Raw genomic sequence first — 144,179 nt, 5'->3', positions numbered from 1 at the left:
AAGATTTTGATTACATCAAATTAAAAAGTTTCTGTACAAACAATACTAATGCAAACAAGATTAGAAGGGAAGTAACAAATTGGGAAAATATTTTTAAAAGTAAAGGTTCTGACAAAGGTCTCATTTCCAAAATATATAGAGAACTGACCCTAATTTATAGGAAACCAAACCATTCTCCAATTGATAAATGGTCAAAGGACAATTAACAGACAATTCTCAGATGATGAAATTGAAACTATATCCACTCATATGAAAAAGTGTTCCAAATCACTACTGATCAGAGAAATGCAAATTAAGACTACTCTGAGATACCACTACACACCTGTCAGATTGGCTAAGATGACAGGAACAAATAATGATGAATGTTGGAGGGGATGTGGGAAAACTGGGACACTGATACATTGTTAGTGGAGCTGTGAAAGAATCCAGCCATTCTGGAGAGCAATCTGGAATTATGCCCAAAAAGTTATCAAACTGTGCATACCCTTTGACCCAGCATTGCTGTTATTGGGCTTATATCCCAAAGAAATACTAAAGAGCAGAAAGGGACCTGTATGTGCCAAAATGTTTGTGGCAGCTCTTTTTGTTGTAGCAAGAAACTGGAAGATGAATGGATGTCCATCAATTGGAGAATGGTTGGGTAAATTATGGTATATGAAGGTTATGGAATATTATTGCTCTGTAAGAAATGACCAGCAGGAGGAATACAGAGAGGCTTGGAGAGACTTACATCAACTGTTGCTGAGTGAAATGAGCAGAACCAGAAGATCACTATATACTTCAACAACAATACTGTATGAGGATGTATTCTGATGGAAGTGGAAATCTTCAACATAAAGAAGATCCAACTCACTTCCAGTTGATCAATGATGGACAGAAATAACTATACCCAGAGAAGGAACACTGGGAAGTGAATGTAAATTGTTAGCACTACTGTCTATCTACCCAGGTTACTTATACCTTCAGAAGCTAATAATTAATGTGCAACAAGAAAATGGTATTTACACACATATATTGTATCTAGGTTATATTGTAACACATGTAAAATGTATGGGATTACCTGTCATCAGGGGGAGGGAGTGGAGGGAGGGAGGGGATAATTTGGAAAAATTAATTAAAAAAAAAAGAATGTCCTGATTTGTATCCTTCAGCCTCCTTCTTGTTATTTTTTTTCCGCAGGTAGGTGATGTATATCGACCACATGCTGGATTTAGAGTCCAAAAGACCTAAATTCAAATCCCATCTCAGACATTTACTAGCTATGTAATATAGGCAAGACATTTAGGGTCTTTGGACTTCATTTTACTCCCTTATAAAATAAAGGAGTGATGATAATATTACAGTAGGATTTTTGTGAGAACAAAGAACATATTTTATGTCAAGCTTTTTGCAAATCCTAAAACACTAGTTTTTATTATTATATCTTCCTCTACCTTGGCTCTTGTCCCTCTCTCTAAATATGGATTTTTCTCTTCCTCTTTTTAGGCAGACTGTATCTGCCTATTTCACCCAGACCAGAAGGTCAGGAGCCACTTACAGGCTAAAAGCCACTATTAACTAATAAAAGTTTCAGTCTTTCCCAATTAATTTCTCTTTAGGCAACTTAGTGGTCCCTCAACTCTGGGAGGAATGATAGAGAGAAACTCACCATATTAATAGTGAATTTAGCGCCAACAACAATTAGGCAGAACCCACTGCAATTCAGTACTGCTAAAATCAAGAGACTCTCCAGGTAATCCCCAGAGCTGGATTACCACAGCATGCTACTATACACAAGAGAAATCTTCCTTCTAAAACTTTCTCTGGAAGCCACTACTCCCAACTTCCTCTCTCTGTTCACCAGAAAACTCCCCAGTCTGTATCATCACTACTACTATAGACTCTCACTTCCCACTCTTTCTTTTGTCTATACTGTACTTTCCAAAGTCACAGTTGTCTGCCTAGATGCTAGGTCCAATGCCTTTTTCCAGAACTCATTTCCTTGATCTTCTTGCAATGAAATCCTCCGTCTTGAAATTTTCTCCTTTGACTTCCATCAATAACATTAACTCCAGATTCTCCCCCCTTCCTGATCATTACCTTTGTTTCTTTCATTGGTTTTATTTTCTTGCTCCCACTATTCTTAAGGATGAGAATTATGTATGAGTTTCCTTCAAAGTTTCATTCACAATATTGTTCTTCCTTACTTTCTCTGCCTTGCTGATCTCATCAAAACACCTATAATATATCAAGCATCATTTTCAGCACTGGGAATAAAAGAAAAAAGATCATTTAATTCTTGTTCACAAAGGAGAATCATTTATTGGCACTCAGAGAATGCCACTGGTTTATGTCTCACAGATTATGAGTGAATAATCCCACAAGACAGATAATTGTCAAACCCTTTCTGGTGATGAAGAGGATAGAGTGCTAGACTTGGAACTTAAAAGTCCTGAGTTCAAATGTTACCTTACTCCATTTGGTTATTTTCACCAGAACAAGAAGTAGGGGGGGGGGGTGGAGGGTGGAGCCCAGAGCATAACTGTTTAAGAAGGGCAAATGGCAAAACAACCATGCTGAGTAGACCCTGGTATCCTGATAGAGGAATAATTGTGAAACACAACCAGAGAACAATTCAATCTACTTGAAAAGGTGAGTTTTCATTCATCAACCAATCAAAGCAGTTCATTCCTAAGGGAGAAATCTGAAAATTAGTAGATCAGTAAGTAGTCCATGAGACTTCAAATTTCATATGCACAAAATGGCACTCAACTTCATAATTTATTCCTAGGCTAGCCCCACATCTCCAACTACCTGCTTGACAGCTCTATCTAGATTTCTTGTTGGCATCCCTAACTTAATACATGCCAAACCAAATTCTCCTTTTTCCACCCTCTTTCTAGCTCTCAAATAACAATTATCCACTGGAACAGTGGTATTATTCTAGATACCTCCTCCCTTCCTTTCTTCTCTCCATATCAAGTATCAAGTCGTTGACTCTGTGTCCCCTCCATCATCATTATATCAAACCATTATAAAGGAATAATAACTCCATCAGTACTGATGCTTCCTTCAACTTCCACAAGTCTTCAATGACTTTCATAATTGGTTTTCAAGAGCTCCTGTAAGCTAAGAATATCATCGCTTGAGACTGAGCACGATTTAATGGGTAGAGTGCTGAGTTTGGAATCAGGAACATTTGGGTTCAAATAACTAATTGTGGCCCTAAACAAGACTACTTTCTTTTATAAACTGTCAGTTTCCTTAACTCTAAAAGGGAGGCAACAATTACAACTACTTTAAAGAATTATAATTGTAATCAAAGAGGGAATATAAATACAGGGACTGGACTTGTGATTCTGCTAATAGAAGAAACTCCAGATAAGAAAACAATAAAGTCAGAACCTTTTCTGTCACCTAGCTGAGCTAGAAAAAGTTTGATTATTTGTACAGAGTTGAAATTCAGGTCTTCCGACAACTCTGAGATACTACTACACACCTGTCAGGTTGGCTAGAATGACAGGGAAAGATAATGCACAATGTTGGAGGGGATGTGGGAAAACAGGAACGTTGATACATTGCTGGTGGAGTTGTGAATGGATCCAGCTATTCTGGAGAGCAATTTGGAATTATGCTCAAAATGTTACCAACCTGTGCATACCCTTTGATCCAGCAGTATTACTACTGAGCTTATATCCCAAAGAGATTTTAAAGAAGGGGAAAGGGACCTGTATGGGCAAGAATGTTTGTGGCAGCCCTCTTTGTAGTGGCCAGAAAGGAAACTGAGTGGATGCCTATCAATTAGAGAATGGCTGAATAAATTGTGGTATATGAATGTTATGGAATCTTATAGTTCTGTAAGAAATGACCAGCAGGATGATTTCAGAGATTTCAGAGCCTGGAGAGACTTACATGAACTGATGCTGACTGAAATGAGCAGAACCAGGAGATCATTATATACTTCAATAACAACACTATATGATGATCAATTCTGATGGACGTCGCCCTCTTCAACAATGAGATGAACCAAATCACTTCCAATAGAGTAATAATGAACTGAACCAGCTACATCCAGCGAAAGAACTCTGGGAGATGACTATGACCCACTACATAGAATTCCCAATCTCTCTATTTTTGTCCGCCTACATTTTTGATTTCCTTCACAGGTTAATGGTACACTATTTCAAAGTCCAATTCTTTTTGTACAACAAAATAACTGTTTGGACATATAGACATATATTGTATTCAATTTATACTTTAACATATGTAACATGTATCGATGAACTTGCCATCTGGGGGAGGGGGGAGGAGGAAGGAGGGGAAAAATTGGAACAAAAGGCTTGGCAATTGTCAGTGTTGTAAAATTACCCATGCATATATCTTGTAAATAAAAAGTTATAATAATAATTTTTTAAAATAAAAAAAAAGAATCCAAATGTTCTTCTAAATACCAAGAAAGAACATGTGCTATATTTGATCTGTTTGAATAAATTTTTCAATTGTAATAATAGCAATTATTGTTATATTATATTATTAAATAATAATTTTCATTTACATGCAGACTGATATTGACCTAATGTGGATAGAGCATCAGCCCTGAATTCAGGAGGACCCGAATTCAATCTGGTCTCAGACACTTAACACTTCCTAGATGTGTGACCCTGGGCAAGTCACTTAACCTTAGCCTCAGGGGAAAAAAAAAAAAGTTGGAGACAGGTAGACACCAAAGATGGATGAACAACTCTGAAAAGGGTTCACCTGTCCTCAGATGCTAGTCCTCCTTTAAAGGGGCAACTAGGTAGTGCAGTAGATAGAGCACCAACCTTGAATTCAGGAGGACCTGAGTTCAAATGTGGTCTCAGACACTTAACACTTCCTAGCTGTGTGACCCTGGGCAAGTCACTTAACCCCACCCTCCAAAAAAAAAAAAAAAAAAAAAAAAAAGAAGGATATTGACCTAATGCTTTTAAATATATTTTATCTCATCTATTTATTTCCCCTAACATTATCCTTGTCCAAATTCATACTGCCCCTCAACCAAGTATTTTGTAATGCTTTCCTAATCATCTCCCTTGCCTCCAAATATTTCAATTTTCAAACCAATAAATGTAGTATAATTCTTTAAAATTATAGTTCATTCATCATAGTTCATGACTATAAACTTTTGGCTCCCTGTCTCCTACCCAATATGTCTAAATTTATAGGATGGTTCTCTTCCCTCCCCCATCACCCATCCATTCATCCATTCAGGCCCTCTTTTCTATCTTCCCTGCCATTGAATGTATCTTCTCCATTCCCACATACCCATCTTCCTACTTTTCCTGTTTCCTAGGTCTTGCTGTATCATAGTCAAATGAAAACTACCTTTGATTTTGGGAAGGCTCTGACAATTAAAAACCTATGAATCAGCTCAGTCTCCCTGTTACTCTCTAGACCAAAAGACTCTTCCTTACCTATCATTCCCCTTTGTGTGTTGCCTTTTATTAAAATGTAAGCTCCTTGAAGATAAGTTCTGTTTTTTATTTTTTATTTGCATTCCTCAAATTTAGCAAAGTTCATAGCAGATAACAAGTACTTAAGAGTTTTGTTTTTCATTCATTTATTGAAAAATATGATTTTAGATCTATGAATTAACTAAAAGACATCGACTCCATGATGCAACCCTTCTCTTAGTCTAATATTGCTATTTTACAGGTATTTCTTGTGACTCAGGGTGTCAAGTTGCAAATTAATTTCCCCTCTGCTACAATGTCATCTCATTTGATCTTTACACCAACCTGTGAGGTAAGTACTATTATTATCTCCATTTTGCTGATGAGGAAACAGGCTGAGCAATTTTAAGTGATTTTATATATCTAATAAATGTCTAAGCTAGGATTTTAACTCAGATCTTCCTGATGCCGAGAATAGCACTCTACATACTATCACAAAGTAACTCAATAACAGCAACCAAAAGCAATAATTGAGGTATTCTGATGCCTTATTTTTTTCTACTTTGTGACTATTTGCTGGTATCTCTGCTGAGTTACTTATTACTAGGTCTTCATGGCTGACACTTGCTGGTTTTACACTGAATTAAAGCTGCTATACAACCTTTCCCCAGCAGAGGGATGGTTTTCAGCTCTTTTAGATCATAGCCCCAGTGGCTATCTCATCTATTTGAGATTCAGGCTCACAGTCAGTCAAGGACCCACAGAACCCTTTAGGTATTATGTATATTTTTCACCTCTTTTATTTTGCCTCACATGCTACTCCTTGTCTTCATTGTACTCATTGAGTTAAAGTAAGGAAATCCTGTAATCATCAACTATGCCCATGGTCTACACACATCACCCTAGAGCTCAAGATAGAAAGTTATTATCAATCAACCTCCTTTCTGGCCAGAAAAAAAACCCTCTCTGATCTATCTATGGTTTAATTTTTAAAATTTGAAGTCTTTTAGGGCATTTGGGGTGATGTTCTAGGAAGACTGGTAGAGTACATAAATTGCACACAACATGAGGAAGTTGGATGGACTGTGATCTGCACTGATAGATGGTAGACCCATGCCAATGAAAAAAGGATTCATTGAACATTTTAATTTTTCTTTTTTTATTAAAGTTTTTTATTTTCAAAACATTCATGGATAATTTTTCAACATTAACCCTTGCAAAATTGTGTGTTCCAATTTCTTCCCCCTTCCCTCCTACCCCCTTCCCCTAGATGGCAAGTAATCCAATAGGTTAAACATAGTAGAAATATGTTAAATCCAATATATGCATGCATATTTATATAATTATCTTGCTTCACGAGAAAAATCAAATAAGAGGGAAAAAATGAGAAAGAAAATAAAATGCAAGCAAACAACAAAAAGAGTGAACCACATTCAGTTTCCACAGTCCTCTCTCTGGATGTAGAAGGCTCTCTTCATTACAAGATCATTGGGACTAGTCTGAATCACCTCACTGTTGAAGAGAGCCATGTGCATGGATAATTTTCAACATTGATCCTTGCAAAATCTTGTACTTCCCCCCCAACCCCCATTGAGCATTTTCAATGGTGAAAACATGTTTTGTTTTATCCCTCCTTTCAAGCATAATCATATTTGTATCTGCAAGCAGGAGCATCTAGAGTACCTCACCCATATAGAGGGATCCCTCTTCCAGTTACACTTGGTGTAGACCATTCTCCATAATAATAGTAGATTCTTCCATAGAGCATTCATCTTATGGTTTTATACTTCATTTGATATTAATCACTAATCTTATACAATTTTGACATATCCCTGAAAGTTACCTTATTGGAGGAGAATAAAGTAATATTTTTCCCTCCTGAATCAAATGCTTTGTTATAGTCAACTAACAATAAAACAGAAAAATCTGCTATTCACTACCCTTTTTCAATTAATTGTGGGGTGATAAAAGCTTAGATTGCTGTACATATTGTTTGGGAAAGGCTCCATAATCTTCTCTTATCTTCATTAAGAATATTCTCTATACATATTTAGAAGATTCTCACAAAAATAAAAAATTGTAGGTATGAGAAAAGAGACCTAATGGTCCATTGTGAATATTCTGTCTTCTCTTTGTTGTTATTGTTATGATTAATAATAATAGCTCATATTTATGTATTGTTTAAGATCTGCAAATCATATTATATGTGTTGCCTCATTTGATGCTTATACCCCTGAGAGGCAGATGCTATTATTATCCTCATTTTAAAAATAAGGAAACTGAGAAGTAATGTGATTTGTACAAAGTCACATAGGTAGTAAGCATCCGAGGCAAAAGGTGCCATTATTATTATTCTCATCTTATACTGAAGACAGTAAGGCAGAGACTAAGTGATTTGTCCAGAATTATATAACTAGTGACTGAGGCAGGATATGAACATAAGACTTCCTGACTAGTCCGGGGCATTAACCACTGCACTACCCAGCTACTGTTATTTTCCCCATGATAAAGATGAGGGAGGCCTGGAGAGATTAAGGAACTTGTCTATTGTCACAACCTAATTATGGCAGCATAATTTAAACTCAGGCTGGATTCAAACTCAGGTCTTCCTGTCTCCAGGCTCCACTATGCCATCTAGCTGCCACAAACAGCACTTTCAGAATATTGCATTCAGATTTGCCCCTAAGCTCCATTATTCCTTATTCCATTACAAGCTTTAGAACAGGTTATTGCTTTGAATACTTCTATGATTTAAGTTCTGGCCATTCCCTCCAGGATCCTTTTTATTCAGGGGTGTGTTGAAAAATGTTTTAAAAGAGCCTTTTACAACACTCTTTTAAGTTGAATCTTAATTACTACCATTTTCTCCATTACTTTCTTAAGTCTATACATTAACAAAACAATAAATTATTGAATTATTGAATGGGATTAAGTGACTTGCACTTAAGGTCACACAGCTAGGAAGTGTCTGAGTCCAGATTTGAACTCTGGTCCTCCTTACTTCAGGGCTGCTGCGCTATCCACTGTACCACCTAGCTGCCCCACAAAAAAATAAATTAAACCCTGGTTTGTAGTGTTTTCTTACTTCTTAAATAGAAATGCTCACACTGGACATTTTAATATGGAGATGGGGATGATTTAAGGGGCTGATAAAAGCTGGTCCTAGCACAACCATGCTCCGCCATATTGGATTCCTAGCTACAGCTATTCAATCCTCTCATTGATGTAGAAACAGTGGGGACCATGAAAGCCTTCCACTTCAAGCTATAGCATCATTGGCAGAGCATTGGCCCTTTGTTTTCTTTTTTCTTTTTCTTTTTCTTTTCTTTTTTTTTTTTTTTTTGAGGCTGGGGTTAAGTGACTTGCCCAAGGTCACACAGCTAGGAAGTGTTAAGTGTCTGAGACCAGATTTATGTGTGTGTGTGTGTGTGTGTGTGTGTGTGTGTGTGTGTGTATGTTTGTTTGTATACATATATTAGGTATATCAGTTAAACATTTACTGATAATAAATTATAATTTCATGACTCTTACATTCAGTTATGTGACCCCATTTGGGGTAACAACCCACTGTTTTAAAAGCTGGGGGATTAGATGACAATCTGCTTTCTAATTCTAAATTTATAATCAGAGATTATTACATTTACAGCTTGACAGAACCTCATTGGCCATCTAACCCAACACTATTATTTTATTTTTATAGATAAATAAACCAAGGCACTGAGAGTTTGAGTAACTTGACCAAAGTTACATAAGAAGTGAATGACCGATGAAATTTGTTATTTAATTCCTCTGACTGATCTTTCCACCAAAGACACTGGACTACTCAGTAACTTGGAGGTGGCCCGTCCATGTTCTCTTCTCCCAAACTTTTGTCCCCGTGCCAAACGACCCAACAACTTCCTGTGATCACTTCGCTAAGGCTTAGTTATCTCCAGTTCATCCCATTAAAGCTACTGGAGACCTTGCTCTCTTCTCAGTAAACTGCCCCTCAAAGCTCAAACATGCCAAGTAAAAAAACATTTCTTTCACCTCCTTGCTTTAACTGAAATCCAGATTTTTCTTGCAGCCATCTTCATTCTAGGCTATTCCTTCTTCTGCTTCCCTCTGATTCCAGGGGTCAGGAAGAGTGGTGGGCATATCATTCCTTGCTCGCTCCAGCTGCTTCCAAGCTCTTCTTCTATCTCCATCCTTCTTTTAAAATCAGAGACTCAAAAAATTAAGTAAAGATGACATGATGGTATACTTAGAGAACCCCAAAGACTCTGCTAAAAAGCTATTAGAAATAATTCAGAATTTTAGCAAAGTTGCAGGATACAAAATAAATCCACATAAATCCTCAGCATTTTTATACATTACTAACACAATCCAACAGCAAGAGATACAAAGAGAAATTCCATTCAAAATAACGGTCGATAGTATAAAATATTTGGGAATATATCTACCAAAGGAGAGTCAGGAATTATATGAGCAAAATTACAAAACACTTGCCACAAAAATAAAGTCAGATTTAAATAATTGGAAAGACATTCAGTGCTCTTAGATAGGCCGAGCAAATATAATTAAGATGACAATACTCCCTAATCTATTTATTTAGTGCTATACCAATCAGACTCCCAAGAAACTATTTTAATGACCTAGAAAAAAATAAAAACAGAATTCATATGGAAGAATAAAAGGTCGAGAATTTCAAGGGAAGTAATGAAAAAAAAAAATTAAGTGAAGGTGGTCTAGCTGTACCTGATCTAGAACTGTATTATAAAGCAACAGTTACCAAAACCATTTGGTATTGGCTAAGAAATAGACTAGTTGATCAGTGGCATAGGTTAGGTTCACAGGGCAAGATAGTGAATAAAAATAGCTATCTAGTGTTTGATAAACCCAAAGATCCCAAATCTTGGGATAAGAATTCATTATTTGACAAAAACTGCTGGGAAAACTGGAAATTAGTGATGGCAGAAACTAGGCATAGACCCACATTTAACACCACATACTAAGATAAGATCAAAATGGGTCCAAGATTTAGGCATAAAGAACAAAATCATAAATAAATTGGAGGAACATGGGATGGTTTACCTCTCAGACTTGTGGAGGAGGAAGGAGTTTGTGTCCAAGGGAGAACTAGAGACCATTATTGATCACAAAATAGAACATTTTGATTACGCCAAATTAAAAAGTTTCTGCACAAACAAAATTAATGCAAACAAGATTAGAAGGGAAGTAACAAATTGGGAAAACATTTTTACAGTTAACGGTTCTGATAAAGGCCTCATCTCCAAAATATACAGAGAATTGACTTTAATTTATAAGAAATCAAGCCATTCTCCATTGATAAATGGTCAAAGGATATGAACAGACAATTTTCAGATGATGAAATTAAAACTATTTCCACTCATATGAAAGAGTGTTCCAAATTGATCAGAGAAATGCAAATTAAGACAACTCTGAGATATCATTACACACCTGTCAGATTGGCTAAGATGACAGGAACTAATAATGATGAATGTTGGAGGGGATGTGGGAAAACTGGGACACTGATACATTGTTGGTGGAACTGTGAAAGAATCCAGCCATTCTGGAGAGCAATTTGGAACTATGCCCAAAAAGTTATCAAACTGTGCATACCCTTTGATCCAGCAGTGCTACTACTGGGCTTATATCCCAAGGAAATACTAAAGACAGGGAAAGGGACCTGTATGTGCCAAAATGTTTGTGGCAGCCCTTTTCATAGTGGCTAGAAACTGGAAAATGAATGGATGTCCATCAATTGGAGAATGGTTGGGTAAATTATGGTATATGAATGTTATGGAATATTATTTTTCTGTAAGAAATGGCCAACTGGAGGAATACAGAGAGGCTTGGAGAGACTTACATCAACTGATGCTGAGTGAAACGAGTAGAACCAGGGGATCATTATACACTTCAACAATGATACTGTATGAGGATGTATTCTGATTGAAGTGGATATCTTCAACATAGAGAAGAGCTAATCCAATTCCAATTGATCAGTGATGGACAGAATCAGCTACACCCAGAAAAGGAACACTGGGAAATTAGTATAAACTGAGAGCATTGGGTTTTTTTTTTTGTTTGTTTTTTGTTTTTTGTTTTGTTTTATTTCTCTTCCCAGATTATTTTTACCTTGCGAATACAATCCTTCCTTTGCAACAACAACAACAACAACAAAATTCGGTTCTGCACATATATATTGTACCTAGGATATACTATAAGATATTTAATATGTATGGGAATGCCTGCCATCTAGGGGAGGAGGTGGAGGGAAGGAGGGGAAAAACTCGGAACAGAAGGGAGTACAAGGGATAATGTTGTAAAAAAAAAAAAAAATTACCCATGCATATGTACTGTCAAAGAAAATGTTATAATTATAAAAATTAATTTTAAAAATAGTTAAAAATAAAAAATAATAATTACAAGAGAAAAAATAATAATAAAATAAAATATAAGTTCCATTAGAAGAAGGGGAGTCTTCCTTGTTTGTGTGGAAATCCTATGTACTTTGTAGAATTATAGACATATTAAGTCCTTTAATAAATGATTTGGTTTTCTACTTCTCTATTAAAAAAAAAAATTAAGTAAAAATAAATGAATCAATCAATCAAAGGATCATGGACCTAAAGTTGAAAAGAAGCCACCTTATCCATCACCTTTATTTTATAGATGGTTCAACTGAGGAACAGAGAATTTCATGGGCATCACACCAGTAGTAGGCACCCAAGACAGAATATGAATCCATATCCTCTGATTCTAGATTCAGCATTCATTCCCCATTGCCTCTATAACACATTTCCTCCATCCTTGTTGCTAGCACCTACCAATGTCCTAGTCCTTTTCCCAAAACAATCATCTTCTTTCTGGGTTTCCCCTCATCCCAGAGGGGCTGCCAAGAGTGGGGCTGGGAGGAGTTGGAAAGTTACCAGACAGTATTGGACCTGGTGGGGATCCACATACTGAATGCCTTCATCAAAGACAGATGCATAGGGGTGGGGAGTGGGGGGTGGAAGGGTAATGAAGCCAGTCAAGCTTTGAAGGACTGGAGGGAGGTGAGCTGGCAGATGGCTATGCTGAGAGAAAAAACAACTTGCCAGCAGTGAGAAAGTAAGCAGGAAGTCAAATTCAAAGGCTCTTCTTGGCCCCTCCTGCATGTGTCTGTAGTCAGAAAAATCACATAACCTAGAAGACTTAGACATTTGTTTGTTTAGGGGGACAGTCTTGTTTTCATCCAAATGAAGGAAAGTTTTAGAAGACCTCCATGAGACCAATCATGAGCAAACAAATAAGGCGAATCCCACAGGAATCCTTACTGTCCGATTCATTATGTGGCCTAGAGGATCCGGATCTTCCAGAGATGTCACTTTCCATTTCAGGAGAACACCATGGACATCATCTCTGGATCCCAACAGTTGCCCAGTGGTGAATAAGAGCCAAGAACTAGTCCAATCTGTATTAATGACTCAAGAAGCATTTATTAAACACAGACCTTATCTTTTTGAAATTCAGGTCCAGCAGCCTAAAAGGCCATGGCATCGTGCATATTTCCTATTGTTTTTTGTCTCACATGCTACTCCATGACTTAAATGTATATGAGATAACGTTTTTATTTTTTAACTTCAATCATGCCCATAGTCCATGTACCTACTATGTGTCATGGGAGAAGTCCAAAAAAGGTAAGATCCACCATCAAAATCCTTTCAATCCAAAAAAAAGGGACCCGAAAGCAAGTCACAAGAGACAGGAGCCACAAAACTGAACAAAGAATCAATCCAAGAGCCTGCAGAGGAGGAGCCAAAAGAAATATCTGGATCCTCCAATTCCTGAGAAGTTGTCAAAGTTAAGATCATGGATGTAGAAAGGAAAGAATATTCAGTCATCTAGTTTAATTCCTTCCTTACAGGTGGGGAAACAGTCCCAGAGAGGTGAAATGAATTCTACATTTATAGGAACAAATATAAGTATAAATTCTATGAAATAGTTCCTTGCTAATTTTCTTATATTTCACTCTCCTCAACACATCCTAAAGGCCAACTACACTGGTTCCTACCTGTTATTCACCCACGACTCTCTCTTCTGACTGCTATTTTATTGGCTTTCTCCAATCCCTGGAATTTGTTTCCATCTCATCTTCTGGATTCTTTCAGGTCCTACTTAAAAATTCTCCTCCACTTTTAGAAGCCTTTCTTGGTCCTATTTCTCCCATCTCCCCATAATATTAATGCCTCCCTCCTGAGATTATCCCAAATTTATCCTGTATACACCTTGTTTGCACACAGCTTTACCCATTAATCTGTGAGCTCTTTGAGGGCAGGGACAAATCTTACCTTTCTTTGTCTTCCCCTACGACACATGCATGGCCCATGGGTATGGTTGAAATTGAAAAAAAAAAAAAAAAAAAAAAAATTATAGCCCCATATATACTTAAGTCATGGAGTAGCATGTGAGACAAAACAAAAATATTAAAAAAAACATGCATAATGACCAAGGCCTTTTAGGTTGGTGGACCTGAATTTCAATAAGATAAAGTCTATGCTTAATAAATGCTTGTTGAGTCATTAATACAGATTGGATTAGAAGTCTATGAAGTCTATTCCTACATGAGTTCTTTGGATTCAGTTAAAATGCCCTTTAACTTCATATGACCGTGAAAATTTTCTTCATCTGTTCAGCCCAATTGAGAATATATGTGCTTTAAATTTCTCTCCAGCTATCCCCTCCAGAATAAATTAAATTGGTAGAAAGAGTTTAGGAGGATTAATTAAATAATAATTAATAAATTATTAAAAGGCCATAGTCTTTTTCTTCTCTTGTAGAAGTAAAAAAAGAAGCAAAGACAAAAACTCCAGGTGACAATGATAGAGCAGAAATGAGGAACAAAATTCAAGAAGCAGGCAAGACTCAGTTGACAAGCCCAGAGTTCCTCTGTGTCTTTTTTATGTTGCAGCTGACTGCCTCAAATATACATTCTGGGCTTAGGGTCAGATGATCTGTCTCCAACCACCAGTTAGTCAGTTAACAAGCATTTATTAAGTGCTTTCTATGTGCCAGGAGCTGACTTGATGAAATAATTACAGAAAGAATTAAATATCTGCCCAATAACCAGCTGAATGGGTTTTTCCTCTCTTGATTGTTTCTGTTCTTTTATTAACTGGTCTGGTTGTAATTGTTTTGAATGTTTTAGTTTATTTTAAATAATTCTAAGGATGTTTCTTATTTTTTGCATCATGGTCATTTTGGAAAAAAGCTCCCCACTTCTCACTCAACACACACACACACACACACACACACACACACACACACACACACACACACACACACATACACAGAGAGAGGCACCAACCAGAATTGAGCCATCCTTTATAACAAAAAAGAACCAGTTAAGCAAGAGCCTTATCTGACAATGCATACAATATTCTGCCCTAGTAGGATTATTTCAGAGTAACCTTTTAAAAATCAAATTAAATTTTTATTTTCAATTAATAAGCATTTATTTTTCTTTCCTTCCTACCTCCGTTTATCCCATTTAAACACAAAAACAAAACCCTTGTAATAAATATTCATTGTCAAGCAAAGCAAATTACTTAATTGGCCATGTCCCAAAAATGTGTTTTATTCTGAGCATTTAGACCATCACCTTTCTTCCAGGAGGTAGGGAAGCCATTATTCATCATTGATTCTCAGAATCATGCTTAGTCAATGCTTTGATCAGAGTCCTTAGGTCTTTGAAAGTTGTTTGTCTTTACAAAATTATTGATGACTTTCTTGGTTCTGCTAATTTCAGTCTGTATCAGTTGACACAAATTAATTTTTCTGAAACTGTTCTTTTCATCATTTCTTATGGGATAATAGTACATTCATATTCCATAATTTCTTCATCAGTTTCTCAATTGATACCCACCCCATGCCCCTTTAGTTTCCAGTTTTTTACCAACACAAAGACATGATATAAATATTGTGTGTATGTCATCTATAAATATACATATATATATGTACATATATATATATATATACACACACACACATATGTGTGTATGTGCGCGTGTGTGTGTGTCCTCTTTCTGAAAAAAAATCTCTCTGGAATATAATTACAAATGTGGTATTGCTGAGTCAGAAGGTATACCTAATTTAGGAACTTTGGGGGCACAGTTCTAAGTTGCTTTCCAGAATAGCTGCCCCAAATTCACAGCTCCATCAACAAAACTTGTTTCTTCCTCAGCCCATCAAACATTTGTCATTTAGTCTCCTTTGTCAGCTTTGTCAATCTTTACGAATGTAATATGGGGACCTAATTTGTATTTCTCTAAGTATTAGTGATTTGGAAGATTTTTTTTTCCATGTGGCTGTTGCTAGCTTAGTTGTCTTCCCTTGAGATCTATCCAAAATAAATTTTAACAGAACCAATATATGTTTTTACCCCAAAGAAAATTCAAATGTTTCAAATGTTAAATTTTCATAAAACTAGACCTAGAAGGCATACTAAGAACTTAGAATAAACTACTGGCATAATAGTGTTCTACATTTTTAGGTCAGGAAGGAATCTTAAAGCCCATCAAGTCCAACCCCTTTTATTTTATAGATGAGGAAACTGAGGCTGCACTCAGCTAATAAATATCAGAAGAAATTTGTTCTCTTTGAATTCAAAACTAGCCCACTATCCACTACACCTTTTAGTCAAGGGAGAAAGAATTCCTATATTTTTTTTTACCCCTAAAGCAACTGGGGTTAAGTGACTTGCCCAGGGTCAAGCCATGGCTTAAGTGTCTAATATCAGATTTGAACTCCTGTCCTCCTGACTTCAGGGCTGGTGCTCTATCCACTGCACCACCTAGTTTCCCAGGAATTCTAATCTTTACCAGATTCAATTCAACAAGTGCTTTAAAAATTACCACTATATGCTAGGCATAATACTAGGAGCTTGAGTTATAAAAACAAAAATGACTCAGTCCCTGCCCTCAAAAAATTTACATTCTACTGGGTAGTATGGGAGGAAAGTCAATACATACATACAAAGATAAGGAAATATAGATTAACACTTTATAAATAGATATACATATATAAGCACACACACACACACACATACACATATATACTCATACACAGAGTTTTTAAGGGAGCTGAACAGCAGGGGGAATTAGGAAAGACCTTATTTAGAAGGTGGTATTCCTATTCTGCTCTTTGAAGACATCTAGGTGTTCCAAATAGCCCTGATGAGGACAGAGAGCATCCTGGGCAGTGGGAGCAGGCTCCTTTGCACAGAAGAGGAAGCAGCTGAGATTCATCACACAGATCACGCTAAGATGTTAAACATATCAATGAATGTGCATTCCATATTATCACCCATAATCGTTTCCTTTTCATGTCTTAGGGGAATGCCATATGCCCGGCGTTCCTGACAGCAGGAAACCTAAATATTAACAGAATAAATTACTTCAAATTAAATATGGGCTGCTGAGCGGCTCTAAGGTATTTGGAATATTAATATGCTTTATTTTCTGGCTTGAGATCATTAGGAATGCTGTCCTCTAAAATCCAGGTTTTACTTTTCATGTTTAGAGCTGCAAAGGGATTTAATGGTCACCTGGTTCAATCTCCTTCAAGCATTTTTACTCTAATACTCCCCCTCCAAAAAAAAGAGCATCAGTCCAATTTAATAGAATTCAAGAAACATTTATTAAATTGTTCCTTTGGGCCAAAGTATTCTAAGCAGGGATAGCAAGACAAAACATCCCCTGCACTAAAGCAATTTACATTCTCTTATGACAATACAATGTGTAAATAAAGTAAGAAATATATATACAAAATTAGACAAAGTAGTTTCAAGAACCAGAGTAGCATGTGATAACTTATATGAAAGAATAGGAGCCAGAGAAAATACCTGGAGAGAGAGGAGTGCTATTCATAAAACAACCAGATCAGTGTCACAGAAGAAAATATAGAAAGGAAATCAGGTGTAAGGGAGAGGACTAGATTGAGACTTTTGGAGCAATATGACCAATGGTGGGATTTGTTCTACTTGATTATGGACGTTTCCAACAAGGAGTTGGAGTTTTGTTGTTTTATTTTTAAACTTTCCTAATGGAGGACACAGAGATGGAGAGGCAGCTTTTCATGGGAAAATTAAAATAAAATAAAATTCAATTTAAAAAATTAAAACAATGAGGACAAAAGACCACATCACTTTCTTTTGGGCTTTCCTTTTACATGGTTCTGAACTCTTCTCAGAAGTGGAAGTTCCTCCAGAATATGGATTCAAGTAGTTTAATTAGGAGCAGAGAATTATGGGAAAATTAAAAGGAGGATCAAGAGGGCAAGTTCATTAAGTTTCTTTGTTAGGGAGTTAAAAATGAACAAATCACCATCACTACCACCATCATTTCTCAATGAATTTTTTTTAAAGGTGGGGTTTGTTTATTTTTAATTTTATTTTTTGTTTGTCTTTTCTGGTTATGATTTTATAAGAGATGGATTTTTTTTTTTTTTTTTTGCTTTTGCTGCAATAATAGTAAAAGCAAACTTCGTTTGCTTGGGAAGGAGGGGGGCTCCCCTCCCCAGAGACCTTCCCGAAGAAACTAGATGGCCAATTGTGTGGAGACAGAACAGAGGGGACTCTTGTTTGGGAATCTGTAGGCCTCTGAGGTCCCTTGCAGCTCAGAATCTGTGAGTAGGATCAGATTAAGACATTTTGCCATCCCTGAGAAATGTCACATAGCCCTTATTGATCCTAACTTCTAGTGTTCCCTCTTACACAGAGACAGTATGGAATGAACAGCTCAGTTCCACTCACTTTAAGAGACAATTATTAGGCACCTCCTTTCTCCTGGGCACAATGTCAGAGGCTTGGACTACAAAGAGGAAAAATATAGTCCAGTCCTGAGGGAGTTTCCCATTCTACAGAGTGCGGTTACTTAATTGGAGAACATAGATTGATCTAGAAAGGACTTTAGACTGTCACTCTCATTTTACAAATGAGGAAACTGAGTCTCAAAGCAAGTATTTTGCCCAAGACAAAGGTCTGAAAGTAAAAATTCAAACCCAAGTGCTCTGCATTTTTAAATTGTACCACAGACTCTCAAAACTAAGTGTGTATTTTGGGCCAAGTACTGGTACTAGGTCCTGGATATAGCAAGACAAAAAAAAAAAAAAAAAAAAAAATTCCCAACCCAAAAGGGGTTTTATCTTTTATTGGATCTGGAGACAGAAAGACCTGAGTTCAAATTTAGCTTCAAAAACTTACTGGTTGTATGACCCTGGACATATCATTTAATTACTGGCTGCCAAGGTTTCCTTATCTGTGAAATGGGAATAATGGTAGTGTTTCCCTCCCCATTTCCCCAGGGTTGTTGTGAGGACCAAAGGAAGTATTTGTAAAACATTTCAATCTGTGCCAAATCGTAGATGCTTGCTAGATCATGATCATGTGCTAGACAGAATAATCATTGATCCAACTGGCTAATTTCAACTGGCATTGTATATGTATGTATAGATAGCCTTTGTTATACTAGAAAAAAGGAAAGAACTTTATTCCTTGAATGTAAATAAACCTCACAAACTCTAATCTTGAATAGCGATAAGCACATTTAAACAAGTTAATTTCTCAGGTAAATCAAATGTTTTTAATGAGGATTGAAACCAATGTTTTCTGAAACACAGGAAACCAAAACAGTTTGTAACTAGCCACCAGAGTTTAGTTTGAATAATAGGCCGTCACATTTTCCTTTATGTTCCAGCAAATTCAAGTCCCATCCATCAAGGATGGTTAAGAACCAATGATGAAATATGGAAGGTTTCAGAGTCCCCGAAGGCTTAAACGGAGGCCAGCTGTCCTCCCCACCTCAGCAGCAAATACTTTTTCATTTGCTTCTGAAATTGGAAAGTTCCAGCCAGGCTTTAACTAACCTGCCACAGAGTCAGAAAATAGATTAGGGGGCTCAAGCCTCCTTCTGTGTGCCAGGAAAGAGTCTATCTTTTGAATTAGAAGATCGAAAAACTCAGTCAGGCAGAATCCTGGTCTCTCCCAAGAACATTATGGGAACTAATGAAAGAACTTGATTTCCTGCCTTAAACAATCAAGCAATCAGGTGCCATGGGTTTCCCCTAACAACTTACACAGTGGAGCAGATTACTGAGCAAACAGTGTTCAGCCTTTCAGAATCCACAGCCAGCTGGAATGCTGAAATACCCCTGCTTCCCAGGGGAGTGACAACGTTCTTGGGTTGTTGTTGGATTGGTTCTGGGTTTGGTTTTTTTTTTTTTTTTTCCTAAGAAGGAAGTGGGATTATTAAAAATAAATAAATAAATAACACAAGGTTTTGGCAAGCATTTGCCGAGGTGCTCTCATTAATGTAATTTGTCCTTACAAAAAGGGCCCAGGAGAGCTAGCTACTGAGCTTTCCCACCTCTCAGCCCCTCCTGCCAAAGAGATGGATCCCTCCAATGGCTACAACAGCTGCCAGCCTCTTTAGCTGGGATGCTGACATGCAGGGCAAATGGTGGAGGAATGTGTCCAACAGACTCACCTACTCAATTCCAAGGACATAGAATTGCCCATGAGGGCAGCCCCAACCCTTCACACCAGCGGCTCCTATATTTTCTGCAAGTCTGTACCCAGGTATTTGAATATGCTGATCAGATAATGAGGTCCCAGATGCCCCATTTCTGCCTTTTCTGATCTGTGTGTACTATGGCTGGTTTTCACATGCAAATGTAGATGATGGGCATGGTGTGGAACCAATGAGGCATTTTGAAGTTATTGGCTTTAAATTTTTTTTAAAAAATTAAAAATTAAAAATCTTTGAAAACTGGCTTTAAAAATAGGGCCCAAAAGCTAAAACTATTGGGCTTCAGATGAACTTTTAAAAAGTAAGTGTATTTAGCAGTCAAGATTTGGGGGAAATCTTACCGTGCCTTTTTCAGATCTAAGGAAGATAAAGAAAAAAAGTTTAAAACTTACTAAAACATCAGAAAAACTAGATTTAATAAATCTCTGGAAATGATTGAATGAGAATAAAAATGGAATATAGATACAGTTCAATTATATATTGTACCTTTACAAAAAATGACAATATATTTGGACATAAGAATCTATAAAAAAGCAGAAATTCTAAACACCTCACTGATAATAATAAAATATAAAATAATGTAATTTTTAATTTAAAATTTAATGTAATTTTTTAAATGGGGTCCAAATTTCATGAAAATTTTGACCTAAACATTTGAATTTAAAAGCAGATGCTTAACTAAATGGAATATTTAGTCATGTCCAATTCTTCATGATTCTTCCCTAACTTTCATTAGCTGTAGGACTTGGATGAGTAGCTTAATCTCTCTAAACCTCAGTTTCCTCATCTGTAAAATGGAGTTAAAAATATTTGGGAGTCCCTACAGGAAGGCTCTGACAAGATAACATGGTGCTGCTCCAGGGGAGCATCCTGCTTACACAAACCAAGGGCTCAGAAAGCCTAAAAATACTACTTAAAAATGCCAGGCAGTTTTTAGACCAGACCTGTAATTTTATTTTTAAAAGAAACTCCCTTTTTTTAAAAAATTATTATAGCTTTTTATTTACAAAACATATGCATGGATAATTGACCCTTGCAAAAACTTCTGTTTCAGCTTTTCCTCTCCTTCCCTCCACCTCCCCGCTCCACCCCCCCCATCTGGTAGTCCCATATGTTAAAGTATATGGAACTCCCTTTTTAAGGAAACTTTTTTCATTAAGTGCCTGCTCTTCAATTTTAAGAATGGCCTCAGACACAGAAAGGTTAACTTCTACAATCAACAGGTGTCATCAGAGGCAGCATTTGAACCCAGGTCTAGCTGGCTAAGAGACCAGTTATGTTACTGTTATTGCAATGATTGTTTTTTAATAACAGCATTTTATATTCAAAATACATGCAAAGATTGTTTTCAACATTCACCCTTGCAAATCCTTGTGTTCCAAATTTTTGTCCCTCCCTTTTCCTAACCCTCTCCCCCCTAGAGGGCAGGTAATCCATTATATGTTAAATATGTGTGATATTCTATACATATTTTCACAATTTTCATGCTGCACAAGAAAAATGAAATCAATACAACATAACACTCACTCTTTTTCTTGTTCACTTGCATTTTATTAACTCATATTTTTCTTTTTTGATCTGATTTTTCTTGTGCAATAAGAAAATTGTATAAATGTTTACACATATTGAATTTAACATATATTTTAACATATTTTACATGTATTGGATTGTTTGCCATTTAGGGGAGGGGATGGAGGAAGGGGGGGGATCTGAAATACAAGGCTACACAAGGGTCAATGTTGAAAAATTATCCAAGTATATGTTTTGAAAATAAAAAGCTTAAAAAAGAAAAATCAGATCAAAAAGGAGCAAGAAATGAGAAAGAAAACAAAAAACAAGCAAGCAGCAAAAAAAGTAAAAATGCTATGTTGTGATCCATGCTTAGTCCCCATGTCCTCCTCTCTGGATGTAGATGGCTCTGTTCATCACAAGATCATTGGAATTGACCTGAATCATCTCATTAGTGGAAAGAGCAATGTCTTATCAGAATTGATCTTCATATAATCTTCTTGTTGCTATGTAAAATATCCTCTTGGTATACTCACTTCACTTAGCATATGATGATTACATGCTAGAATTTATAAAACACTTTCCCTTGTACCCCTCAAAACCCCTGATGATAGCACTATGATCCTCAATACATAGATGAAGAAACTGAGAAGGAGAAATTCTACAACTTAGATTAGTAATGAACTGCTAGTAACGATCTAAGATAGAATTTAAACCCAGCTAGCTCTTTTGGACACACTTTTTTTTTAAACTTTTGTTTTAAATTCTGAAGTGTCCCCCAGGATTCTAGAAGACAAAGATTCATTCATTCATCACTTTCCAAGGTTGAAGAATCCCCATGGCCTTGGGAAGTGGTCTTTGGAAGCATAGGCCATCAGCTGTTCTTTGTATAAATTGTGTAAATTGTATAAATGCTTATTCTTTTCCCTTCCCGTTCTTTTTATTATTTATGTATAAGAGTAGGCTAGTAAAATGAGAGCCCAGAAGATTTGAAATCTACAAAAGAGATAGTGTTGTAAGTTGGAAAGAGTACTGGTCTTTGAGTTAGAAAGCAGCTGTTCAAATTTTGCCTATAATGCTTATTATCATGTGACTGAGACTCATTTTCCTTATTTGGAAATGACTAGTTCAGAAACTTTCTCAGTGGATCCATTTTGTCAGGCAATCAGAGGGCAAGGGACTTGTCTAGGATCACACAGCTAGAAAATGTCTGAGGCTGCATTTGAACTCAGATCTTCCTAACTCCAGTACAATTGTCTATCCATCAAACTACCAGCTGCCTCTTAATAAATGGTAAAGCTGGAATTCAGTGAGGTCTGGGACTCCAAATTTAGGACTCTTCCCACTACACTATAATGTAAATGGAAACCATGCCAACAGTTGATAAAATATTAGTCATAATCTCTGTGACCTTGGACATGTCTTTTATTTTATCTAGGTCTTAGTTTCCTAAACCACAAAATGACCTTTGAGGATACTTTGGGGTTTTTTTTAAGGTTTTTGTTTTTTGTTTTTTTTACTAATTAACAAAAATCTATTTTTCTATAATTGTTTCACTTCTAAACATTTAAAATTTTTATTTTAAATTGTATTAAAATTTTTATTTTAAATTGTATTAAAATTCTTATTTTAATAATAATTTTAAATAATCTATTTCCCTCTTACTTCCCATTAAAGTAAAAGAAAAGCAAAGCCTTTTGCAAAGAAAATGCACAGTTCATCAAAATAACCCTAAATTAGGTGCCATTGGTGTATAAATAGGTCAGTTCAACAAATTCCCTTCATTAAGTATATATATATATATTCATAGAATCATTGACCTAGAAGAGCTGGAAGGGTCCTCAGCAACCATCTTGTCCAACTCTCTCCCTTTTCAGATAAGGAGAATGAGCCTTAAAGAGGTAAGGTTATTTGCCCAACATCACACACTTTGGAAGTGAGAGAGCTAGGAGTGCAATTTAGTTTCTCAGGCTCCAAGATCAGTGTAATTACTGGTATATCACCCCAAAGACTTTTTCTCATTTTTCTATTTTATATTAGGCAAAGAGTGGTGCCTAATAAATACCTTATTGGATTGGATTTAAGTGAATTTGATTAATCTGTCAATAAGCATTTATTTAGAACTTACTCTGGAGACACAAAGATAAAAAATGTGAAACCATGCCTGCCCTCAAGAAACTTATATTCCAGTGAGGGCAATGAAATGGAACCATAGGCTTATACAAAGTAAACACAATACTTATTACACTAGAGTGCTCACTGTATGTTAGGGAAGGGTATCTAAAAATAATAAACTCTCAGAGAGATTATCACAAGACATAATCAAATCTTTTTTTAAAAGATAGTACTTTCTGACATCCATTCATTCTATTGAAACTTCGAGATTTGCCCCTGTCTCCATGGAGGAGAAAGCAATATTTAATTATACAACATCCCATGGAATCCTTCTACTTTCCTACTGAGAAAACCTTCCATTTGTCCTGCATCTATCTTATACGTAGGTATTGCATGTGGGCTTTCCCATTAAAATATAAGCTTCTAGAGGGCAGGGATGAGCTTCTGTCATTCTTTGTATGACCAAAGCACAGAATTTGGCATATAATAAGCACTTAATAATTGCTTTTTATTGATTAACTTACCTTAGTTCTATCAAGGTCAGGTCAAGGAGTATCCCCATTTTTACAGATAAGGACACTGAGGCACAGAGAGGAAGTACAGAGTCTAGGTCACAAAGTGAGCACTGGGTAGCAGTGGGAAACCAAATTCTCAGATTACTGTGGAGTCAGCATTCAAGGTGGTGTCAGTGTTCTGGACTAGAGATCAGCTGCCACCTTTCTTCCTTCACTCTCTCAGGCTCTTTCTCATACTTATTCATTTATTCATTCACTCACTCATTCATTCATTCATTCCCTCCTTCATCCATTCAGGTAAACCCTACTAGAGAATGTCCTCTGGGGCCCACAGGTGTTAGGCTACTTTTGAAATGATAAACGCCTTTCAGCCTAACAAAGTCCCCAATAGTTCAGCAAGAATGATACCATAGCCTGGGGCTTCACTTTTCCAGAATGTAATTAAAACATGAATATTGGCCCTGGAGGACCCTTAAGGCTCTTAGTGAGACCAATGGGGGGAAGGGGGAGGGCAAGAATACTAGTATAGAGTTTGTCACCTTGGGTGCTGGGGGAGAGACTCTTTACTTTGGGCCTTGGGGAATGAAATATTGATCTTTTGGAAGGAAATGATGGGGAAGGAGAAAGAAATAAGTCTTACCAGGTATGTAAACTCTCATCCTCATGATGTCAATAAGCATGTTTTATCAATTATACACTTCCCTCATAGCTTAATACAATGCTCCGCACATAGCAGGCACTTTTTAAACAAATGTTAATCTAATTGGTTCGGGAGCTGGGTGTTGGGTGGATTGGGTGGGAGTGTAGGACTACAAGAAATGTCAAGGAATGTAAATCAAAAGAGGCAGTGATTAAGTAACACGCTGAAGCAAGGTGAAACTTGGAGCTAGTAACAACTGAGTTCAAATTCTGCCTCTGGTACTTTCCAGTTTTGTGATTTTAAGAAAGTTACTTCTCCCTCTGACTGTTTCCTCATCTGTAAAATTGGGGATTGGACCCAATGGAACTTTCTAACTCTGATTTTCTATGATCAATGGGATGAGGGAAAGGTAATTAATTACAAAAAGGGGGAGTTATTAAATAGTGATTCGATTAAAGGGTAGGGGAAAGAGAAGATATAGGGAAGCATGAAGACAAACCTTTATACCTCTCTTTCTGACAAAAACCTTTGGAAAACACTGAAATTCATCACCCACAACAATTTGCCCCTCCAGTTTTGCAAAGAGGAATTATAGGTCCCTAAACTCTTGAGTGGACCCATAGATGGGCCATCCGAGGGAAGTCTGATATGAGAGCTGCCCAGGATGAGCAGCTGTGGATGGCTGAATTACAGGCTGAAACTGAACTGGTGGTGATCCACTATTATGAATCATAGACCCCTTGAATAATAATAGGCAACTAGGTGGTGCAGTGGTTAGAATGCTAGACTTGGAAGAGCTGAGCAAGCCTCAGATGCTTATTAGCTATGTGACCCTGGCCACATTATTTCAGTCTGAGTCTATCTGTATAAGAAGAATATCAGTAGTCCCAGGTCTTTGTGAGAACTAAATGAGATAATATAGGTAAAGCAGTTTGCAAATGCTAAAGCACTATAAAAATACCAGTGATAACTACCAATTAAAGATAAGAATTTGAAGACTACCTGAGGGGAGGGAATAGGTCTGATCTGTGACTTTATCAAACATTTATTAAGTGCATACTACGTCAATTGTTGTGAACTGAGAATACAAAAAAAAAAAAAAAAAAAAAAAAAAAAATCCCTGTCCTTGAGAATTTTTAAATACGAGGGGAGATAATGAGAGAGAGAGAGAGAGAGAGAGAGAGAGAGAGAGAGAGAGAGAGAGAGAGAATGAGAGAGAGAGAGAGAGAGAATGTGTGTGTGTGTGTGTGTGAGAGAGAGAGAGAGAGAGAGAGAGAGAGAGAAGGAGGGAGGGAGAGATAAAAAAATTGGTAGATAGATAAACGACAGATAGATAAGCAGACTGACAGATAAATAGACTGATAAATAGACATAGATTGATAGCCAGATGGACATTGATAGGTAGACAGATAAGACATAGATAGATAGAATTACATCATAAGACAGAAATTGACATAGTGCCCAACTCTGTGATTATTTTCTGTATGATATATTTATTCACCTATATGTCCAAATATACGTGCATGTATACATATATCATATATGTGTGTATATACAAGACTGGATCAAAGCAATTTATTCCTTTCAAATGGATTTTTGTTGGCACCTAGTTTAAATTTTGGATTATGGATTGATTCACCCAAGCTCCCTGCAACTCCTGGTGATTTACAACTGTGGGCAAGGCGGGGAGCCAGAGGAAACTTACTTTTGCAAAGACACAAGAAAAATAGCAGTTTCAATTCAACATGATATCAGCAGCTAGGATGGCTTCATGAGTCTGGTGGTCTTTCACTTTGAGGACCTCCAAGAGAGAAAACTCCCTTCACTAAAAGTGATCGAACCTATTCTACAACTTAGAGTGCTAGAGCATTACCTAGAGCAAAGGTTCAGTGACTTATCCAGAGTCACACAGCCAGTGTCATTTCTCCCCACTTACCCTGTCACCTGGTGACACAGGCCTTTTTGCCCTTCCTTACACAAGACACTCCATCTCTTGATTGTGGGCTTTTTCACTGTCTCCTCATTGCTACCTGCCAGCCTCTCTGACTTTCTTTAAGTCCTGGAAAAATGTCATCTTCTACAAAGGAGTCTTTCTGGATTCTTCTAATGCTGACACTTTCCCTCTATTGATTACCACTAATTTTTCATGTCTATATATAGTTCTAAAAAGTTATTTATATGTTGTCTCGTGTTTAACACAGTGCCTGGCACATAGTAGGTGCTCAATAGGTTCTTTTGATTTGACTTCAAAACCAGTCTCAAACACTTACTAGCTTTAAGATCTTGGGTCTTAAACTCTTCAGCTCAGCCTCCTTTAAAATGGGGGACAAGTACTTAATAACACAGCCAAGGACATAGAAAGGATCAAAATATTTATTTTAAATACTTTGTAAACTTCATCTTTCTGAGTTCATTTCTGGTCTCAGACATTTACTAGCTGTGTAATCCTGGACAAGTCACTTAATCCAGTTTGTTTCAGTTCTTCATCAGTAAAAAGAACAGGAGAAGGAAATAGCAAACTACTACAGTATCTTTGCAAAGAAATCCTCAAATGGGTTCACTGATAGTTGTACAGGAGTGAATAACAATAATAAAACTTTAAAGTCTTAGCAAAATATTTTGTAAATTTTTAAATATTTAGCATAGTATCTGACACTTAGTATTAATCAATTTTTATTAATCGACTTATATAAATGTTAACTACTATCATTATATTTATATTATTATGTGAGGATTATATTTACAATATCATTATGTGATAATTATGTTTATAGTTTACATTTAGGAGAGTCTTTTACATATAATGTATAATTTCAGCCTCCCAATACTCAGGCCTTAGTCCCACCCAATTAGTCCATAAATATTAGTGGATCATTATCAACTGGTCATTAGCACCTTTTTTTCCCCAAATCTGCATGATCATCAATAAGAGTTTCAATCATCATGACAATCAATAGGCCACCAATGACCCTCTTAGGCTCTCTTTAACTATCCATAAACTAGGACTTCCCCTCTTTTGCTATCTTCTTTCCTTCCTTGATTCGTGACACTCCAGTTTCTTTTTAACTTTCCTACAATAAATAATCAAACTCATGTCCTGTGTCAAGAAAAAGGAACAGGTTGGCTAAAACATAATCTGTGAGACTAATGGGAGTGATAGAAAGTAAATCTGGTGGAGAGTACTATGGGGACTGAGTTTGGATCACAACATAGTATTTTCTCTTTCCTTTTTGATCTGAATTTTTCTCATGCAGCATGGTAATTGTGGAATATGTATAGAAGAATTACACCTATTTAATATATATTGGATTACTTGCTTCTAAGGGGAGGGTATAAGGGGGAAGGAAGGGAGAAAAAAATTTGGAATACAACATTTTGTATAGATGTTGAAATGTTGAAAATTATCTATGCATGTGTTTTGAAAATAAAAAGCTTTAAGAAAAAAGGAAAGTAAGTCTGTAAAAGGGAAGTAGGACCCAGTCTGTGAAGGGCTTAGAAGGCCAAGCAGAAACTTATGCATTTTATTATATGGGTAATAAGAAGTCACAGAAGAATTTTAAAACTAAAGAGTGACATAGTCATTCTCATGATCTGGAAAAATCTGTTTTGAGTTGTTAGTACACTGTAATAAATATCTAAAAATCAAACCATTTAAACAACAAATATTTATTAACCATCTACATGTAAAGAAGGCACTGGATTTGATGATGAACATAGACAAAAAGCAGTCTGCAATGAAGGAAGCAAAATTTTTGAAAAGGTTCCAACCGATGGCATCTCCAGACCAAAAAAACCCCCCAAAAACAAAAAACCCTCACCTAGACAATCAGATGTTCATTCTGAGCTAGATTATATAGCAGCAGTCACCAAAACCATTTGGTATCTGCATTAAGCAGTAGTTTAACTGGAGCTGATAAACTTCAGGAAAGCTCCAGAGCAGGGTAATCTCATTATCTCATATCCCTACAGGACTTCAGTGTTTACAAAGCCTCTACCTAGCAACAAGGCAGGTAGTGAAAGTATAATATTTTCCATTTTACAATGCAGAAGCTAAGCAAAAGTTAAGCAACTTCTCTTGACAATCATAATTAGCAATAGCTAGATTCAGGATTCGAACTCAAATCTTCCACATACATAGGAACACAGATGTAGAACTGGATAGAATCTTAGAATTCATCAAGTTCATTCCTCTTATTTTCAGAATAGGAAACAGACTGACTCAGTCCAGAGTCACAAGGCTATCTGAAGTAGGATTCAGACCCTGAGTGCTGACCACACTTGGGTGAGAGGAAAGGTATCAGGACTATATTTTCCTGGAACTCCTTCAGTTGCTTCACTAAAAAAGGTCAAGTATCCCCTGGAGGTCAACATCCTCATCCTCTCCCTCAAATTCCAGAGGCCTCTGGTTGTTGGTTTAAGAGCCATTTGGAAATTCCCCAAAGCCTGTTTGGCTCTGCTTTACACTACAGCAAGGACCTATCTTTGGATCAGTTACTTGGACTAATTTGTTCTCACACCCAAGAAGAGCTCTTGTGGTTAACTATGGCAGTGCTAAAAACTCTCAAAAACAAATTCAGGGAGGAGAAATCACAAAAAAATTATTCCATGAGAGCTAGGGGCAGAAATCAAACACTCAAAGAAGATTGGAAGTAGTGCCAGAGTGGGACTTATTTCTATTATTGCCTATTATTTTATAATTTCTGTAATTCGAATATTCTCAATTTTATTTGTAGCTCCTGTTCATCCTGAGGTTGTCTTTGTAAACTCTAAAGTCTCACATATATAATCTATATCAAATTGCCTACTGTCTCAGAGAGGGAGGAGGGGTAAGGAAGAAAGAGACTTGGAAGGGAGGAGAAAAGGGAGGGAGAAAATTTGAAATTCAATTTTTTTTTAAATGAATGTTTAAAATTGTCTTTATATGTAATTAGGGGAAAATAAAAAGTCTTTAAGCATCATGTAAATGTGAGCTATCATATGCATTAGTATTATTATTATTATTATTTTCTCCATCTCTATCTCACTCAGCATCTGCCATAGTGCCATTAGCTTGGCAATAGTTGTGTCGATATTTGCTGGACAAAAATAGGAAAGAGGGATCAACTTTATTCTGCTTTTTCCAGAGAACAGAACTAGGAGTAGCCAATCAACAATCAGGGAAATCAATGACATAAATCAAGATTAACTTTTGTGAGGTCTCAATAAATGCTTAATAGTATATCAGTGTGACAAATTGAATTTGTACTTGTCTCTCCTGACTGAATTTGAGTCTGAACTCTTCTTCAATCTGAAAAGTATTTATCAAGTAATTACTATGTTTCAGACATTATATTAAGAGGCAGGGACATCAAAGAAAAGGAAAACTAGTTCCTGCTCTGAAAGGCCTTATAATTTGATAAGAAAGACAATCTGTACAGAAGTTTAAGAGGCAAATTTCAACTAGAAAGCTGCCCAGAAAAAAATGTTTTGCATGACTTCACATGTATAATGGGGATTATATTGCTTGTCTTCTCAATATGTTGGAGAGGGACTGGAGGAAGATAGAGAATTTGGAAATCTTTTTTTTTTTTTAATGTTAAAAATAATTAATGTTATTTTATTGTTCTTGATAGTAATGATGATGATGAGTGTGATGAGGAGGAGGAGGAGGGTGGTGGTGGTGGTGGTGGTAGTGGTTGTAGTGATAAAAACCTTTTCAAATTCAGGAGAAAAAAAAGAAAGCTGTTCAAAAGTGAAATGAGCTACCCAAGGAGATAATGGATTTCCCCATCTCATTAGAAGTCTTCAAGTAAAGGCTGGGTGACCACTTGTTGAGTATGTCATTCAAGGGATTCAATATACCATCTGCCATTTCCCACCTTCCTACCTTTGTACAGTTAGTTTGTCCTCAATATGCATAATTAGACTCCTTATCATTTGACTTTAGACATTTCTGACTTCTTTCAACTATGAGCCCAAATGTTACCTCCTTCTTGAGGTCTTTTCCCTAATTGTTGACATCCCCTTTCCTATCTTATTACTTTTTCAATTTTGTATGTATTTTGCATTGACTTATTTGTCATAACATATATTCAATATTCTCTACCCACTCTGCTTGTAGTTTTGTTGAGACTAGAAGCTCCTTGTAGTCAGGGATTGTATTTTTGTCTTTATATGACAAATATGATAAAGCCTAGTACACAGTAAGTGCTTGATAAACATTTTTAAAATTGAATTCAACTATTAGAGCTGAGATTTAAATTCAATCAGAAAAGACCTGGATTCAAATTTTGTCTCTGATCTTTAGTGGTTTGTGTCACACCTCTCTGAGAACTGGCCTGTGGAGGGAGCTAGTAGTACAATGGACAGTACTCTAGACTTGGAGGCAGAAAAACCTGTATTCAAATCTACCTCAGACACTGACTAGGTGTGTTATCATGGGAACTTCTCTGTGCCTTGATTTCCTCATCTGTTTAAAAAAAAAATAAGGAAATGGGACTCAATGACCTATAAGATCCCTAGATCCCTCACAATTCTAATTCTACACCTTAAGATTGAGTCAGAGGGCTTGAGTTCAAATACCATATCTATAACTTACTGTGTGACTTTGGGGAGATCATTTATATCCCTCATCCCATTTTCTTATCTATGAAAATAAAGAGGTTGGACCAGATGGCCTCTAAATAAGGTACCTTCCAATTCTAGAACTGTTGTTGTTTGACCATGGTTCTGGAAGAGGGCCAAGACATGAGAGAGATGTCTCTGTCTCTCTCTGTCTCTGTCTCTCTCTGTCTCTGTCTCTGTCTCTGTCTCTGTCTCTCTCTCTCTCTCTCTCTCTCTCTCTCTCTCTCTCTCTCTCTGTCTCTCTGTCTCTCTCTCTCTCTCTCTCTGTCTCTCTCTCTCTCTCTCTCTCTGTCTCTCTCTCTCTCTCTCTTTTAATGGGAAATTCTTCCAGTGTGATCAGCATAAACCCCATGAGTGTTTTGCCAGGGACTCAGAAAGCAGGGACACCCGAGTATGCTCCAGACCCACCTGACCAAAGTGCTTCGGAATCCTTAATGTCCACACAAGACGTCAGAGCTAAGAGTGATTGATGCATGATGGATAATTAATTTCCATCTGACAAGCATAAAGGGGAAAATTTTCCCTGAGCCACTGTAACCTGAGTTAATGAAATGGTGTTTGACTAAGGGCGTGTATTTGGTCTGGGTCTTACCTACCTTAGTGACTTAGCCATTAGTGGGAATTCACTGTTTACTCTCGGGATTCTTATCAGTTCTTGGGCTGTGTTTGCCCTGGGCTGCTGGCCCCATTGCTCAACAGGCCCAGGGTACTCCGGTTTTGAAATAGGTGAAAACATGGCAAGATCACACAAAAGCTAATCTCGATTATCTCATTGGGTTTTAACTTTATGACTGCTTCCCTCCCCCGCCAACATCCCCCATTTGGGGCTGTCCAATGTGGCTTCCTCTGAGAAACCGCCTGTCTGTGGGCAGACCAGACCAGGAGAGCAGCAGCTGGGCTGCGGATAATCCCCTAAAGGCTTCGGTTACCCATGTCCTTTCATCTCCTCTCAGGCTTTCTAAGGTGCTGTCCAAAGAGTAAAAACCCAGACACAAAGTGGGCGGCCCAGCCACTGGGTGCCCCATGGCCGGGATAAAGTGTGACTTGGGAGTGTGGTGGGGAATAAAGACAAGAAGAAAAGACAAATATGAAGAGGTCAAAGAAACAGGGGAGGACTTGTGGGAAGTGATGTGAAATCAAGGAAACAGAAACAGAGCAACAAACACAATGACCACAATGATATATATATAATAATAACACAAATATGAGACCAAATCCTGTGATTCTGTGTGATTAAAATCACCTATCTTGATCCTAGAAAAAAATGAACATTTTCTCCCTTTTCTTAGAAAGGTGGAGGACTATGGATACAGAATATCACATACAAGCTTAGTCAAGATACTTGTATCCCTTTGTTTGGTTCCATTTGTTTCTTTGTTGCAAACCAGGGGGGAGCAGAACAAGGAGATTAGGGTTGGAGAAGATACCTGGAAATTGCTTCCATGTAAAAATTAAAGGCATCAACAAAAGCTTCCTGGAAATTTAATCCAATTCAATCATGTTGGAATAATGCATTTTCACCATAAGAATGACAGAAGGGAGAGTTTCAGAGAAACTCAGAATAATTTGTACAAACTGATAGAGGGTGAAATGAGCCAAACTAAAAGAACAATGTAAACCCAAATAAGTTTGAGACTTACGAAGTCTAATTAATCCAATGAGCAACCAGGAAATCAAAAATAAATAAATAAATGACAATTTTTTTTTAAACAAATTTTAATTAAATTTAGCAAGTATTTTATTAATACCTACTGTGTTCCAAGCACTATGCTATTCAAAACCAATTTTAAATTATCAATATCTCTGTGACCCTAGGCAAGCTATTGAATGTTTGCCTCAGTTTCCTCATCTATAAAATGAAGATTATAAGAGTACCTATCTCCTAGGACTTTTGTGAGGATCAAATGAGGTAATATTTGTAAAGCATTTAGCACAATGCTTAGCAAAAAATAAGTACCACATAAATGTTACCAATTAACTATTATTTTTACAAAGAAAATTGTAAATCATTTCTATCCTTAAGGAATTTATATTCTATTTCAGTTTTGTATATATTTCCTATTTATTCTATATATATCATGTTTTGTATGTATTTGTTTGTACCTTATTCTGTCAGAGACAAGTACACAGGAAGCGAATAAAAAACTAGGTAAAAAAGAAATGTAATGAAGTTTGGGAGGGATAAAGAAATGCTAGCTAAGGATTGGGAAGAGAGGAGCCAGGTTTAGCAGAGCTGCTCCAAGAGATATTCCAGCATGAAAGGGGAGATTTACCTTTATTTGTTTAGTGGTCTTCTTCCCAAAGACCTTGGGCCTAAGTTTTCCAAAAAGGAGTTCAGCATTAGGCTTTCCTGGGGTCCCTGAATTATTCAAGGGCAACCACTGTTGTTTAAAGAAACCTGACCCATTTTCTAGTCCTTTTATGGTCACTAACTGGCTGTGGGGCCCTGGACAAGTCATTGCATCTCATAGGAGCCTGGTCTTTGAGCTAGAAGCAATGATGGTTAGTTCTAACTTCTTTATTTGAGAGAGAAGATAACTGTAACCTAGAAAGATGACAGTATCATCATGAAATACACTTCACACTAATCTTTTATATACATGTTCTTTATTTCTGGTAAAATATAAGTCCAGTCTCTAAAACAGCACCTGACCCAGATTAAAGTGTTTAGTAGAAGTTGAACTGAATTAATTTGAATTGGAGCCCAGAGTAGAAAAAGATTTCAGTAACTACCAATTAGTCTCCTGGGTTTGCTAACTTCAGTGAATATCAGATGTTAAGAATCTTCCCAAGTTCTTCATATTCATCATTTTTTTAAAATCACTCCGTCAACAATTCACAGAGTGAACTGTTTACTACAATGTTCAATGACTGACTATTAGAGAAGGGGGAAAGGAATAACCAATTATATAACACTTAGTATGTACTGAGTTCTATGCTAAATATCTTACAAATATTATCCCCACAATAACTTTGTGACATGAGTGCTGTTATTATCCCCCATTTACAATTGGAGAAACTGAGGCAGATAAAGGTTAAATGAATTGATTAGGGGCCACGTGGCTGGAAAATGCTTTAGGCCAAAAAAAAATTTTTAGGAGGGGTTCTTCTTCTTTCAGTAGTATTTTATTTTTCCAAATACATAAAAAGATAGTTTTCAACATTCACCTATGTAAAACCATTTGTTCCAAATTTTTCTCCCTTTCTTCCCCCCTCCCCAAGACAACAAACACTCCAATATAGGTTAAACATGTGCAATTCTTCTAAACATATTTCCATATTCATCATAATGTGCAAGAAAAATCAGATTAAAAGGGAAAAAAAACAGGAGAAAGAAAAAAAAGCAAATAACAAAAGTGAAAATAATATACTGTTATCCACATTCAGTCCCAACAATCCTCTCTCTGGGTACAGATGGCTCTCTCCACCACAAGTCTATTAGAATTGCCTTGAACCACCTCATTGTGGAAAAGAGTCATGTCTGATTTTCAGATGAAGAAATTGAAACCATTTCTAGTCATATGAAAAGGTGCTCTAAATCACTATTGATCAGAGAAATGCAAATGAAAACAACTCTGAGATATCACCATACACCTCTCAAATTGGCTAAGATGACAGGAAAAGATAATGATGAATATTGGAAGGGATGTGGGAAAACTGGGACACTAATACATTGTTGGTGGAGTTGTGAACTGAGCTAACCATTCTGTAGAGCAATTTGGAACAATGCTTAAAAAGATATCAAACTCTGTTTATCCTTCAATCCAGCAGTATCTCTACTGGGCTTTTATCCCAAAGAGATCTTAAAGGAAGGAAAGGGACCCACATGTGCAAAGAATGTTAATGGCAGCCCTTTTTGTAGTGACCAGAAACTGGAAACTAAATGGATACCCATCAGTTGGAGAATAACTGAAAAAGTTATATGAATGTTATGGAATATTGTTGTTCTATAAAAAATGACCAGCAGGATGATTTCAGAAAGGCCTGGAGTGGCTTATATGAACTGATGCTAAGTGAAATGAGCAGAACCAGGAGATCATTGTATACAACAATAAGATTATGTGATGATCAATTCTGATGGACATGGTTTTTTTCAACAAGCTGATGATTCAGGCCAGTTCCAATGATCTTGTGATGAAGAGAGCCATCTATACCTAGAGAGGGGACTGTAGGAACTGAGTGTGGATCATCACATAGCATTTTCACTCTTTTTCTTGTTGTTTGTTTCCATTTTATTTTCTTTCTCACTTTTTCCCTTTTTGATTTGATTTTTCTTGTGCAACAAGAGAATTGTATAAATATGTATGCATATATTGAATTTAACACATATATTTTACCATGTTTAACATATATTGGAATGCTTGCCATTTAGAGGAGTGGGTAGGGGGAAAAGAAGGGAAAAACTGGAAAGCAAGGTTTTGCAAGGGTCAATGTTGAAAAATTACCCATGTATATGTTTTGAAAATAAAAAGCTTTAATTTAAAAAAAGGTACCAAATAAAAGTTCAAACTTCCCCAAAAAAAGGAGAAAAGAAAAATTATTCATGCATATGCTTTGAAAATGAAAAGCTTTAATAAAAAATCTTTTTAAAAGAAAAAAAAAAAGAAATGTCCATCAGATTTGATCATCATATAATGTTGTTGTTACTGTATATAATGTTCTCTTGGTTTTACTCACTTCCCTCAGCATCAGTTTATGTAAGTCTCTCCAGCCAGACCTTTCTGAAATCAGTTTAGATAAATCTGAATTTCAGTCTCAGGGTCCAGAGAGCTATCCATTCTTGGGATAGCTAGCTTGCCTTTTAAGCACCTATATTTGCCACATATTGTGCTAGAACTTTACAAATATTATTTCACTTAATTATCCCAACAAGTTAGGTGTTATTATTATTCCTGTTTTATAGATGAGGAACTGAAGTAGACAATGGAAAAGTGACTAGCCCAGAATGACAAAGCTACTAAGAGGCTGAAGTAGAACAATTCAGGATCCTTTTGATTCTAGGTCCTAATCCCTCTAAATGCCTTCTGTCTTAATGATTTCTGATTTATCCTGTGCATATAGCTTATTTTGTATATATTTAGTTGCATATAATTCTGTCCCACTCTCTTACAAGTGGGGAAACTGATGCAAATAAAGGTGAAATGACTTGACTAGAGTCACCCAGCTAGCAGGTATCTGAGTTCAGATGTGACTTAAGATCTTCTGATTTCTAAATATTCTCCAGCCTCTTTGCCACTCCACTGCCTCAAGAATCTCTATGGACCACCTAGTCTATTCTTTAGTCTAAAAGGAATCTTCCTTACATCACGCTGGATGGAAAGTACCCAGCTTTTTCTTGAATTTAACTAAGAAGGGGATACCTGCCTCACCCCTATCCAAAGCAGACCATTATGTCTTTGAACATCTCTTATCATTTAGCAAGTTTTTCCTTTCTATAGATCAAAATTAAATACTCTTCTTTGCAGCCTTTATCCATTGAGATGATGGTTCCATCCTTTAAGGCCAAACAGAAGTCTACTCCCTTTCCCAGGTGACAACCTTCAAATCCTGGCAGAGAGCAATTGCTCATATCCCCTTTAAACCATGTCTTCTCCAGTCTACACATTCCAGCTGGTCCTTATAGAGAATGAACTCAAGGCCCTCCACCATCTTGGTTGCCTTCCTCAAGAGAGAGTCCAGTGGCTCTTTTCCTCAGTGGTTCTTTTCATTCAGGCTAGTTCCAATAGTCTTGTGATGGAGAGAATCATCTGCATCATAGGGACTGAATGTGGATCACAACATAGTATTTTCATTTTTTTGGTTGTTTGCTTGCATTGTGTTTTCTTTCTCATTTTTTTTTCCCTTTTTGATCTGATTGTGTGTGGGTGTGCGCAGTATGATAATTGTGGAAATGTGTATAGAAGAACTGTACATGTTTAACATATACTAACTCAAGATTTTACAAGGATGAATGTTGAAAACTATGCATATGTTTTAAAAATAAAAAGCTTTAGTAATGCACTGAACCAGCTACACCCACCGAAAGAACTCTGGGAGATGATTATGAACCACTACATAGAATTTCCAATCCCTCTAATTTTGTCCGCCTGCATTTTGGATTTTCTTCACAGGCTAAATGTACACTATTTCAAAGTCCGATTCTTTTTGTTCAGCAAAACAACTGTTTGGTCACGTATACATATATTGTATTTAATTTATACTCTAACATATTTAACATGTATTGGTTAATCTGCCATCTGGGAGGGGGGAGGAGGGGAAAAATTGGAACAAATGGTTTGGCAGTTGTCAACGTTGTTGTCAATGTTGTCAATGTTGTAAAAGTACCCATGCAAATATTTGGTAAATAAAAACTATTTAAAAATAAATAAATAAAAATAAAAATAAAAAGCTTTTAAAAAGTTTAAAGAAAAAGAAGTTAGCCAAAAACAAAAGCAAAAACAGACATAGTCCAGTAGGTCCCAGTTCTTCCCTCATAGTGGTACCCAGTTCTGAACTTAGTATTCCAGATGGTTTTTGACTAGGCACAGGAAAACCCTCCTTGTATATACATACATATGTACATAATACACGTATACACATATAATGTGTATGTATGTATATAGCTATATGTGTGTGTATATTTTTTCAAGTTCAACATGCATAGATCTAATATAAAATGCCTCTCTATATAAATGTCTCAGTCCCCTACTCTCATGTATATGATATTCATTTTTTAATGACATGAATATATATCCATTTTGTAGAGAACTTTTTTTTTCTAGTAATAGGGAAAGAATAAATTGATCACACTATCTTTCTAGTTCTCTTCATAAGTTACAGTTCCACAAGTCTCTATGTTCAGACAAATTTATAATTGGATCAACAAGTCTTTGGGAAGAAAAAGAAAGAAGAAGAAGAAGAAAAGAAGAAGAAGGAAAAGGAGAAGGAGAAGGAGAAGGAGAAGGTGAAGAAGAAAGAAGAAGAAGAAGAAGAAGAAGAAGAAGAAGAAGAAGAAGAAGAAGAAGAAGAAGAAGAAGAAGAAGAAGAAGAAGAAGAAGAAAAAGAAGAAGAAGAAGAAGAAGAAAAAGAAGAAGAAGAAGAAGAAGAAGAAGAAGAAGAAGAAGAAGAAGAAGAAGAAGAAGAAGAAGAAGAAGAAGAAGAAGAAGAAGAAGAAGAAGAAGAAGAAGAAGAAATAACTTAACACTGATATTCAATACAGAGAGAGAGAATCTAGTCAATGTCTAGGAGAATGGAAGAGACAGTGCAGTATATTGGGAAAAACAATGGACTTGGAATCAAGAAAACCTGAATTCAAATCCTGCCTCATATAATTACATATAAACCTCAGACAACTAACTTTAACCCATTAGAGCCTCAATTTCTGCATTTGTAAAATGGGGATAACAAAAAACTATCTTTCCAGATTGTTAGAAGCATCAAACAAATAAAAAGACCCAGTCTTCTGATACCTTACTCCTAAACATATACTCTTTGATCCAATGACACTGGCCTCCTAGCTATTCCAGAAACAAGACACCTCTTGACTCTGTATATTCTCTATGGCTATTCCCCATTCCTGGAACTTTCTCTATCTCCCACTCCATGGACCTTCCTAGCTTCCTTTAAATCTCAACTAAAATCCCATCATTTACTTGAAACCTTTCTTCTACCCTTCCTAATTCATGTACTTTCCCTCTGTTAATTATTTTCTCATTATTCTGGATGTGTGTGTATACACATATACATATATACACATCTGTATACTATGTCCCCAGTTAGATTATAAGCGCTTTGAGGGCAGATACTGTCTTTTGCTTCTTTTTTTTTTTTTTAATTTCTAATGCTTAGCACAGTGCTTGGTACACAGTAAGGGCCTAATAAGTGTTTGTTTATTGATTGATGGATGGATAATTAAATGAATGAGTAAATGAATAATATTTGTTGGCTGCTACCATTGTGCCAGCCACAACTGCTTTGGATCCCTGCATAACCGTAGGATCCCATAATCACAGAATTTAAGAGTTGGAAAGAACCTTCATTTGGCAGCTTTTGCTATTGGGTGAGAGTCCAGAATGGGCAAGAAGCCCATTTAGGAGTAGTTTGGATCCAACTTTACTCAACATTACTATCAATTATTTACTAATGACTCAGTTAGGAGCAACATAAACTGATGTATTCTGCCTTATATGGGAAAGGCAGCAAACCCAGAGTTAATTAGCCACAATGGAGACATTATCTAGTTTTTCAAAAAACACAAATTAGCATCATTGCCCAGGACCACTAGTTCATTCCCATCAGGTGTACAGTCATGGATGGGACAGTTAAAGGCTGAGAAAAATCTCCTCATAGAATTCCACAAGATATTTTGATTATATGCTATCAGCAAAGGTAGAGACTACATCAATGGCACTTTCAGATTGGCTCCTCACTTGAGCTGAGCTCTCTCTTCCAAATTATTCATGCTGTTTCTTTCTCTCTCTTCTGCTTCCTAATAATATTTGTATTTCTTCCTCTCTTTACATATACACTTCAAATATCAAACATGGTGCCATGGAGAATGAACACTGAACTCGTGATAGTTCTACTTGGTTGAGTTGTGCATAACATTTGAACGTTAGACTAGCTGCATCTAATAGAAGTCAGAATAGTAAATGAATTGGACCATGGAATATTGAACTGTGTCATGGATTTTTTTTGCAATCCAGTAAAGTCTATAGACCTTTACTCAGGATCATGTTTTTAAATTTTAAGATATAGTAATGCTAATGTCTTCTCTTTTGTTTTTTTTTTTTTTAGTAATGTTAATGTCTTCTCTTTTGTTTATTTATAATTTATTCTGTATATATCTATGTATTTATGTATAAACATATGCCTATGTGTATGTTCACATGCTCTTGTGGCACAGCAGATAGAGTGCAGAGCTTAGAATTAGGAAGAATCTTTTCCTGAGTTCAAATCTGATCTCAGACACTTATTAGCTGTGTGACCATGAGCAAATCACTTAATTGACTGCCTCAGTTTCCTCATCAGTAAAATGAGCCAGAAAAGGAAATGGCAAACCACTGTAGTATCTTTGCCAAGAAAATCCCAAAGGGGGACATGAAGAATCAGACACAAGTGAAAAACGACTAAACAATGACAAAAAACAAATGCATAAATAATATATATAGTATACACAAATATATTTATATACACATACACATTTATATGCACTTCATTTTGTTTTCATTTACTCTTTCCTATTAGTCTATGAGTCTCCTAAATACAAAACTATTTTTTGCCCTACTTAGTGCTTAGTTCAATACCTGGTACATAATAGGTGCTTAATAATGCTTGTAGATGAGTTAAAATACATATTATAAAAGAAGCCAATGACAGAAAAAATTATCAAAATAACTTCTATATAATTATCTGTTATCAAAATGGGTTTTTAATGGAGTGCTGGGCCCCACATTAAGCCCCAAGATTTTCTAATCTTTATAACCCCTGGTCTCTTTAAACTATAACTTATAACTATAACTCAATCAGAAGTTTCTTCCTGTGTCTCAAAAGAAAAACAGGTTAAACTCCAAAGCCCTGAAAGGATCCTGTTACCTGGAAATGTCCCTGAGTATAAAGGAAGGAGCTCAGAAATTAAAGTGTTGGGTTCAAATCCCCTTGCTCCTTCTTAGAATAAGAATTGTAGGCATTTTCATGACCCTGTAAGGCTTGCAAAGCACTTGACCATAAATTGTGATATTTGCTACTTGCCACAACCTGTGTGGTCTTGGACAAGCCTTTTAATGTATGCATCTGTAGGGTGGGGGGCATGTGAGGGGTGGTGGTGTGACTTTTAAGGATGCAACATGTATGTTACCCAGTGACTCAATTAATCTCCTCCTTTTCCCATCCCTTATTTCCTTATTCTTTACCATCATTCCAGTCTTACAATTCCTAACATGAGTTTTTGGTTAAGTGAGTTGTGTGAACTTATCTTGGGAAGCAAGAGAATAATTTGGTTCCTTGAGTGTTTTGTTTTGCTAGGGTGCTGATGTTAGGTCTTGGGACACACTGATCTATGGGATTTGTTATTTCTGGAGTTAAGTGACTTGCCCAGGGTCACACAATTAGGAAGTGTTAAGTGTTTGAGATCAGATTTGAACTCCTGTCCTCCTGAATTCAAGGCTGGTGCTCTATCCACTGCACCACCCAGCTGCCCCTCTTTCTAGGTTTCTTAGTTTCTCTTGACCTTTGTATGTATATTTGAAAGTTGAAATGTGTGAAAGTCTTGTTTTCCTTTAAATACTTCTCTGTGTCTCTTTGTGTCTCTGTCTCTCTTTTATATACATAATTCTGTTTTATATTTAACCACCATCTGTGTGACATTGGACAAGTCAATTACCTCCAGAGACTTCTGTAAATTGGGGGAAGGTATGACTTTTAGGTATTCATTTACTCTTTCTAGTGAGTAATGGGGAAGAGAAGGAGAGACATATAGATAAGTGGACAACTAGAGAAAGATAGACAAAGAGACACAGAAAGAGAGACAGAAGACACACACACTCAGACACAGAGACAGAGAGATGCACTGTAGAGTAATATTCAGTTTTGTATTTCAAGTTATTCTTGTTTATAAACTCATATGATTTGCCTTTTGAAATACTGTGTTCCAAGATCTCCTCTCATTTATATCAGAAGCTGCCAAGTTTTGTACAGTCTTGAGTGTAGTTCCTTAAACTTCTCTTTGACTATTTGTCAGAAGTTCTGGTTTCTAGCTAAGTCATTCCTAGAATTTTTTCTTTTGGAGGTTTCTCTCAGGAGGTGATCAGTTGACTCTTGCCTTCATTTTGCTTTCTGGTTCTAATAAATCTGGGTAAATCACATTTGTTATTTCTTAAAATATGGTGTCCAGACTTTTAAAAATCGTACTTTGCTGGCTAGAAACTGGAAAATGAATGGATGCCCATCAATTGGAGAATGGTTGGGTAAATTGTGGCATATGAATGTTATGGAATATTATTGCTCTATAAGAAATGACCAGCAGGCTGAATACAGAGAGGTTTGGAGAAACTTCTTACATGAACTGATGCTGAGTGAAATGCGATCACTACATACTTCAACAATGATACTGTATGAAGATATATTCTGAAAGAAGTGGATATCTTCAACATAAAGATCTAATTCACTTCCAGTTGATCAGTGATGGACAGAAACAGCTATACCCAGAGAAGGAACACTGGGAAGTGAATGCAAACTGTTTGCGCTACTGTCTTTCTACCCAGGTTACTTATACCTTTGGAATCCAATTCTTACCGTGCAACAAGAAAATTGGTTTTACACACATATATTGTATCTAAGTAACACATTTTATATGTATGGGATTGCCTGTCATCTAGGGGAGGGAGTAGAGGGAGGGAGGGGAAAATTTGGAAAAATGAATACAAGGGATAATGTTGTAATAAAAAAAAAAATTATTCATTCATATGTTCTGTCAAAAAAATTATAATTATAAAATTAATAAAATTGTAACACATGTAAAATGTATGGGATTGCCTGTCATCTAGGGGAGGGAGTAGAGGGAGGTAAAAATTTGGAAAAATGAATACAAAGGATAATGTTATTTTTAAAAAATTACTCATGCATATATACTGTCAAAAAATTTTATAATTATAAAATTAATAAAATAAAATTAATTTTAAAAAATCATAGTTTGCTATATCTGATTCTTTGCTGCCTTGGGGAGATGGGAAGTAAGAGAGGGAAAAAAAAATTTGGAACACAAAATCTTATAAAAGTGAATCATTGAAAACTATCTTTACCTGTATTTAGAAAAATAAAATGGTATTGAAGAAAAAAATTTAAATCATGGTTTTCAAAGAACCCAAAATATGTGTGCTCTGATCTGTCTTAGAGACAGGCAAGATATAATTGCCCCATCAGGATTCTAGTATTAATCTCTCTCTCTCTCTTTCTCTGGGTGTGTATGGGGGGAAAGAGGTTGGTGGTAGTGGGGATAAACACATACACACATGTATGTATATATGCATATATACATATACTAATGGTGAATAACCATTTGTTAAGCATTTCTATGTGACAGGCAATGTGCTAAGTGCTAGGGATACAAAAGAGGCAAAAACAAGGCACCCATTCTCAAGGAGCTCACAATATAGAATCTACTGTATGTGAAGCAATGTGCCCAGATCTTAGATTAGGAACATAAGACTCACACTTCAGGATCTTATAATCTAATAAGGAGGCTAACCCCTATATTACAGGGAAAAAATCATTTATTTAATGACTCAAGCCACATCTTTTGCATATATCATCTCAACCAAATCGAATGTGAAATGGAGATCCAGGATCCAGAAAACAATTGATATAAGAAAAACCTTGTTAAAGAAAACCAATTTGGAAAGACTTAAGAATTCTAAATAGAATAACGACTGTCTCCAAAGAAGGGATAGAATCAAAATGTAGAATGAGGCACACATTTTTGGACATAGCCTATATCAGAATTCATTTTGCTTGAATAATCACATTGCTACAAGGGTTTATTTTTCTTGTTTTCTCCAATTTGGGCAGAAGAATTAAAGAGAGGAAGGAATATCAATAAAGCTGAATCCCAAAAAGGAAAAAGAAGTAGGATCAATGGAGCATTATCATTTTTTTTTTTAATGCAGAGAAGAAAGCAGAAAGAAATCCAAAAGGAAACACAGACAAGCTGGACAACTTTGAAAATTATTTTGTTGGTGGAGTTGTGAAGGAGTCCAGCCATTCTGGAGAGCAATTTGGAACTATGCCCAAAAAGTTATCAAACTGTGCATACCCTTTGACCCAGCATTGCTGCTATTGGGCTTATATCCCAAAGAAATACTGAGGAAGGGAAAGGGACCTGTATGTGCCAAAATGTTTGTGGCAGCCCTTTTTGTAGTGGCTAGAAACTGGAAGATGAATGGATGTCCATCAGTTGGAGAATGGTTGGGTAAATTATGGTATATGAAGGTTATGGAATATTATTGCTCCGTAAGAAATGACCAGCAGGAGGAATACAGAGAGGCCTGGAGAGGATTACATCAACTGTTGCTGAGTGAAATGAGCAGAACCAGAAGATCTCTGTACACTTCAATGCTGTATGAAGATGTATTCTGATGGAAGTGGATATCTTCATCATAAAGAAGATCCAGCTCACTTCCAGTTGATCAATGATGGACAGAAACAGCTACACCCAGAGAAGGAACACTGGGAAGTGAATGTACATTGTCAGCACTACTGTCTATCTACCCAGGTTACTTACACCTTCGGAATCTAATACTTAATGTGCAACAAGAAAATGGTATTTACACACATATATTGTATCTAGGTTATATTGTAACATATGTAAAATGTATGGGATTGCCTGTCATCAAGGTGAGGGAGTAGAGGGAGGGAGAGGATAATTTGGAAAAATGAATACAAGGGATAATGTTAAAAAAAAATTACTCATGCATATATATATATGTCAAAAAAATTATAAATAAAAAAATAAATATAATAAAAAAAAAGAAAGAAAATTATTGGCTAAAGTAGGTTACACATAACAGAAACTTCAGCTTGATGTTCATCTTTCTGTTCTAGTTTCAATCTGGACTATCCCTTTTATTTGGTGTTTATAATTGAAGGAAATGTGATGGGATGAAAAACAATGTGCCAGGTACCCAGGAGAGCCCCAAACAAAGTGTTATAAGCAAAACTGAGGCCAGAAAGAATCACTTCTTGGCATGGGTGTGGGAGATTGAAATCAAGGCTTCTTGGAAGAGCCACTTAAATCACATATTGAAAGAAGGAATAAATTTCAACAGTTGGCAAGGATTCCATTATGAGCTGGAGACCAGAGTAAAGGCAGGAACAGAAGAGGAGAAGTCCCGCTAAACTGCATAGAAAGGAAGGGAAGTGATAGAAAGTAAGCAGGCAACTAAGGTTAGGGTGAAGTCAGATTGTGATGGAGCCTAGGTGAGTTAAAGCCATTCCAATACTTTTTTTAGGTGAGGCAATAATAGCCGATATATATTATCTTAAAATTTACAAAATTCATTTAATATGCATAGTAATTCTGTAGATATGAAGATCTTCAACTGACTTAATAAATGTGGAAACTGAGGTACAGAGAGATTCAATAACTTGTTTGCCCAGGGTAATACACTTTGAATTTTTCCTTGGTATTTATGGCATTCTGTTCAGATAAAATAATGATGGCTTGGCTTAAAGTACTATACAAATTATTATATCATCATCATCATTATTTTTGTTGTCACTGCTGCTGTTATTTAGATGCAGCATTCAAGGGGGCAGCTAGGTGACCCAATGGATAGAATACCAATTCTGGAGTGGAAGAACCTGGAGTTCAAATCCAGCCTTAGACATTTGACACTATCTGTGTGACCCTGGGCAAACCCTATTGTTTTGCAAAATGAAGAAACAGAAAAGGTGTAGCATTCAAAGACTCTTCTTTTGACTTCACTTTTAGCACTGCTTCTGTTGTGCTTCTTAAGCTCTCAACAATGAAGTCCTTGGAGCCTTGAGAAAAGCTATTTAGAAGATCTGAAAGATTATATTATCTGTCTGAAAGATCAAATGAAATGGGTCTTCTCTAAGATTGTTCCTCAGAGGCATTCAGGTGGTATGGTAGATAGAGTACCAGGCCTGAGCAAGTCATTTAACTTCTGCCTGCCTCAATTTCCTCAATTGTAAAATGGAAATAATGAGAGCACCTTCTTCACAAGATTGTTGCAAGGATCAAATGAAATAATATTTGAAAAATGCTTAACATGGCACCTGACATATAGTAGGCACTTAATAAATGTTTGTTTCCTTCCTTCTGAGGTCCTGTCCAACTCCTTTTGATCCTTGGAGAAGAGAAATTATAAACAAGGAGATGGTTTGAAGACTATTATAATGATGCAAGAAAGAAGTATGTATTCTGAATAAAAGTAAAAACAGAAAAGAAGGGATAGTATTGTAATATCAATAAATATTAATTAAGCACCTACTACTGCCAGGCATTAAATGGTACTTGCTCATGGATTAGATGTACTGGGTAAAGGAGAAAGAAGAATCAAAGATCGATTCAGAAGCTTTCTTGACACTTAACACTTCCTAGCATTGTGACCCTGGGCAAGTCACTTTACCCAAATTGCCTCAGCAAAAAAAAAAAAAAAAGAAAGAAAGAAAAAGAAAGAAAGAAAGAAAGAAAGAAAGAAAGAAAGAAAGAAAGAAAGAAAGAAAGAAAGAAAAAGAAAATAACAGACTTTTAAGTATGAAAAATTTTTGAAAGTCATTGCAGTAAAATAAAACCAATCAAGAAGTTTGTTCTAATTTTTCATTAGCCTGAAAGATTTCATTCTGTCCTCTGGATCTTGAATGAAAGCAATGAACTACCTGGCCAGTAATAAGAGGAATTAGAGCAATAACATAATAACCAACTTGTATATAATACTTACTATGTGTCAGATAATGTGCTAAGTCCTTTACCCATCATACTATATCTTTTGATCTTCACAACAATCTTGCCAGGTAATTGCTATTGACATTGACATATACTTTATAGATGAATAAACTGAGGCAAAAAAAAAAAAAGACAGTTGAGGCAAATTAGATGACAATCAGTGTCACACAGTTTGGAAGTATCTGAGGAAGGATTTGAACTCAGGTTGTACTAACTCCTGAAGCAATCTGTGGCTTTCTGGCTAAACCCCCTAAAAAGGAACAGCCGGGTTTGGAGAAGGGAAGAGGAGAAACCTTGGCTTTCACCTTGGATCTCTTCCATCCCCTATACTTTAGGGGCTCAAGCCAAAGGCATTAACAACTTATCAGTGACTCCTGGAGACTGTCCTTAGACACCAGCAGAAAGGCTATAACCTTGATCTGTGAGAGTGAGAAGTGGGATAAGGATCCCCCAACAAACGCAGGTTCCTTGACAGCAAAGTCCAGTTCACTTTGGGTTTTGTATCCTCAGTGCCTAAAACAATATTAGGCACACAGCTGGTGCTTACTAAAAAGGTGGGGAGTGGGAAGAGTTAAATCACTATAAAACTATGGAAAAAGAAGATAATTATCATAGGTAAACTTATGGTTTCTCCCATAGTGTATACACCTTCTTTGTTTGAACATCCACATTGTTTTTTGCTCTTCAAGTAGACACTATCACCTTTTTTGTGGCTGTTCAGTCATGTCCAACTCTCTATGACACCCATTTGGGGTTTTCTTATCAAAGCTACTGGAATGGTTTGCCATTGCCTCTACAATATCGTTTTAAGATGAGAAAAGTGAGGCAAACAGGGTGAAGTAACTTGCCAAGGGCTCAGAGTTAGTAAGCTTCTGAGGCTAAGTTTGAATTTAGCTCTTCTTAACTCCAGCACCAGCCTGCTATCCACTGCACTACCTAGCTGCCCATTTTACAGGTGAGGAAAGTAAGATCAAGTAACCTGCCCCAAAGAACATAGCAAATGTCAAGGTGAGGTATAGACCAAAGTCTCTATTTCTCTTTTACTGTCACCAGCCTCCCTCTCTTACACACACACACACACACACACACACACACACACACACACCCCTAACCTACATCTTCAGGATTCAAGCAAATGTACTTTCAGGTGTTGTGTTATGATCCCTTTGCCATCTGTACTCTCTGTATGTAGTGATGGAAAAGGATCACAAACCTTTGGTGAGTTGTTTTATACTAACTCTTCTTAAAATTGTAAATATAGTAAGTACCACTTTCTAAAAGCTTCACAGTGGCTAATTTATATCAGCTGATAATCATGGTGAAGCACACTAGTGGGGGCTTCTGAGTTTATAAGATTAGAAAGACATTTCCCAATCCCTCAGTGTTTCCTCTAGATCTCTGAAAAGTTGTAACACACTCATTAGGGAAAGTGGGAGGATGGATAATAGCTCCAATGTATATGCAATATTCCTTTTCCATCAAAGGCCAGGAGCACATTTATATCAATGAAACTCCTAGGTAAACAGAGGTGGGTACACTTTGATGATTTGACATCTCCTTGGCCCAGGGTAACAGCCTCAAGAATCCTGATTGAAAGCAAATATCTCTAATGCACAGATGAAGCAAAACTGGCTTCCCCCAAATCCTGCTCTCCCCTGATGCTACAGAAGCCATGGCCAGATTGACAATAGCCACATATACCTTCTACACAGAGAAAGAGCGGGTATCCAACCCTGAGGAAGCTAATAGCAGAGAGTCTGCAGATAACACCCTAAAGGGGAATAATACCTGCCCCCCATCACATAACTCTCTCCTAGAAGAGACTATTAAAAAGTTAAAAGAGTTTGAAGAAAAATGGGGAAAGGAAAGAGAGGCTATGATAGAGAATAACAACATCCTGAAAACTGAGTTGGAAAAAATAAAGAATTCACAGGAGGTGCAGAGAAACAAAAGTTGACAATAGCCACAAATAAATGTGTGTGAGTAGCCTTTCTATTACATTTATGGTAGAACATAAGGATAGACTATCTCAACAGAGCTTAAAATAGGAAGTAAAAGAGAGATCATCTCAGAAACAAATGACTTCACTTCCTGTTTTTCTTTTTTAAATGATATAAGCTTTGGTGGAAGACTGAGAAACTTAGAAAATGATTGTCACTTTGAATGTTTCACTTTCAGCCATTAAATTTGAAGTCAACTCCAAAAAACTTGTGATGGCATCCACATCTAGAGAGAGAACTATGGAGATTGAATGTGGATCAAAGCACAGTATTTTCATCTTTTTGTTGTTGCTGCTTGGTTTTGTTTTGTTTTTTCTTTCTCTGAGGCTGAATATAGTCAGAAGAATTGCAGATGTTTAATCTACTTGCTGCCTTGGGGTGGGGAGAGAGAGAAAAAAAATTTTGGAATGCAAAGAGTTTTGCAAAGGTGAATGTTGAAATGAGATGATTCAGACCAGTTCCAATGATTTTGTGATGAAGAGAGCCATCTACACCCAGAGAAAGGACTGTGGGAACTGAGTGTGAATCACAGCATAGCATTTTCACTCTTTTTATTGTTTGCTTGTATTTTGTTTTCTTTCTCATTTTTTAAACATATTTAACTTGTATTGGACTCTCTGCCATCTAGGGGAGGGGATAGAGGGAAAGGGGTAAAAATTGGAACAGGAGGTTTTGCAAGGGTTAATGTTGAAAAATTGCCCATGCATATGTTTTGTAAATAAAAAGCTATAATAAAAGAAAGAAAAAAAAAAAAGAAAAATTTCACATGTTTAACATATATTGGATTACTTTCCATGTAGGGGAAGGGAGGGTAGAAATCTGTAACACAAGGTTTTGCAAGGGTCAATGTTGAAAAATTATCTATGTATATGTTTCAAAAATTTAAAAAGTTTAATTTTTTTAAAAAAGGTGAATGTTGAAAAGTATTTTTCATGTATTTGGAAAAATAAAATACTGTTTTTAAAAGTCGTAAAAATAAAAATTTCCTGGAGATGTCACAGGTCAATGCAATTGAAGGCTGATAGAAGGCTTGAGCAAGAGACAATCTGCCCCATCCATGGTGTTATACTCCATGATTCCAAGTACCCATTCAACTTCATGCTGAAGTACATTTATAAGGGCCATCGTGTTTCAAAGAAATACCTGGGATGGTGGGGGGAAAGGGGACTTTTCCCCCTCCCTCATTTCCACCTTTAACTTCTCTGAGGCTCCAATTAGTCATCACAGGCACTGGAGAATGTACCAGAGCAAACACTTTCTGGGGTCATGGATGGGCCTAACTTGGTGAAATCTCTAAGAATATATATTTGGAAAAAGGACACCCCGACTGAGAAACATCTCCAAGTAACTCCTCAGCAGCTCCCCAAGCTGAAAGATTACTCACTTCAGAATGATATAATTACTTTCAGTTTGCTCAAAGACCAGGGGGGAAAGTTGACACAGGGGGTTGGGGGGAAGAAAGAAACCAGCCGAGTTACATTAGATGGCCTAAATTCAGGCTGTTCCAAGGACCAGGCCCAAGGCTTATTTGAGGAGAGATTATCTTGACAAATTGGATAAACATTTTATGCATGACAGGAGCTGATGGAGAGTCCGCTCAGCAAGCACACCTGGGAGCCGTTTGCTTAGTGTGGGCCGAAGGTGTGCAGCTCTCCGGGAGTTCTCCCAACACTTTTTGTTGACTGTTGGACAGGTAGGGGCAGATCCAGAGTCTAGGCCTTGGTAACGGTTGTGGGGTTTTTCCTAGGTCTTTCGTCTTCTATTTCTCTTATTTCTCTTTCTCTCTCTTTTCTCCCCACTATCAATACTTGGCCAGACAAGAGAGAGTTCCTACTTAGGTGACCTGCAGACTCGGGTGTCCAAGGACAACAAAAATAAATAAGCACAAATAAATGCACTCAGAACCACCCTTTCTTTGGCCCCCTTCCACACAGGCCCCGTTCAGTAGGGAGAGCCAGTTGAACAAGACCAGGGGTTCCAACCCTTTTGGGTGTGTTTTGGAAAACCTTTTGGCAGTCTGCTGGAGCCCTTCTTAGAATGCAGAAAATAAAATACACAAGATGATCACATAAAACAATTCGATTCCAATAAAAATGTAATTTTTTTTCTTTCCCTTTTGAGTTTACAAGCTCCTGCCATCTACTCCCAGACCCACTTGGGCATCCATAAGCCCAAATTGAAGAAGCTCAGAACAATAAGCATTTCTTAGAATTTACTTTTCTCACACCCAAATTGACCCAATCACTGAAAGGAAATAGACCCCGGGCATTCGGTCATTTATACAGAAAGATTTATTCACTCATTCATTCAGTAGCTACCATGTGCCAAGTATTGTGCTAAATTGGAAATTAAAAAAGAAACAAACAAACAAAAGCAGTCCCTCTTCTTCCGTGGGAGCAACATGTAAAGGGAAAAGTTAAAATACACAGGGGACTGATACCAGGACTGATCAGTGCAGGTAAAGGACCTCAGAGAAGGGAACCCAAAATAACTCAGTGGCTCAGGATAGAGTGCTAGGTCCCGGATCAGGAAGTTTGTTCTGAGATATTTACTACTTGTATGAACCTGGGCAGCCACTTAAGATCGTTTGCCTCAGTTTCCAAAACTGTCAAATGGGGAAAATAATAAGAGTTCCCTCAGAGGGTTGTTGTAAAGGTCAAATAGGACAATATCTGCAAAGGTCTTTGCAAAGGACTGGCACAAAGTAGGTAGGAGCTATATGATGCTCATTCCCCTCCCTCCCTTACCCCTCACTGGGGAAAGCATTTGACCTGAAGAAAGGCAGGGAGCCCAAAATGTGGGTGCCTCGGAGCTCCCCCTCCCCGGGCCCAGCTGTCAGGGAGTTCAAGAGAGGCCTGCCTGCTGCTCTCCCAGGGCTTAGCAGCTCCCTTCTGAGGCCGCTTCTCAGGTTACCCTCCTGCTCCACCTGTGGGCCTCCTGCCCTGGTGTGTTTGTCCCAGCTTGGCCCGCATCCTTAGTGAAAAGAATCACTTCCTGGAGACCTCAATTTGTGCACAGGCTTCCTGGGGCAGTCATTCAGGGGCTCCCGGGCCTGCTTTTATCATTCAGGGAAGGACTAATTTAGGGAATGGCCTCCCCAGAGACTGCAAGGGGGCCCCCACTGTGCTCAGAAGTAGATGAGCAGTCTGCTCACCCCACTCTTTGTCCCCATCTGCATTTTGCTGGGCCTATTTAGCTCTGCTGACATGGCTCAAGATTCCCTCATTCTCTAGTCTTTCTTTCTCTCTTTCTCTTTCTTTCTTCCTTCCTTCCTTCTTTTTTTTTCTTTCTTTCTTCCCTTTTCTTTCTTCCTTATTCTCTTTTTTTCTTCCTTCCTTTTTCTTTCTCTTTTCTTCCCTTTTTTTCTTCCTTGTTCTCATTTCCTTTTTATTTTGTTCTTTTTTCATTCCTTCTTTTTTATTTCTCTTCCTTTTTCCTTCCTTTTTCTCTTCCTTCCTTTTTCTTTTTTCTTCCTTTTCTTTTTCTACCTCTTTTTTCTTTTACTTTCTCCCTTTTCTTCTTTATTCTCCCTTCCTTTTTATTTACTTTCTTTTTTCCATTCTTCCTTTTGTTTCTTTCTCTTTCTTCCTTCCTTTTTCTTTCTTTTTTCTTCTTTCCTTCCTTTCTTTCTCTCCCTCTTTTTTCTTTCTTCTTTCCTTCCTTCTTTCTTTTTTTCTTTCTCTCTTTTCTTTTTTTTTCTTTTATTCTTCTTTCTGTCTCCATCCCTTCTTTCTTTCTCACTCCCTCCTTCCTCCTTTTCTTTCTTTTTTTCTTTCTTTTTCTTCCTCCCTTTATCTTTCTTTTTTCCTTCCTTCCTTTTTTCTCTTTCCTTTTTCTTTCCCTCTTTTTTTTATTCTTCTTTCTTTCTTTCTTTCTCCATCCCTCATTTCTTTCTCTCCCTCCCTCCTTCCATCTTTCCCACCCTTCCTTTCTTTTTTCCTTCTTTCCTTCCTTCTTTCTTTCTCTTCTTTCCTTTTTCTTTCTCATTTTTTCTTCCCTTTTCTTCCCTTGTTCTCACCTTTTTTTTTTTCTTCTTTCTTTTCTTTCTTTCTTTCCTTCCTTCCTTTCACATCTCATTAGGGACTCAACTGGGTCATAAAAATCACAGGTTCATAGATTTAGAACAAGAATGTACCCTGGAGACTACTACTCTGGATAAAGTCTTAAACTTTGTTAATGTCTGGGCCCCTTTGGTGGCCCAGAGCCCTTCTCAGAAGTATGTATTGCCTACCTTTGTGATTGAAGAAAATGCTAAATTTCAGTTACATAATAGTGGAAAATACAAACATGTAAATATTATACTCTCCCTTACCCCACCCAAGTTCCTGATTCCCCTACATACCCTTCAGGATGAAAGGTTAAGTCAAGTCAACAAGCATTTATTATGTACCTATTCTATACTAGGTACTAATGGAGAACTTTCAAATCCCATCATCTGACCAGAGAAAATTGACTTAGCAAGGTGACACAGGCAATAAACAGCAGAGAATCTGCTGAATCCAGAGCCAGGCTTTTCCCCATTGTCCCAATCTGCTTCCCATAATACCTCTACTGCTCTTATAGGACCTCAGTTGCTTTCTTTGTAACATGAGGGGTTTGGACCGGATCATCTCCAAAGGCCCTTTCCGGCTCTAAATCCGAGCTTATAAGAGAGTTGCCGTCCCATTTTGTGTGAGAATAAAGAAGGCTTATGGGCCAGACCTCTTTATCTTGACAAATTGGAAGGAAATAAACCTCTACCCCCTCCTAGCAGAAAGACAGAGGGAGAGAGCAGAGGGAAGAGCCGCTTAAGTGCTAAGGAAAAGCCAGGAGAAAGAAGAGCCTTGATGCTGTGTCTAGCAGGCACTGACCTCATTCAAAGCTGCCAGAGGAAGCTTAGCACTATTTTGGGAAGGAACAGAAAGAGCAGGTTTCAGGGAGCTGGAGTCCATTGAAGACAACTTGCTCCCCTTGACCTTCACAGGGAAAATTCTTAGATCCACCAGGTGGATGGTTGTTGGGGCTTTTTCTTTTATTCTTAATATAAGAGATTTGAGAGGAAGTAATAGAATTCTCTGTAAAGGACATGGCTGTACAAATGAGCAGTTTGAGATCCTGCAGCCTGAGGTCACAGAGCCCCTCAGCCAGGAAGGCTCAGGCCGGAGCTGTCCCTGAGACCATAGAACCAGAAGAAATCCTCGAGGTGGGCTGGTCCCAAGCCACTTTCTTTTTTTCCTTAAAGAAAATTGAGACCCAGAGAGGGCAGTGAGCTGCCCAGATTCACACAGCTAGCCAAGGAGAGGCAGGCTGGACTAGTGAGCCCCATCCTGGATCTGACACACTTATACAGAGTCTATCTCAGATACTTAACCACTCTGACTCTAGAGAAATCCCTTTTTTGTGCCTCAGTTTCCTCATAGGTAAAATGTGGAGGAAAGAGAAGAGACTCCTGACCTTTATAAAGTCAACTTTAAATCTATGAATCTCTAAGTTCAATCTTTCATTCAACAAATAGCTATTACCTATCTTTCTGGGTCTATAAAGACTAAGGTGGGGGGTTGGGAAAACATGTACACAGAGGAGTCAATGCAAAGTAATTCAAAAAGCAGAAATTAGAAAAGACCAGGGAAGTGTCAGAATAGGCCATGTATAGGTGGAGACAATTGAACCAAGCCTTCAAATCGACTAAGCAGTCTAAAAAAACAGAGATGAGGAATTAAGCATTTCAGGCAAGAAGTACAGCCCAGACATGGAAGTAAGAGACAGGTTGTTTATAAAGGAACCAAGCTGGAAGTAGGAACCAAATGTACTGAATCTTAGGCTAGATCTAGTTAGACCCTTTCCATTTATCTAGTCCAATTCAATAAGCATTTATTAATTTATTTTTCTTTCAAATTAGTCTATTTATCTATTTTCCAGTTTTAAAAAAGATCTAATGAATATTGAAAACTATCTTTGCATATATTTGGAAAAATAAAAAGCTATTAAAAAACTTAACTATATATGTATGCATGTTCACATAGTATGTGAAAGTATGACTGGACTGTGACTTCATCTGTGTCAAGGACCCTCAATAAAGGAACTTCTTTTATTGAGACAATTGGTACCATTCTCTATAAATTAGAGGTTAGGTACTTGTTGAAGGTCAAACCACTAGTATATGTCAGAGATGTGCCTAGAAATCAACTCATCCACTGACAGCTTATACACTATTCCATACCCCTACACCTCCTTCCCTCCAATACTATCTCTCCAAAAAACAAGAGAAAGACACAGATTCTAAATTCTTCTTCCAATAATATAATTATTTTGAGAGACAGTTACTCAGTTTTTGATTCTTTGAGCTTATCTACATTGTTATTGTTAAGTACATTGAGTTCTGTCTCACTCTCCATCAGTTCATGTAAGACTTGTTTCTTTGAATTTTTCATCAGTATCATTCCTTTTTTTTTTTTTTTTTTTTTTTTTTTTAGGCTGGGGTTAAGTGACTAGCCCAGGGTCACACAGCTAGGAACTGCTAAGTGTCTGAGATCAGATCCGAACTCAGGTCCTCCTGAATTCAGGGCTGGTGCTCTATCCACTGCGCCACCTAGCTGCCCCCCTGTACCACCTAGCTGCCCCCCTGCGCCACCTAGCTGCCCCCAGTATCATTTCTTAAGGTGTAATAACATCATATCACATAAGTGCACATACATGCAATTTATTTAGCTATTCCCCAAGTGATGGATGTCTACTTTGCTTCCAGTTTTTATCATCACAAAAAGTAGCACAATGACTATTTTTATTGTACATGAAGCTTTTCTTTCTTTTCAGTTTTGTTATTTCATGGTATGGTCAGATTGGAATTCTTACTGTTATTTATACATGAAAATCCATCTCCCATCTGCCTGTCTTTGTTTTTTTGTTTCACTGAGGCAATTGGGGTTAAGTGACTTGCCCAAGGTCACACAGCTAGGAAGTGTTAAGTGTATGAGACTAGATTTGAACTCAGGTCCTCCTGATTGCAGGATCGGTGCTCTCTCTACTGTACCACCTAGCTGCTCCCCTGTCTTTATATTTTCTAAGCCTGGGAGGCACTTTCTCCTTCTCTTAGAATTCCTGCTCTTCTTCAAAGCTCAGATCAAGTACCTTCTTCTACTCCAACTGTGGCGTTCCCCCTGGAAATTATTTTGCAAATACTATTATATGTACATGCCATTTCTTCCAGATGGTGTGCAAGTTCCTTGAAGGCAGAGCCTGTTTCACTTTTTGCCTTTGAATCACCAGTGTCACATATGGTGCCAAAGATGTAACACTTAATAAATGCTTGTTGATTAATTGGTTAATTTGATCTCTTTGAGATATTTGCCTAGCCCCTGGCTATCTGGGCTAAAGGACATTTTGTCTCTCTTTTTTTTTTTTTTTCGTTTTTTTTTTTTTTTTTTTTGTTAACATAATTTCAACTTGATTTCCAATAAGCATTTTACTGAGTGCTTATTATATATGAGATTCCATACTGGCTTCTGGGGAGACAAAGACAAAATGCAAAACAATAAACACATGCTGAACCATGCTCTGTGTGTGTGTGTGTGTCTGTGTGTCTGTGTGTGTATGTGTGTGTGGGGTGTGTGTGTGTGTGTGTGTGTGTGTGTGTGTGAGAGAAAGAGAGAGAGAGAGAGAGAGAGAGAGAGAGAGAGAGAGAGAGAGAGAGAGAGAGAGAGAATGAAGAGAAGAGAAAAGAGAAAGAAGAAGGAAGAGAAAGAGATGGGTGGACAGAAAAAAAAAAGAACGGGGAGAACAGAAAGAAAACAGAGAAAATAAAGTAGGAGAAAGGGGGAAGATAAGAACAGAAAGAAAGGAGGAGGAAGAGGAGGAGAAAGAAAAGGGAAGGGAGAGAGAGGAGAGAAGTAAGAGGGATGAGGGAAGATAGGGAGATGGGAGAGAGTAGAAGGGGGAAACGGAGAGAGGGGAGGGAGGGAGGAAGGAAGGAAGAAAGAGTGAAAGAATGAAAAAAAGAATTTTTCTAAATTAATATACTCAGGATCTACTAATTCATCGAAATAAAGTCTACTTGTATGAATTGATACAATATGAAGTGAGCAGAACCACAACAATTTATACAATAACAGCACCATTCTGAAGACAAACAACTTTGAAACACCCAAGAACTCTTGAACTACACAATGACCAATTCTAGAGGACCAATTCGCTGCTATCCACCTCCTGACTGAGGGGACCAACCTCAAGGTACAGCATTGGACATTGCCATTGTAGGAAACTGTTTTGCTTGACTACGTATAGTATATTTATTATAAAAATTTCTTTTTCTCTCCCATCACCTCCAGGGAAGAAACACTTTTCCAAAATAAAGCCCGGTCCTTTTATCTAAATAAGCTAATTAGCGCCCTTTGGTCTTAAGGAAATGGAGCACAGACTAGGCAGCCTTCAGAAAGAGGGCCATAGATAACATGAAAAATGAATAAGGAAATTATTGATGGGGGGGGCAAAGGGAGGAGCCAGGAAGAGACCCTTGGTAACCCTGTTAGACCCTACTTTTCTTCAAAAATCATCCCCAAAATCATCTCTCACTAGGGGTTTTTCCTTCATGTCCCTACTCCAGCTATCTCTCTTCAGAAATGACCCTGGATTTATTTTGAATATACATTTATGTGTAAAGGATGTTTTCCCTCAATAAAATGCAAATACCTCAAGGGCAGGAGCTATTTTATTTTTACCTTTGTAGCCCCAGCTCTTAGCATATGTAGGTACTTAATACTGTAGATAACTGAATGAATAAATGAATGTATGCAAGCATGCATACCTGAATAAGCAAAAAAGCTATGGGAGAAAATGGATAGTTTTGCACTTTGATTCCAAAAATCAATTCCACTATTATAGAATGAGGGAGACCAATAAACAGAGACATTAATGAGTCATAATGAGCAAAATTTTCACCTTGGGCAAAGGAGAGTGGATATCGGGAGCTCCTCCAGAAAGTGTAGTACTGGAAGGAAAGGAGAAACATGTTACTAAGGGGGGATGGGGGAAGAGTCTAGATGGGGGAAGAAGGGCTTGATAGGATCACTGATACTGGGAGAAGAGAATTAACTAACTCAAAATGGAGTAAAGGAAAAAGTTGCAAGCCCCTTCCCCTCCAAGGGGCATAGCTGGGCATGAAAAAGCCCCAGAGATATGGGACCGGTAAGTCAACAAGGGAAGACTGCATCCATGTATCTAGTGTTGGAGAATGAGCAGCAGTGGGGATATCCCAGGAAAGAATATATTTTATTTGTACAGTGTAGAAACTATTCACCAGTGCAATAATCTGAAATTTGATGGTATACCCTTATGATTAGAATATTTTGGAACACGTACCCCCAATATATTTACATATTTATAAATTATATATGCTACAGTTTGCATGGAGAGCAAAAGTGGATGGGATGGTGTGATTCTGACTTTAGACAATCTACTATTTATTCTCCACAGAGGGAGACACAAGCCGCTAGCAAAAGTAAAGAAAGTCTGAAATTGTATTCTAATGTCTAAATACTAAAATTCATTCTTATTAATTACTGATTCTTGTACCCCGAAATATCAGATTGGAGATATTTGAATCAGAGGATTTTGGTGTTGTCTATGACTTTTTTTCATTTCCAGGATTTTCTTTTGGGAAAACATTTGTATTCTTCATATCATCTTGTTGATTTAAACAAGCATATTGCACTAATTATGAAATTTATTTCCTTTAGAATACTAGAAAACCAACTATTCACAACATAAAAATAAAGACTTTGGAGGAAAAAAAAAAGTAGATTAGGTGTCATCCACCCATATCTTAGACCCAGACAAGGTACAAAGTCCAGAAGAGTTCCTGTTGGTAGCTTCCAAATGATCCATACTGGGACAGAGGCCTGACTGCTCCAGTCTAGTTTGCCCCTATGAAAAAGATCTAAAGATCTGGTTCAATGTGAGTCAAAAATATGATACCACTTAAAAAAAAAAAAAAAAAAGTATTCATCCTTACCAGAATATTTTGAAATACATTTGATTTGTGCGTTTTAGAAACTGTTCACCAGTACAATGCATCAGTGCAATAGTTTTAAATTTGATGGTATACCCTTATTAGTAAAATATTTTTGAACATGCACCCCCAATATATTTACATATTTATAAATTATAAATGCTACTGTCCTCATAACCACACACATTATAAAATAGCAACCAGGTCACAAAAATAGAAATTTAAAAGGAGTGAGATAATAGTGATAAAATATTTGGTTCTGAAAGTAATAGGGAGCAGCTAGATAGCTCAGTGGAGCACCAGCCCTGAAGTCAGGGGGAACTGAATTCGAATTTGAACTCAAACACTTAGTGTGAGTCACTTAATCCCAATGACCTCACACATAAGAAAAGAAAAAATAAAATTAATCGGTAATCACTGTAGTTTTCTGAGGAATAAGAGGGTGGTGGTAGAGACATAGTCAGATTTGTACTTTAGGAAATTCATTTTTTTGAGTGGAGTGGGAAGAAACCCAAGACAGGGAAAAATGATTAGCAGGCTAATGCAATTGTCTAGGAGGGAGATGATGAAGGTCTGAACTAGGTGATGGACATGTGAGTGGAGAGGAAAAGAGAAAGATGACATGAGAAATGACAAGACATGGAAACTGATTCCAGCAGGGTTGGGGCAGGGGAATGAGAAGCCAAAGTTGATGGAAGGTTGTGATCCTGGGTAGCTAGAAGGATCATGGTACCCTCCTTCTACTGTTACTGAAAGGGGCTTTGGCCTAGAGGATGGGGGATTATTATGTAGATCAGTTCAGTGAAGCTCAACCCTGCTCCTCCAGTGGGAGTCAATCTATCCCACCCAAATTGAAAAGGAGGAGGAGGGGCTTTTGCTGACTGCTATATGACTCAGAGTTATAAAGTCCCTCCTCCAAGGAGTGCCTGTCACAACCCAGAGGTGATCAATAGGACAATGCTTGAGGGAATAGGTGATTTCTCCAGAAGCACCTTCACAGTTCCTGCTGTGGGTATCCCAAGAGAGGATTGGTTATGATTACCCTAAGGGACCCATGAGGGCACTCGAGTTGGCAGGTTGAAAGTTTGCATGGCAGAAGCAGGAAGCTCAGGGCCATAATGTTGATGGATGGGAGGAGGTGTGGTAGATTAGAAAAAAAAAAAAAAATAGGACATTGAAGAGTGGATATAATGGACCCATTTTGGGGGCCCTCAGCCCTGCCGTTGATGACCACTACCTTAATGGAGACTCCTTAATGGAATCTCTGTGAGCTGCTGCAGCCACAAAATCTTGCCCCCACATTTCAACCCCATTTCCAAATCCACCCACTTTCTGGCTATAAACCTCTCCATGATTTCTTGGTAGCAAAGATTTGTCCCTAGATCAGAGTTCAGAGCCCTCCCAGCTTCTTGGAATTTGTTGAAGCTAACTTGTTACCAGCTTAACTTTTTAAGAGTAGTCTCCTACGTGGGAGCCATGAACTGATGGCTGATCAGTTCTGATCTCAAAGGTTATCAGAACTGATCTCAAAGGTTGTGTGATATGTAATCAACCAAATAGCAGGGAAATTGGGAAGAACCTGACATAGGAGGTGGCTCTTGAATTGAGCCTTGAAGGGGATTCCAAGAAGTACTGGCAAAGAGGAAGAGCATTCCAGGCCTGGGACACAACCTATGCAAAGGCTTGAAGGTAAAGGGAAGAGGGAATAAGCTGGTCTGTCTGAAGAGCAATGATGATGATAATAATGGCATTTATATAACACTTTGTGTAACCTGGGCAAATTATTACTTCTCTCAACATCAGTTTCCTTATCTTTAAAAGTAGAAATAATAATATCTCCTATCTCACGGGTTGCTCAAATAAGATATTATATAGAAAGTGCTTTGCAAACTTTAGTGTTGTGTAAATTCTGGTTATTTGAAGTTTGTAAACTCTTTTACATATATCTTGTCATTTGGAATGTGTGAGGGGAGTCAAATCCCTCTTCCAGGTCACAGATCATGGAAATCTAAAGCTTCTCTGAGTCTGCTCAGAATGTCCACAGATTGATGGCTTTTATGGCTATACCAGTAGATTAGCTTCAACAATTATGAGGCACTGACAGCCTGACCATGCAGAAGAAGACCAGAGAGCCAGAGATATCCTGGAGGGAGGCCCTGAAGTGGTCTTTCTCAGCATCTGCTTCTAATGGAGCTGGAAGCAGCTCCCACACAGAGACCCCCTTCTGCTGCAAGAGGAACAAGGAAATACCACATATAAGAAGTGACAAAATTCCAGTTTGGGGAAGTCAGCTTGTGGAGACTGAACCATGCTTCCCATACCCCCCTACCCCAGCCCCTACTTTCCACTTCTGAATTTAGCTGTTTCTCTGTCTCTCTCCTCTATCTCATCTCTCCTGTTTCTCTGTCTCTCCTTTTTCTCTGTCTCTGTCTCTATTCTCTGTCTTTGTCTCTTTATATGTCTCTGTCTCTCCTGCTTCTCCTCTCTTCTCTGTCTCTGTTTCCCTGTCTGTACTCTTTGCGTTTGGGTTTCTCTGTCTATCTCTCTCTTTCTGTCTCTGTTTCTTTGCCTGTTTCTCCATCTCTCTGTCTCTACTCTCTGTTTTTGTGTTTTTCTGTCTTTACTCTTTGTCTCTATCTTTGTTTCTCTGTCTCTACTGTCTATGTTTGTCTCTTTCTCTGTTTCCCTTTCTTTGTCTCTCTAATTCTGTCTTTGTCTCTATGTCTCTCTCTATCTTTGTTTCTTTGTCTCTACTCTGTCTCTTTGTCTGTTTCTGTCTCTACTCTGTCCCTTTCTCTGTTTCTCTGCCTCTGTTTCTTTCTCCTCTGTTTCTGTCTCTACTTTCTGTCTCTTTTTCTCTGTCTCTCTTCTCTCTGTGTATGTCTCCTCTCTCTCTCTGTCTTTGTGTTTTTCTGTCTCTGTTTCTCCTTTCTTTGTCTCTCTAATTCTCTGCCTCTCTCTCTGTCTCTGTCCTTTCTTCTGTCTCTCCTCTCTGTATCTTTGTTTCTCTGTCTCTACTCTGTCTCTATCTCTCTTCTCTTTGTTTCTGTATCCCTACTTGTCTCGGTCTCTCCTCTCATCTCTATTTCTTTCTCCTTCTCTGTTTCTCTCTGTGTCAAATACACACACACACATACATACATACACACACATACACACGCACAGTTGTAGGGTAGATCAGAAATACACACACACACACATACACACGCACGCATGCATGCATGCACGCACGTACACAAACACACACACATACACAGAGTTGTAGGGTAGATCATAATCAAAAGATATCTCCCGAGCCATCTCCTCCAACCTCTTCACTTTGTCTGGGAGGGATTTAGGAGAGAATTGTTCTGTCTGAATCCCACAGCTCCTAAGTTCCAGAGACAGGACATGAAACCAGGTCCTCAAATGTCAATCCCAGTGTCCTTGCCAAGGTACAGCCAGACTCTGCCCCATCCTCCGCTCTGCAGCCCAGCTCCCTTAGGAGTGAGGGGCAGAAGTTGTACAGATAGGGTGCTTCCCCATAGATGAGAGCTAGTTGTCATCAGGTGCCCCTTCCCCACCCTCATCTCTGCCCAGGGACAGCTGGGCTCTTTCTATCTGGTGTTTATAGACTGAGTCACTGCCTCACTGGAGGATTATGTGCAAATGTCATCCAGTTGTTTCCTTCTAGAAGTTGTGCAAGTGTGTCCTAGAGACCGACCGGCCAAGTGCACAGCGAAGCTTTCCTGTTGCCCCAGAGCGGCCAGATGTGTCAGAGCCACCGAGTCCCTTTGCCTAGGATGAGGAGAGTAAAGTCCCATTTTTTCTGTTTCTTGGAGGTTCTGGGTGTGAGCTCCAAGACAAGATGCCAGTCCTGACCACCCAGTTTATAGCAGCTAGACAACTCATGCAGGGATTGAAAAGCTCAGTTGGGAGGCAGTGGAATCCTTTTGGACCTGAGTTCAAATGCAGTCTCAGACTTTGACATTTAGTTGTGAGAACCTGGGCAAGTCATTTAACCAAATTTAGCCAAAAAAAAAAAAAAAAAAAAAAAAAAGCCCAGTTTGCAAGTCACTCCTCAGGCATATAAGAAGATAATAATAATAAATTTCTATGTCACATCAAGATTTACAAATCAGTTTAGTCATGAGTCACAATCTCCTTTGGAAAGGCAGCCCCACCCAGTGAAAAAAGTATCTGATGTGGAAGCAGATGCCCTGGATTCTAATCCTGACCTGTATCACCTAGGAGCTACATGACCTTGGGGAAGTTCTCTAAACCTCATGACCTACATATTTCAAATTAGAACCTAGACCAGATCATCTCTGAGATCTTTCTAGGTCTCATTATGTGGGTTTTCCAATAAACAAAAGTTATCCCCAATTAACAGATAAGAAAACTGAGTCTGGGAAGAGTTTGAGCATAGTTCCACAGTCAGTTAAGAAAAATGAATTTATTAAACATTTACTGTGCTGTACTATGACATATACAAACAAAACTGGAGGTGATCTCCAAGCACTTAAGGTGGGATGTGGAAAGTACTCTTGCAGATGGTAGAATGTGAACTGAGTTTTGAAGAAAGCCAGGAAAATTGGGAAGCAAAGTGGGAAAAACATTGCCTCCACCATGGAGGACGCAAAGCTAGAGAACAAAACATAGCGTGTTTTATTTAAGGAACACAAAGTAAGTGTTGCTGGGCTGTTTAGTACAGGAAAGGGAACAAAGATTTTAAAAGTCTAAACAGTCCGGAGGAGACCATCTTCCCATGTTCTTTGAGTCCTCATTCCTTACCCCACCATATCCCAACAGTTGCCATGTGGTTTCCTCCAATCTCTTTCCTGAAGTCACCACCCCCAGGGGAAAGTCTTCATCACATCCCAACTGGACTATTACAATTGCCTACAGGTTGACATCTCTGCCTTGAGTCTCTGTTCCAGGCCATATTCCATTCAGCTGCCAAATAAGCTTCCTAAAGAACAGCTCTGAACAATTACTATAATCCATACTTCCATCCAATCAATTGCAAAGTTTTCCTTTTGTCTCTAAGTTCAACTATAGGATGCTTTGTTTGGCTTTTAAAACCCTGACTTCTTCCTACTTTTCTAAGCCTTCTATATATTCTCCCCACTCACCCACCCCTTAACTTATTCTTCAATCCAGTCACACTGCTCTCCTGACTTCCTAGAAGATACTCCATTTCTCAACTCTAGGCATCTTCACAAGCTGTTCCTTATCCCTAGAACTCTAACCTCATCATGTGTGTCTTCCAGTTTTCTGACTTTCCTTCAAGTCCCAGCTAAAGTTTCACCTTTTTCAAGAAGTCTTTCTGGATCCCTCTTTTTAATTTTTTTTTTGAAGCATTTTATTTTCAAAATATATGCATGGATAATTTTTCAATATTGACCCTTGTAAAACCATGTATTCCAAATTTTCACTCCTTCCCTCCACCCCCTCCCCTAGATGGCAAGTAGTCCAATATGTTAAAATAAATGTTAAATCTGGATCCCCTCTATGGATCAGCTCCAATTTAATCCAGATATCCATATTTGTAAACAGTTGTTTCTATGTTGTCACCCCCTTAGACTGAACTAGCTCTCTGAGGGCAGAAACTGTTTTTTGTCTTTCTTTGTATCACCAGGCACAGTGCCTGGCAGGCACTAACCATAAATACTTGTGGAACTGACAAAAACTCAAGTCCCTACTGTATCATTTAGGACTGATAGAATCACAGCACCTTAGGACTGACATGAGAAGCATCTAGACCATCTGATATCTGAACAGTATCCCCTCTTTAGCACACCTGACAAATGACCTTGCAAGCTCTCTACCTTAAGACCTCCAGAGAGGCAGAACTCACAGTCTACAGTGTATCCTCATATAAGCCAGAATCGGCTGCTTTACAATATCAACCCACTGTTCCTAGTTCTATCTTCTGGGGCCAAGCAAAGAGACTCATCTCTCTCCCAAAAAAAAAAAAAAAAAAAAAAAAAAAAAAAAAAAAAAAAAGACCATCGATCAACTAGCAATCAACTAGCATTTTTTTTTTTTTTTTAAACACACATTTTCTGGGCCCAACTCTAAAAATACAAAAGGAAAAAGGGGAAAGTCCCAGACCTCAGTGGAAATTCTAATGGCAGAGATGAGAAGTGAATAAGTAGGTATATAAAAGATAAATCCAGAGGAGCTAGAAGATCATCTGGAAGGGGAAGACATTAACAACCAGGTGGTAGACAAGGAAAGGTCTCCTACGGAAGACAACATTTCCAATGAGTCTGAAATAAAGTAAAGCTGTTGTTCAATCTTCATGGCCCCATTTGGAGATTTCTTGGCAAATTCACTGGAATGATTTACCATTTCCTTCTCTAATTCATTTGATAGATGAGGAAATTGACACAGATAGGGTTAAGTGACTTGCTCATGGTCACCCAGCTAATAAATATGTGAGGCCAGATTTGAACCAGAAATCACTATAGAAAGGTGATGGTGATGATGATGTTCTGAGGGAGAGGGACAGAAAGGTTATCAGTTCTTCCAGCTATTGCTTACTTAAGCACAGTCAATAACTATCAATCAACAAGCATTTATTTATTAAGTGCTAACTAGGTGCTGGTCAAGACTCTGAGGATACAAAGACAAAATTGATAAAATATTCAAGATTCCATTCTACCTTTCATTATTATTTTTTCTCCTTTTCCTTTAGGCCCTTCCAGTTGTTTGAGCAGACCCTAGTTTTCACCCAGGTAAGACTTTGATTTAGGTAAAATTTGTCCTCTACCTTCTGGCATTGCCCTTTACCAACTCTTCATTCAGATAGCCCCAGAATGCTTTCAACATGGCCTCCCAAATGGCCTTACCCTAATTCCTCCCCATTCCAGGAGGAAAGCCTAGGTTTAAACAGTCCATTTACACTTTTTATCTGATAAGGGATTAAATTGTCCTTTGATATTTAAGATATGTCAAAGTCCCTAATGGCCTCTGATTTTGATAACAGAAATATTTATTAAGTACCTGCTGTGTACTGGAGGGAGAGATACTAAGCTTAGATAATAAGTTAGCATTTATATAGAATTGAAATGTTTGGAAATAATTCATTATGTCATTTAATTCTTACCACAATTCTTTTTAAAGTAGGTGCTATTATCACCACCATTGTACAAAAGAGGAAACTGAGACTACATTGCCCAGGGTCACTGAGGTAGTGAGATGAGGTAAGACTTAAGTATAGAGGAGCTCAGACACCAATCAGCTGGGTGACTTCATCTCTTTGACCCTCAGTTTACTCAACTGTAAAATAGGATCAGCAGGATAAATTCAGTTAATTTTTGTAGAAAAAATCCTAGAGGCAGCTAGTGAGTAATGGTGAAAAACTAATGCTGGAATCAAAAGACCTGAGTTCAAATTTGACCTCAAACATTTATTAACTACATGACCTTGGGCAAGCCACTTAATCTCAATTATTTATGGATATAATATCTATCTCTCAGGGTGGTTATGAGGATCACATGAGATAATCTATGTAAAAATATCTAGTACAGTGCCTTCTAACCTAATAGACATAGTAGGTTATATATGTGCTTATTACCTTCCCTTCCCTCATATTCGAATTTGGACTTGCTATGTACTGGCTGTGTGACCTTGAATAAGTCATTGTGGTTTTCTAGATCTCAAGTATCCTCAGGCTGGACTAATGGACCTCAGGAGTCCGAATTCTAGGTCTATAATCTCTGAAAGCTTTGAAAATCTGGGAGGTCCAGGGAAGAAAAGATCATTGCCTAGAGGGTGGGAGGCTTCCCAGAGGTAGTGATTTTGATTTGGGATTAAGAAAACTGGAGACTTTGGAATAGATTTCTGACCCCGAAGGCCTTATCAATAGGTGTATATTCAGCGGTAGGAAGTCACCTGATTTACCCAGAGAAAAATTTTAAATTCAAGGCTGCCACAAATGAGATTCAAAGCTAATTATGGCTAATAGAAGGGCTGGTTCCTGAAGGCATTTGCTTGTAAATAAAATATTCTCAAGTAAAAGTAAATAAATGAAATTGGCTGGATTGTGGAAATAACCTATGGAGTCATCTTGTCCAACACCTGAATTTTATAAAAGTAGAAACTGAGGCCCATAGAAGTTGTGTCTTGTCCAGGGGAGATTTGAATTTGGGTCTTCCTAAAATCCACAGGCTTATAAATCTTTCTTGCAGTAATAGTGGCCCCTGCCCTTATGCAATCAGAATTAGAGCTGGAAGAGAGAGGTTATTTTATTTAACTCCCTCATTTGACAAATAAGGAAATAGAGTCTCAGAGAGATCAGGCAATTTCTCTCCTTCTACTCCCCACTCTCCCACCCTCAATTGCCCCCAACCCACCTAGGTTAATCCAACAGTTTACAAGTATTACACTTAAGATGTACCTCACTCATCCTCCAGAGCCTGTCCTAACTTGATCTCTTCATTTGCAGCCATTGAAGCCAGTCCTCCCAAGTCTGTAGTAACCTCCCCTAATAATTGTCCCAATAGCAAAAATGTGGAGGAGTATTGCTTTATGCTGCATATTCTGCAATCTGTCAAATGTAGCTTTCAGGTAGACAGGATGCTTTTTCCAGTATGATTACTTCCCCTCCATTTTACAATTGAGGAAAGTAAGTCCCAGTGGATATCGAGTGCCCCGTCCAGGATTGCACATAAATGTTTGTCAGAGCTGAAATCATCACTTGGACCTTTCTTCCATCTAGAGGGGTAGTCTTAGTCCTTTCTTGAGGGAATAATGAAAAAGAAGGGAATTAGCATTGACATAGCACCTACTATGTGCTAAGCACTGCACTAAGTGTTTTTAAATATCACATTTGATCTGCATAATTTTGCATGAGACAGATGCTGTTGCTACCCCATTTCACATTTGGGGAAACTGAGGCAAACTGTGACCTATGTGACGACCTAGATTGCACAGCTAGTAGGGAAATTGCAATTATTTAAAGCTGGAAGGGACCCTCATTTCTTCTATCTGCTCTCAATTTACAGACAAGCAAACAGCCACACAGAATTTTTAAACTACTTTATCAAGACTCATACAGATAACAAACAAGGATTGAAATCCAGATCCTTGGGCCCAAATCTAGCACCTTCCCCTCTTGCCATGCTTCTTCTCCACATGTCAGTATTGTTGCCAATTTTTTCCAAAAAGGGAGGGAAGAGAAAAGGAGTCTTCCTCTTCTGATCACTAAGACAGGAGTAAATTTCTTCTGTCTTTAAAAAAAAAAAAAAAAAAATTGATAGGGGACTAGTCGCTTTGGGATAAAATTGTGAAAATGGGCCAGCTTGACAGTCTTTAAAGGTGTCTGTTTCTGGGACTCTGAAATGGAATTATTATGTACACATTACAGAAGTGGTCAGATTAGATTCCTAAACACACCTTCTGAAACCTGAGCCCCTGGCAGACTCAGTAGTGCCCCCTTAAGGGGGTATTTCCTAAAGCCTCAAGGACAAACCTCCAACCAACCCCCACAGTAGGAAGGAAGGAAGGAAAAGAGAGAGGAAAGAGGGAAGGAAGAAAAGAGGGAGTGAGGAAAGGAGAAAGAGAGGGAGGAAAAAAGGAAACAAGAAAGGAAGGAGAGAAAGGGAGGAATGAAGAAATGGGAGAGATGGAGAGAGCAAGGAAGTAAAAGAAGGGAGGAAGGAAGGAAAAGAAGTTTTCAGTATTGTAGTTTCCTATTTTAACTATTTATTCTTTCTAACTAGGTGTTATTTTTTCGGTGCTGCTGGAGTATAAGAGTAATCTGTGGCCTAGGACAAAGCTCTGATCATCTGATTACAGCTCCTTTGTGAAAGAATCCTTTATAATCTTCAATAATTTTACATGAGCAGAGCTTTTTTTTTTTTTATTGGGAAAATCAGGTTCATAGAAGTAGTGTCTTTTGAACAGATAAACTGGAGAAAGAGAATATCACAAGAAAGGAAGGAAGGAACAAAAGAGGAAGTGAGGAAAGAAGGAAGGAGAGAGGAAGGAAGGGAGGGAGGGAGGAACAGCATGGTACAATGGAAAACAACTTTTAATCACCTTCCTCTCCACCCATCTAGCTGCGTATGGCTTTTCCCCAAGGTAGACCTCCATTTTCTCAACAGTAAAGGGGGGGGGGGAGGCAACACCAGGTGACCTCTCATATTTTTTCCAGTTTCAGAATTCTTGGAGTCTTACTTGCTTTTTTCTCTGCAATCAAAGTGTCTTGAAAATTGGCAGATATGAAGCACTTAATAAATGCTTGTTGTTTTGGTTTGGCCTGAAAATGACCCTTCTTTTATCTCATGCTCAGGTAATGCTGTGAATAGAGCTTGGACCAGAAGTCAGGAAGACCTAAATTCAAATTCAGAATTCAAGTCAGACACTTTCTAGCTTTGTGACCCTGGAAAGTTACTTTATCTCCATATACCTTAGTTACCTCAGCTATAAAATGGGGATCATAATAGCACCTATATCAGAGTTGTTGTAAGTATCAACAGATGAGATAACATCTGTAAAGCCTAAGCCCAGTGTCTGCACATAGTAGGTGTTTTATAATTACTTCCTCTCCTTCATGCTAGCTTTCTTGAAATTCTTTTGTGTTTTGCACTGGCTTATTTCAGTACACATTTTCCACCTCTGTAGAATGTAAGTCCCTTGAGGGCAGGAACCCTATCAACAATGTCTAGGTCCAGCTAAAGTAGGCCCTGTACAAAGTAGAAGTTAAATAATAAATACTTGTTGAGTTGTGGTTGACTTGATCCATGCTCTTATGAACTCCCTTCCTCTTCTCCAATGGTATAAGTCAAAACCCTTACTCATGTATAAAGCTAAGGAGTCACACCTGTAAAAACAATATAGACTACCAGACAAGGACTCTAGAAGCAGCTAGGTTGCACAATACCCAGAGCCCAGGACTTGGAGTGAGAAAGACCTGAGTTCAAATTCAGCCTTGGAAATTGACTAGCTATGTGATCCTGGACAACTCACTTAACCCTATTGGCCTCAGTTTCCTCATCTGTAAAATGAGATGAAGGAAATGTCAAACCATTCCAGTATCTTTGTCAAGAAAACCTTAAATAGGGTCAGGAAGAGTCGGACATGATTGAAATGACTAAACAGCAACAAAAATACACACCATAGTAGAGACTGAAGTGGACTTGTAATAAAGACAAAAAGGGATTCTAATCTTACTTCTAACAGCTGCTGGTTATGTGATCTAAGGCAATTCCTTTCATCTATCTGAATCTCAGTTTCCTCAGCTGGAAAGTTTTAATATGGATACTATTCTATTTTTAATTTCTCCTGAATTTTTTTTTTCAATTAACAAACATTTTCTCTTCCCCACCCATCCACCCATTGAGGAGAAAAAAAAAGAAAAACAAAGCAAACCTTATAAAAAAAAAAAAATGAACTTTTTCAAGCAAAACAAACTTCTTTGCTAGACATGTCCAAAATATATATAGCTCAAATCCTTTACCTCTATATCAAGAGGCTAGCCAAAGTTTTATCATTGGTTTTAGAATTCTGCCCTGAGGGGCACTGACCAGAGTCCTGAAATCTTTCCTCATTGTTTGTCTCCACAGTATTGCTGTCTTGGTTTTGTTCACTAAGACACTCATGCCCTATCTTATTGTGCATCAGTTGATTCAACTCTTTCCCAGGTTTCTCTGAGACTCTCTATAGGAATATTGGTGAGACTTATAAGAGAGAGGAGGTCATAAGAACCAAAGGAGAAAAGATATATCATGACCAACTGTAATGTGCTATTGTCTCCAGAAGCTGCAGATCGCTCTCTGGGAGGAGATCTGCTGTCTCAAGTCAGATCTCTCAGACAGATTCTTCTTCCTGTAGAGAGCCGACTTCCCTTCCTGCAGAGAGCAGCCTCAAGTATCGTCCAGACAAAACTTTTTCCTTCCTCCAGAGCTGCCCTCTTTTATCCTCCCAGAGAATGGGCATGGGATAATGCAAAGGCTTCTGGGAAAAATTATTTCAAGCAATGAACTTGTTCCTCCTGAGCATGCAAGCTCTTCCCCAGGAATTCACAAGTAAAACTCTCAGTAATGGCCGGAACTAGAGAATTGTTAAGTACCGACTTAGCACTTAGTAAGAACCTAATATCTCATTATCTCATTAGCACTTAGTAAGAACCTAACAACCAATCTCATGAGTGACTTGTTATTTTCCATCATTTTAGTCCTGTCTGACTTTTCATGATCCGGTTTGGGGTTTTCATGGCAAAGATACTGGAATGGTTTGCCATTTTCTTCTCTAATTCATTTTACAGATGAAAAAAGAGGCACATTTTTCCCCTTTTTGATCTAATTTTTCTTTCTTTCTTTCTTTCTTCCTTTTTTTTTAATAGATCACTTTTTAGATTGGAGCTTTTTATTTCCAAAACATATGTAAGGATCATTTTTCAACACTGACCCTTGCAAAATCTTGTGTTCCAATTTCCCCCTCCCCTTTCCCCCACCTCCTCCCCTACATGGCAAGTAATCCAATATATGTTAAACATGGTAAAAATTTGATCTGATTTTTCTTGTATAGCACGATAAATGTGGAAATATGTATAGAAGAATCATACATGTTTAACATATATTGGATTACTTGCCATCTAGGGGAGGGGAGTGAAGGGGAGGGAGAAAAAATTTGGAACACAAAGTTTTGCAAGGGTGAATGCTGAAAACTATCTTTATGTGTATTTGGAAAAAGAAAATACTATTTTTAAAAAAATGAACTTAAGGAACAGTTTTTGTCCTCTGCAGTTGCCTTGGCAGAGACAGACCAAAAGAGTTCAGGCCCTCAGGCTGGACATTCCCCATCCCCTGGTAGATAGTTATAGATTGTATCTCTCTAAGACTTCTGAAAAAGGCTGCTTCGATGCTTGACTCCACGTGCCAGGTACATAGCAAGTGCTTAAGAAATGCTTGTTGAAACTGTTTGGCCGTGTATATATAGATTATATTTAATTTATACTCTAACATATTTAACATGTATTGGTTGACCCGCCATCTGGGGGGAAAAAAGTTTTGGCAATTGTCAACGTTATAAAATTACCCATGCAAATATCTGGTAAATAAAAACTTATTAACTTATTATTAAAAAAAAAAAAAAGAAAGAAAGAAAGAAAGAAATGCTTGTTGAATCTACACCCAGAGAGAGGACTGTGGGAACTGAATGTGAATCACAACATAGCATTTTCACCTTATTTGCTGTTGTTTGCTTGCATTTTATTTTCTTTTGCATTTTTTTTCCTTTTTGATCTGATTTTTCTTGTGCAGCAAGACAATTTCATCAGATTTAACATATTTTTACCATGTTTAACATATATTGGATTACATGCCATCTAGGGGAGGGAGTAGAGGGAAAAGGGGGGAAATTAGAACACAAGGTTTTGCAGGGGTCAATGTTGAAAAATTATCCTTGCATATGTTTTGAAAATACAAAGCTTTAATGGGAAAAAAAAAAAGAGAAAGAAATGCTTGCTGATTGACAGATCAATAGAATGGAGCCAAGAGTCAGTGTCAATAATGGCTATGGCAGGAGAGGGTGCTTTGGTGTTTGAGATTCATTTCCAGACCAATAAGAATCCTAAACAACAAGAAGGAAAAACAGGACTGTGTCAAAACCCTAAACAAGCAATTGAGATGCTTTTCTGGGGTCTGGCATGTGTCCCCAGAGAAATCACCCAGTGAAACACTGTCCCCCAGTTGGGGACAGAAAGAAACTCATTCCTGCTCTGAGAGTACTATTGGGGAAAGATGCTGCAGGCACAGGATGGGGAAGGGGATTAGGAGAGGGGGAGAATCACAGTGAGATTTCTTCAGAGTTTAAGCTCTTTTCACTAATCAGAAGGAGCACTTAATTTGTAATATACAGATCTGATTAAGCACCTATTTTACAGCCCATTATTCAGGAGCTGTTCCTCAGTGTATCATCTCCAATTTCATCCTGTCTATAACTTGTTTGAACATAGTGGTTCAAATGTTGTCTCTACCCTTTAGACTGAGGACTCCTTGATGCCTTTCTTTGCTTAGCACAGTGCCAGGCACATAATCCTTCTTAAATACATGTTTATTGCCTGACTAGCTCATTTCTGGATGATATAAATACAGAGACCAAAAAAAATAGCCCTTATTCTCAGAGATCCTACATTTTCACAGGATGAATTCCTCATTTCTAGAGAATTGTCTAAGGCATGGAGCCATGAAAGAGGTCAAATGGAAACCAGGACTTTTCAACTCTGAATTCAGTTTTCTTTCCAATGAGCCGGGTTACCTCTAAAAAAAACACAAAATATATGCCCCCCCAAATAAAAGTAAATTAACAATTTAGGGGATGAGGAAAGGTCTCCTATAGATGGTAGCACTTTAGAGAGACTAGAAGAAAGCTCAGGGTCAAAAGGTTCCATTTCTGGACTTGGAATCAGAAAGTTCAGGAAGTTCATGATTTTGAGGAGTTCAGATCACTTCAGACACTTCCTAGCTATATGACCCTGGGCAAGTCACTTAATCCTATTTGCCTCCATTTCTTTATCTGTAAAATGAGCTGGAGAAAGAAAATAGCAGACCACTCCAGAATCTTTGGCTAGAAAATTCCAAATGAGGTCACACAACTGAAAAAAAACAAAAAAAACAAACTTAAAAAACAACAAAATACAAGGGAGCGAGGGTGGGGAAGAAATTCTAGGATGATGAAATCTTTTAGGTATCTAGGTTGTTTAAGGAATGAGATGCTGAGCTGTCATTCAACTAATAGGCTTTTGAGAGAAGGTGGGCCAGCTGTATACTCCACCCATTCTTATCTCTGAGAGGGTGGAGGTGAGAGTTTGAGAGAACAACAATCCATCAATCAGTCAATCAATCCACATGCTTTAAGTCTCCTACTTGATTGGCCTTCCTCCCGGGACAGAAGGATCAAAGTAAACTCAGTTATGAAGTAGATTATAACTTTCTAGGGCAGAAATAACAATGATAAAACTTTCCATATATGTGTCTGTGTGTATGTGTGTCTATGTATGCACAAATACACCGACATTACATGTAAAAGTTTATAAAAGGGCTTTGCAAACTTTTATATGCAATATAGGTGCATATTTCATCTTCACAATAACCCTGAAAAACAGATACCATTATAATCCCCCTTTTACAGATGTAAAACTGAGGCAGAAAAAAATTAAATGACTTACCTAAAATCACATATAACTAGAATACATTTGAAACTAGATTTGAATTCAGATATTTCTGACCCTGAGTCCAAAACTCTTACTCATTGCACTATCTAGAAACTCAATTTAAATTTTGTACTATCGTCTATAATATCTCATGTCTCTAAGGACTCTATTAGTTCTAAAGCTATTTCTTGCTTATGATGTGTGCTCAGTAAATTTAAATATATATATATGTGTGTGTGTGTGTGTGTGTGTGTGTGTGTGTGTATGTATATATATATATATATATATATACTCTTGTTTATGGTGGATGTCCAGCAAATTTAAATACATATATATATATATATATATATATATATATATATATATATATATATGTATATATATATATATACTCTTGTTTATGGTGGATGTCCAGCAAATTTAAATACATATATATATAATACATAATATATATATAAAGAGAGAGAGAGAGAGAATTAGAAGTAATAGAATAATATATATGCAAATGCAATTTGAGGTTCAAAAAGGCATCTTTTCAAGTACAATATGAGAATTATCTGATTAAAAAAAAAAAAAGACCTGAGGGTTTTAGTGGACCTCAGTACATCATCCATATAATAAAGAATGTCCCCAAATTAGCTTAAAATGATGGTAAAACTTTTTGGAAATCCAGTAGAGTGGCCAAAAAAAAAAAAAAAAAAAAGATTGATGATATTTTTCATTGTGATGAGAAGCAGTATTGAGATGACAAACCCTTAGTATAGTAACTTGATCACGCTATGTATAGAGAATTATTTTCAGTTCTGGGTTCCATAATTTAGAAAGACCATAGATAAGATGAAAAACTGTCCAGAGAAGAACACACAGCAAGAGGAAGAGTTTAGAATTCTTGTTCTAGAAGAATCAACTGAAGAAATGGTTCATTGATACTAAAGAAGAGATGAGTCAGGAAATATGCTAACTTTCTTTAAATCTTTGAAGGGTTTCTAGGTGGAAAAGAGATTAGAACTTCTATCTAGCCCAAGAAGGAGGAACCAGGAATAATGGAGAATAGAAGCTAAAGAAATGAAGATTCAGGCTTGATGTTGGGAAAACTTTCCAAGAATCAGAATTCTCTAAAAGTAGAGAAGGGTCCCTGGAGAAGCAATAAATTCCCTTTTCCCGGGCTCTTCAAACAGAGTACTATCTGTCAGTTATATTATAATAGCAATTTTTGTTCATTTACTGATTGAACTCAATGGCCAGTTGAGTTCATTAAGCTCTAATGAGCTCTAAAATTTGGAAAATCTGTATCTGAAGAAGAGAGGCCAAAGTGAGACACTGGCAGCTCCAGAGTCCCTTACCTGTGGGAAGGATTTGTTAGTCAACCTGCCCCCTGAATAGGAGGAGTTGAATGAGACAGGATGTTTCCCAAGCAAAGGATTGCCTTTCTGTGTTCAGAACTGTTTCCATGGTCCCCAACTCAATGACCAGTGGAAGATTGCAGAGATATCAAGTGATTCCGCACTGTAAAAGTGAACCTGTGGAAATCACTCAAATGTTTGCCAACTGCAGGAAAGCTGCAGAAACACAACCGATTGTTTAATGAAAACAGTCATCCCAGCAACCTCAGGCTTCTCTATTTTCTGAAAACACACTGCTCTTTTTCACTCTTGACTTCAGATTATACAGATGGGGAAATAGACAGTGCTTCCCATCTGCCATTGAATGTTGAAAAAGAAAAAGAAATCAAACACTGCTAAGATGTAATCAATTCCTTTAGAAACAAACTTTAAGTTACAGGAATGCTTTTTCTTTTTAAGGGCCCCCAGCCCAGTTTGAGGGAAATTCTTTCCCACAGCAGAGGAGGATTTGAGATCTGCTGTCTTCTGTATTGGTAACTGAATCCCAGAAAATCAAGTGAGGCACATATCAGCTAAAAACTCATTCTATGTGAATTCTGCAGAAAAAAATCCCAAATAATTTCTGAAATTCAGATGCTTTTCTGAAGCCTGAAACCACATTTAATAATTGCTGAAATAGTCCCTGAATAAGAGGCTACACTTTCCATCTCTTAGGAGTGATGAGAGCAGTGGACAGAGCACTGGACTTGGACAACAGACAGTCCTGAATTCAAATCCTGCTGGTGACATTTACTATGTGATTGGGGGCAAGTCATTTAACTTTTCTGAGCTTCAGTTTCCTTGTCCTAAAGGAAAACCTTCTTCTTTCCTTAAATTTTCAATAGTATTTTATTTTCCAAATACATGTAAAGATAGTTTTCAGCATTCATTGTTGTAAGACTTTGTGTTCTAAATGTTTCTCTTCCCCTTTACCTCCCCCATCTTCCAGACAGCAAATAATCTGATATAGGTTAAATATGCTCAATTCTTTTAAACACATTTTCATATTTATCATGTTATGCAAGAAAAATCAGATAAAAATTTTTAAAATGAGGAATAAACAAATAAACAGTGAAAATCCTATGTTTCCATCTATATTCAGTCTTCCATAGTTCTCTCTCTGAGTGCAGATGGCATTTTCCTTTCCAAGTCTATTGAAATTTCCTTGGATCACCTCGTTGTTAAGAAGGGCCAAGTCTCTCACCATTGATCATGCTATCTTCAATCTTTCTTCCTCTCCAACCCATCTTCTGTATAGCTGTCAAAGTGATATTTTTAAAGTATAAGCCTAATTATGTCATAGGGACAGCTAGGTGGCCCAGTGAATAGACCACTGGGCTTGAAGTCAAGAAAACCCAAGTTCAAATCCAGCTTCTGATTCTTATTAAGTTATTTAGCCCTATTTGCCTCAGTTGCTTCCTTTGTAAAATGAAAGATTTATGGTAAATCAAGAAAACTCCATGTGAGGTTATGAAGGGTTGGACACAACTAAAATAATTGAAAAACAAATAATAATATGAACATGAATGAATGCTGCAAAATTACAAAGAACTAAGGGAAATCACTTCCCTAACTCCAAAGCAAGAGATTCTCAAGTGGACAACATTATTTCAATTGTCAGATTGTTTTAACATTTTGGTTGGTTTTGCCGATTTTTTTCCTCTTTTTTCCATTAAAAATATCCTTTGTGATATAGGATGGTTCTCTGAAAGGGAAGAAACATACAAGAGAAAATATATTTGATCAAATTTTTAAAAAAACAACAATAAAATTTGTTTCTTAAAATAAAAAAGTACACTTAGAGAAAATAAGAAAATTGAGAACCTTTTCACTGAAAACCTGGGGGATTATGGGGTGTGAAATTTTACTTTATATACTCTATCAGACAGCATTTTGGGTTTTGCTTGATTGTTTTCAATTGATTCCAAATGGCATGAAAGGGATATATTGAGAAATAATTATAATGTAAAACTAAAATGTATCAATGATATTTTGTTAAGATAACATTAAAATGTTTTCTGCATCCTTTTTAGACATGATTATAAAATATATCTTCTCACAACTCCAACCTCTGTTTAGCATCTCATAAGTCAAATGGCTTAGTGGGTTAGAAGATGGTTTTGTTTTTCTTTTGCATAAGCCTGTTTCTTTCAAATAATCCACAAGCAAATAGCTCCCTTCTGTCAATGAAAAATTATCAAAGACCATGTAATCAGCTAACAAAAGATCTGAAAACAAGCCCAGAGAAGCTGCTTCCCTCTTTCAATGTTTTTCCCCCACCAAGATGCCCTGCTCTGCTTGCCTCCCACTCTCAGAGACCATATAGCTAAGGATTCTTGTCTTATAATTGGACTCAGCAAATGAGAGCCTGAGGGTGTTGTCTGGGGGATGATTGAAAAAAGAGGTAAGAATAGAGCTGTTCTATGACAAAAAGTGACTAGTGGTCAGTCTGATGAAGGGAAGTGATGCAAGTACCTTGTTCCTTCTTAAATCTGGACTGTGTCTTTCTTGCCCCCTTCAGCTAGAAATTTGTTTCACACCCTCTGATGAGAAAGGTAGGAGGTCTTGGGAATCATGAGAATTACCAACAGCATGAGACACAGCTTTTGTGTGGTTTGGGAGAGCTGTCCCCGATCACAGCATTGTAGAGTAGCAGAAGTTGAATCAGCTAATGGGGACCATCCCTGGGAGCATCTGTTCAGAGCTCCCTTGGAAACATCTGGAGACCTAGTGCTTGGACCCTTTTAGGGATGATGATGAACTTCTGGGCTGCTTCTAGTGATGTATAGCTTGGTGTTGAAAGGATAGGTCGTTCCTCAGGCTCTCTAATAACTACAGAGAATAGGATGTTTATTCTCCACTTCTGCCCACATTGGGTCATCTTCAAAATATCAGGATAAGTATGGGGCTACCCAGTGAACAATTGTTAATAGTGTTAGACAGAAAATTTTAAGTAAACAGATGGGACAAAAGAGAAAGGGGGGGGGGAGAGAAAGAGAGAAGGGGGGAAGAGAGAGAGAGAGAAAGAGATAGTAGGTCAAGAAAGGGCTAGGAGGGAGCAGCTTGTTGATGTTGTGGATAGAATACCAGCCCAAAGTCAGGAAAATCTGAATTCAAATCTAGCCTCAGACACTTAACACTTCCTAGCTGTGTGACCCTGGGCAAGTCACTTAACCCCAATTGCCTTAGCAAAAGAAAGAAAGAAAAAGGTAAGAGGTAACTTGAACTGGGCTCTAAAGAAAACTGAATTCCTAGAGGCAGAGTTGAGGAATGAGAGCATTCCAGGCATGGGGAATGCTTTATAACTATAAATATACATATATATATATATATATATATATATATATGTAACTATAACAATAACACTCTCAGGTTTGCACAGTCTGTCCAGCAAGTCTATAATGTACCCCCCCAGTTCATCCATCACTCCTACCATGTAGTAATTTTCTTACTTCAAAGCATAGTTCAGATCCCATATCCTATATTCAATGTTCCTCCCCAGTTAGCTGTCAGTGCTATACTCCCCCCCCCCCACCTTGTATTTATTTATTTGTGTGTACAATCCCTGAGACCATGGGTACAGAATGTCTGAGCTAGTTATAGTCAAGGTCTGGTCTTCTGAAATATCTTCTCTTTTTACAAGGGAGCTTTTTTGATGGGGGAGGGATAGTCATTGAAAATTATGGTGACATTAAAACAAAAAGCATGAAACATAAACTGAAAGTATGGTGCATCTCTTTCCTAAGATCAGCTCATTAGTGGGAGTGCTTGGTGACCAGCATAATATTTTATCATGTCGTGGCCCAAGCAGAAAAGCATTTCCTGAACTCCTTAGAGCTTAGAAGGATGTAATTATTCAAGAAGCAAGCTTGAAGAGACACTCCAAAAATATGCGACATATAATAAAGTGATCCTAACATAAACAAACCCATCTATGTATTCTTTTCATTATAGGCTGTTATTGATTGAGAACACTGAATTAAAAGGCATTTGCTTTGTTCCTTCTGCTGTAGAGTTTTTTAAAATCAACCATTGAGTCTGAAATCAATGATGGAAAATAAATAAATAAATAACTGAATCACCAAAGTTCCACAATTGTCAGATGAAGGGGACTGGTGGGGGGCTGGAGGGAATGTCTTGTAGCTACTATTTTCTGCTCTTGTTATGAAATCCTAGTAAATGTTGCTTTGAATTAATTGTGTCTGTTGTTCTGTTGTTTCAATCATGTCTGACTCTCCATAATCTAATTTGGGGTTTTCTTGGCAAAAGATACTGGAGTGCTTTGCCATTTTCTTCTCCAGCTCATTTTCCAGATGAGGAACTGAGGTAAATAGGGTTAAATGGCTTGCCCAGGGTCACACAGCTAGTAAGTGTCTAAAGCCAAATTTGAACTCAAGAAGATTTGAACCTGATTTAAGACCTGGCACTCTATACCCTCTACCTCCTGGCTGCCCCAAATTGTGTCTACTGGCAGACTATTAATGGGAAGTGAACTGGTGGAGACTCTTAGAGCTGTAGTAGCAGAACTTTGGACCTCATTCAACCTAGCCCTGGGTGCAGCAGCTGCCCATTGTAGATACAGCTCTATACAGTTCCCCTGTAATTATAAGTTGGAGGAATAGACCAAAAGAAGTACCACATATACAAATCACATATACTGTCATATGGACTATGGGGGAAGACATTACTATATGGACATATACCCTTTCCTAAGCCCCAGGTGGTTTATCCATTCTCAAAATGGTTGGAGAAGCAGAAGAAGTTGGAGAAAAGATCAGGATTAAAGATTTAAAGCAGAAAAGACTCAAAAAGCCATCTAGTTCAATGTCACTAGTGGGGAAAGCTAGAATAGCTCTCAAATTTGAGAGAAGAGGCAACTAAGGGAAAACCAGGATTTAAATCCAGATACTCTGGTTCCCCCATAATATTCCTTCCATCCTATATGATGGCTCTCTAACAAACACATAACTAGACATTTTAAAGAATAGGAGTGGGCCTATTCCTCAGGGTGTGGCCCCTTGGAGAAGAAGTCTGATCTGGGCTCTCATGAGGTTTTTAAGTTTCTGAAAGATTGGCTGGTGTTTAGGGTGGGTTTGGGGAAGATCTGTCCAATGATGAAAAGAGACCATTATTGTCCTCTGATGGGAGTGGGGGGCCTACCCCCGAATGATGCTATCATCACCCTTTAGTTTCTCCACCCTCAAAAGTGTTCCACTTCTCAGAAGCTAATAAAAATGGTCCAGGAACTGACAAGTATTTTAAGTTAACTCATTAAACTGTCAAGCTCGCTCTCTCTCTGTCTTTTTTTTTTTTTTTTTTTTTTTTTTCTGGGGATAGCCTTGCAGTGATATATTTCTATGATTGGCTAAGGTCTGGTTGCCCAAAAGACGGGAGGAAGTTCAGCCTTTATGAAAGGGTCATTCATCCATAGTGGGTGCGGGACCAGGGTCTTCAGTCCTGGAGGAGGGTGCAATTGTGCCTGGGTGCACAGGGTACAGATGGCTCCTCAGGGCAGGAATTAAATGGGAGGAGGGGCATCTCCCTAGTCTGAAGACAGAGCATTATTCTACTTCTGTTAAGGCACATGGGTGTGCCAATGTTAGAGACTTTTCCAGACTCAGAATTTGCCCCCCCCTTGCCAGCTGTGATCTTAAATTTGCTTCCTTCCTGAGTCTCATCTCTGAATTCTACCCCTAAACCCAGGACATGGCTTAGAGCCAAGCCATAAATGATCCACCTTGAGCTCTGCACTGGGGTGGGGGGATATTAGAAAAGTAGATAACTTCTCCACATTCACTTTCCCAGCCACCAGATTGACAAAGGATGAAGGAACCTCACAAAGTGCCAGCCGGGCTAATGGGTGCTGAGTTTGTTTGAGGTCTCCCTGAGAAAAAAAAAGAAGTGATGGGGAAGCCTCTCATAACTCCCATTAATGGAAAATATTTGGTCTGAGACCAAAGAAGGGGAGACTGGAGTTGCCATGTAAACAGGATGGGGTGGAAGGGAGAAAGATACTTTTATTCTCTTGCCCTTTGAAGATCCATGGAGACTCCTTATAGGGAATGAAAAGGATGTAAGGATGAAAAATAAATGGTTGCAAAAAGTCAAGAATCCCAACCTCCAGCATCTGATGGCTACTTGTTGTTAAAGGGGTGTGGTCAAAGGATATTGGCAACCAATGGTTGATTTAGGGGAATCTTTCCTCATACAATAGACAAAACTTCCAAATCTTGATCATGGGTGCCATCTTAACTTGAAAAATATAATCCCTTCTCAGTGAAGCATAAAGAACCTCAAAGATATCAGTGACATAGTTCAATGAAATACAATCAACCATAATGTAGTAAGCCTTGTCAATCCATGAGCCTTCTCCATGATGTATTTGTTTGAAAAGTCAAGAAGCTCAAAAAGCCTACATTTGAATTGGGAAAACTAATGGAGCTGCATGATGGAAGTGGTGGCTCTGAAAAGTAAAAAGATCTGGGACAACTAGATGTCTCAGTGGATAGAGTACCAGCCCTGAAGTCAGGAGGACCTGAGTTCAAATCTGAGTTTAGACACTTAACACTTCCTAACTTCGTGACCCTGGGCAAGTCACTTAACCCCAATTGCTTCAGCAAAAAGAGAAAAAAAAAAAAAAAAAAAGCTGGTTATGAACCATCAGTTCAAGAATCTATTTAAAACTAGTTTTGTTTTGTTTTATTTTAAGGTTGAGAATTAAAATTTATCATTTTGATGATTTAGGTTTATAAATAAAAATGTCATCAATATTTGCTGCTTATAAAGTTTTTTCATAAATGTGACAAGTAAATAGTTTGAAATCTAGTGGAATTGTATATGCTCTGTAGATAAACATGTTATAAAACAAAAAAAGAAAAATGAAAAAGACCAGATTCTACTAGATGGGAATGAGGAGCAAATTTAATCTAGGCAAGGGAAATATCAAAGCATAGTATTTTTGCCTTGTTGTTATTGTTATTTATTTGCTTACTTGTTTTATTTTTCCTTTCTTGCATTTTTCCCCCTTTTAATCTGATTTTTCTTGTGCAGCATGATGAATATGGAAATACATTTAGAAGAATTACACGGGTTTAACCTATTTCTAATTGGTTGCTGTCTAAGAAAGTCAGGGGGTCAGCTATTGTTAGGAAGCCACAAAGAGCTCTTTGCTATTTGGTGAACTGGTTGAGGCAGTGGCTAGTGCCCTGGGCCCAGAGTTAGATCACATGGATATAAGAAGCATCTCTGATATTGGCTAACTGGATAAGTCATTTCAGAGCTTTTAAGTCTCAGCTTCCTCATTTAATAATACCTGTAATGACAGGGTTATTATGAGACACATAAATGATATCATGTCCATAAGGTTTATTATAAACATTAAGGGGCAGCTAGGTGGCGCAGTGGACAGAGCACCAGCCTTGAATTCAGGAGGACCGGAATTCAAATCTGGTCTCAGACACTTAACACTTTCTAGCTATGTGACCCTGGGCAAGTCACTTAACCCCAGCCTCAGAAAAAAAAAAAAAAAAAAAAAAAAAAAAAAAACAATAATATTATAAACCTTAAAAGGCTAGACACTTAACACTTTCTAGCTGTGTGACCCTGGGCAAGTCACTTAACCCCAGCCTCAGAAAATGGAAAAAAAAAAAAAAAACAATAATATTATAAACCTTAAAAGGCTAAATAAATAATAATCTTCATTTCTTTTTTCTTTCTTTCTCTCTCTGTCTCTCTGTCTGTCTCTGTCTCTGTCTCTGTCTCTCTCTCTCTCTCTCTCTGTCTCTCTCTCTCTTTCTCTCTATTTCTTTCTCTCAAGAGCTTATCATAGTGCTAGGTACACAATAAACACTATATAAATGTAATTAGTTAATATTCTGAACCAGACCTATGATTTCAATAGGATCCAGATTGTTTTGTTTAAGTTTTTTTATTTTCAAAACATATACACAGATAATTTTTCAACATTGATCTTTGCATAGCCTAATGTTTCAGATTTCCCCCTCCTTACCCCAAAGCAATCTAATATATGTTATACATGTTAAAATATAAGTTAAATCCAATATATATAAACATATTTAATAATTCTCTTGCTGCACAAGAAAAATCAGATAAAAAAGGAAAGTAAATGAATAAGAAGGCAAAATGCAAGTAAACAACAATGAAAAGAGTGAGAATGTTAAATTGTGATCTACATTCAGTTCCCACAGTCCTCTCTCTGGGTGTAGATGTCTCTCTTCATCACAACATCATTGGAGCTGGTATCAATCATCTCATTGTTGGAAAAAGGCATGTTCATTGGAATTGATGGTCTGATAATATTGCTGTTGCCGTGCACAATGATCTCCTGGTTCTGCTCATTTCACTCAGCATCAGTTCATATAAGTCTCTCCAGGGCTCTCTGTATTCCTCCTGCTGGTCATTTCTTACAGAACAATAATATTTCATTACATTCATATACCACAGTTGATTCAGCCATTCTCCAATTGATGGGCATCCACTCAGTTTCCAGTTTCTTGCCACTACAAAAAGGGCTGACAAACATTCTCGCACATGTGGGTCCCTTTCCCTTCTTTAAGATCTCTTTGGGATATAAGCCCAGTAGTAACACTGCTGTATCAAAGGGTATGCACAGTCTGATAACTTTTTGAGCATAATTCCAAATTGCTTTCCAGAATGGCTGGAGGATCCATATTGTGAAACTGTGGTTTGTGATCTATATGAGGTTTCATGACTGAATGTGAGGGTTGCAAAGCTGGGATTTATTTTCTACAAATGTCTGATTTGTACACCTACAAAAAAATTTTCTCCAGCAGAAGGGGGTTATAAGTGAAAAAAGCATAAAAATCCTTAGGTTAGGGAACCTCCCTTGAAATATCTAGAATGCTCTTCCTCCTCCCAAATGCCTTCTAGTGTCTCTGCCTTCCTTCAGTAAGGCAATAAGACTCTGAGTAAGTTAATTAAACTCTGTGGGCCTTGTTTTCCTCCTAGATAAACTGTATTTGGGTTTAATGGCCTCCATGGTCCCTTTCAACTTCAATTTGTGATCCCTGAACTTTAGTCTTCTGGACTCCAAAGTCTGCCCCATTTTCAGGATCCCAGGGAACTTTTTCTTGCACAGGATGTAGGACTACATAAGAACTAGGAGATGAGCCCTTCTCTTCCTCCTCTGCAGAGCTCAGAGCCCTCCAAAGTGAGATGTCACATTTATAGTCATATTTTTTCCATTGGTTAATCTGTTTTACTGATTTCTCCTCTTCCTCCTATTTTTCTTCCCCCTCCTCCTCTCTTCTTCTCCTTCTCCATTCTTCTTTTCCTTCTTCTCTGTTATAAGGTCTACATCAGATTGCTTACTGCTTTAGGAAGGAGGAAGACAAGGGAGTGAAGGATACAAAATTTGGAAATTTTACAAAATTTTACAAAAATCTTACAAAAATTAATGTTATAAATTATCTTTACATGTAATTGGAAAAATTAAAAATTTTAAACTATTGAGCATTAAATAAAGTATGTTATAAAAAATGGCTCTTTGAGAGGTGGGAGAGGGACCAATGGCAGCAGGTAAATCTAGTCAATCTAAAAACAAAAGATATCAATAAAACATATTTTTAAAGAAAATAATTCTAGTTAAGATGTTCACTTGTAACTTTTACTGACAAATGTATGGTTTTGGGGTGGATTTCTTACAGTTCTGTTCAACCCAATTCACCAAATACTAGTTTTGGAAGGTTTTATTGCTATCATTTGTTTTACATCACCTTTTTCAAATATATTCTTCCCCCAGAAATCTATTCTTTTTCACAAAGCAAAAAAGAGAGAAGTTGAGAACTAACCAACACACCCACCAAGTCTGACATGTTCTATCTTTATACTCTTTCAAAGAAAGGAAAAAATAGAATGCATTTTCTCATTAAGAAGTAGATTGAGGCAACAACTCTGCAGTCAGAGATCTGAATTCAAATCCTATGCTTCAGCAAACCACTTAGCTTCCTTGGTCTGCTTTAGTTTCTTCATTTATAAAATTAAGAATTGGGACTAAATGGCTGAGGGTTCTTTCAAGTATTATAACTACAATCCCTTCTCCAGAACCAGTGGTAGCAGCAAGCAGTTATATTGGGATTTTATTGCAAAGCCCTTTATATATATCTCAGCTGATCCTCACAACAACCTGGTGAATTCACTACTACTATTATCTCCATTTTGCATGTGGGGGAACTAAGACTATAAGAGGTTTGCCAACTTGGCAAGTTCACAAACAATCAGTATGAAGTAAGATTTAACCTTAAGTCTTCAAAAATGAATCTAGTGCTCTCTCCACTGAGCAAACTGCAGCCTCCAAAACTGGTCAGTTTGGGCAATACAGAGACCAAAAAAAGTTTGAATGAACAGAGATTTCAAGGGAAATGAAATGAGTTTCATATCATACACATTGAGCTTGAGAAAAACATTCAGGCAAAAATGTGTAAAGTGCAATTGGTCACATGGACTTTAAGTCCACTTAAGAATCCATTTCAACATTTCTGAATTTTTACTGTGATAAATTTTGTTTTAACTTCAAAGAAACACAATGTTTGGAGAGATTCCCTGAATGAGCTTATGTACCATTATCTTTTTGTCACTAGGCTAGAAAGAAAATCAGAATGGCGTCATAGATCAGATTGAAAAATCAGAAGATTCCTAGATTCTTATCATGACTCTGCTCCTGATGATATGGATTATCCTGGACAAGTAACTTTCCCTTCCTGACTCAGTTTCCACATCTGACAAATGAGAGATTTGTAAAAGAGTTCCTTGCAGCTCTGAATCCATCATCTAAGATATATGGTTTTAGTAGGGTTTAGGACGTCTCATCATATTTTCTCTTTCACACTCTAATCTGGAAGCAACTATTACTATATAGTCAATGAGCATTTATTAAATATTCACTGCCCATCAGGCAGTGGAAAAAAGGAAGGAAGGAAGGAAGGAAGGAAGGAAGGAAGGAAGGAAGAAAGAAAGAAAGAAAGAAAGAAAGAAAGAAAGAAAGAAAGAAAGAAAGAAAGAAAGAAAGAAAGAAAGAAAGAAAGAAAGAAAGAAAGAAAGAAAGAAAGAAAGAAAGAAAGAAAGAAAGAAAGAAAGAAAGAAAGAAAGAAAGAAAAAAAGAAAGAAAAAAAGAAAGAAAGAAGGAACCAAGAAAGAAAGAAAAGAAGGAAGGAAGGAAGAAAGAAAGAAGGAACCAAGAAAGAAAGAAAAAAAGGAAGGAAGGAAGAAAGAAAGAAAGAAAGAAAAGAAGGAAGGAAGGAAGGGAGGGAGGGAGAGAGACAGAGAGAAAGAGAGAGAGAGAAGAAGGAGGAGGAGGAGGAGAAAGAAAGAACACATTACTTGAAAGACCTTACATTTTATGGGGGAAAATAATGTACAAAAGAAAACTGAAAAGACAATGATGGGTTGGGATGAAAGAGGTACCCAAGTAGGAATAGAGTGGCTATGATCAGAGAAAAAAAGATGGAACATTTTGAGAGGTATTCATCATTAGGAAGGGGCTCCAGCCATTTAACAAATGAGAAAACTGAAGGTCACAGGTAGAACGATTTCTTTAAGATTATACAACAATTGTTAAAGTTGCAAAGTATAGAGCACTTTAGATGAGACCAGACACTCTGACAACTCTGCCAGTGCATAGAGATTCGGATTTTGCAAAGATAGATCCAATACAAAAACATTTATTTTGATGGGACCTGAAACAGTTCATCTTTTTTTTTTCCTCTAACAGAATTTTATTTTTTCCAAATACATGTTTTTGTAAAACTTTGTATTCCAAAATTTTCTCTCTCCCTCCCTGACCATTCCCTTCCCCAAGAAAGCAAGCAATTTGATATAGATTAGATATGTGCAACTCTTTTAAACATATTTCCATCTTTATCACATTATACCCCCCAAAAAAAAAATCAGAACAAAAGGGAAAAAATCATGAGAGAAAAAACACAAACAAACAAACAAAAAACAACAAAAGTTAAAAATCCTATGCTTCCATTAACATTCAGTCCCCATAATTCTTTCTCTGGAGGCAGATGGTACTTTCCATCCCAAGTCTACTGGAATTGCGTTGAATCATTTATCTTTTTTCACAGAATGGACTTTAGGGCAAATCTGGACACACATCTTAGAATCATAGATTGAGATCTGTGAGGGACCTCCAAGGTTATCTAATCCACGCCCTTTATTTTTATAGAAGAGGAATTGGGAGGCAGGGAGTTCAAGAGATTTGCCTAAGGTCACATAGATATTAAACAGGCAGAACCAGCTTTGGAACTCAAGTCCTCAGAATACAAATCTAATCTCTTCTAGACGAGGCAGCATTTCATACACTTAAACCAACTGCTCAGACATCTTATCTCCTGACACCTATCTGTCTTGGGAGCTACAGTTTAGACCAGGATATGAAAGAATGAGAGGAAAGAGTTCACAATCTGGATTTATTTCTATTTTATTCTTTAAAAAACAAACAAACAAACAAACAAACAAACAAACAAACAAAAACACTTTTACAATAGAAGGGTAGTCCCTGGAGAAGATTCAGAAAAGGTCCTTCTTTTCTTTGCAAAATTGGCAATCTATAGGTGTGGGATATTGCATGCATATACTGTCAGACTTCCAGTTGTATTGGTTAATTTTGCTGAAATGTTTTTTCCCCTTTATTCTTTGTTACTAGGGAGGTCTTGCTAGGTATGGGAGAGAATAAGGATAATTTATCTGGTATTTCTCAAAAGAATAAATTTATTATTTGTTTTTGTGAGGTCCTGCTGGGAGGGTAGGTTTCAATCACAAAATGCCAAAACACGGAGGATACCTAGAGCTCATGTCATCCAATCAAGTTGTTGAATAGAAAGGGGAAACTGAGGCAGAGTGCTAAAAAGCTTGCCCCAAACTCAAAGTAAAAAACAAGAGACTGTCAAAATTATAAGGAACCCCAGAGATCCCAGAACTGAAAAAAAAAAGTCCCCAGTCATGAATCTAAATACTAGTCTAAATACCCAATCTAAATATTGAAGTCAAGGCCATTATGAGGAATACCAAAAGAAAAAGAGGACTACTTTGTCTTTTGGGGGTCAGAGTTTGTAGGGTTTGGGGAAAGAGAAAACAGCTTTCTTTTAGTCTTGAAAAGAGCCCCTTTCAACCAATCTTATTCCAAAGAAACCTTCCTAAAAAATAATTTATTTGTGGGTTTTTTTTTTAAAGCATTATCATTCCAGAGCTGAGAGTTTAGTGGAATCACCCCAAAAGTCTCCATCAACCCCCCAAAGTGATACAAGGACATTCATCATTGAGTTATTGCCATGAAGGCAAAAAAAGACAATGATATCATACCTCAACCAGGAAGGTCCAGAGGAATATTCCTCAGACAATGGGACAGGTCACCTCTGACCCCAGCTCCAGGGCCCTACAGCACCTCTGTTAGGCCCCAGGAGTGGGGTCAAAGTTTTGTGAAGAGGAATCAGATGACAGAATACACTAAGCTGTTCATTACCCAAACAAGCCACTGGATCCTTGGGATCCTGCCCTGAATCAGTCTCCATTCCGCAAACCAAAAAGAGTATCAAGATTAGGCAGGAGCTCACACAAAACTTATATTCCAGGCAGTGTGATTCAGACTGTATACTAAACTCTGGAGATCCAATGGTAATAGTGAATCGGGTCCTGCCTTCAAGATGCTTACATTCTGCTGGGGGAAAGAACCACAACATGTAAACAGAAATAAGTGCAGAATCTAAACCAAATAGTAGCAGAAGATCAGGGAGACCTATAAATGGGGAAAATAAGAAGGGATTCTCAGAAAAGTAAACATTTGGTATGAGTCTAGAATGGAGTGAGAGATAAAAAAAAAAAAAAAAAAAAAAAAACAAAGACAAAAAAAACAGAGGTAAAACAGGAGAAAACATTCAACACCTCAGGGACAAGGAGGGAAGAGATGGAATGCTACCTCTTGGCAATAGCACACAATCAGCTCACAAAGATTAGTTGCAGCCAGACTATGAAATGAATGAATGAATGAAAAAAGCATTAAGTGTTTATTATGTGCTAGGCCCTGTTTGGAGTTCTAAGGATGGAAATATAAGCAACCAAACAGCCCCTGCCTTTGAGAAGAGGGAGAAGGAAAGGAGGAAGGCAGAAAGATTCAACTAGAAAGGCAAAAGGGAGCAAAGCAAGAAGCAGAATGACCGGGAAGTGATGGGTCTAGGACCTAGTAAGAAAATTTTAAATCTCACTAATTAAAGTTCAGAATTTTATGAGCCAATTGTCTTCTGCTTAGTTTTTCAATAGTATTTAATTTTTCTAGCTTCATGCTAAGAGAATTTTCTTTTCTTTTTTGAATTTTAATTTCTAACTTTAATATCCTTAACAAAGGTAAAGTTTGGGAAACACTTGCAATCTTTGATATAAAATGAAATTAGTAGTAAGATTTTTTAAGTTTTAAAGTTATTTCCCCTCTGCTCAGCACAAAGAGTAGCTAATCAAGCTCTCAGGGTCTCTTGAACAAAATTAATTAATGCAGTATCTTTACAATAATCTATCAAACAACTCTAAATGAGTTGAAATTTTATGTGATAAAAATGAGCAAATGTCCCATGAAAATTTTGCTTCATATTTTATTATAATGATTTTTTTTTATTTTTAAAGCTTTTTATTTTCAAAACATATGTAAGGATAATTTGACAACATTGAACCTTGTCATAGCCCTATGTTTCAGACATTCTCCTCTTTCCCTCCACTCCCTCCCCTAGATGGCAAGCAATCCAATATATGTTAAGCATGGTAAAAATATATGTTAAATTCAATATATGCATACATATTTATACAATTATCTTGCTACACAAGAAAAATCAGATCAAAAAGAAAAAAAATGAGGAAGAAAATAAAATGCAAGTGAACAACAAAAAGTGAAAATACTATGCTGTGATCCTACAATTCCTACAATCTTCTCTTTGGGTGTAGATAGCTCTCTTCCTCACAATTGGAACTGGCATCAATCATTTCATTATTGGAAAGAGGCACATCCTTTAGAATTGATAATTCTTAAGTCTTATTAATTTAATTATTATTTTATTAATAAGTCTTATTGCCATGTATAATGATCTCCTGGTTCTGCTTATTTCACTCAGCATCAGTTCCTGTAAGTCTCGCCAGGCCTCTCTGAAATCATGTGGCTGGTCATTTCTTACAGAACAATAATACTACATACCATTCACATACCACAATTTATTCAGCCATTCTCCAATTGAGGGGCATGTACTCAGTTTCCAGTTTCTGGCCACTACAAAGAGGGCTGCCACAAACATTTTTGCACATATGGGTTCCTTTGCTTCACAAAGAGAATTTTTAACATTTATTTTTGTAAGATTTTAAGTTCCAAATTTTCTTTTTCTTCCTTCCCTTCCCCCTCCCCAAGATAGCAATCTCTATAGATTATATAACCAATCATTTTATTTTATTTTTATTTTTATTTTTTTAATTTAATATAAATAATTTATATGTAAATATATAATATAAACATACATATATATATAATACATGTATTTTCAGATATAATAATTTTATTTTTGTGATGTTATTCAGTATTTGTCATATTCATCACTTCCTGGTTCCTTTTATAATTTTTCAAAGAAATTTTTAGGATAGAGATGTGAGGCCTCTGTATAATCTATAAGTCTTATTCCTTTCTCATTTCTTTTTAATATATTTTTTAAAATAACATTATCCCTTGTATTCATTTTTCCAGATTTTCCCCTCCCTCCCTCCACTCCCTCCCCCCGATGACAGGCAATCCCATACATTTTACATATGTTACAGTATAACCTAGATACAATATATGTGTGTAAATCCAATTTTCTTGTTGCACGTTAAGTATTGGATTCCAAAGGTATAAGTAACCTGGGTAGATAGACAGTAGTGCTAACACTTTACATTCAATTCCCAGTGTTCCTTCTCTGGGTGTAGTTGTTTCTTTTCATCATTGATCAGCTGGAAGTGAGTTGGATCTTCTTTATGTTGAAGATATCCACTTCCATCAGAATACATCTTCATATAGTATTGTTGTTAAAATGTATAGTGATCTCTAATACATTGCTGGTGGAGTTGCGAAAGAATCCAGCCATTCTGGAGAGCAATTTGGAACTATGCCCAAAAAGTTATCAAACTGTGCATAACTTTTGATCCAGCAGTGCTACTACTGGGCTTATATCCCAAAGAAATACTAAAGAGCGGAAAGAGACCTATATGTGCCAAAATGTTTGTGGCAACTCTTTTTGTTGTAGCTAGAAACTGGAAGATGAATGGATGTCCATCAGTTGGAGAATGGTTGGGTAAATTATGCTATATGAAGGTTATGGAATATTATTGCTCTGTAAGAAATGACCAGCAGGAGGAATACAGAGAGGCCTGGAGAGACTTACATCAACTGATGCTGAGTGAAATGAGCAGAACCAGAAGATCATTGTACACTTCAACAATGATACTGTATGAGGATGTATTCTGATGGAAGTGGATATCTTCAACATAAAGAAGATCCAACTCACTTCCAGTTGATCAATGATGGACAGAGGTAGCTACACCCAGAGAAGAAACACTGGGAAGTGAATGTAAATTGTTAGCACTAATATCTGTCTGCCCAGGTTACATGTACCTTCGGAATCTAATGCTTATTGTGCAACAAGAAAATGGTATTTACACACATGTATTGTATCTAGGTTATATTGTAACACATGTAAAATGTACGGGATTGCCTGTCATCGGGGGGAGGGAGTAGAGGGAGGGGGGGATAATATTATTTAAAAATATATAATAAAATTATTAAAAAATAATAATAATTAAAAAATAAAGTGTATAGTGATCTTCTTGTTCTGCTCATTTCACTCAGCATCAGTTCATGCAAGTCTCTCCAATCCTTTCTGAATTCATCCTGCTGGTCATTTCTTACAGAGCAATAATATTCCATAGCCTTCATATACCATAATTTACCCAACCATACTCCAATTGATGGGCATCCATTCATCTTCCAGTTTCTAGCCACTACAAAAAGAGCTGCTACAAACATTTTGGCACACACAGGTCCCTTTCCCCTCTTTAGTATTTCTTTGGGATATAAGCCCAGTAGTAGCACTGCTGGATCAAAGGGTATGCACAGTTTGATAACTTTTTGGGCATAGTTCCAAATTGCTCTCCAGAATGGTTGGATTCTTTCACAACTCCACCAACAATGTATTAGTGTCCCAGTTTTCCCACATGCCCTCCAACATTCATCATTATTTGTTCCTGTCATCTTAGCCAATCTGACAGTACACCCAATCATTTTAAACATATTTCCATATTAATCATTCTGTGAAAGAAGAATCAGAACAAAAGAGGAAAACTAGGAGAAAGAAAAAGCAAAAAACAAATTTAAAAAGGTAAAAATAGTATGCTCTTCTATTCATTTAGTCTTCATAGTTTTTCTCTCTGGAAGTCTTGCATCTTATATGACAGAATAAAAAAATCTACATTTGATCCTAGAGAAATAGGAAACCAATGAATTTTGAGCAGAAGAGGAGCAAGGTCAGATCTGTGCTTTAGGATTAGCACATTAGGGAAAATTAGTCGGTACAGTGAATAGATTATCAGCCCTTGAGTCAGAAGAACCTAAACTCAAATTCAGGCTTAGACACTTGCTAGCTGTGTGACCTTAGGCAAATCACTTTATCCTGACTGCCTCCAAAAAACAAAAGAATATCAAATTGGCTGCTAAATTGAGCATAAACTGGAAAGGGACGAAGCAGAAGACCCTACTACTAAAGGACTAGATCTGCAACCAAATGATGGATATTCAATTCCCAATTCTTAGTAATTGTATGATACTGGAAAAGTCATTTAATCTTTATTTTGTTGTTGTTGTTGAGTCATTTTTCAGTCATGTCTGATTCTTTGTGACCCTACTTGGGGTTTTCTTGGCAAAAATACTGGAATAGTTTGCCATTTCTTTCTCCAGCTCATTTTCTAGGTAAAGAAACTACGCCAAACAAGGTTAAGTGACTTGTCCAGGTGACACAGCTAATAAGTGACTGAGGCTGGATATGAACTCAGGGCTTCCTGATTCTAAACCAAACATTCTATCCACTGAACTACCTGATTGCCTTAATTTTCCTAACCTTCAGTTTCTTCATCTGCACAATGGAGTTGAAAATAAAAACATCAAAGACTTCACAGGTTTGTCATGAAAGTGTGCTAATTATATAAATCATTTTGTGATCTTTTTGTTATATTTGGAAACAGTCAACACTACCCTTAATAAGTAGATTAGACAAATATACAGGGGGAAAATTAGGACAAATAAAAGATAAAAGGAGAATCAAACATATAGGGAAATCTCTCATCTTGATCTAAGTAGGGGAAATCTGAATCCCCAAATATCCAAGAAAATACATTATTTTGTGAAAGTCATTGTTTTTAGTTATCCATCCTCAAGGAGGCAGTGTGATCTTGTAGATAGGGGGCTGACCTGCCTCTGACATGTACTGACTGTGTGGCTCTGTGCAAGTCACTTATCCCACTGAGTAGTTTAAGTCACTTTTTAAGACTGGATGGCAGAAAAGACATCAACCTGGAAGATCCTTTTGCCACTTGAGGCACAGGTCTAATCTTTGTGTCTACCTCCTCTAGTTACAGTGTTTTTACTTATCTATGAACTTATGGAAGTCCCTCCCCCTCAACATCTAGAATGTCAGTTTCTTGAAGGTAGAAACTCATTGAGTTTTCTTCCTTTGTAGCCTAAAAACTGAGTATCTAGCTCATAAAGGGAATTTAAGTGTTTGTTGAATCTCTAGGGAGTGTAAACATTGGCTTATTATTCCATCATCACTCAATAATTCAATTTAATAACATTTTTCAGGTTTCTAGGGCTAGATACTGAGATAATAAAGACAAAAGTGCAATGATTCCTGCCTTGAAGATCTTTAAATCTTACAATAAACTATGGATAGAAAATGCCATTTACATCCAGAAAAAGAACTGTGAAAATTGAATGTAAATCAACACATTATATTCATTGCTTTTTCTGGTTCTTTTTTTCCCCTCTCCTGTGGTTTTTCCCTTTTGTTCTGATTTTTCTGTCCTAACATGATTCATAAAGAAGTGTGTATTTTTTTAATTAAATTTAAAAAAAAAGAAATATGTTTAAAAAACTATAAACCTAGATAATTTCAAAGCCAAAATTAAAATCCAGTTCTCCTGAAAAAAAAAAAAATCCCACCAAGATTTCTGATCTCCATCCATTTTTAATATTTTCAAGTGTCAATCAATCAAGCATTTATTAGGTTCCTACTGTATGCTAAGCATTTGGGGACACAAAAAAGAGAGGACTGGAGGATCAGATAATCTAATGTTGAGTGTCAGACACAGTAATGGAAGGAGGTGGTGAATAATGCTTAGTCCCTCCCTTGCCTGCCCTCAAGGAGTTCAATGAGTAATTTTTTGATGAGATAATGAGATAATGAAAATAGCCGGCCAACTAAACTGAATTTTTCAAGGATCTATGTTATCTTCCCTTCTTTAGAGAAAAACCTATGGCATCTAAGTGGCTCTGTGTAGAGTGTTTGGTCTAAAGTTTGAAAGACCTGAGTTTGAATCCAGTCTCAGAAATTTGCTAACTCTGTGACCTTGGAAAGTCACTTTACTCTATTTGCTTCCATTTCCTCATCTGTAAAATGGGCTGGAGAAGGAAATGGCAAGTCAGTACCAAGAAAATACTGTAGAAAGTATTGGTGTGCTATAGTGGTCATAAAGGGTTAAACATGACTGAACAACAGCCAAGACTCAGGATCACCCAGAGAATGAATTTGAGTTCATGATTTTTTTACTCCAAAGTGTCAACTAGAACAAATTGGTCTCTAAATTGTGGGTAGCCAGAGACCCAAAAAAGCAGGCAGTTAAGAATCAAACAAGTTTAATTTCATAATTTCAAAGTGAGGGAAATGGCTCACGAGCAAGGACGTGTGCTGGAGCTCTATTCCCAATGTGGGGGACATGAGACAATGTGACAATCTCAATAAGACAATCTCAATATCTCTGGCTGTACACCCCTGACTATAAGGAGTAACAAGAATGAGAAAAATTTGATCCATAGAAGGACTTCATGGGACATGGGTACTTTTCTGAGCTTAGAAAACACCTGGTATTAGTCAAAGCAATACAATCATTATGTAATTTTGCCAGAGAGTGAGAGCAAAGAATTGTTGGTGCGCTAAACTCAGGCACAGACCTGCTCCCTGGACCTTGGCTCTAGAAAACAGAGTGTTTAGTAATATCTTGAAAAAAGTCAGTTCTATCCACTCATTCTGTTTCCCCCTTCTCCTACCTCTACCCATTTCTTTGGGAAATTGTACTGTGGCTTTAATGATCCCAATTTCTCCCCCAAATAAAAGTTCAGTTTTTCTTTTTAATAACAATATTCTCCAGTGATGCTTTATGACAGTAAATCCTAGGATACCAAAATAGTTTTAAATGGATGTACAAGGAATAAGCAGACTTTAACATACCGGGGATGAAATGTGTACAAGAAAGAGCTTAACAGATAGTGAAGAAATCTCTGGAATGTTTTCTCATTATAATAACTAAATAGTCCCTGAGAAGAAATTTTAAAATGCATTTCCTTCCAAACTTTACTGGGGTAGAGAAGTAGGAGCCTTGAATAGTGCATAGCTATGGATCGATCTATAAGCATGTTAACCTTCTGCATACCTGGTGCTGTGCTTGACACTGGGGTAACAAGTCAAAATTCCTTCTCAAAGAGTTTGCATTCCATGTGGGAGACTGTGCACATGTAAATATAAACAGAATTTTAAAAACATATATACCAATCAGATTTATGTGCTATCTTGTCCAGTTTTGTTGCATCGATTTTGTTCAGAAATAAAAATTAGTAAAAAGCAAAATATAACATATTTTTAATGTAAGCTATAAGATCAGAGACATCATAGGAAGACTACTGGATTTGGAGTTAGAAACATTTGAGTTTAAACCCCACCTCATATTTTTAAAGCATAACATCACATTAGAAATAATGAATATTCGAACCATTTTTATCTTCCTAGACACCCTTCCCCCACTCTATGCACACTTGCACACACTCAATGATGCAAAACCCTGGCTTTCCACCAGTGTCTAGCCATGGAATCTAACCCCTGGGGACAAATCATCAGACAGTTTCAGCCCACTTAGACTTTCAGCTATGCAGCCTACATTTGAAAATCTTCCCTTTCCTCCTGCTACTGGGCTCATAAGTACCGTAAAGAGCTTCCTTCCTTCCCTCTCTACCAGACACTCCCACCCTTCTGGAAACCCAAATCAAGTGAGTGTCCCACACCCCCTAACTAATCAACATATCCATCCATTTTTCCACAAGGGCCCTTTGAGAGCATGGGGGGAGTTTGAACTTTCTGAACTGGATGGAGATGGGATTGGTCTTGAATGGAATCAATAGTACCTTAGTGGAGGAATTGAGGGCTTGGAGAAGTAAAAAGCTTGGGGAAGGGACAAAGAATTGGAATATAAACAAAAATAAGGTTTTGGAAGGAGAATTGAATTTGGAGCCTGGGGATTCAAATTTTGTCTTCTAATTCCCCAAAACACTTAGCTTCTCCCCTCTTCTGTTCCCTCCTTTGTAAAATAAAGGAGCTGTTTTTCTTCAAAGCTGAGGGTGATCCCAGAGGGAAAAGTTAAGAATGACCCTATAAGATTGAAAATGAAAATAAAATTGCCTCCATTTTACAGATGAGAACTTTTAAGATTCTGAGCATTCAAGTGACTTGACTGGATGACAAAACTAGGAAATATTTGACATAGGATTTGTACTCACATCAACCAAGTTGTCAAACCCTATTCATCCATTCTAGCTAGCTGTCAATGAGAAGAGACAGAAATCAAAGATTGACACCATTCTGTGATCTCTTCCATGGGGACACTCATTCCAAGGGTGATTACAGCTTATTCATGCCTCCTCCTAAGCAACAAGCCTATGTCTTCTTTTAAATACCTAGGGGAGAGGGTCCATACAACATGATAGCATTAGGGGGATGACAATGGACAATTCAGGCTGTCTAATGTGTTTTTTTTTATTATTATTATTTTTTTTTTTTTTCTGGAGAGGGAACAAAACACACACAAGTAAATGCTAGATGTGTCATCAACATCGACTAGCTAATTATGTGCTATTAAGTGCTAGGCATTGAGCTAAGTGTGAATCTTACAAAGGCAAAAATGATCCTTCTTATGGAGTTCATGTTCTAATTCTAATGAAGAAACATACAGATGACTATTTATAAATAAGAAATATACTTGGTAAAACGTAGAGAGAAGATACTTGGGGGTTAGAGAGTGGCAAAGAGTCTTGTAAAAAGATGAATTTTATCTGGAATCTAAAGGAAGCCAAAGAATTAAGGATAAGGAGGGAGAAAATTCCAAGCAGGGAGACAATCAGGGAAAAAATGCATAAGACTTATACCTCTGGCTGTGCAATGAGTTGTCACCAACTACTAGAAGTAACAACAATGAGATTAAGTTTGATACATAGCAGGACTTCATGAGACATGGGTACTTGTCCAAGAAAACACTGTTAGTCAAAACAATGCAATAATTATGTGAATTTGCCTGCAAAAGTTTTGCTGCATTGATTTTGTTTTCTCTCTTTTTGTTTTTCATTCTATGAGATGGCTTATTGGATAAGCAAAAGGAGAATATATTCAGGAAAAAAAAAATTGTCATGTTCCAGGAACAGCAAGAAAGCTATTGATAATTCTAACAGACTTGGGATGGAAAATACTATCCATATCCAGAGAGAGGACTATGGAGATTAAATGCTTCAGCATACTGTTCTCACTTTTTGTTTGTTTGTTTGTTTGTTTTTTCTTATTTTTCTTGCACAACATAACATACATGAAAACATATTTAAAAGGATTGCACATATTTAACCTATATCAGATTGCTTGCTGTATTGGGGAGGAAGAAAAAATTGGAATACAAAGTCTTATAAAAATGAATGTTGAAAACTATCTTTATGTGTATTTGGAAAAATAAAACACTACTGGGGGGGGGGAAGCCATTGACATTGAATTAAAGAATGCCTGGAACAGGTTCAAATATCTTAAGATAGCTGGAAATATAGGAGAGGAAGGGACAGCCAAATATTGCAGTGGATAGAGAATCAGGAGGGTTCAAATATGACCTCAGACACTTACTGTGTGACATCAAGGTTAAGTTACTTAACTTTGATTAACTCCAAAAAAAAGAAAGAAAGAAAGAAAGCAAGCAAGAAAGAAAGAAAGAAAGAAAGCAAGCAAGCAAGAAAGAAAGAAAGAAAGAAAGAAAGAAAGAAAGAAAGAAAGAAAGAAAAAAAAAGAAAAGAAAAGAAAAGAAAAGAAAAGAAAAGAAAAGAAAAGAAAAGAAAAGAAAAGAAAAGAAAAGAAAAGAAAAGAAAAGAAAAGAAAAGAAAAGAAAAGAAAAGAAAAGAAAAGAAAGAAATGTAGAGGGCACAATGTCAAGTCATCCCAGAAAGGTGAGTTTGGCTACAGACTGAAGGGCATTTAATGCAAAATGAAATAGTTTGTATTTTATCTTAGAACACCATAGGGAATCACCAAGACTTCTTGAGCAGATAAGTGACCTAATCAAATTGGTGTTTTGGAAATATCAGTTTGGAAGCCATGTAGAGAATGACTCGAGGACCCTCTGAACTCAGAATCAGTTAATCTGTGAGATGAAGGCTTAATGACCAAACATGGACCTCACCCCATCTCCATATACCCTCCTCCAAATAGGAGCCCGTATTTCCAAGAGGTACATACTGGCTCTTAGGGATGAGGCGATGCTTAAGATCTGGAAACAAATGAAGATTAGATCACAACCTAGCTCAGAAGGTCACAGACAGGCCAGGGAAGCCCACAGGCTTAGGTTCTGGGGAGAAAAAAGATAACGATAGATTCCATTCATAGGATCAAAGTTTAGAGCTAGAAGTATTTCGGTCCAACCTCTTTTATTTTAAACGTGAGGAAATTGGGGAACAAAATGCTTAATTACCTCATCCAGAGTCACAAAGCTGAGGCAGCATTTGAATTTGGGTCTTCCTTACACAACCAGGTGCAGCATTAATCCATTACTCCATGCTGCAAAAGGCTTTCCTCCAACCAGTGGTATGTGATGATATCTTATAAGAGATCTTCAGAGACAATCCAGAAATAGCTTTATTTCCCAGATCTCTAAGTATATACAATCATTATTGTCATCAATCAATTAACAAGCACTTGCAAAGTATTGTGCTAAACATTGGTGATACTTAGAAAGGCAAATACAAAGTCCCCACCTTCAAAGAGCTTATAATCTAACTGGAAGGATGTACTAAATAGGTACACAGTAGATATAAAGTACTTCAATTAACTAACAATCATTAACTAAACATCTACTGTGTGTCAGGCACTGTTCTAGGTGTTAGGGGAGCAAAGAAAAAAATGAAAACCCCTACTCTCCAGAAGCTTACATTCTATTATATTTATAGCACAAACATTTACCTACAAATAAATAAATAAATAAAGTAAATAAATAAAGTAAGTAAATAAAGTTTTGCAAAATGCTTTTATCCCACTTGATATTAACAACATGCTTATGAGGTTGGTGCTATTATTATACTCATTTCACAGATGAGGAAACCGAGCTTCAGAAAAGATAAATGACATTTTCCAGGCTCACATCAAGGGTGTCAGTCATAAAGCAGGGAGATTTGTTCACCGACTGTATTTGCCAGGATCATGGAAGATATCAATTAACAGTCAACAGTTATTAAGCAGCTACTATGCTGCTGGAGCAAAAGATAGTCCTGGCATTCAAGGGACTCATAGTCTGATGGTGATGACAAGTAAATAAATAAGGACCAATAAACTATATTCAAGACAAACAGGAAATTAATAAGAGAAGGAAGGCACTGGAATTAAGAGGGATGGGGAAATGCTTCCTGTAGAATATGAAATTTTAGTTAGGATTTTAAAGAAGCCAGGAAGGTCAGTAGTCCCAGAAAAAGAGAGAGGGCATTCCAGGCAGGGGAAATGAGCAGAGAAGATGCCCAGAGGCAAGAAATGGATCATTTTCTTTGTGGAAGGTCGGTGTTACTGAGTCAAAGACAATGTACGTGTAAGATCAGAAAGACAGGATTGGGCTGAGTTATGAAGGGCTTTGAATGCCAAGGAAATGATTTTTGTATTTGATCTTGGAGATGACAAGAAACATTAAGAGCTAATTGAGCAGAGGGATGACATAGTCAGACCTGTACTTCAAGAAAATCAAACTTTAGTGGCTGTGAGAGATAATTCATTTAGACCCCTACTCTATTCCAATCAGTATTAATTAATTTGACACAATTATATCAAAGTTCTATATATAACTACCCAGTTATGAGCTATGTATTCTTTTCTTTCTTTCTTTTTTTGGTACTATAATTTTTTTTCTTATTAAAGCTTTTTTAATTTTCAAAAAGTATGCATGTATAATTTTTCAGCATTAACCCATACAACCCCCCCTCCATTTTCTGCTTCCCTTCTAAACTTGGCTGCATTGATTTTGTTTGTACATCACCTTTTAAATTTAATATAATTATTCATTTTGCATTTCATAATGTGGAACTCAAAATCTTACAAAAATGAATGCTGAACGTAATCTTTACATACAATTGGAAAAATAAAATAATACTGAAAAGAAAAAAAATGATGATGTAAGGTCTCAGATTTCAAGAGTATTTATCAATAAGGAAGAAAAAGAAACCATTTGAGCTATAAAGTCTATGATGTGAGTCTGAAGGAAACCGGATAAATGTTTTAAATAAACAAATAAATTATGTTTATTTTAAAAATGTTTTAAATAAACTAAAAAGCATTAAAATACTTAAGAAACACAACTTTTATGTATATTAGGTTTTTGCTTGCATTTATTCATTTTCTATTCTCTTTTTTAAAAGTTTTTTTGTTTTCAAATCATATGCACAGATAATTTTTCAGCATTAACTTTTGCATAGCCTTATGTTTCGATTTTTTTCCACCTTCCCTCCACGCCTTCCCTAGATGGCAAGCAATTCAATATATGTTACACATGTTAAAATATATGTTAAATCCAATATGTGTAAGCATATTTATACAATTCTCTTGCTGTACAAGAAAAACCAGGCCAAAAAGGAAAGAATAATTTTCTGCTCTCAACAAGAACAACTTGTCCATTTCTCTGAAGACATTCTCTCACTAACACCATTCTTGCTTGGGTCTTACATTTCCTTTATATGGATGCTAATCAAGCAAGCTAATGGGTATGTTGGGGAACCTAGTGGAATGAGCATAGGCATTATATCCTGTCTCTTAGACTTAATAGCTAGGGTGACTCTCTTACCCTCATTTACCTTCTTCTGTACAATGATCATAATGCTAGTCCTACCTTATAGTATTATTGGAAAGTTTAAATGAGATAATGTGAAGAAATGTATTATTCCAGATTTATTATTATCTTGGATAAATAATAAGTGGGTAATATGCAATTACAATGGGACAACTATGTGGATGCAGTAGATAGGGCACTGAGCTGGAAAACAGGTAGATTCATCTTCCTGAGTTCAAATTCAGCCTCAGACACTTACTAGTTGTGTATGACACTGGGCAAGTCACCTAACCCTCCTTGCCTTAGTTTCCTCATGTATAAATTGATCTGGAGAAGGAAATAGCAAACTCTTCTAGTATCTTTGCCAAGAAAATCCTAAATAGGTTCATGAAGAGTCAGAAATAGTAGAACAATAAAATAAACAAATATTTTGAGTAGTTTAAAATTCAAAACTAAAAACAATAGCTCAGGGAACAGTGTTCTCCTCTCACTGGAGAGTTTGATGACCATTTGACAGGCATTATAGAAGATTGTATTTAGAGTCATAAAAGTTCTGAGTTCAAATTCTACCTCTGACACTAGCTATTTGACTATAGGCAACTTCTTTACTCTTTGAACCTCCATTTCTTCATCTATAAAATTGGGACATGATACCTATAATACTTACCTCACAAAACTGCTGTGAGTATTAAATAAGATAACTAATGAAGGCAGACAGAGTTTTGCAGAACTGTAAAAATGTTCACAGTTAGGAAATCTGCCTGGTTAAAAGATCATATTTTTATTGATTTTTTTTTTTTTTTGTCTTTAATTGTTCCCCTATTTCCAATCTCTAGCAAGAAAAAAAAAAATTAAAAAACAAGAAAAGAAAAAAATTAGCAAGGCAATCAACTTTTCAAAAACAACAACAATAACAACAACCCTGATATTATATATAATGTCTCACAGCCATGGACATGCCACCTAGGCAAAAAGGGATGGAAAGATAGCATGTGTCATCTCATATATTTGGAGTCCTTTATTCCTGATATTTTTGCCTTATTCAGTTTAAATTGTTTTGTGGTTGTTCTTTCCATTCATGTTGTTGAATCTATGCATTGTTCTCTCTCTACTTTATTCTGCATCAATTCATGTAAATCATGTTCATTTAGGGTTTCTCTGTATTTATTTGTGTTGGTTATTCCTTACAATAGACAGATATTCCATCATATCAATGAACTTTTGGTTATACATTTGTTACTTGTTTTGATAGGTCAGAAATTGAATTGAAAATACTGCATAAAAAGTTTTTCCCTCTAGTCATACACTTACTTTCTTATCTTATATTTATTATTTGCTCAAAACTAATTCAATTTTGTGTAACTAAAACAATCTACTTCATCTCGGTAGTTGATCTTTCCCCTTGTTTAGCTAAGCACTTATCCTCTGTACATTGTTGTGAAATATGATTTGTCTTCTAATTTTTGCATGTAATCACCTTTAATAGTCAGGTCACACATCCATTTTGAATTTACTGTAGAATGTGTTATAAGATGTTGGTCTAAGCCTGATTTCTGTCAAATTGCTTTCTGGTTTTCCCAGAAGTTCTTAGAAGTAGTAATTTATTTCCCAATTTATCAAATACTCATTGTTGAATTCATTTATTTTTCTTTCTCTTTTGTCTAGTTGATCTCCTTTCCTATATTAAAACCAATACTAACTTATTCTGATGACTGCTACTTTCTATTAGGGTCTCAAGTCTCTACTTTCTTTCCCCCCCCCCCCATTATTTCTTTTGATATTCCAGATTTTTTTTCTCCAAGTAAATTTTTTTATTGTTCTCTCTTTGATGTTGCTCATTTAGGACTGTTGTAAGCCTTACCTTTTTTTTCTCAATAAAGACATTAAACTCAATACCAAACATTAATGGCAAAGTGAAGAGGGGTACTTACTCTCTCCTAGGGTAGGTAGAGATAACACTTGTATGACTGGGCAAGTTACTTTAGGCCAAATCTCTAAAATGAAGTGCTAAAACTAAATAACTTCTTCTTTTTCTTTTTCTTTCCTTTTTTTCTTTCCTTCTCCCCTTTTTTTTTTCTTTCTTTGCTTCTTTTTTTGCCATCTAAATTTATGTGTCCTTTAAAATCTATCTACAAAGAGGATTCCTGGATCCCCTAGACACCTGGACCAGATGATGTCAAAGGTCCTTTCCAGGCATAAATCAGTAAAGCTAACCAATGCCTTTAAAAAAAAGAAAAAGAAAAAAAGAAAAATCTGATATATATGTCTCACATCCGTGGACAAGCCATCTCAGAAAAACTGGAGAGTAGGAAGAAGAGAGGCCTCTCATAATTCCTCTTTAGGGTCAAGTTTGTGTTTGATACTTTTGAGTGATTCAATTTAAATTGTTTTATGGTTGTTATTCATTCCGTTTTTTTTTTTTTTAATAAAGATATAATGCATATGTTTATTCTAAGAGCCTTCTATAGGAAGTTTTTTTTTTGATTCCTCCTAGTTGCCCCCTCCTCCATAATATATTTATTTTGCAAAGATTTTACATTGACTAATCTTTATACAGATATATAGTGGTTCCCTTTCTCTTCTCCCCATCCCATCAGAATGTCTCTGACTAGAGTGGAGGGGCAATTTCAATATTTGCTGTTCTTGGTGGTAGTCTTTGCCCTGGTTGAAGATACTAAATAAAATACTTATTGGTGAATGAATGAAGGAATGAAAAATGTTTACTCAGTTCACTGAAATGGGCTTTTAGGTAATGCTTTAATTTCCAGGCAGTCTTTAGTTGTTTTAGAAAGTCTTTTCCAGAAAAGTGGCAATTTAAAGACACAGCTCCAAACATCTCACGGCCCACACAACTGGGTCACTGAACTCCATTCTCTCACATGTTTCATCTTCTCAGCAGAACCCAATGACCATCAGTTCCAGATAGTCCTAAAATCAGGGTGAGGCAAAGTAGACTGGACCAAGTTTCCAGAATTGATTTAAAAACATTTTAATTTAATTTAAAAATCCAAATCTGGTTTTTAAATCCAGAAAATCTAATCGATCAGTAAACATTTATTAAGTACCTAGTAAAAGATAAAAACAGAGCTAAGCCCATCACTAGGGAGGCACCAGAACAGCAAAAGTACAAGCCTAAGGCCAAATTGTATCTAAGAGAAAATCCCTTCTCCTTTCTGGAGTGGATCCCTAAGGGCATGGCTAAGTGAGATAATTGTCCAAATCCCTATCCCTGGGCCTTCCAGCCACTGGAGTCTGATTTAGGGTGGTTGCCTTGGTTTCCTATTTTGATGAAATCAAGAGCCTGAAGTCATGAATTCCAATCCAGACACTAGTGCAAACTTGTAGGGATGGATAGGTAGTGATTGGGAAAAAGGCTGAGGGGGAGGTAGTTTTACCATCTGGGCTTTTTAAATTAAAAAAAAAATTCAGATGATTTTCCTAGACCTCATAAAACCAGTATAAATTAATCCCACGGATTTATAACTAGAATAGATCTTGAAAAATGTCTATTCCTACCTCTTCGTTGTACAAATGAGAGAGCTGAGGTCCTGTTCAAAGTAACTTATAAGTGCCAAAGTTAATTTTTTTTTTTTTTTTTTAAGCAATTGGGGTCAAATGACTTGCTGTTTGTATGAACAGCAAAGTTAAATTTGAACCCAGGTTTTCAGGGTTCCAAATCCTCCACCATTCCACCATGTCAGAATCCTTGTCATCCTGTTCAGACACAAGGAAAATCAAACATTTATTAAGAGTCAACTATGTGTCAAACTAGAGCTAGGGACACAAATTTATTTGCCATTTTGAAGCTGCTCGCCCTTCATGTTCACTTTTAGCTTAAATTTATTTTATTTTATTTTTATGCTAAGCTTAGCGAATACCCAATAAAATGACCATTTTCATATGCAAAATAGAATAGAAAAAGATGATTGTATATGAAACTGAAATATTACATATGGCTTACTTTTCTTTTAAAGTATGGAATAATATTGTATTATATCATACAATATCAAATGATATATCAACATATGATATGGTATAAATATTTTAAATTCAATTCTTAACTTTCAAAATTGCCCTGCTTGTTTCTATTTTCCACAGTACATTAAAAAAAAGGGGGGGGGTACAATGACCTTTCCTTTCCTTTTCCATTTGAGAAACTTATTAATACTTGCTCTCTTCTATATTTCTCTGCCCAGGTTAAAACTGAAACTAAACAAAACCCTTTTTAACAAATATAAGCAATCAAGCAAAACACATCCATGATGAGTTGGCTATCTCCAAAAATGCCCATTTCCTTCTGTACCTTGAATCTTTTGCCTCTTTGTCAGGAAGTGAGAAGTATGCTTCCTTAACCAGTCTTCTAGATTCATGGTTTCTCATTACACTCATTAGAGTTCAAGCAAGCCATAAACATTTATTAAGCACTTACTATATGGTGGTGTATTATATAAATTATTCCACTGGTTTTGCTCAATTCATATAATTCTTCCCAGATTTCTCTGAAATTATTCTTTTCTTTATATCTTATCAAGAAAGTCGAGGAGGTAGGGGAGAGGGGTGTTCAGGGAGGGTTATCACCCCTAGTATGAGGGTCTTCCAATCCCTTTTCAGGATTGCTCACCCCCTTCTGGAGTCTACCCAGCATTCAGCTCTCACTTGCTGTAGCATGCACAACAGCTACACCCCAGCAATCCATATTGACAGACTTGCTAAACCAGATGAGGATATCCCCCAAATCCATCATGAGTTAGGAGGATGTCTATTCCAAGCATCTGAATCCTTTCCTCAGTAGAGAAGGCAGATGAGAACAATTTATTTCAATGGCTGAGGTAGGGAGTACGGAGTGCTCAGAGATGGATCATTCATCAGAGGGGTCAAGGTCACCTAGGGCAATGTGGGCCATGACCACTTATCCATTTTCTGTCTTGCTATTGGACTTCAGTGATCCTGGAAGTATGAGGCTGACAACTCTGTACAATTCTGCCTCGATTAAATCCATTTCAGCACAAGTAAAGACAAATGAATGGTCCTCTTTGAAAATGAACAACAACCAATTGTGCTATAATATCCCATTACTTTTCCATGTCATAATTTGTAATTTATTACACTATTCCCGCAATTGATGGACATCCTATTAGTTTCCAGTTTTTTGCTATAACAAAAAGAACTGCTATAAATATTTGTGAATATATTTTGTCTCCCTAATTTTTGGAGGGTACAAGCCTAATATTATAACAATGGGTCAAAGAAGTTTAGTGATTTGTGGGATATAGTTAGGGAGTGGAACCAGCTGGAACAATCAGCTTATCTAGATAATTGGATAGAGATAGAATTGGAATCACTTGGTCAAGGCTATCCCAAGGAAGTAGAAATAGTATAAATCAAGAGCCAATTATTAAATTTTGGGGGTGAGCATTTACACCTTGGATATTAACAAAGGCAACAAATCAGGGCTCATATGTTATTTTTTTGATTGTCTAGACTTAAGAAAGTAAAAGAAAGTGTTGATAATGCAAATTAAACTGAAAAATGTATCAAATTTATTTATTTATTTCCCTGCATAGCTGTATTAAACATTTACTAGCACAAGACTTGGTATAGTTCCAGATTGCTTTTCCAGAATATCTGGATCAATTCATTATGCACTGGACAATGTCTCTTTTCCTAAGGCCCTCAACATTTATTTTCCTTTTTGGCCAACTTTGCCAACATAATGAGTGGGAAGTAAAAATTTAAGATTGCTTTAATTGGCATTTTTCTTATCAATGAATGATTGGCTCATCTAAGAAATAATGCTAATAGCTTCAATTTCTTCCTTTGAAAACTGTTCATATCCTTTCACTGTTTCTCTTTATGGCTTAAAAAAAAGAAACTCAAATCAGATATATTGTGGCCATGAGACCTTTATCAGAAAAATCTGATGAAAATTTTTTCTGTTACTCATTTCTCTTCTGATTACAAGTAGCTTAGTTTTGTTGGGGAGGTATTAAAATCTCCCTCTCTTTTTTTTTTTTTTGTAAACAAATTGATCCTTTTGTATCCAGTAATCCTTTCTATCTTTTGTTTGTTTATAGACTCTTTTTTAAATTGTGAATGTTATTTCTTTGATGCTCTAATCTGTTTATGATGTAATCATTTATAACTAAGTCATCCATTTGAAGTTTATCTTGTATGGTATGAAATCTTAGTCTAAATATAATTTCTGCCAGATTGTTTTTCAGTTTCCCTAGAAAGTTTGGTCAAATAAAGAGTTCTTACTTACTCCATCACTTTTTTTTTGGGGGGGGGTATGTTCTCAGAAGTCATTTCAATAAGTTTATTTACCTTTATATGTAAGTATCTAATCTATTTAGTCTTTAATGAATATCAAATAATTTTGATGATTATTGCTTTTTTACCGTAGTTTGAGGTATGGACGGCACAGCTAAATTTTTTCCTTCCCCATTTTTCCTTTGTTTTAGTTTGAGGTTTTTTTTTAATCTTTAGTTTTTTCAGATTAATTTCATTACTAATTTTTCTAGTTCTCCACAATAGTGTGCTCAATATAACAATAAGTAAATTAATTTAGGTAGTGTTGTTAGTTTCATTACATTCTCATGGCCTAACCTTAAGCAACTCATTATTTGTCTATATTTCTAAAAGTTTTTGGTTATATTCATATAATCCTTTATTTTCACAAAATGATTTTATTTTTCTCTTGTGTGTGTATGTCAGAATGAGAGTAGGTGTGTAATTTATTTCAATTCCTTCTCCAAGGAACATCCTTGACCAAATGATTCAAATTCTATTTTAGATATTAATTACATAGGTGACCCTGGAAAAGTTATTTTACCATTTGGACCTCAGTTTCTTTCTTTGTAAAATGAAAGAATCAGACTTGATGATGTCAATTCCTACATCTAGAATCCAGTGATAAACTATATTAGCAAACATTTTCTTCTTTTCTCCAATATACATTCCCTGCTTACTATGCACAAATTCTTTTCAAATGCTTCTGATGATTATTTGCAAAGGAGAGCTATGATCTCAAAAGCCCTCCCAGTGTACATAAGCAGAATCTGTATCATGTAGAAACTATATCAAGCAGAAACTAAGGATAGTTGAAGAAGAAAGGTTCTAGTAATTCCTTATCACTTTCAGGATGAAATACAGGCTCCCTACTTTGTCATATAAGACCCTTCACAATCTAGCTCTGACCGATTTTACTTCCTTCATCTCCTCATGCACTATACACTCCAATTACTTTTTTTTTTTTAATTCATTTTTCCAAATTATCCCCTCCCTCCCCCCGATGGATGGCAGGTAATCCCATACATTTTACATGTGTTACAATATAACCTAGATACAATATATGTGTATAAATACCATTTTCTTGTTGCACATTAATTATTAGCTTCCAAAGGTATAAGTAACCTGGGTAGATAGACAGTAGTGCTAACAAATTACATTCACTTCCCTGTGTTCCTTCTCTGGGTATAGTTATTTCTGTCTATCATTGATCAACTGGAAGTGAGTTGGATCTTCTTTATGTTGAAGATTTCCACTTCCATCAGAATACATCCTCATACAGTATTGTTGTTGAAGTGTATAGTGATCTTCTGGTTCTGCTCATTTCACTCAGCATCAGTTGATGTAAGTCTCTCCAAGCCTCTCTGTATTCCTCCTGCTGGTCATTTCTTACAGAGCAATAATATTCCATAACTTTCATATACCACAATTTACCCAACCATTCTCCAATTGATGGACATCCATTCAACTTCCAGTTTCTAGCTACAACAAAAAGAGCTGCCACAAACATTTTGGCACATACAGGTCCCTTTCCGCTCTTTAGTATTTCTTTGGGATATAATCCCAATAACAGCAATGCTGGGTCAAAGGGTATGCACAGTTTGACAACTTTTTGGGCATAGTTCCAAATTGCTCTCCAGAATGGCTGGATTCTTTCACAGCTCCACCAACAATGTATCAGTGTCCCAGTTTTCCCACATCCCCTCCAACATTCATCATTATTTGTTCCTGTCATCTTAGCCAATCTGACAGGTGTGTAGTGGTATCTCAGAGTGGTCTTAATTTGCATTTCTCTAATCAGTAGTGATTTGGAACACTCTTTCATATGAGTGGAAATAGTTTCAATTTCATCATCTGAGAACTGTCTGTTCATATCCTTTGACCATTTATCAATTGGAAAATGGTTTGGTTTCCTATAAATCAGGGTCAGTTCTCTATATATTTTGGAAATGAGACCTTTGTCAGAACCTTTCCTTTTAAAAATATTTTCCCAATTTGTTACTTCCCTTCTAATCTTGTTTGCATTAGTATTGTTTGTACAGAAACTTTTTAGTTTGATGTAATCAAACTCTTCTATTTTGTGATCAATAATGATCTCTAATTCTCCTCTGGTCATAAATTCCTTCCTCCTCCACAGGTCTGAGAGGTAGACTATTCCCTGTTCCTCTAATCTATTTATGATCTCATTCTTTATGCCTAAATCATGGACCCATTTTGATCTTATCATGGTATATGGTGTTAAGTGTACTCCAATTACTTTTTAAAATAAGTTTTTATTTTCAAAATACATGCAAAGATAATTTTTAGCATTCATCCTTGCAAACCCTTGTGTTCCAAATTTTTCTCCCTCCTTTCTTCCCATCCCCTTCCCTAGACAACAAGTAATCCAATATATATTAAATGTGTGCAATTCTTTTTGTATACTCCAATTAAACTGAACAACTTGGTGTTTCCCATCTGGGACAATCCACTTCCCACCTCTGTGACTTTGCCCATGCTGTGCTCCATGTCATTTCACATATTTCATGAGAGATGGAGAGGGATATTTGCATGCAGTAGGTTCAAGTCTGCTTGTGAAACATCTCATTTAGGTATCTCTGGGAAAATCATTTACCCTTTGAACTGTTCTCAAACAATTCTTTAAGACTAAGCTGTTCAAGTGTATAAATACTTGTATAAATTGTATAATCTTATAAATATGGTATGCCTATATTGGATTTACAAGTATTTTTTACCATGTTTACTAGGATTACTTGCCATCTAGGGGAGGGAGTGAGGACAAAGGGTAAGGGGTAGGGGTGGAGTATTGGAACACAAGATTTTACAGGGATCAGTGTTGAAAAATTATCCATGCATATGTTTTGAAAATAAAAAGCTTCAATTAAAAACAAACAAATAAACAAACAACTAAACTGTTATAGAGAATGCTGATATTCAGGACCAGAGAGTTTTTGGGAACTCCCTACACTGACAAAAATCCAAATCTGGTTAAATATATATATACAGTGTGTGTATGTATATATAGTCAATTCTAGTAACAAATGATCAAAGAGTCACAGAGGTTTTGCAAACATTATTAACTTCGAAAATACTATAGAGATCACACAGGTTAAAAGCAAAAAACTTTCTTTATTCCAGTGGAGTAGAGAAATTAGATACATGTGTCAGGGCCTTCTCTAGTAGGAGATCCAAGCAGTGGGCTAAATCTTGATTTATATATCTGTAACTAGATAAAGAATCAAACAGTATAGTATAGCAGCAGTAGTAAGGCACAACAGCAATAGTGAGGCAAGATTGTCTAGTGATGAAAAGTCCATTTAGAGCAGGGCTTTATTTCTGCATCTCTTGGTGTTTGTCTGAGCTCAGGGACCATCAGTTCTGTGATTTAGTTGCAGCAAAGTTGCAAAGTCCCCCAAAGTTTGGGGACACAGCTTGCTGGGCCATAGCTCTGGAAAACAGGGTGTCTCCTAATAGTAAAAAGAGAGGGGTGGTCTTGGATCCTATGTAGATATTTACACACAAACATATGCATATATGTGCACATGTATATATGTAAAGACTCTTTAGCAGTAAAATCACAAGTCTATTAAGATAAATATATATATTATATATATATATATATACACACACATATAACATTTATATACATATATATGCATGATATTTTCTTCTCTATGATCATTTTTTTGCCTCCCAATAGAATGGGATTTCATTTTTGTTTTTGTATTTTCAACATCTTGTACATAGCATCTGGTACACAATAAATGCTTAATAAATGTTCCTCGAAATATTATTGTTCTGTAAGAAATGACCAGCAGGATGGTTTCAGAAAGGACTGGATAGACTTACATGAACTGATACTGAGTAAAATGAACAGAACCAGGAGATCATTATACATTTCAACAATACTATATGATGATCAATTCTGATGGATGTGGCCATTTTCAACAATGAGATGAACCAAATCAGTTCCAATAGAACAGTAATGAACTGAACCAGCTACACCCAACGAAAGAACTCTGGAAAATGAGTATGAAACATTTTATAGAATTCCAAATCCCTCTATTTTTGTCCACCTGCATTTTTTATTTCCTTCACAGGCTAATTGTACACTATTTCAAAGTCTGATTCTTTTTGTACAGCAAAGTAACTATATGGATGTGTATACATATATTGTATTTAACATATTTAACAGGTATTGGTCAACCTGCCATCTGGGGGAGGGGGTGGAGGGAAGGAGGGAAAAATTGGAACAAAAGGTTTTGCAATTGTCAATGCCGAAAAATGACCCATGCATATATCTTGTAAATAAAAAGCTATAATAAATAAATAAATAAATAAATAAATAAATAAATAAATAAATAAATAAATAAATAAATAAATAAATGTTCCTTGAACCCTGAAACAATGCCTTTACTTTTCTTTGTATTTCCAGTGCTGTAGCAGGATGAACTTAAATGTTTACTCTGTGCCAAGTTCTATACCTGGCAAATAGGAAATATTTTAAAAGTGCTTTTTCACAAATTTGTTTGGAAAGATCTTAGAAGTCATCTGGAATGAACATTGAGAGCTTGAGTTCCAATTCACTCACTAAGTCTGTGTCCTTGGTCAAGTCTGAGTGACTGGAAGATAGTTTGTCCTTTCACAAAATAAAATTAAATCTCATTTCCCAGGTGCCCTCTGGCGCTGAAGACTATGATGTAATTCTCAAATCCTAAAAGCAAATTACATCCAGGACATGGTCCTCTCCCAGGTCCTTAGTAATCCCTCCTTTTCCCGGTTTGGGCTGATGTTGTACCTGGCCTAGATAAGGCTTAGTATCTAATCTTTGGGATGTGACCTCATACCCAAGGAATTCGAGAATCTCCAGGTTTGTCTTGTCCTTCCACCTTTCTGCACCTGGGGTGACTGTTTCTGGGCCTTTGGGTGGAGCTCCCAAAATGGTGGAATCTCAAGAACTTTTCTGGGAGGGATTGGCAGCCTAATCTAACACCAGTGTTAATGGATTGTCTGACTGCTTACCATCAGAGGAGGTCATGGGTGGATCTTCAGTCAAGTAAGTGAATAAGGGAAGATGATAGACTTAGTGCTGAAATGATCTTAGAACTCATCTAAATTAAGAATTAGATTTTTTTAAATTAGATTTTAGCTTTAAACTTATGATCTTTTCCAACCTTCTCATCTTATAGATCAGAAAGTGAGTTTCAACGATGTATCTGAGCTCATAAATGACTGAGTTAGGATCTGAATTCAGGTCATCTTACTCCAAATTCAGTTCTCTTTCCACTGGATCGGGTGGACTGCCAATACAGAGAAAAGACATATAGTGAAGAATAAAATGGGAATTATACAAAAAATAAAAAATATCTCTTCCCTTCAGAGAGTTTACATTCTAGTAAGAGAAGATTATGTTTAAATAGGCAAGAAAGTTTAAGATAATTTGGGAAAAGAAAGAGTAATCAGGAAAAGTTTCTTAAAGAAAAGTAACTACTGAACATGGTCATGAAGAAGACTTAATATTCAAAGAGGCAGATGACATGATGGTATACTTAGAGAACCCCAAAGACTCTGCTAAAAAGCTATTAGAAATAATTCAGAATTTTAGCAAAGTGGCAGGATACAAAACAAATCCACATAAATCCTCAGCATTTTTATATATCACCAACAAAATGCAACAGCAAAAGATACAAAGAGAAATTCCATTCCAAACAAATGTTAAGAGCATAAAATATTTGGGAATCCATCTACCAAAGAATAGTTAGGAATTATATGAGAAAAATTACGAAACACTTGCCACAAAAATAAAGTCAGATTTAAATAATTGGAAAGACATTCAGTGCTCTTGGATAGGCCGAGCGAATATAATAAAGATGACAATATTCCCCAAACTAATCTATTTATTTAGTGCTATACCAATCAGACTCCCAAGAAACTATTTTAATGACCTAGAAAAAATAACAACAAAATTCATATGGAAGAATAAAAGGTCGAGAATTGCAAGGGAACTAATGAAAAAAAAGTCAAATGAAGGTGGTCTAGGTGTACCTGATCTAAAGCTATTTTATATAGCAGCAGTCACCAAAACCATTTGGTATTGGCTAAGAAATAGACTGGTAGATCAGTGGAACAGATTAGATACAAAGGACAAAAAAGGGTACATCTATAGCAATCTAGTCTTTGACAAACCCAAAGATACCAAGATTAGGGATAAAAATTCATTATTTGGAAAAAACTGTTGAGAAAACTGGAAATTAGTATGGCAGAAATTAGATATGGATCCGTACTTAACACCATATACCAAGATAAGATCAAAATAAGTCCATGATTTAGGCATAAAGAATGAGATCATAAATAGATTAGAGGAACAGAGGATAGTCTACCTCTCAGACTTGTGGAGGAGGAAGGAATTTATGACCAGAGGAGAACTAGAGATCATTATTGATCACAAAATAGAAGAGTTTGATTACATCAAACTAAAAAGTTTCTGTACAAACAATACTAATGCAAACAAGATTAGAAGGGAAGTAACAAATTGGGAAAATATTTTTAAAGTTAAAGGTTCTGATAAAGATCTCATTTCCAAAATATATAGAGAACTGACCCTAATTTATAAGAAATCAAACCATTCTCCAATTAATAAATGGTCAAAGGATATGAACAGACAATTCTCACATGATGAAATTGAAATTATATCCACTCATATGAAAGAGTGTTCCAAATCACTACTGATCAGAGAAATGCAAATTAAGACAACTCTGAGATACCACTACACACCTGTCAGATTGGCTAAGGAACAAATAATGATGAATGTTGGAGGGGATGTGGGAAAACTGGGACACTAATACATTGTTGGTGGAGCTGTGAAAGAATCCAGCCATTCTGGAGAGCAATTTGGAACTATGCCCAAAAAGTTATCAAACTGTGCATACCCTTTGATCCAGCAGTGCTACTACTGGGCTTATATCCCAAAGAAATACTAAAGAGGGGAAAGGGACCTATATGTGCCAAAGTTTTTGTGGCAGCTCTTTTCATAGTGGCTAGAAACTGGAAGGTGAATGGATGTCCATCAATTGGAGAATGGTTGGGTAAATTGTGGTATATGAAGGTTATGGAATATTATTGCTCTGTAAGAAATGACCAGCAGGAGGAACACAGAGAGGCTTAGAGAGACTTACATCAACTGATGCTGAGTGAAATGAATAGAACCAGAAGATCTCTGTACACTTTAATATTGTATGAGGATGTATTCTGATGGAAGTGGATATCTTCAACATAAAGAAGATCCAACTCACTTCCAGTTGATCAATGATAGACAGAAACAACTACACCCAGAGAAGGAACACTGGGAAGTGAATGTAAATTGTTAGCACTACTGTCTATCTACCCAGGTTACTTATACCTTTGGAAGCTAATAATTAATGTGCAACAAGAAAATGGTATTTACACACATATATTGTATCTAGGTTATATTGTAACACATGTAAAATGTATGGGATTGCCTGTCATCAAGGGGAGGGAGGGGATAATTTGGAAAAATAAATACAAGGGATAATGCTATAAAAAATTACTCATGCATATATACTGTCAAAAAATTATAAATAAAATTTATATGGAAAAATAAAATAAAATAAAATAAAAAATATTCAAAGAGGCAGAAGATGGAAAGCACTACTGTCCTAGGAGAGAATGACTCTGCAAGAGAGAGGCTCCTAGGAGATGCCATGTGCAGAGAATAAGAAATAGGCCATTGGGGCTAAAATTCAGAATCCCTGAAAGGGGTTAATGGGAAATAAACCAAGAAAAGGAAATTAGAGCCAGGAAGGGTTTTTTGGGGTTTTATGTTAAATTCAATATATGTATATATATATATTTATACAATTATCTTGCTGCACAAGAAAAATCAGATCACAGCAGGATGATGTCAGAGAAGTCTGGAGAGACTTACAGGTGCTGATGCTAAGCAAAATGAGCAGAACCAGGAGATCATTGTACACAGCAACCAGATTATACAATGATCAATTCTGGTGGACATGGCTCTCTTCAACAATGAGATGACTGATGCCAGTTTCAATGGTCTTATGATGAAGAGAGCCATCTGCACCCAGAGAGAGGTCTATGGGAACTGAGTATGGATCACAACATTGTATTTTCATTCTTTTTGTTGTTATTTGCTTTCATTTTATTTTCTTTCTCATTTTTTCTGGTTTGATTTGATTTTTCTTGTGCTGCAAGATAATTGTATAAATATGTATTGAATTTAACATATATTTTTTACCGTGTTTAACATATATTGGATTACTTGCCATCTAGGGAAGGGGGTGGGAGGAAGGGAGGGAAATTGGGATGCAAAACCTTGTTGTTGAAAAGAGCCACGTTCATCAGAATTGATCATCATAAAATCTTGTTGCTGTGTATAATGATCTCCTGATTCTGCTCATTTCACTCAGCATCAGTTCATGTAAGTCTCCAGGGAGGGTTTTAAATGCCATGTTCAAGAGTTGTCATTATCTCACATATCTCCTGCTACAGGAAGTTTTTCTGGATCTACTTCATAATGGATATTCTCTCAGTCTCTTGAAACTCATTGCTATGTATCTGTCTTTATTACTTCTGAGTTTGTCATCTCCTGCCATGGAATATATGTTCCCTGAGACCCAGTGTCATTTTTTGTCTCTACCCTCCCAATACTCAGTCTAGAACCTGGTACATGGTAAATAAGATTTAAAAAGCTTTTTATTAATAAGGTTTTTTAATTAAGGAAAAGGTATGACATGCTCAAACTTTTGTTTCCAGAAGATTATTTTAGCAGTTGGGTATAAAATGAATTAGAGAGAGGGTAGTAGAAGAAAGACAAATATGAGGTGAATACAATAGTCCAGGTAAGAATTCCTAACCAATAATAATAATAGAAATACTCTGATGATGACAATGATAATAATGATAATAATAATGTATGTAAATATACAATTTTAAGGCTTACAAAGTGCTTTATGTTATTGTTGTTCAGTCCTGTCTGACTCTTTGTGACCCCATTTTGAGTTTTCTTGGTAAAGATAATGGAGTAGCTTGCCATTTTCTTTTCTGGCCTATTTTACAGATGAGGCAAACAGTTAAGTGACTTGCTCAGTGTCACATAGCTAGTAAGTGTCTGAGGCCAGATTTAACTCAGAAAGATAAGCCTTACTTCCAGGCTCAGTGTTTAATCCTCTGCCCTAGCTAACTGCCCTTGTCTTTATAAACATTCCTATATTTGATTCAGCAACAATTCTGGGAAGTAAATGCTACAGCTATTGCTCTTCTAGAATTAAATTTTTATTTTATTGGCATCATTTGCATGTCTATTATCTGCATTCCCCAATGAGTCCTTCCTTCTTCTTCCTTAGAAACCAAGAATAGGGGGCAGCTAGGTGGCAGCTAGGTGGCGCAGTGGATAGAGCACCAGCCTTGAATTCGGGAGGACCCGAGTTCGAATGTGGCCTCAGACACTTAACACTTCCTAGCTGTATGACCCTGGGCAAGTCACTTAACCCCAGCCTAAAATTTAAAAAAAAAGAGAAAAAAAAAAACCAAGAATAAAAATGAGGACAGAACAGGCTAGTAAAACTAAGTAATCTGCTAAAAACATCTGAAGTACCTTCTCATATCTCTAATTGTTTTGTTTCTCTTCTTTCTTTCTTTCTTTTTTAAAATTTTTTATTATATATATATTTTTTATAATATTATCCCTTGTATTCATTTTTCCAAATTATCCCCCCCTCCCTCTATTCCCTCCCCTCGATGACAGGCAATCCCATACATTTTACATGTGTTACAATATAGTCTAGGTACAATACATGTGTGTAAATATCATTTTCTTGTTGCACAATAAACATTAGAATCCGAAGGTACATGCAACCTGGGCAGACAGATATTAGTGCTAACAATTTTCATTCACTTCCCAGTGTTTCTTCTCTGGGTCTGTAGCTACCTCTGTCCATCATTGATCAACTGGAAGTGAGTTGGATCTTCTTTATGTTGAAGATTTCCACTTCCATCAGAATACATCCTCATACAGTATTGTTGTTGAAGTGTACAGTGATCTTCTGGTTCTGCTCATTTCACTCAGCATCAGTTGGTTTAAGTCTCTCCAGGCCTCTCTGTATTCCTCCTGCTGGTCATTTCTTACAGAGCAATAATATTCCATAACCTTCATATACCACAATTTACCCAACCATTCTCCAACTGATGGACATCCATTCATCTTCCAGTTTCTAGCTACAACAAAAAGAGCTGCCACAAACATTTTGGCACATACAGGTCCCTTTCCACTCTTTAGTATTTCTTTGGGATATAATCCTAATAACAGCAATGCTGGGTCAAAGGGTATGCACAGTTTGATAACTTTTTGGGCATAATTCCAGATTGCTCTCCAGAATGGCTGGATTCTTTCGCAACTCCACCAGCAATGTATTAGTGTCCCAGTTTCCCCACATCCCCTCCAACATTCATCATTATTTGTTCCTGTCATCTTAGCCAATCTGACAGGTGTGTAGTGGTATCTCAGAGTGGTCTTAATTTGCATTTCTCTGATCAGTAGTGATTTGGAATTTCTCTTCTTTCTATATACATTGTTGTTACAATTCTTGTTATTCCCATTTTATCTTTAAGGAAAACTGAGGCTCAGAAAAGTTATGTGATTTGTCCAGCATCACATGTCTGAGAAATGAATAAGGTGGATTTTAATACATATCTTTCTGACTCCAAGTTCAGCTCTGTTCACTGAAATGCAGTCATAGGGGTGGAGAGAAGGATCCAAGATTTAGACACAAGAGATTTTTTTTGGGGGGGAAGAAATAAAGAATAAGAAAGCATTTATTAAACACTTATTATGTGCTATATACAATGAATAAAAAAGGTAACTGCAACCTAAAGCTCATATTATAATATCTTGCTATAAGAAATGATAAAGGAGATGATTTTGAGAGACCTGAGAAGACTTATGTTAACTGATGAAGAAGTGAATAGAACCAGAAGAATAATGTATACAATAAAAACAGCATTATAAAAACAAAAAACTTCAAAAGATTTAGGAATGCTGATCAACTCTAAAGGATTCAGCATGAAACGTACTGCCCACCTTCAGATAGGGCAGTGATGGACACAAGAATACAGATTGAGACTTTGAAGGAACATTTGAAGCAATAAATAGGCATTTGTTTTGCTTGACTATAAATATTTGTATAGTCTTTATCACTTTTTCATTGGGGATTTGGGAGAAAGAAAATGTGAACCTAAAAATAAAATTGAGTCTTTAAAAAATCATTTACACTCTGATGAGAGATATCATAGATAAGGAAGTAGTAGCCAGCTAGAGATAATTTAATTTGATGTGAGTATGGAGGTAAAAATGATCAGACTTGGATTTGGAAACTGATGGGAAATGAGAGAAAGGGAAATTAAGTTTGCATTGTGACCCTGGGTAGAAGGATGATGATTTTATAGCATTCAGTGTGTGTGAGGTCATTTCCCAAAGATCAGATAACAAAGCTTATTATATGAGTGTACCCATATATGTGTGTAGATCTTTATTTGGGCCTGGTTCTGATATTTAATACTTAGGTGGAACAGTGGACAGAGCATCAGACCTGGAGTCAGGAGGACCTGACCTCAAATCCAGCCTGAGATACTTACTAGCAACAAACTTAACCCTATTTTTGGCTCAGTTCTGTAAAATGAGCTGGAGAAGGAAACAGCAAACCACTCCAGCATCTTTGCCAAGAAAACCCCAAATGGGGTAACAGAGATTCAGATATGATTCAACCACCACTATCACCACCCCAAGAATGGTCTCAAGCAGAATCTCTTCTTCTCTGCGTCTCAGTTTCCTTACCTTTAAATTAAGGGGATTGGACTAGATCAGCTTGAATGTCTCTCCCAGCTCTAAACTTCATGATTCCTATTACCCTAAAGCCCTTCTTTTTGGAGAAGCTCTGTTTCAATTTGTTAAATGAGAGGAGTTGACCTTGTTAGCCTCCAAGTTTCTCTTCCAACTCTAAATCTGTGACCCTAAGATCTCCAGCCTCTCGCTAAGCTGGAAAGTATTCCGGAACAAGGACTGATGGTGACTCAGACTCTGAATTAAAACTTTTCCAGGCCTTTGAAGTTGACCTTAAAAACAGCACTGTTAAACTGCTGATCAGACTAGCTTTTGGAGAAAAAAACAAGCCCTGACATTGATCAAGGGTGAATTTTTAGAACTGGAAAGGATTTTCAAGATGATCCAATCCAATGGCCTCCTTTTAGAGAAGTCAGGAAAGTAGGCCTCCGTAAGGTCAAGGCCAAGGTTGCCTAGCTATCTAATGGCAGGCCTGGGCTTGGAGCCCAGGTTGACTACCTCCCAGGCCGACACTCTTCCCATCCCAATATCACCTACTGAGTTTCTGGCCCCATGATGAAAGCCTGGGAAACTCCTTCCTTCCCACTTGGATTCTCTTGCACAAATGAGTTTATCCTGACAACACATTTGCGTTGTTTCTAGTAATGGTCCAGTGGGTTCCTGTTTACAATGGCATCCAAACCTCCCCTTCCCACAAAGATTTGGGGGGATTTGCTGTGAGGCCTTCAGAAGCTTTAATAAAGAAACTTGTCATTTTTCACTTGCTAAACTTCAGTTAGAAATCACATCTGGATGAGGTCTCATCACTGAGAGTTGCACCCAGTTTCTGCCATTTGTATATCTGAATATTATTTTGTCAAACATGTTGGGCTTCTCACTCTGATCCCAAGCCTGCCTTTGATGCCCATTTCTTGTGTGCTTCCATCATCATCCAAACAGTCACCCCCCCCTCCAACTCAGCAGCTGAGACCCTTCATCTAGCCCGGGTTCGTTGTCAGCCCCAGCCCTGCCAGCTTCCTCAGTGCCATCTTTATTAAAGCCCCCAGCCACAGGACTTCGCACAGGCTGCCAAATAAATCATTGCTCTGTTCCCATCTCGCCTTCTCTGCCCTCAGCTTTCAATTAAATTTAGACTTCCCTTTTCAAGACACAACCTCCATGTGAGTGGTTCCAAATGACCTTGTTTCCCCCTTGCCCACCACCTGGGCAGGCCTCTTATACTCCAGCTCCTGCTTCAAAAACAGAGAAGCAGGAATTTGCTACAGGCTCTGGGGGCAAACTTGAAGTTTCAAGCTGTTTTAAAAATCTTTAAAGTGATAGCCAAAAGGGAAAGTAGACTCTGAAGAGAAGAAGCTGGGGGCCTGAATCTCTGGCTACCTGGCTTTAGGAATTGAGAGAGAGAGGAGAAGGGGCTGGGGGTGGGGAAGAGGAATTGGTCTTTGGAGTTCCCCACTTCTAATTTGTTTAATTCCAGCTTTTCTTGTGATATTCTTCACCATTAATTTGACACAAATGAACACTCTTTGCCGTACGAGAAAGTCACCCAAATCAGATTTGAACATCAAAACCCACCTTTATTCTTTATCTCAGGGTTTGTTATCAAAGAATACAGAAAAGTAAGGACCCCATAGGTGTTGTTTAGAATTTGGACAGACAGCCTGCCAGCTCCCTCCCTTTCCTCTCTCTCTCTCTCTCTCTCTCTCTCTCTCTCTCTCTCTCTCTCTCTCTCTCTCCAACCCAGACTTTTATAAACCAAGATCATGGATAACATATCCAGAATTAGAAGAGACCTCAGAGGTCATCTAGTTGATTCCTTCATTTCACAGATGAGGAAACTGGGGCCCACATATGTCTTAGGTAGCATTAGAGATGCTCAGAAACCTGGCCTTAAAGTGTCTGTAACCCTCATCACTCGGGCTCTCAGCATAGCCTCCTAATTGGTCTCCTATCTCTCTTTGCTCCAACCCATCCTCTGCACAGCTTCCAAATAGATAGTCTTGACCTACTCTGCCATCTATCCAGAATCCTCCCAAATAGATATCCATAGAGCATAGATTTGGCCAGGTCAGTCCAATTCTCAAAAATCTTCACTGGCTCCCTATTACCTTTGAGATGAACTTAATCTGGCATTTAACGCCCTCTACATCTTTGTTAATACTTACTTCTCCAGTCTTTTTTCATGTTACTCTTTTTTACACTCTGCATTCTATTCAAATAGGTCTGGTTTAATTTAATTGGAGGTTTTGCCTTCTAGAAGTATGTGGGTCTTTATAAATTCGAATTAAGAAATTAGGGGAGGGCAGCTAGGTGGCGCAGTGGATAGAGCACCAGCCATGAAGTCAGGAGGACCTGAGTTCAAATCTGGTCTCAGATACTTAACACTTCTTACCTATGTGACCCTAGGCAAGTCACTTAACCCCAATTGCCTCAGCAAAAAAAAAAGAAAGAAAGAAAGAAAGAAAGAAATTAGGGGAGCAGTAACAGAGTGTGACAGTCTTTAGGAGCCTCAAGCAAGATAATCAATGGAAATAAAAATATTTATAGAAATGGTAAACTTTAAGTTTAAGTGAATCATTATTGTATAAGCAAGATGGCTAAGGGGATAGCCCTAGAGTCAGGAACACCAGAGCTCAAAGCCTCCCTGTGACACTCTGTGTCCTCTAAACCTCATTGTGATCATATTATCTACTAGCTTCCCCAACAGCTTGTAGCCAGGGTGCAGAGTAAATTCTAAGCTGGGAATGTTTCTGAGAATCTAGCCCTCTTTAGAATTAAGGGCTAAAGATGTTAATGTGTATGTCTGATAGATTTGGCAATGGCAGCTGGCATATTTTGTCTTCTTCCTCCTCCTTTTTCTTCTTCTCCATTTCCTCCTCCTTCTCTTTTTCCTTTTCCTTTCTTTCTCTCTCCCTGTCTCTCCTTTTTCTCCTTTCTACTCTCTCTCTCTCTCTTTCCCTTTTTCCTTCCCTTCCTCCATTTCTCCCTCTCTCTACTCCTTTCACAATTCCCACATTTTAAAGACCTCTCTTGAGACTGAAAGTTTCAAGCAATTCACAAGACAATTTATCCATTTCAGGTCTTCATAAATTCACCAGGTATTTCTTTTAAAATGTCTACTATGCATAGATACTGTGCTTGGTATTGGAAGATACAAAATTGTCCCTAACCAAAAGGAGTTCACATGTATCAATAAAAGTAACTTCATATTTATTACTAAGTACCTACAAAGTGTCAAGCACTGTGCTAAGTGTGGGTGATTTAAAAAGATCTCATCAATTAAACAAGATACATCAGGTAGCACCTACTAAGGGGAAGGGAGAGAATATGTGTAGATATTGTATAAAAAAAGATACTTGAACTGAGCTTCAAAAATTAAAAGAAACAGGATTTGATGAAGGAAAGGGGAGAGCATTTGGGTGCATGAGCAAGTGAAATGACTTAAGTGTTAACTATCTCTCCACCTACCTACCTTCCTATTAACAAGCATTTACTAAGTGCTTAGCATAGTCAAAGTCTAAGGGATACAAAATGACAAGAGTTCATCAAAGGCTGACCTTGAAACCCAAGTCTTCTGCCTCCAAGTCCAGTATTCTTTCCCTTGCCCCACATTACTCAGAGATGACCTAGATGGATTGACACATGATACACTTGACCTCCAATGTCACTTCTAGCCCTAAAATGTTATAACTTTGCTTTGGGAGATGAACCATTCCACTGTTGGCCAGCTCTAATTGTCGGGAGCTGCTGAGATTGAGCTCAGATCTGCTTCCTTGCCCCCAACATTTCCACTGAAAAGTCATCTCCCCCTCTTGTAATACATAATTTCCTTCAAGACTTAGAATGTAAGCTCCTTGAGAGCAAGGAACACATTTTTGCCTTTCTTTTATCTCCCGCATTTAATACAATACTTGGCACAGGCTGACCTTTTACATTAAGCTTTTTTCCACATCTCAGCTCCTCCTTTCTCGACCCTAAATTACGTGGCATTCTGATTATAGTTATGTATGTACATGTTGTCTCCTCTGATGGAATGGAAAGCTACATAAGGGAAGGGACTATTTTACTTTGGTCTTGTTTCTGGTGTCCTGCATAAGATAGGTGATTATGTCTGTTGATTGATTTGATTGCTCCTGGATCCATCTACTCTGTTTCTTTGCATCATGAGAAAGAATTTCAGTAGTTCTTTAAGGATTGCAAAATATTTTATATGCATCTCATTTTAGCCTCATAACAACCCAGTGGAGCAGATGTTAATATTACCCCCATTTTACAGAAAATGAGGGTCTAACAAAGTCTCCTCCTTCCCCTCACCTTTTTCTTCTGAAATTACTTTTTATTTTCATAGCATGTATTTTATATGTACATGATTGTTTGCACATTTTCTCTCTAATTGACATTAAAGTTTCTTGAGGTCAAAGACTAGTTTTTGCATTTCTTTGTTTCATCACTGCCCTAGCACAGTGACATATTACTATATACATATTAATATATATATACATATATATGTGTGTATACATATTACTCCCCCCCCCCACCCAGCCTTAATAAATGTTTGTTAACTGACCTAAATGACTTGACCATGGTTACCTAGCTAAGAAGTATCAGAGGCAGGATTTGAACCCAGGTCTTCTTGCCTCCAAAATTCTATGTGTGGGGAGAAAGAGAAGACACTATCATAATTTTGTCACAATCAGCCCTGCTCCAAACTAGGAGCAAGTGATAATAGCTAGTCAATAAGAAATCTAGGGAAAGCCTTTGCATTTTGACTATTTCTTTTCATTTCTTCCTTCTAGAAAAGATTTCTCAAGAGGATCCTCATGGGGCTTTTTTATTTCCCTCCTGTTCTTACTATCAGTTGGGTAAGCAGATTCTATTGAGCAAGGGGTGCTGAACAGCTCCCAAATCTCTCTCCTACAAGGACCATAACATTTTTTGAGGGAAAAAGATCTGAAACCAGACAGATTGTTCTCATCTGTCCTTGTGATCTCTTCCCCAGTATCATTTCCAATGTCTGAACAAAACTTAGAAAAAGGTAATGAAGAGCAGAATGGACCTTAGACGTGAATCTAATCCAACTTCTCTCATTTTGCAGATGAGAAATCTGAGTGACTTGTTCCAGATCACATGATTAAAAAAAAAAAGTGACATTTGAATACAGGTCCTCATTTTCCTTCCCAACTTTTGATTTTTTCAACTCTGTTTTTTTCTGCAATATTACTCTGAAACAGCCCATGATTCCTTTCTCCCATTGGTGAGTTCCTTCTGCAACTTCCAAATTGTGGAAGTATCCAGGCTAGGCTAACCTTTATGACTATGCTTCTGTTTTTTTCTAGACTTCAACATCACACTCCCCAAATGGGTGTACCTTTCTCCCTGACTCTACCCCCACCCAGCTGTCTTTTGTGTGTTGCCTCCCCCCATTAGATTGTAAGTTCCTTTAGGATAGGAACTGTCTTTTTTCTGGCATTTGAGTCCCCCAGTGCTTAGCACTAGAAGGCACTTAATAAATGTTTGTTGTCTTGCCAATATTACTCTACCTCAATATCTGATATCAGTGGAGTGCTTTGATCAAATAACTTTCTCCAGTGTCATCTTGGTTGATCTTTACAGCCTCCCTGGAGGCAGCTATCTCCTGCATTCTATAGATTAAAAAACTGGGATTAAGAAGAAGTCAACTGACTTGCTTATGTTTACAAAACCAACAAGTTGAGAACATAGTCAGGGATTCTGAACCTTCTTTGCTCTTTCTTCCATCTTTTGTGCTAATGATAACTAGCATTGACACAGTGAAGACTTATAAAGTGCTTTACATATATTGTTTTATTTTAAAATACTACTTTAAAAAATAACACTAGACATGTTTAATTTATAGTGGATGCTTGCTGGGATGGGGTTGAGGGGGAGGAAGGGAGAAAAAGTTGGAACACAAGGTTTTGCAAAGATGAATGTTGAAAACGATCTTTGCACATATTTGGAAAAATAGAAATAAAGAGCTAAAACTAGTAAATAATATAACAATTATAAATAATGATAATAAAAGAAATAAATAATGAAAATAAAAAGAATTCTGTTTCATGAAGACTTGACTTGGAATCTGGTATTAGACACTTACCAGTTGTGTGACCCTGGGCAAGTCACTTAACCCACTTTGCCTCAGTTTCCTCATCTAGAAAAGAGAGAAAAATGGAGAAAGACATGGTAAGCTACTATAATATCTTTGCCAAGAAAATCACAGATAGGATCACAAAGAGTCAGACATGACTGCAAATGATTTAAATATATACATACAAAATAAATTGGGGGAAAAAGGGGGAAAGTATTAGCATTGGGGGGATCAAGAAAGAATTCTCATAAAATCTCAGATTTTAAATTGGATTTGAAGCAAACCAGGAAGGAGAATATTCAATCTCAAGTACCACTTCCTCCTATATAAGGCTTCTTTTGGAGAAAAGCAAAGACTTCATTTGGAATCCTCTCTTAAATACCAACTGTATTCAATTCACAACCTTAGTTTCCACATCTGTAAAACAGCAATAGTAATAATACCACCTATCTCATCGGGTTGCAGTAAAGCACAAGTGACATAATTTATGAAAAGGACTTTGCAAATCTTAAATTGATATATAAATACAAGCTATTATTATTATTACAGTAATATTCTCCCTCTAGAAATTACACCCAGATAATAATTGTTCACATTTACTTGACTTTAGTGACTTCCCCCCTACACATACAACTGCCAGTGAGGAAGAGTAGTTAAAAGATTATGTATGTGCCCCATTTCCAGAAGATGAAAAGTAGCTGTGAGATGCCTGAGGTCAGAACAGCTTGAGGTTGGGGGTGTGAGGACTCCCTGGCAGTCCCCAGCCCTGCCTTTACTCATTGCCAGGATCTGTGAGGTCCGAAGGCCCCAGAGCTTGCAGAATCCCTGCACTTACAGCTTAATGGCCAACTCTTAGAAAGTTTCAGTGACTAGTTATTCATTTCAGTGGCCTCATTAACTTATTAAGCCCCAATTTAAATTCTGAGGATTCAAAGAAAAAGTGAAAATAATCCTCACTTATATTAAACAAATTTATTATCTATATTCAAAGAGACAACTAAATTTGAATGAAGATTGAAGCAAATTATTTACATTTTTGTTATTTTTTCTTTCTAATGATTTTCTCTTTTGTTCTGATTCTTCTTTCACAATTTGACTAATGTGAAAATATGTTTAATATGATTGTACATAATTTATATCAGATTGATTGCCATCTTGGGGAGGGGTGAGGAGAGGAAGAAAAAATAGAAATCAAAATCTTATAAAAGCAAATGTCAAAACTATTAATTTTTAAAATTAATTAAAGCAATTTAAAATAGATTTTTAGAGCTCTTTCATTTTTTTAATGTCCCCTAACTTTCCCCTTGTAATCCATCTTCCTTCCAGAGAGTCATTCTCATAAATTAATTCTTTTTTTTAAAGGGAAAAGAATTTTATTATATCTACATATATTCAACCATATGAAAATTATGTTGCCAAAAATTCTGCACAACTGAATTTTTTAAAAGTAAAAGAGGAAGAGAATCAAAAGTTCAGAAAATCAATGAATAGTATTCATAGACATACAGGCATATATATAAATTAACAAATTTACTTTTCCTCTTCTCCCTCCCTCATCTCTCATCTTTGCCAAGCAGAGGGAGGGGAAATAGGTGCCTTCTCACATAAGCTTGTTCTTGATCATTTGACATATTTTGTTTGTTTGTTTGTTTGTTTTTTCCCCATTTTCTTCCTTTTCCTTCTTTTGGGTTTGTTGGTTTTGGTTTTTGGAGTAGAAGATAGTTCTCGGAGGAAGGGCACCAGCCATTGGGGTGGGACCAGAGGAAAACTTCTTTTGGGGTGGGAAGACTTGAGCAGATTGTCAAGGAAATCTGGAATTCTAAACAGAGATACAAGACTTCAGAAATTCAATCAATCTCATCACTTAGTTAATACTTATCTCCTCTAAACTGCATTTTTCCTTTTCTTTTTCTTATTTCAACTGAATTCCAGAAAGGCTTGGAGAGACTTGCATGAACTGATGCTGAGTGAAACGAGCAGAACCAGAAGATCACTGTACACTTCAATAACAATACTGTATGAGGATGTATTCTGATGGAAGTGGATATCTTCAACATAAAAAGATCCAACTCACTTCCAGTTGATCAATGATGGACAGAAATAACTATACCCAGAGAAGGAACACTGGGAAGTGAATGTAAACTGTTAGAACTACTGTCTATCTACCCAGGTTACTTATACCTTCGGAATCCAATACTTAACATGCAACAAGAAAATTGGTTTTACACACATATATTGTATCTAGGTTATACTGTAACACATTTAATATGTACGGGATTACCTGTCATCTAGGGTAGGGAGTATAAAAAAATTTATAATTATAAAATTAATTTTAAAAAAGTAAAAAAATATTTCAACTGAATTCAAAATTTCCATATAATTTCAAAAATAGCTCTTTGGGCGAGACAGAGGAGAATAGATTGGGTAATGAAACTGAAATCCAAAGTAAACATCAAAACACATTTAAAATGATGCTTGTTGATTGATCCAATTGTCTAACTAATCAGTTAATCAATTCTATCAGCATCTATTAAGCACCTACTGGATACCTAGCCCAGTACCAGGTGCTCAGAATACAGAGACAGACATCTGGGCTTGGATGGAAATGAATTTTGCCAAGGTTGAAGACTCTTGAGAGTGATCCAACTCTGCTCAAGAATTGCAGCTCAGTATTGGTGACCAAGCCTTTATGTTGGCCCTAAGTCTTTGAAGAAATCCTTCTGGATTTCTTTTCCTCAGAAATGAGGCTCAGTCCGGTCTGTTGATTGGAATATAGCAGGTCATCCCAGACTGGGAAGCCTAATTAGCCTGTGCAAAGTGGCTGTTTCCCTGGCTGCCTTCAGGTCCCAACACCAATCTCACCTTCTGCAGGAGGCCTCCCCCTCCCTCCTCTTCCCCAGCCCTCAAGATAACCTCTCAACTACTCTGTATGGATAGATTTTGTATGTACATATTATTTACATGTGGTCTCCCCATTAGAATGTGAATCCCCCTGCAGGGCAGGAACTTGTGTTTATGCCTTTTTTGGGAGACACATACATAGTAATTACTTATTAAATACTTGTCTGACTAACTATACCAGGGCCAGATCTGGCCCAACTAAAGCCTGAATTGGGGTCCCCCTCCCCATCTGCCTTTCCAGGGGCCTTCTCTGCAGCTCTGACAACAAATTCTCCCATATGAATATGGGAGAATTCTGCTAAAGCAGAATCTGTGCCTTCAAAGTGAGGAGGGTGGAGTGATGGGAGGGAGCCTGGGATTGATTTAAGCTGCTGGCCAGCAACTCCCTCTGCTTCTATAGTGACGTGGGTAAAGCCTTTTTCTGGTTCTGTTTGGGGTTATTGTTCTGGGGCAATCATCCATTGAAAATTCAGCCCTTCAGCTCATTATATATTCTTCATCAGAGGGGAGCAGGACTGTTTCCTGAAGCTCAGTTTGGGTGCTAATTACCTGCTCGAACACCTTGTAAATACCTCAGTGAACTTGTCAAGGGGGAGAAGGCACCTTTGGGGGACCTGGGAGTTCAGGGTATTTTCTTTTAAATTGCCCCAGTCAGCTCCAGGCTGGTTCAGCCCCTTTCTTCCACTGTGTGTCCCTGTCTATCAGTCGGTCTCTCTCTGTTTTTCTCTTACTAGCTGGACTCCTCCCCAAACAGTCTGCCCCTACCCCCCCCCCCCCCAAGTCAGGCCCAGCTCCCCGGACAGACTGAATTGCAAAGGGATGTTTACAAAAAGCAATTTCCTCATTTGCAAAAAGTTCCAACCCAACCCTCTCCCTTCCTCCCTCCCACCCACCCCCCACCTGCTCTGTCCTGCTGCCTGCTCTTCCCAAGCCAAGAGGCCTAAAAACCCAGACTTGAGCCTTCTTTTGCAAATGCTCACCTGCTAGTTCATCAGGAAAGCATCCATAAGTTCAGCAAATAAGGCTTCTAGACAGACTTGCATGTACACACACAGAGAAACATGCTAAAGCATCCCCTTATCACTACACTTCAAGATAAGTATATAATCTTTTTATCAAAAACAAAATTTTTCAACCTCTAACATCTATTGGGAATAGGACATCTATGAGAACATCCTTGTCCCCTTTCCCCCATCCTAATAAAAAATAAAAATAATGTTTATTCTTGAGGGGGAGCATGCACAATTGATGAGTTCTGATTATCTTTACATCTCAATACATTTCTTAAAACAAGCCTCAAGGATTATGTATAAATTCTTGTCTTCTTAAAGAAAAATAGCTAAATCACTCTGGGAGGTGGGAGGTGGGAGGGTGGATGGAAGAGAGACAAAGAGGAGGAGAAAGGAAGTTCACAGGCTCCCCAGTAAGGAACTCAACAAATGTGCATGGCTCAGCTCCCCCCAAGAATAAACATTATTTTTATTTTTTTTGTTAGAGGAGGGGGAGGGAAAGAGGGATGTTCTCATAGATGTCCTATTCCCAATGGATGTTAGAGGTTGAAGAATTTTGGTTTTGATAAAAAGATTATATACTTATCTTAACATCTAGGAGTAAAGGGATGCTTTAGCATGTGTTTCTCTATTTGTGTGTGTGTGTGTGTGGATGTGAGAGAAAGAGAGACAGACAAAGTCTATATAGAAGCCTTATTTGTTGAATTATGGATGCTTTCCTACTGAATTAACAGGTGAGCATTTGCAAAAGACAACTCAAATCTTCATTTATGTAACTTGGACCCTTCCTGGTCTCATAACTCCATGACCAAGTAGTTCTGGATATAATGGAAAGAATCCTGATTCTGCCACTTGCTGGACATTTGATCTTGGACAAGTTAGTGAAATTTTAAATAGATTTTCAATTAATTCTAATTTCTAATCCAGTAAGGATTTCTATTCTTTATAATTCTTAGTCAATTATATGACTGTAAAGATGTGGTCTGTTCCAGAAAATCACCTGTGAAAACCTTTCCATTCCCATTTTATTTCTTTCATCCAGGATATTCTTGATAGTTACCTGGACAATTCTAATTCTAACTAAGGGCATATTGGAACCCTTAGTAGATATGAGACTTTTCTCTGTAAAATGAAAGATTTGGAGTGATCATCAGTAAATGTCCATTATTGGTGAATGGAACTTCCTTGTAAAGATCCAATTTTTTTTTTCTTTTTTTAATTTTTAAAAGTTTTTTTTTTTAAATTTTCAAAACACATGCATAATTTTCAACATTCACCCTTGCAAAACCTTGTGTTCCAATTTTTTTCTCCCTCCCTTCCCCCAACTCCCTCCCCTAAATGGCAAATAATCCAATATATGTTAAACATGTGCAATTCTTCTATACATATTTTCACAATCATGCCACACAAGAAAAATCTGATCAAAAAGAGAAAAAAAAATGAGAAAGAAAAAAAAAAAAAGCAAGAAAACAACAAAAAAAAAGGTGAAAATACCATGTTGTGATCCACAATCAGTCCCTATATCCCTCTTTCTGGATGAAGATAGTTCTTTTCATCACAAGTCTGTTGGAATTGGCTTAAATCATCTCATTGTTGGAAAGAGCCAAGTCCATCACAATTGATCATCACATAATTTTATTGCTGCGTACAATGTTCTCTTGGTTCTGCTCATTTCACTCAGCATCAGTTCATGTCATTTCTGAAATCATCCTGTTGATCATTTCTGATAGAACAACAATATTCCATAACATTAATATACCAAAACTTCTTATTCAGCCATTCCCCAACTGATGGACATCCACTCAGTTTCCAGTTTCTTGCTAAAAAAGGTCTGCTACAAACATTTTTGCACATGTGGGACCTTTTCCCTTTTTTATAATCTCTTTGGGATACAGACCCAGTAGAGACTTTGGTGTAGATCCCAATTTATTAAACTATGATTCATGATTCCACATAATCTTATAACTGAATGTGGGGCTTTCAAAATTATGATTTATCAATAAATGTTTAGTTTGTATAGCTATTTTATAAACCTATATAGTTGAGGTCATGTGAAAATGTATCAAACAAAAAGGAATCATCCATGGAAAAAGGGTTAAGAAGGGTTGTTTTGGATGATTTCTGGGGATTCTTTCCAGCAGCATTAAGAAAAGACTAATTGTAGAATTGAAGAATAGAAGTCAAAAATGATTCAAGCTTCAAGCCTGGACCACCTGGAAAATGATGTTGACTAAACCTCAGAAATAGATCTAGGGAAGAATACTGCAGAAAACAGGAATAAGATATTCTTTATTGCCTAATATGGATGTATACCCCAGATGATGGATGCATTGCTTCTAGCTCAATAGGTTCATTTGAAATGACCCCTCTCAGACAGCTGAGGAGTCCCCAGGAAAAGATTTTTAAAATCTTATTTCCATTAAAAATAAATAAATAAATGTGAACATCTGTTAAATTGAGACTCTAGAAAAACCTTTATTGAGTTCCTGTTATAAGCAAGATGCCATTATTTGGAGAAAAATATAGAAAGAGGTAACTAAAAACAAAAGGCACTATGGGATGTCAGTAAATCTTGGAATATGCTTACTTTTTTTTCATAATGCTTTTGTATTTCCTAACTATGAGGGCTCAAGAAGCAGGGGGATAACTGTTTTTCTTGGTTTAGGATACAAATATGATTAACTATTGTTTCTTTTCCATTAATCTTCATTTTTCTTATTTTTTTATATTTCACTCATTACTCTATTGGAAAGTCTGGATTATGTAGTGAGGCTAGCCAAAGTTAGGAAGACCGGAGTTCAAAACTTGTCTTTGATAACTTTTTCTCTCCTTTGATTCTTCAAAAAAGACTTAAGTCCTTTTTGCCCGCAGGCTCTAAATTCCACTAGAGTAGCTCATCTATTTTGGTAGACCAATCTTCCTAGAGCAGGAGTTATCTATTCAAATGAAATGCCCCCCTCCCAAAAAAAAAAAATCGTGTATGGGAAAGGGAAGAGACTAGAATTTACTTTTTTTTTTTATTTTTTGAGACTAGAATTTAGTAGAAAAAAAAATTTAACCCTGAAATAGTCTTGACTAATGGAAAAGGACTGCATTAAAGTGGCTGTGGTGTGAGAGGAAAGAAGGGAAAAGATATGAAAGAGATTTGGAGGGACAAGGCAGACAAGATGAGGCCCTTAATGGTATTCAAAAAATTACAAAGTGTGAAGAATAAAGCTGTTGTTCTGAAATTTCCAGCACTGGCCTCTAGAAGGATGCGAGTACCCTTGACAAAAAGAGTAAAGTTAGGGAGAATGGTGGATTTCTGAGCAAAAATAATGACTTTTCTTTTATCCATGTTGAATTGGAAATGATTATGAGATATCCACGTGGAGATATCTATCAGAAATGTATCTGTGGAAACGTAGGAATGGAGTGAAATGAGAGATAGCTTTATAGGTGGGGGAGTTGGTTTGCATAGAGATAACTGAACCAGTGGGAACTGGTGAGGAGAGACTGAGATTGAACAGTGTTCCTCCACAATTTTTCCAACTTAATGAGTCTCCCTGGCTCCCAATCACTTCTCTTGGGGAAAGAACAGGGAGAAGGCATCACATCTCGAGGCATCACATTCCAGCCAACTTGAAGTGAGTTTAATGAATGTCCCTCAATCCTCAAATGAGAGGAAGCACAATAGAATGAGCACAAGAAGAAAAACTTGGTTTCAGTTGAATCAGGATCATAGGACCATCAGGAAGTTATTCACTGTCTCTGAAACTCAGTTTCTTCATTTGCAAACTGGGGATCATAAACCCTCCCTCCCCCCAAAAATTTTCATAAGCTTTGAAAAAAGACTATTAACCCCTGAAGAAGATTGATAATCATTTTTTATTGACTATGGGTGCTGTTGTGGTTGATGATGATGATGTCATTTTGATTGTAGATTATGATGATGATGTTGATGTTGATGTTGGTGGTGGTAATGGTGATGGTGTTTTAAAGGCAATTAGGTGGCCCAGGGGATACACTGATGTTTCTAGAGTTAAGAAAACCTGAGTTTAAATCCAGTTTCATAATTACTTCATGACCCTGGACAAATCACTTAATCTCTGCCTCATGTGTAAATTGAGTATAATAAGAATATCTTCTTTCTCAGAGGGGTGATGTGAGAACTAAATGAGATAATATCATAAACTCCTTAGCACAATGCATGGCATATACCAAGTACTCTATAAATGTGAGCTATTATTAATATTACCCATTTCCTAGACTTGTGATGAGAATAAAATGAGATAATATTTTCAAAATACTTTGCAAACATTAAAAATGGTATATGAATTCAGCTATTATTTATTTATAATCATATAATACAATGTAATCTTTATAATTTTATTTTATAATACTTTATATTTACAATGTAAATAATACAATGTAATCTTTATAATACAATTAATCATTGCAGGAACAATTAGAGAAGCTCCTTATCAATAAAAATTCTTTTTCTATTTGGATTCTGAGGAGGGCATCTTCCCCAAAACTTACAAACACCTTAGATAAGAACATATGTCTCTTCATTCGGGCTTTGCTCCATCAATTCTTATGCTCATTGATGGATTGATTGATTGAAGCAATCAATGAATTTATTGTAATCAGATGCTTTGTTTGAGGAGAACCTTAAAAACTACATATTCTTAGAGCACCAGCCCTGAATTCAGGAGGACCCGAGTTCAAATATGATCTCAGACACTTAACACTTCCTGGCTGTGTGACCCTGGGCAAGTCACTTAACTCCAGCCTCAAGGGGAAAAAAAACAACAACAACAACAACAACAAACTACAAGTTCTACCAAGTTAAATGGCTTTTTGAAGAAAACAAACAACTGATCCAGCAAGGATTTCTATTTTCTATAACTGTCAGTCATTGTATGACTATAAAGATGTGGTCTGTTCCAGAAAATCATCTGTGAAAATCTTCCTGTTCCCATTTTATATATATTTTTTTCATCCAGGATATCCTTGATAGGTACCTGGACAATTCTCTTAAAATAGTAGAGAAATAAAAAAGCTGACATATGGGCAGATGGGAAAGCTACTCTTCCTGTGTCTTTGATCAAAGAATGGTATAATGATCAGGGAAGGTCTTCCTCTTTGAAGAAGAACCCAGCTTCTAGAAGGAAGGGGAAACAGACTACCAGGGACCTATCTTGTTAGTCATTGGGGTGACAGATGTAGTCATATCACCCTTCCATCCAGAACGACAGGTGACACATAGAGAACCAAAAATCTTAGGTTCAGTTTCTACCTCTGACATATTGGTTCTGTGATTCCTGAACAATATATCTCATACCCCAGTATCTCAGGCAACTCTGTAAGACTATAGAGAAAGTACTCTATCTTGATAGAGATAATTTTCTCATCTATATAAATTTCTATTATCTATAACATTCCTTATATCAATGAAATCACAGGTCCAATCCCTCTCCTTTTCTTAATACAACTCTTAATATTTTTTTATATATTTAGGATCCTTTCTTCTTAGAAGTATCTCAAAAATTTACCCCAGAATATCTTTAAAATTTTGTTGCTTTACAGCAATATTATATGATGATCAATTCTGATAGATCATGGCTCTCTTCAACAATGAGATGATTCAGACAATTTCCAATGGTCTTGTGATCAAAAGAGTCAATTACACTCAGAGAGAGGGTGGTGGGAATTGAGTGTGGTTCACAACATAGCATTCTCACTCTTTTTGTTGATGTTTACTTGCATTTTTTTCATCTTTTTTTTCTGGTTTTATTTGATTTTTCCTGTACAGAAAGATAATTGTATAAATATATACGAATATGTTGGATTTAACTACCATGTTTAACATATATTGGACTACTTGCTATCTAGGGAAGGGGGGTGAAGGGGGGAACTGCAACACAGTTTTGCAAGGGCTAATGTTGCAGAATTATCTATGGATATGTTTTGAAAAATAAAAAATTTTAATAAAAAATTTTGTGGCCTTCTGTACATATTTCTTCTCTTGTAAGGAATTGTTTTTTGGAAACTTCATCTTTTAAAGTCATTATTGTTCATTTAAAAAAAAAAAGTATTGAAATAGTATAATCCAAATGCATTAGCTGCACTATTTTCATAGATAACAATGGATCACTATAGAAATAGCAGCAGATTTGTTCAGTTAACTTCAATTTATTATTCTCCTTTCAGTTCTATACTAGTGCTTTCCAGGTGATCTGGCTAAGTAAGGTCTAATTCCGAGTTTTCTGCCTAATTGCCCTTCCCCTACACCCCATCCTCCACCCCCAGATTGATTTGCAATACAATAATAACAATCTTCTGTGATGCTCTATAATGTTTTGCAAATAAGGTTGCCTTGTAAATCCATATTAGCCCTGGATACTATTTGCTGGAAATGTTGTATTAAGAATTATTGAAATAGGCAAAGGAAAGTTAAGCCAGATTGATTCTTAGACATCTGGCACAAGTTTACTCTTTCTCTCCCCCTCCCTTCCTTCCTCCTTCCCCTCTCTCCCTCTCTTCCTCTCCCTTCTTTCCTTCCCTCCCTCCTTCCTTCACTCTTCTCTTTCTTTCTCTCCTTCCTTCCTTGGTAGTTTTGGGGGAACTCTAGGAGTTTGGGGGGAATTAAATGATTTGACCAGGGCACAGAGCTAAGGGTCTGGGGGCAGAATTTGAATTTGGGTCCTCCTCATTCTAGGGTTCCATGCTCTATTTATAGTGCCATCTAGCCTGTCCCCCATAAATTCTTTCAATTAAAGCTTAGGAAGATTTGCCAGATCTTATGTTCAATTGGTCCTGCTTTGGCAGTCCATGGTTACCTCAGTCCCAAGATGAAGTAACAAAGTAACTTTGGGAAGATGCTTAATGAATTGGAAGAAGCATACATAGTGTAGTTATCTGATTTTGTCTGACTTTTGAACCTGCCAAATAACAATTCTTAATCCTTATAAGCTCTTCACTGTCCCAGGCAGTAGGAAGAGAGTGAGCCCTATCATTCTGGGTTTTCTGGATATGGAAACTGAGGCATAAGAAATGTTCAAAACTTTTCTTGAGATTGTTGAGCCCATGAGCAAGAAGAGAGGTTAGTTGAAGGAAGAAGTTCAGATTCTTTATTCTGCAAGTCCTAAAAATATTAGGCTTTTCTAAGAAGCACATTTAAAAATGATTTAACTTCCTAAGAGGAAATTTATAGCATATCTTTTGAACAACAAAGACAAGGAGGAAAAATCACTTTTAGGTGTGTTTACTGGACTTCTAGATCCATGTGCAATTGGGTGATAGATATGTTGAGAGAAAAAATGAAGAACAATGTCTTCTGTGAAAGAGGGAAATCGCTTCATAAACATATTGGAGAAAACATTAGAAATTTCTTTTATTTAGAAATTATTTAAAATTTGAAAAAATGTGCTTCTTAGACATTCAAGCATCCACTAGTTCCTCATCAAATTTCACTCTCTATATGCTATGATTTAATGTTTGTTTAAATAGCACAGTCTACTAAAAGGAGGTAATACATATTTACTGTCAGGGTTATGAGTTCCTTTTCTGTTATATTGTTCTGTTGAAAAACACCAATGTAGCACAACTTATGGTTTGAATCAATGTCACTGACAAATTGTGAAGCCTGAAAAGCAGCAGAGGCCAACTCAAAAGCCAGAAGAGCATGAGAAGGAAATATTTGAGAGGAATCATGGACAATTCAAGCGGGTGGATCTGCAGGGAGCTCCAGAACTCAGAAGGACTCTGTTGGAAGCAATGGACCAAGGGTCTTGGTCATTCCATGTCAATCAGGCAAACAAACAAACAATCCCTCTCCCCCCTTCTCCAGCTGAGAGGGGAGGGAGCCGGTGGGCACATGACACATGCAGATGGTACTCTCTGAAAGGGGCTTTTGCTTGGGAAACACCTGCAGGAATTCCAAAACCAGTGGAATGTGTTCCAGTTGGCCACCACCAATCTCCCAACTGCCCCACATTTGGATCTCCTACTTGGTAAAGGAAACCTAAAACATGCAAAAAAAAAAAAAAGATTTAATCACGTGGCATTAAGTCAATATTCTATCTCAGTAACTGGGGGTGGAGAGGGTGTATGTGTGGGGGAGAGACTGACAGAGAAACAGACAGACGGGGGGGGGGGGGGGAGGGTGACAGAGAAGAGAGAGAGACAAAGAGTCAGGAAAGACACAGAGAGATAGAGGAGAAGAAATAGTATATAGAAGGGAAGACAGAATCAAGAAGACACACAGAGAAAGGGAGAGAGCAGGAGAAGGAGAGGGAGAAAGAGAGAGACAAAGAGACAGCGAGACAGGGAGGGAGGGTGATAAAGAAAGAGACAAAGAGAATCCCTAAAGAGACAAGACACAGAGATAGAGGAGAAAAAATAGGTTGTAGAAGGGAAGACAGAGACAGAAAGACACACCCAGAAAGGGAGAAAGAAGAGAGGGAGAGAGAGACAGACAGAGAGAGGGAGGGAGGGAGCAGGCTAAGACTGTTTCCGTCAGTTTGGGGCATGAAAATGAAAATTTTTATCAAAGAACTGACAATATATTTTTTTTAATGACATCAATGGTTTTAAGCAAATGAATAGTTGACATTTCTGTAAGCGCTTTAAATTTTTCAAAATCCTTTGAATACTTATCTGATTTGAACCTTATAACACGCCCTGTGAGAAAGACGGTACAAAGTTGTCCTCATTTTTTAGATTAGGAAACTGAGGTTCAACAAGGAAAAATGATTTCCTTATAGACATTTCCTTTTATAATTTGCAGTTAGCAAATTTCCAAGGCAGGTTTTAAGTTAGGTTTTCCTGTCTCTCTCTTCAGTACTGATGTCAGGGCTCTATGGTCTCTATATCTCCCGGTAATATATTACGGCTCCCCTGCCCTCCCCCCACTAAAAAAAAGCCCCACAATCCTATCCTCTTCTCTCCCTGTTTCTATCCTTCCTGAACAGTGCTGTACAAATAAAACTTTAGCTCACCAGTCACTGGAATTGAAACGGTTTCTCCTAACATTATGCCTCGGGGATCTTGTATCAATGAAACTGATATGGGGACTGTTTTTGTATTCCCAATGCCCAGTTCAGTGCCTGGCACGTAAGGTAGGGAATTAACAAATTCTATTTAATTGAATAAATCTGTACACTTGTGGTCTTCCCCGAGTAGACTACAAACTCCAGGAAGGCAGGGATCCTCCTGTTTTTTTTGTCTCGGCCATCCGAGTACCGAAGCAGTTTGGTCTCAAAGCAGGTGCTTTAATATACATTTTCCAAACGAACCTGTCTCTTACTTTGAGGATTGTTTAGCTCGCTCTCCCTAAGCTATTCAAGAGAGTTGTGGTTTTTTGCCCCTGCTACATCACAGAAAATAGTTTTCTGCCTTAAGTTTAAAAAGTTTAGGCAAGAATCCTATTTCCTTGAAGTAGCCTCCTCCCCCAGATTCCCTGGGCTATTCGTTTGAATTTGTTGTGACCTGAAAGGAGGATATTAGCAAGAAGATTAAATTCATGATGGCTGGAAAAACCGCACCCCCGGGGGCCCTCCCTAGAGGAAAACAGTCCCCCAGGACTTCTCCCTGAAGGAAAAGAGCTCCCCATGACCCCTCCTTAGAAGAAAATAGTCCCCCAGGACCTCTCCCTAGAAGAAAACAGTCCCCCAGGACCTCTCCCAGGAGGAAAACAGCCCCCCAGGGCCCCTCCCTAGACACTGGGAAGGGAGCCACTTGCCTTCTGTTCTTTGAGAATCAGTATGATTTTTTTTTTTAAGTTAGCTAATTAGTAGGAATAAAAGTTCTAGCCCGGCATGCTCCAGTGCCAAGGACTGCCGAAGTTGCTGCCCCTTTCCCTCTCTCTCTTGTTAGGACAGAGTCCCGGCAACTTTTCTTTGGGGGATGGGAAACGGGCAGGGGAGAACAGGAGTTCAAAGGAGCAGGGTCTCGGCTCCCAGAGCCCCACTCTAAATATATCGAGGGCACCGCTGGGGGAGGAGGAAGGATGGCACCGAGCAGGGCTGCCCAGCAGCAAATTAGAAAGTTTTGGCTCCTAAGAATGGCTTGTGTTGTTTGTGCCTGGATTCTGCAGCTGCTTCTCACTGCTCCCTCTCTCTCTCTCTCTTTTTGATGGTTTATTACACACAAACTCCTAATGAATGGGAGCTGCTGTCTTACAGTACACCACACTTACAGGACTTATCTCTAGGCCTACCACAGATTTGACTGATCAACAGCAGGGCACCACCATCATAATTCTTCCTAGAAACAGGAGGATAAAAAGGGGTTTGTTGGAGGTTGGCTGGGGCTGCCCAGAATCCTGCCTGCGGGGCCTGCCGATGTCATCACTAGCCGCTCCGCTCTCTGGCCTAATAAGGTACAGAAACAATGATTGTTCACTTGTTGGAGAAGCGGCAAGGACCAGAGCGTGGAAAGTGCAGGAGCAGGGCACCCATCCAAGTGGGATTAAGGCCACAAATGCAACTTTATAAGGCTGTCTGGGTGGCAGGAGGAGTATCTGCAGTGGAAAATCCAGTTTAAACATAATTTATGACTTGTCATTCATAATTAGGGCCGCTTGTCATTGTGAGGGAAAGTGTTGCATTGTGTCCGGCAGATTTTGATAAGTATTTCTATAAGCTTCTTATATGTTATCATAGCTCAAGGGAAACGACCAAAAGATAGGAAAAATACAGAGGAAATAGAGTGAGAACCAGAGGGATTTGGGACTAGCCAAGAATATGGCGCTGGGGAACAACTGGTGGGAGTCTTTCCTGCCTCCCAAGTCAGAGAGGTGGAATCCCCCACCCCAATTCCACTTGGAATTGAAGCAGTGATGAAACTCTGCCTATTTTTGCTGTCAAGTTCTCTCGTGGAAAGGTTTTAAGAAGTTCAGAAAGTCTTCCTCTACCTCCTTCTTAAAAAGCAGAGTGCACTGAAGTCCATTTGACTAAAGAGGAACAGAAGACATCATTAGATAGCTAGAATTATACACCAGAAGGGGGTCATTCTTTTAAGATTCCTGTCCTACATGTAGACATAGATTGTATTTAATTTATACTTTAATATATTATTATATTAGTTATTAATTATTATATTATATTAATTAATATTATATATTAATATATTGAACATGTATTGGTCAACCTGCCATCTGGGGGAGGGGATGGGGGAAGGAGGGGAAAAATTAGAACAAAAGGCTTGGCAATTGTCAATGCTGTAAAATTACTCACTCATATATCTGGTAAATAAAAACTATAATTAATAAAAAAAAAGATTCCTGTCCTATAAATATGAACCCCCAAATAGCCTTGAGAATACAGCTAATGAGGAACTAAACCATTATCACAAGGAGATGCTGTTCTGGATTACCAGGATATAGCATTGATTAAAAAAACAAAACAATAACAATGGCAGAGTTTGTTTTTTATTTTTAAAAATGCATTCATGTTTAACCAATATCGGATTATTTCCTGTCTAGCAGAGAGAAGTGGGAGTAAGGGAGGGAGAATAATTTGGAACACAGTGTTTTGCAAGGATGAATGTTGAAAACTCTTTTTGCATATATTTTGAAAATAAAAAGCCATTATTTAAAAATGCATTAAAATGGAGAATGAGGGCAGCTAGATAGAAAACTGGCTCGGAAGTCAGGAGGATCTGGGTTCAAATACTTCCTCAGATACTACTTTCTAGCTGTGTAATCCTGGACAAGTCACTTAACCCCAATTACCTCAGGGGAAAAAAAAGGATGAAGGGTGTTTTTCCTTTAGTAAATGTAAAAATTTCATCCTCATAATCTCCGAATTACACAGAATGAAAAGTTTCACAAAATGGAGATCAAGCAGAAAAAAATGAAATAATGGAGGAATAAGGTGAGGCACATGGCATTTACTCTTATCTTCTCTGCTACTGGAACTGTCCTGAGGATATTTTCACTAAGTCTGCTGATGAACTTACAGTAGTTCAATACTTTTATTCAATGATGACAAGCACTCATTTGATCCACCCTGGTAATAGTCTGTGGAGCTTTAAGTATCAAATAACTACAGGAAAATGATTTATTCTCAGACTACCTCTATAAATGCTGCATCAAAAAAAAAAAAAAAAAAAAATTGAGAAAAATAAAGTAGCAATAGGAATCACTTTAAAAACTTTATGTTAAATGAAGAGACAAAGTGGTTTGCTAGAGGTTTGCCCTTTAAGTCAGGAAGACCTGGATTCAAGTACTTCTGATACCTATTAGCTGAGTTATGGGCAAATCACTGAAAGTAGTAAACAAACAGCATCAAGAACCCTGTTAGCTCAGTGCCACCAATATTACTATTATTTTATAGATAAAGAAACTGGAGCTAAGTAAATTTAAGTGATTTCTCTGGAGGCCACACAGCTAATAAATACCTGAAGGAGAATTTGAATTCAGATCTTCCTGTGGTGAACTAGAAATTTATTTTTTTTTTTAAGTCATCAGAAAATGGTCTCCACTCTACTTGGATTCTGTTTATCTCTGGAATTACTGGGAGGGTAGGGGAAGGGAGGAGGGAAAGAAGTTATTAAAAGGATATTAGCACAATGAACTTAAGCTTTGGGGAGTCTGCTACAGTAGTTCTATGTCCAAGAGAGGGAGGAGTGTGCTTGGCTGAGGCTCCACAACATTCTAAATGGAGGTTTTGTTCCAAGACCACAATGACCTAAATTCATCATGGCGGACTTTTATGGGGGTTCATAGTTAAATTGTGTCTAATTATCTTAATATTATTTAACAGAGTTTGATCAGTCTGTTAACCAATGCCATTCCATGTGTAAAGGCTCAAAAAAAAAAAATGTGGTTTTTCCTTTAAAATTTGGGTTTCCCCCAGTTTTTTCACAGATGACTTATTTTGTACTTCTGCTGAGTTATATGTATAATTTTAAGCAAAAAAAAAAAATGAAAATTATAGTATTATCTTTTTTATTTCCCCCAATAATAAAAATACCAAGTTATACATTTATTTTTCCTGTACCCATAACATTTAAGCTCCAACTAAACCTATGTTTCTGAGATGTTCTGATTATTGCTGGCATTTTAAAAATTCGCTACATGATCTATGTAATTATTCACCATTCCAGTCTTCTTCCTTTCCTTTCTACCCAGAAAAACTTTATGCAGCATATGCTGCTCTTGCCTTCGTTTATTGGGAGGAACAAGTGGCTCCATGTCTATCAGTTTTATCATCTGTAAAATGCTGATAACAATTCTTTCTCTGAGCAGAATCTCCCAAGGATGCTGATATAATCAAATGAATGAGAGATATGAAAATACTGTGAGCACCACACTGACAAGAGGTTTTAGGATTAGAGACTTTGGGAGCTTGGAGATACCATAGAGATCATATAGTTTCACCTGTTTCCCTATTTGACACAGGAGGGAATTGAGGCAGAGGGAAAGGGGTCCTTTGGAAATATTGATGAAGTTGGAGGATGTGGGTTAAGAACTTAGATCTGCCTAGCTCAGGATAAGTTACTCCCTCTCAATGGAAATCAGTTTCCTTCTCAGCAAAATATAGGGAATAAAGAAATAACATAGGGAATTGGAACAATTAATTGAAGAGGATTTCTGTGAACTTTTCTGGCTCTAAATCTATGGTTCTGTGAATCTGTGAGATATAGCCAAGGTTATTCTGGCAGTGGGTGGCAAAGTTGGAACCAGAGAACAGGTTAAATATTCTTCCCTCTACCTCATATTATTCTTTCTCTTTCTGTCTGGATTTTTTTCCCTCTCTCTTTCTGTCAAATATTTATCCATCAACTATCCATCCAAACTGTCATTTTTTTCTTTCTATCCATCTATCTATAATCTATCTAAGGGGCAGCTAGGTGGTGCAGTGGATAGAGCACCAGCCTTGAATTCAGGAGGACCCCAGTTCAAATCTGGTCTCAGACACTTAACACTTCCTAGCTGTGTGACCCTGGGCAAGTCACTTAACCCCAGCCTTAAAAAAATAAAATAAAATAAAATAGAAAAAAAATCTATAATCTATTTATTCATCATCTATTACTCTATCCATCATCTTTCTCCTCCTCTCCCCCATTTCTCCTCTCTCCATCTCTACATATATTGTCTCCCCCATAGAAGAGAGGCAAAGGGGATTTGTCCCTCTCTCCCAGGTCCCTGGTACAATGTCTGGCTCTGAGCAGATTCTCAATAAATGTCTGTTGATAGTCTGGTTGGTTTGGGGGGGCATTGTATTGAATTCCTTTAAGCTCTCTACCCAGTGAAGGGACAGAAGGGAGGTCCCAATTTCTTTCCCATCCACAGG

The 144,179-nt window shown here is 37.1% G+C and overlaps 1 long non-coding RNA gene across 1 annotated transcript; it reads right to left on the bottom strand.

Annotated features, from left to right (window-relative positions):
• Positions 1-83,077: 83,077 nt before the first annotated feature.
• Positions 83,078-129,623, bottom strand: LOC141560325 (uncharacterized). The gene is made up of 3 exons (XR_012487694.1): positions 127,518-129,623; positions 125,993-126,046; positions 83,078-84,664 (listed from the first exon to the last, which is right to left on the bottom strand). It is a non-coding gene; the product is annotated as an uncharacterized LOC141560325 (long non-coding RNA).
• Positions 129,624-144,179: the final 14,556 nt, after the last annotated feature.

Source organism: Sminthopsis crassicaudata, chromosome 3 (genome assembly GCF_048593235.1).
Source record: "Sminthopsis crassicaudata isolate SCR6 chromosome 3, ASM4859323v1, whole genome shotgun sequence".
Lineage (NCBI taxonomy): Eukaryota > Metazoa > Chordata > Mammalia > Dasyuromorphia > Dasyuridae > Sminthopsis > Sminthopsis crassicaudata.
This window is presented reverse-complemented; position numbering and strand designations above follow the sequence as displayed.